Source organism: Vipera ursinii, assembly GCF_947247035.1.
Source record: "Vipera ursinii genome assembly, chromosome: Z".
Lineage (NCBI taxonomy): Eukaryota > Metazoa > Chordata > Lepidosauria > Squamata > Viperidae > Vipera > Vipera ursinii.
The window spans coordinates 77649663-77762550 of record NC_139517.1 but is presented as its reverse complement, the minus strand read 5'-3'; the positions used below and the strand labels follow the sequence as shown (position 1 = coordinate 77762550).

The 112888-nt window shown below is 38.9% G+C and overlaps 1 protein-coding gene across 2 annotated transcripts; it reads left to right on the top strand.

Moving 5' to 3' along the window:
• The first annotated feature begins 1266 nt into the window (after positions 1-1266).
• NEK11 (NIMA related kinase 11) lies at positions 1267-110129 on the top strand. 2 transcript variants are annotated; one of them, XM_083378423.1, is made up of 15 exons: positions 1267-1489; positions 32779-32944; positions 35065-35183; positions 41227-41291; positions 42589-42715; positions 46044-46193; positions 46285-46363; positions 47980-48065; positions 58014-58133; positions 60789-60882; positions 61582-61720; positions 88646-88761; positions 92574-92634; positions 96036-96132; positions 108583-110129. In XM_083378423.1, exons 1-15 carry the CDS (start codon positions 1320-1322, stop codon positions 108785-108787), a joined length of 1794 nt encoding a protein of 597 aa, XP_083234549.1. In that variant the 5' UTR covers positions 1267-1319; the 3' UTR covers positions 108788-110129. The 2 variants fall into 2 exon arrangements, with proteins under 2 accessions (XP_083234549.1, XP_083234550.1); XM_083378424.1 differs by lacking the exons at positions 92574-92634; positions 96036-96132; positions 108583-110129 and adding an exon at positions 92099-92542.
• The last annotated feature ends 2759 nt before the right edge of the window (positions 110130-112888 follow it).

Genomic DNA, 112888 nt, shown 5'->3' with positions numbered 1-112888 from the left:
AGGAAGTGGGAGAAGGCGAACTTTACTGGGAGAAGAGAGCAAGGCAGGTGTTGGTTGGGGGGAAGAGGAGAGGGAGGCTACGCGAAGGTTATAACCCTCGCGTCACTCTCAGTACGGGATGGTACTGTTGGACAAAGTAAATGAATTGCCACTTGCAGTTGCTTTGCGAAAATCCATTTTTCCATCCTAGTATCCCAAAGTGGTTTTTTAATGTATATATTTAGATATATATTGATTCGCGAGGACCCTAAATCATCCCGATTTTTTTTAATTGAACAGTTGCCTCTTCCATGGAGCTTTATTGGCGGTACAGACAATGGTTACTGCAACAGTTTCACGCTTGGTGCTATTGTTACAAATTGCGAATCCATAGTGAATCCATTTAAATTTGTGGCCAATTTGATAAATAAGCTATTCTTTAATATTAGGTATGTTTCTGGTTTTGAGGTTAAACCTGGTTTTTTTTAACAAATAAGATTTGACAAATAGTTTTGTAGTGTGACTGTCAACATTTAGATTGTTAGTAGACAAGTTAACAATAACTAGATGACCCATTAACTCTTGGGTCTTTGTTTTAGAGATATTTTCTTACCAGATTCTTTCAACAATGGCACAAGTTCTAATGTACTTGAAAAGTTCTTAAATATTCAGGGAGATATTCAGATGTATCTACCTTGAAAATAGCCCATGTTCGATTGTATAGCCCAATCAAATATTAGGAGTTGGCCATAAGAAATATTTTATGATATTTTTGTATTAGTAATAAAATGTTTAATAAAATTTACTAGATTTCAGTTCCAGAGGGGTCATGGATTTTGGATTTTGGATGCAATTTTATGTTAGCCTATTTCAACTTTTGTCCTACACAAAACAAAAAATATTTTGTTTTTTAAAATATTCAAAAAAGAGAGTTTAAGTAGTATATATATATAGATAATGTAAGCCATATATATAACAGAGGATCTGATTTAAGAATTTATTATTAAAACAATTATGCCATTGCCTAATGTAATATGTGATCCTATACAAAATGAAATAAAATTCAAAATAAATCAGTGATGGCATAAGTACATATTCAAATACAGGTATTGATATACTTTTGTTTGTGGTAGCAGTGAAGTTTGATTATAACAGAAAATTGCTTCTATAAGGTCTTGTACTGCACCAGTGCTACAATAATATAATGGAAAAGAAGTAAGTTAAACCTATTCTTAAATATGTTATACATTCTAGTATACTGAATATTCTTTTTCCTCTTACAGGTGAATAATCCTTCATGATCAGTATTAATTATTGAGCTACCTTGATTCTATGGAGTAATGTTGAAATTCCAGGAAGTAGTTAAGCATGGTACATCATTTACACCTATTTCTATCCACTCAAAAACACTGATTGCAGGAAGATACAGTATTTATCAAAAACTTGGATGTGGAAGTTTTGGAACAGTTTATCTGATTTCTGACAAGAAAGCAAAAGAAGAAGAACAGTTGTAAGTGTTATATAAAATGAATTGACTTAAAACTGCTAATATACATTTTTGTTTAAATATTGCCTTCTGAGAAAATGGTAGATACAGTGGAATAATATTTATTTGTAAACAACATTTAGTCAATTTTCATTGGTATTAAGTATATGCAGCCATATAGATAAAACTGGTACTGTCTTTTATACATCTTGTCAGAAATAACCTAACCAGCTTAAAAATAGTTACATCATGTTGAGGACATATATGATTCCTCATTTTCCATATGTTCTTCTGTAATACATTCCTTCTATTCATATTTCATTCATTTTTAAAAGATTCAGCTTTATCTTCATTGAGCTGGTGCATAGTAGCTTATGTTCAGATTTCTGTCTGCTTGTAAACTGAGGAGCTGCTGTAAAATGTCTCTTTAGCAACTATTGCAACCCTAAAGAAATTATTTCTGTCTATTTTGAAACAAACATAAATTTCAATTATGTATGCATAAGGTTTTCTGAGGTTATGGTAATAATAATAATAATAATAATAATAATAATAATAATAATAATAATAATAATAATAATAATAAAGTTGGAAGGGACCTTGGAGGTTTTCTAGTCCAACCCCCTGCTCAGGCAGGAAACCCTATACCATTTCAGACAAATGGCTGGCCAGTCTCTTCTTAAAAACTTCCAGTGTTGGAGCATTCACCGCTTCTGGAGGCAGGTTGTTCCACTGGTTAATTGTTCTAACTGTTAGGAAGTTTCTCCTTAGTTCTAGGTTGCTTCTCTCCTTGACTATTTTCCATCCGTTGCTTCTTGTCCTGCTTTCAGGTGCTTTGGAGAATAGCTTGACTCCCTCTTCTTTGTGGCAACCCCTGAGATATTGGGACACTGCTATCATGTCACCCCTCACCCTTCTCTTCGTTAAACTACACATACCCAATTCCAGCAACCGTTCCCTATATGTTTTAGCCTCCAGTCCCCCAATCATCTTTGTTGCTCTTCTCTGTACTCTTTCTAGAGACTTGACATCTTTTTTACATCATGGTGACCAAAACTGGATGCAGCATTCCAGGTGTGGCTTTACCAAGGCATTGTAAAGTGGTATTAGTACTTCACGTGATGGTGTGTATCCCAGAAAGAGACCTTAAAGTTGAAGTGACTAGTGTGATAAAAAATGTCAATCACATGTGCCATAGTTACTAAAACCAGCAGCCCCCAACCTTTTGGGCACCGGGGATGGGTGGGCATGTTTTCACACATGCCTACATCCCGATGCATGTTCAGATGAAGCTTTGCTTGCTTGCGCTGAGCAGTTCCTAACAGGCTGTGGACTGGTACCAATCCGTGGCCAGGGTTGGGGACCCTTGACTAAAAAATTAAACTCTACCTTAGGAATATTTAGAAAATAATATAAAAATGAATTGGCAAATCTTGTGCTTTTATCTAAATCTATTATGCATGCTTCCCTTAGAATGCCAAAGGACACAGTTCATCAGTGATACTGTAAACTTAGAAAAGTTTGAGAAAAATACAACAAAATAATAATAATAATAATTATTATTATTATTATTATTATTATTATTATTATTATTATTATCATTATTATTATTATTAATGTTGGAAGGGACCCTGGAGGTCATCTAGTCCAACACCCTGCTCAGGCAGGAAACCCTATACCATTTCAGACAAATGGCTGTCCAGTCTCTTCTTAAAAACTTCCAGTGTTGGAGCATTCACAGCTTCTGGAGGCAGGTTGTTCCACTGTCAGGAAGTTTCTCCTTAGTTCTAGGTTGCTTCTCTCCTGAATTAGCTTCCATCCATTGCTTGTTGTCCTGCCTTCAGGCACTTTGAAGAATAGCTTGACTCCCTCTTCTTTGTGGCAGCCCCTGAGATATTGGAACACTGCTATCATGTCACCCCTCACCCTTCTCTTCGTTAAACTGCACATACATATTCATTTTCTATTATATATTTTAATTTTAAATTTTACGGCTAGTTTTCTTCATGCATCTAAAAGAACTAGTCTGGTTAAGGCATAAGGCTAAAAACTGAGAAATCCTGGAGTTTTAGTACCTTCTTAGGTATAAAACCAGCTGGGTGACCATTGGCCAATCATTCTCTCTCAGCCCTAAGAAGAAGGCCATGCCAAACCAAACCTGAAAACCTTGTCAAGAAAATCCTAGATTCTAGTCCAGCAGTTGCCAAGAATGAACATTAGCTTAGGCCAGGGGTAGGCAAACTTGGCTCTTTTATGACTGGTGGACTTCAACTCCCAGAATTCCTGAGCCAGCTGTGCTGAGGGAAAAGGGAGAGGTTTCCAAGCTGAGCCATACTGGCTCAGGAATTCTGGGAGTTGAAGTCCACGAGTCATAAAAGAGCCAGAGTTGCCTACCCTTGGCTTAGGCAAACATTTTTCTGCTTACAGAAACCTGCAGTTTAGCAGTCTACCATTTGATGGAGACAATGGTCTGTACAATAGTAAAGCTGACATTTGTGAAGTGGTACAGCAGTTTTAAACAAAATTAGCATTCAATCTTTTTAATATTCAAATTACTCTTTATTGCAGTTGAACTAAATTACATTGGGGGAAGTAAATGTTCTTTCTGCTTGAATATTGAATGCTTTGGAAAATCTTACACTAATATTTATTTTTGAATTTAAGAAAATATCGTGTCATTTAGCAAAAAGTAGAGTAATGAACTAGGAATTGTCATATGGATTGCTCAAAACCCTGAGTTATTTCAGCTTAAGATCCACTGTGTTAAAACATTCCAACTACTGTTTTCAGGAATGTGTCCTCTTTAATGACAATCATTAAAAATACATCTGAAATTTTTTTTGTATTGTAATACTGATGTAGAATTGATATGGATCTGCATGTATGCTATTTCAGCTCCTATTAAATCTCAGAACATGATGTTTTGTCTGTCTTAGTATTTCAGTACAGTAAGAAAGCATAACTTTCTGCTATTTTACTAACTACATAATACCTACCTGTGACCTCATGCAGTCCTTGTACTTCCTGATAATTTTATCCCACATTATTTATAAACTGACATTGTTTAATTATTTAGGATTTATATTAATTCCTCAAAATTTCCAAAGTACTATTGTTGTATTACCATAATAAAGATTAAGATGAAAAGCTAACTTGTTTGAGAAATTTCAGTCAGATGTAAATATTTTCATGTAAAGTTTGCAGAGTGGAAATTTTTTGTGTGGTGTGATTTCCCAAAATATACTGCTCTTGACAAAATTTGTTTAAACTTTCTCAGAAAGCTTGTAGATTTTGTCATGGAGAGATTTTCATTAAATGTATAATTTGCCAATTTGATCTATGTTCATGATTTTTAAGTAGTATGTTGAGATGAATGGCTGGATAGGTAGGTAGGTAGACAGACAGACAGACAGACAGATAGATAGATGGATAGATAGATAAAAACAATTAAAGTTATGGGACATATAGACCAATCTGGGAATTAGAAGAGGATTGTTTTTTGTTCTGTCTTGCAGTCTTTGTTTCTTTGTCAGTTCTACTTGATCTCCTGCTTCTTCATTTGTTTCCTGTGCTCACTATTCCACACTACACTTTGTGTAGTACAAGAACATGAGGCTAGTTCTCATTGGCTGGTATTCTCTCCCTATTTGGTTTCAGTAAAAAAGTTGAATAATAGCTTCAGTTATCTCACTTGTCACCCCCATTGGGGGAAGACAATGTAGAATAAGAAAGCACTTTAGCCAACAGTTTAGACATTCACATCTGTTTGTTTGTTTATTATTTTTCCATGTTTATTATTAAAACAGTTCCACTGGGATTTTTTTCATACCGTATTTTCCAGCGTATAAGATGACTGGGCATATAAGACGACCCCCCAACTTTTGAGATGATTTTCATGGGTTAAAAAGTCATCTTATACGCCGGAAAATACGGTAATTAATTACATAAATTATTTCAAAAATGGCTAGAAGTGTCTACTGAATTTTATTACCAAAATATGAGATCTTTTTTGTCTAAGATGGACAGAGTTTCTTACAGTTTATATCTTGCATATACAGTATATAGTCTATGCAACTAAACAAGATTTTAAAATATTAGTTTAATATTAATTTTCAGCATCTCTGGGGTTTGCTTTTTAAGAGTTTTAGAATGTGACATTTTAGAAGCTGCTTTGAATGACATAAAAAACTTTAGAAATAAAACAAAAACAATAGAACCATCCATCAGGGCCATCACACAATTCAGAAAGTATCAGGGAGCAAGCTGTATGAAATTGAAGGTTTATTCTCCAGGCTTGTGGGTTCTGAACATTTCATTACCAGGCTAGGTAACATCTTCAGCAGAGTTTAGGGGATGTCAGTGTCAGTGTTCTTCTGTTTATAAAGGCTTCATATGGTCAGTAGGTCTTCTGATGAGTCAAGGGTGGGTCATCAGTGGGAGTCTTGCAATGGGGAGATTACATCAGGTGAGGCACATTGGGAGATGAAGTGCTGGGAGGGCTTGCATGTGTTGGTTGAGGGTCAATGCTGTCTCTATTTGGCTGTGTGGTTGATTTGGATTCTGAGGGGTTCGTAGGCTGGTTATAGGTAAATCTGTCTGTTGATCGAATTGTTTGTGGAGTGCCAGGCTTTGATGAATTCATGAGCGTGGTGGGTGATAGCATGGCTGATGGTTTTTGTGTTGCTCCAATTGAACTGTTTGGTGCAGATGTGGGTAGGGATTAAGGATTTAGCATCATGGTGTTTGACTGTGAGCCAGTGTTCGTGGATCCTGGTTTTCAACTGACATGATGTTTGTCCCATGTAGAATTGGTTGCAATTGTTACAGTTGATTTTGTAGATTACATTGTTGTTTTTTCATCTTTCTGTATCTTGCCTTTGGTTCTGGATAATTCCTGGCGGAGTGTGGCTGTGGGTTTGTGGGCTATTCCTAGGGGTTAGAGAATTCTAGCTGTCATTTCTGACACCTCTTTTGTGTATGGTAGGGTTAATTTTTGTGTGGTGGTTAGCTGTATGATATATTGTGGTTTGGTGCTGTTTGTGGGAATATGAAGTTTTTTTGGATAGCTGTTATGGAGAAAGATGTCAAGCAGCCATTTCTGTTTCGCTTTTCTTAGTATTATGGTGTTGGCCCTTCTGGAGGGTCTGGACACAGCTTCTTTTGTGTGCAGTGGGGTGGTTGCTTGTGAAGCTGAAGATCTGGTCCATGTGCATGGGTTTGCGTTAGACATGGGTTTCCAGTTCGCTGTTCTATACTCTTACAGCAATGTTGAGGAATGGAATTCTGTTTCCTCTTCGCTTGTGAATTTGATCCCAGGGAACGTTATCACATAGGTCAGTGATGACGAACCTTTTAGAGACTGAGTGCCCAAACTGCAACCCAAAACCCACATATGTATCGTCGGGTGCCAGGTGGGTGTGGCCCATTGGGTGGGTGTGGCTGCAGTGGTAACGGCAGACTGGGTGGGGCTAAAAAGTTCAATCAATCAATTCCAACTTTGTGAGATCTTTTTTTTCCCGTGAGTTGAAATTTATTGATTGATTGAACCTTTTTTCTCCCCACACAGTGGTAAAGGCTAAAGCGAAAAGGTTTTATAAAACCCAGCTGTGTGCCATGTGTGGCACATGTGCCATAAGTTCGCCACCACGGGCATAGGTGGTGTGTTTCTTCAATTTGGGAGCATTTGATGATGATGAAGGTGTCATCAACTTAGCGCAGAGATGTCAAACTCAAGGTTTGCAGACCAGATCAAGCCCATGATGTGTTTAGATCTGGCCCACGGGGCTGCCCTGGAGATGACGAAGGGCTGCTCCCCCACCATCTCAGCCCCAGCTCATCCCAGTCCGGCTGGGTGCTCCCCCTGGGAGCACCACAGGAGACGGCGACCATGCAGGGGCTGATGATGCCCAGCAATAGCTGCCATTCATTGGCCTCTTGCCCACTCATTGCCAGGAGTGACAGCCAGCTGGATGTGAGCCCAGAGCGTCCAGTAAGCTCAACCCTACCTCACTGCACTGCACTTGCACAGCTTGGAGTCCACAGCCAGGCCACTCCTGCCGTGCCACCTGCCTCACCTCACTCCTGCAGTGACGAAACCACCACCAGCAGTAGTCCCAGCCAGCAGATGATTCTGAAGAGGAGGAGGAGGACGGGTTTGGAGAGCCTTTGGTGTCAGAGGGAGGTTCTGTTGCACTGCAGGACTCTCAGCCTGGCCCCTCTCGTCTTGTTCAGACTCAGCCGTGTGAGCACGAGGGATTGGAAGAAGATGATCCACAGCTGGCTCTATTAGGGATGCTAGGAGCAGGAAGCAATCTAGTAGAGCAGAACAGAGGAAGGCAATGAGGCAACTCGGGAGATGGTAATGAGAAGCCACACCTTGGGACTGCTGATAAAAGGGGAAGGTGTGGGAGGTGCTGGTTGCTGAAGGCAACTGTTTAAAGATCTTTTGCTAGAGTCCTGGTCTGTTATTCTTGTTTAACTCTTGTTTGAACTTTTGGTTTAACTCTTGTTTGAACTTTTCGTTTCACTTTTGTTTGAACTCTTTGTAAATAAATTTGGTTGGGTTTTTTCCAGCCTGTTGACTATAAAAAGGAGTTGTCCCTGACATTCAAACAGGGCCGATCGTAGGCTGGAACAGAACAGAGGTAAGTGCGGCCAAGTACCCCCTCGGAGAAGTGGGGCTGGGCTGGCTGCACATACCCAGCCACACCTACCTAGTCACTGCGACCCAACTGTGATCACCCAGCCATGCTCATCTCGCCCTTTGAGAGCAACCATAGTGCTGATGCACCCCTCAGTGAAATTGAATTTGGCACCCCTGACATGTGTCCAGAATTTTGGTTGGGTGGTAAAAAGAGCTATGGATTCGAGTTGTTGCATGACTGCTTCTGCTATTAGGCCCAATATAGGTGATCCCATCAGAGCACGTTGTGCATGCTTATAGATTTTTCCATTGAACTTGAAGTATGTGTTGAGGCATAGGAAGCTGTCTGTATAAGTATTTCTAAATTACATGCTAAACTAAAAATCTCTAGGTGCTGTACTCTTTACTCACAGAGTATCTGCTTTATCTCTGTATTCATTTTGGTTGATCTTCTTTGCCCTCAATATTTTCTTTTAAATGTATTCACTAGAATTGTATATTGTGCAGTATTCCAAATTCAGTTTTACGAGCAATTTTTATTTATTTATTAAATTTATATGCTGCCCATCGCACTTTCTGAGGCACTTATATAGCTACTTTTTAGCTACGGTACTTTTTCCTATAAAATGATTGTGTGGAATTTGCCTTTTTCACAGCACTCACACATTGGTATAACATTTTCATTGAGTTATCCAGCATGACCCAAGTATTCTATTCCAGTCCCTAACAGTTCAGATCTGTTATGCATATGAGAAGTTTGGAATTTTTGTGCCAATGTTTATCTGTTGCCACATTAATTGTTCTCTGTTTTCTATTTTGAGGCCTGTTCATCCAGCTGAGAAATATCCTTTTGAAGCTCTTTTTATGCATGATAATAAATGGAATTCTTAGCTAATAATTCATATTTAAGTATGGAGGGCAAATATTCCTCCGTGCTTGAGTAAGACAAGAATATATGAAGTGCTTGTTATTGTTTAATGTATTTATGGACTAAAATATAAAGAATATTTGTGGTTATATAAGCAGTGTATTGGTGGCCATGTGTTGGTTGGGGACATGAACATGTGCTGTACCTTTATATATAGATAATGCTGTATTATTGGCTGAAAAACTGATGTTTGAATATGTAATGCAGTAAGGAATACTGAACTGAAAATTTGTGTTTCAGAAGTGAGGATGGTTATATTTGACAAGGGAAATAACTTGCATGATAGTAGGCTATATGTAAATAAAAAAGAACTAAAGCAAAATTATAAATTTGTTCCCTATGAAAGAATAATTATGAATTACCAGGTTTATGGGAAAATCTAAGGTTTGGTTTCAATATACCCAATTGAAAGCTAGGTGGAAGTCAGATCAAAAGGTTGGCATCACAATTACAGATCAAAATTTAGTAAAACAAATTAGAGATTTAAATTGTGCACATATAAAGAGGATATATAATGCTTTAATTGAATTGGATTCGGAAACGGAACTGGTTAAAGACTGTATGATAAAGTGGGCACAAAATATTCAGGAACCAATTTCGTTGGACACCTGGGAGATAATTTGGGTCAGAAATGTTAAATTTACTCAGGCTCAAAAGTTAAGAGAAAATTTTTATAAAATGTTTTATAGATGGCATCTGGATCCCAAGAGGTTGTCCAACATGTATCCTAATTTACAGTCTAAATGTTGGAGATGTGGTAGTTTAGAAGCTACCTATTTTCACATGTGGTGGACTTGTAGAAATATAAAAGCTTTTTGGATCAAAATTTGGTGGAACATTCAAAAGATTTTTTAGAGAAAGATAAAGTTTTCTCCGCAATTGTTTTTATTGGGTATTGTTGTAGATTGTGATGTTAAAGAAACTAACTTGATGTTGAACATGATAACAGCAGCACGGTTACTGGTGGGACAATATTGGAAGAAGGATAGTTTGCCCACTATAGAAGAATGGGTGTTTAAAATTTCGAATCTTGCAGAAATGTCTAAGATTTCTGCTTATTTGAAAGATCATTCACAGGAAAGATATATTTCAGTTTGGAGGAGATGGATAAATTATATTCAGAACAAATATGGGACTAAAAAGTTCCATTTAGCTTATGAGTAGATTTTAGTGGGATATTGTTATTGGTACTTTGTTTGCAGTTATGTTAAAGGGGAGTTAAAGCACATTATGAATTTGGTTAATTGTATATTATGCATAATTTTTATTTAGAATATGATTATTGTAACTATAATCCTGTATTTAGCTCTGGGAAGTGGGGGGGGGGAAAGTGGGCGGGTTTGGGGTGGGAGGGATTTGGGGATATATTGTAAAATTTTGTTTTTGTAAAACTCTTTAATAAAAAAAGAAAATCTAAGGTGTGCTAGAAGGATAGTGGATACTATGCAAAATGTTGAAAGGAATAAACATTTGTCAAAAGAATAAAAAACATCTATGTGTAGAAGCATGCTTCTGCCTGTTTTGTTGTATGGAAGAGAGTTGTGTATGTGAAGGGAAATATAAAAGTAAGTTGAGTGCAATAGGAAACACTGACTCAAAAAAGACTACATTTTAGCTTTCTAGGCTTTCTAAGCTTCAGATGGATACCATCTCTAGACCTGGTAATTATATTGTAAATGAAAGAAATGGCTCTCTAGAATTAGGTAAATAGATACCAAGCTAAGCATAGAATTCTTTTTCCTTCTCAGGATTATGTTAATTTTCCTTCTGTGTCATAATTTTATTGTAACTAAAAACTTTTGAAGGTATTGTTAGAGAGATGAATTACAGGGAAGAAAAATGTGGTAAAGAATATCAGAAATTTCCAGAGCTGAAAATAATACTAGGAGTAATTACAGTGGTGGGATTCAGCCAGTTCGCACCAGTTTGGCAGAACCGGTAGCTAACTTTTTGTTGCCCAGGCCCAGAATGGACTTCCGGAAGCAGACAACCGGTTGTTCACATATTTGAATCCCACTACTGTGTAATTAGCATGGGCAAATTCAAAAACAATAACCTATCCAAGCCTTAATCTTCTATATATACGTATACGACAATAACCAAAGAGGGATGGAAAGTAAATAATCATGTGATCTGCCTCTATTCTGCACCATAAGGAAACAGTCTAATGCTGGGATTGATGTATCCAACAGTTATTTCACACGAATCAGAATAGAACTTTGCATATTACAATCCAGTCTTCTGGGTATGTCCAACACATTGATAGCATGCTAGTACCTGCCAGTTTTTCTAACCATTTTATTCAGACATTTGAGCACACTATGCATATAACACAATTATAATAATGAAATGGTGCTTCTATCTATTTTCATTTTAAAACTACAAATCATATGTCATGTAACCAATGAAACTTTACAACATCGGTATAGAACTGATATCAAACTAGATGGAGCAATAGGAGAATGTTAAGAACAGAAACTGATAATTCTAATTCTCAAGAGAGGCAATTAGTATAAAAATATCTGTTTAACATATCAATATAATTTCCAATACTGTTTTATTATTCTGCTCTATGTTTCCTTACCATTTTATGAAGGACAAGAAGGACAGTCCACTTATGTTTAGATGGAATGCTTAGATGGAATAATTTTGTTTACGGTTCTGCTGATTTTCCATACATATTTTTTTGATCACAGCTAGCTCTAACTCTTCAGGGTTATTTGTTTATAGCTTAAATTTATAAAGGCCATCCCATTCAATATAAAGAGTCTACTTCCCAGTCCTCTCATTTTTCCCTAAAAGGCCATTTAACCAATTAGCTTATATCTGCATTTTATTGGTTTTAATAGCTGAGTACCCATCACTATTGAACATTAGTCACAGGGAAGACACTGCAGTCATTTCTGGATTAACAAAAGTCCCAATCAGTTGCAATAAAAGAAGCTTTGAGTTAAGCTTTACTATTCGATAAGCATGCACGACCAAGCAACAGAAGTACACAGCAGGCAGTAGAGGCTTCAACTCCATTAATATTCAAGAGGTGTTAATATGTTCTCTAGGTGGAAGGCCCATGCTGAGATGCACTAAGCACCCAGCACTGCTCCTGCATGTGGTAATTGTAGGGTGCCATCACAACTTTTGCCTCTAATGTGCATTATACCATTAATCCTGACTCATGCTAGGATTCCTTGGAAACTGTGCACTTAACTGAATAATTTATTGCATGTCTCTCAATTATTTATGCATTCTTATTACAACTGAAATGAAATCTAAAGGTAGAAGGAACTCTGTAATTTATGAATATCCAAGAGACTGTCAGTGGATTACTGCGTAGTTAAAACCCTGAATCTGAAACCTGTTTGTTTCTCTGAAGATATTCCAAAAAGAAAATTCTGCTCAAACTGAATCAATTAATACAATAAAAAAAATGGTTCCCCACTGTTTGTGCTGCATTTGTTCATCTCATGCTGGTTGCCTTTTCTTAAGGAGCACTGAGGTTTGAAAATAAAATTATATATAAAATATCAAAAAAATGAAATGAGAAACTGGGGGCACAGGAGAGAGAATTGGGAGAGTTAAAGTCTTTTCAGGTCATTGTATTTTTATAATTAATCAAATATGAGGGTTCTCTTACAAAGTGTGCAAGAGAATTCTTCAGACTTCTTAGTCTCAAATATATTGTGTTTATATACTGACAAAGTGCCATGAAACATATTCTTCCTAGATCTCATGAATACTGGGGTGCTTCAGAATGAGCCAAAAAGTATTGCCCTATATTTAAAATTTACATAAAAGTAAAGGTAAAGGTTCCCCCGCACATGCATGGTAGTCATTTCCGACTCTAGGGGCTGGTGCTCATCTCCATTTCAAAGCCGAAGAGCCAGCGCTTGTCCGAGGACATCTCCATGGTCATGTGGCCGGCATGACTAGACGCCAAAGGTGCATGGAACGCTATTACCTTCCCACCATAGTGGTCCCTATTTTTCTACTTGCATTTTTACGTGCTTTCAAACTGCTAGGTTGGCAGAAGCTGGGATGAGTAATTTACATAATTTACATAGCAAATGCTAAAAACACTCATTCTCTTTTTAATGCAGTCCAGGTTATAAATTCTTCTGATGTCTAACTTGATAAAATATGTACCTTCTGTAACTTTTAAAAAGTTCAAGGGGTATTGGTGTCAGCAGAAATCTGTGCACCAGGTTCCAAATTTATAGCATCATTATGAAATTTATAGGTGGGCAAGGATTTCTCCCTTTGGTTATCCAACCCAATCTACAAAATTAGAGTAAAGTAATCCTTAACCTAGGACCAAATTGGGACTAGAATTTTTTACTGCTAAGCAAATTGGTTGTTAAATGAGTCATGTTCAACTTCACGTTCTTTTTTACCATAGTTGTCAAGTGAATCGTTGGTAGTTAAGTGAGTTTGGCTTTCCTATTGCTTGTTAGAAACCAGCTGGAAAGGTTGCAAATGGTGATCATATGACCCTGGGATGCTGTAACCACTGCAAATGTATGCTGGCTACCAAGTGTTCGAGTTTTGATCACGTGATTATGGCCACTGCAACTGTGATGTTGTAATGCTCATAAGAGTGCCAACTGTTTTAAGTCATCTTTTTCAGTGCTATTGCAATTTAGAACAGTTGTTAAATGAATGGCTGTAAGTCAAGGACTACCTTACTTGGCAGATAAAATGGGAAGAGAGTCTCTTGATCTGTGAAGCTGAAGAAAGAGGTTTCAGGTCCTGTAAGCAGTAAATTTGGAATGCTTGAGAATAAAATTTAATGCCTGGATATATGACCATACATGGATCTGGAGCCAGTCTAATAGTATATGAAAACTCAGAAGAAAAGCCAAATTAAATTGCAGAGATTTTGGATGGGTGCAAGGAATGAATCAATAAGGTTTCATATTTTCAGAAATTAATTCATAACACAAAAAATCAGGGTTTCTTACACTCACTAGGGATTGAAGAATAACAGAAAGAACCAAATTAACAGTTTTCATACACCGGTGAACTGAGCCCTAACTTATTTTTCATATAATTTAATTTTAATTTAATTTAATAATATTTCTATACCGCCCTTCTCCCTGAGGACTCAGGGCGGTTCACAGGGCAGAGTAAAGTACTAAATACAAACATTAAAAAGAGATTAAATGATTGCCCAAGTTAAAACAATTGGTATACAATTCTAAAACCCCAAGATAAAATTAAGAAACCAAAAAATAAAAAACCCCACCAATCCCCATCAGGCTAGGCCGGCTTGTACAAACAAAAACGTCTTGAGATCGCGACGAAAGGAGCGAAGATTGGGCGCCATCCGGAGCTCTACCGGTAGCTGATTCCACAGCTCCGGAGCGCCCACAGAGAAGGATCTCCCCCTGGGGGCCACCAATCGACATTCTCTGATCGGTGGCACCCTGAGGAGGCCCTCTCTGTGGGAACGCACAGGGCGCAGGGAGCTTGATGCCGGCAGCAGATGTTCCCTAAGGTACTCCGGCCCCATGCCATGGAGGGCTTTGAACACCATTACCAGTACCTTGAATCTCACCCGGAAGACAACTGGCAACCAATGCAGCTCACGGAGCAGAGGTGTAATGTGGGAGTATCGGGAGACTCCCAACACAACTCTCGCGGCCGCATTCTGTACCAGTTGGAGCTTCCGGGTGGTCCTCAAGGGCAGCCCCACGTAGAGAGCGTTGCAGTAGTCCAGACGAGAGGCCACGAGCGCATGAGTGACCGTGCATAAATCATCCCGGCTAAGATAGGGCCGCAACTGGCGCACCAGGCGAACCTGGGCGAAAGCCCCCCTAGTCACAGCTCCTATATGGTCTTCCAAGGTGAGCCGTGAATCTAGGAGGACTCCCAAGTTGCGAGCCCTATCTACGGGGGGTAATAGTTCACCCCCCATAGCAAGAGGTGGAATGTCCGAATAAACCCGGGATGTAGGTATGCAAAGCCACTCAGTCTTGTCGGGGTTGAGTTGAAGTCTGTTCCTCCCCATCCAGACCCGAACCGCCTCCAGGCAACGGGACATCACGTTGAGGGCATCACTGGGGTGGTTTGGGGTCGAAAGGAAAAGTTGGGTATCATCAGCGTACTGATGATACCCAACTCCAAAACCACGAATGATCTCACCCAGCGGTTTCATGTAGATGTTGAACAGGAGAGGCGAGAGGACCGACCCCTGAGGAACTCCACAAATGAGAGACCTTCTGAGCAACTAGAGGCAGAAAGTTGCTTTGGCATAGTCTCCCTATAAGTACATTATGTGGCCACTGCTTGAAATAGGAGCATTAGTAGGATTTGCAAATTGGCCCAAGCTTCATAATAAGAATTCAGACTGTATCTACATTGTTTTGTTGACAATGGATTCAGTATCCAAAGACGATTGAGCAGGTAGCTGGAGGAGAAATGAATGATTAATAATAGAGAGCTAGTGTGGTCTAATGGTTAAGGCAGTAGAATGGAACACAAGAGACTTAGCCATTAAACCACTTGAATGACCTTGGGCCAGTCACTTTCTGTCTTTGGAGGTAGAATTCAGATTCTTTTGGAAATTATTTTTTGATGACAAAATTAGGTTCTTTAAGGCAGGGGTCCCCAACCCCCAGTCCGTGGACTGGTACCGCGCTGTGGCATGCTGGAACCAGTCCGCACAAACAAGCAAACCCCCACACGGATGCAGGCAGCACACAAAACCACGCCCCCTCCAATCCACGGATAAACCTCTCTCCACGGAACTGGTCCTTGGTGCCCCAAAGGTTGGTGACCTCTGCTCTAGGGCACTGTCTTTATTTGGGCATATAAAAAGACCCCATTCCTGGAACATTTATGTCGAAGGAAACTGACTTTGAAACACGTTCACTGTTAGTGTTCATCAATATAGAGACATTATTCAAAAGATTTCCAGGTTGTTTAACTCAAATTTTAGTCTTTTTAAAATTCCAGGCTATAATTATGCTGTATGATACAATGCTATTATGCATTGTGCTGTAGTGTTGTATTCTCCAGGAAATGACTGCTAACAATAGCATGTAAAAGATGGGAGAATAGTAGATCAGAAAGAGACTGTAGCCATATTTATGCTTTTACATCAATGTGCCATTGTTTAAGATGTCTAGGTTTTAATTTTCACTATTATAGTTTTAAGATAAATTACAATTGCTATATTTAGTTTCCAAAGTCTAATACTAGTAACATTAAGTTTTATATTCCTGTGTTCTACACTTAAATCATTTCTGTTCAATGATAGTTGTTTTAGTTATCTGATACATTTATTAATATTTAAAATATTTTATATATGATGTTGCCTGTTCAATATTCTATAAAGTATTAATTAAGTGTGATTATAATGGTAATAATTTTGTTAATTTTTGCATGTTATAGTCTAGATTGATACTATTACTGGCTGAAAATTTTAACAATTTTACATTATATTATGCTGGTTTATGGCCTAAATAAGGAGATGATGATGATGACGATGATAATGATGATGATGATGATGATGATGATGATGATGATGATGATGATGATGATGATGGAGAAAATCATAGAGGAGCAGGAGGAGGAGGTGTAAGAAGTGATTTTTCCTTTTTGGTTAATTCTAATAAAGGTATCAAACTACGGTTTATGACTAGCTAATGTGACATATCCCTCCATTTATTTCTGTTACAAATTAAAGCAGGGGTGTGAAACTGCTGGCCCCGGGCCAGATGCATCATGGCAAAACCGCGCCATGATGCGTCACGACAATGGAAAAATAGTTGTGATATGTCGTGACAGGTCACGTGACATTGCGAGTTTGACACCCCTGAATTAAAGGGTCTGACATTTAAATAAAGCTGTTGAACAGGAAAGCAATGGATTATGGCTAACAGATCAGAACACTAGATGGCAGTAAAGCAACATTTGTGTGACTTTCAATAATTGTAGTCTGTGTCTTCAAGTGTTTCTAATATTTTTGTTTCCTTTGGAATTTCTTTACTTTAATTAAACTATAAATATTTACATTTCAGTTTAGAGAAGGAAAGAGTTTTAAAAGTATAAACAAAGTATTATAATTTTCTGTGGGAAAAAATACAAATGATAATTGTATTTGTAAGAATACTTTTTAACTATTCTTTCCTGTTCAAATAATTCAGTATCTAATCCTTTTGCTGCTGTGCACCTAGCCCTTTCCTGTCTAAGATTATTTTCATGTTTCTAAATGAGATCTTCCAACTTTTTGAAAAGTTTAAACACTCCATTTAAATGAAGTTTAACAATAACTTGGTAATCTAATAACTAAGAGGAGTGGCTCCATTTTTTAAATGTGCAAAGTAGCTCCTTGCCCGTATTGGAGTGTCCTTATTTTCTACTAAGACTGGAGTTTCGAGAGAATATTACTAAAGATTTCCAACATTGAAGAATCATCTCTCTGTATGCACTTTTAGATCTTATGTATTTGACAGTCACAGTTCATAGCAGAAATAAGGACAGGGCAAAATAAATAGATAAATTGTATAATACATACACCATATACATTTAAAACTTTATGTAGTTTCTTGAATTTAATTTTGAAGCAGTAGAGGTGGATAATTACATTTTATCCTACTTGAAAATGTATTTGATGAAGCATAAATTTTGAAATCCTACTCAGGATAAATAAAATAATATTTTCTGTTTTAGTATTTGCGGCTGGACTACATCTTGCTTCATAGTAGATATGTTATTCTGCTATATTAATAAATGCTTTTTACATGCAAAAAAATAAGGTTCTGTTTACAAGAAATTAGTGGTGAAAATACATTTTTCTGGATGAAATATTATGACTGTATTAAAATCAGCAGCCCTCTCACCAAGAACCCAAAAAATGACTGCAGCAATTTCTGAGCTTCGAATGTCAATGAGTAAATGTGTTTTGTTTTTTTAAAAATTCCATTTATATCCTGCCCTTCTCCGAAGACTCAGGGCGACTTACAAGCTTAGCAGTAGCCTTCATTCTATGTATATGCCTGCTTATAAGGGCTTTCGCACACACCCCAAGCGGCATTATTACAAAGTCAGCTTAATTGCCTCCAACAATCTGGGTCCTCATTTGGTTTATAGATATTAAAACATCTTTGAATATATAAAAGTGTTGTCCTATGATACATTTAAAAATATTTTTCCTATCACTTATATAGATTTTTCATTAGAAATAGTTGTTCAATAGTTCTTAGACACTTTTAAATATGTAAATTGTTCTGTAAGCTTCTTATTTTATGACTCATAAAATAAGCTTTATGGACTTTATTTTCAATTAATTTGAAAGAAATGTGTTTTTTTTTGTGTGAATTCAGTATTTATTGGATTTCATTTGATATAAAAAACATATTGAGCAGACATGATGGCATAATTTTTCATATCCATACTACGTTGGAGAAATATTTTAAATTTGAATGGAAATATAAATGATATGTTGAACAGCAGAGTTGACATGAATTTTAGTGTAAAGGAAAAACAATGAAATAACGTATACTGGGAGAATTGGAAAATTATCAGATGATGGGTGCAAATGGCTATAACTGCAGTAATGTGAAAATATGGATATGGTTGCTTATGCAGCATACTTAAGATGTATATGAAGGCTGCATTTTGTTTATGTATCAATTTACAGAAAACACATGATAGAGATTACCATTGTAATTATTTTACACAAATATGGAGTTGGTTTGTTGCTGAATGCAACAAAGGGAGTGGTTAATGGGTTTAAAGAATGTGAAAAAATAAATTGAGTAATCAGTTAATTATTTCAACATTAAGCAAAGAGCAGAACAAGACTGTGTGATATTGTTTCAGAACCATCATGGATGTATTTACTATGTCTGTCAATGGCATCTTAAAGAAGCTTTATATTTTCTTGGTCTCATATAATAGCTTTTTAAGAGTACCCAGAAAATACACTTTGAGATGAGGTATTAAGAAGTAGCATCAGGATGCTACAATGTGCTCTTTGTCAGTTTCAAATCAAAATACTTGCCCATCCAGAATGCACAGTATGTGTTTTTTTGTGTACAGTATTTTGTGTGCCATGTTTATGAATAAGAATCTGGCTGATTTCCAGATATTCTGAGCTATTCTGGTTTTAGAGAACTCGTGTGGAGGTGAAAGAGCAGATCTTTGACTTAGACCTGCAAAAAACCAATATTCTATTGCTTTGAATTATTTAGACAATGTTTTTTGGGGAGGATATTCAGAGGATAAACATCAATTTTAAAAAAGCATAATACAAAAATCTATTAAAATCATAAATGTTAAAAACACAACAACAAAGATTTCACTTCCTGAACACTTTGGGGTATGTCTTAAAGATTTTTCACTGCTATTCACCAAGATAACCTGTAATTTAACCTATCACGTACTGTTTTATAGAAAACACTTATTTTTACAAATGGCAATTAAAGTTAGTATCACTAGCTTTTTAAACATAATTGTTAAATTTAATAATAAACTAAAATAATTAAGGTTTTGAAAAGAGAGCCATGCAAATAAGATAAATGTACATCACAACAATGAGATTATAAGAGGTATCTTTATATAGGGATCATATAAATCTATCTACCTGTCTGTCTGTCTGTCTGTCTATCTGTCTATTATATTTAGGACCAGCCTATTTCCCTTGCAAAGGGACTCCAGACACTGTACAAATAAAATGTTAAAAGCATAAAAACAGTATATGAATTTTTTAAAAGGCAGTCAATGTTAAAAATTAATTAAAGGCAGGGGGAGTACTTTCAGGGTACTAACTAGCTCCATGGCTGAGTGCTCCTCTGTGTGGCCCAAGCAAGGCTGTAGAGCAATGTTTTACACCTTTCCAGAAGATCATTAGATAATTTCCATAACATAAATATAGCTTCTAAAAGAAAATTCGTAAATGTTGGGATTTCAAATATCCAAATGCAATTCCTATTCAGTAGTGATGCAGTAGCAATATGAATTCACTTAATCACTTATTGCCATGTTCCTTTGTCAAATAGCTTTATGGATGATCTGATTCTACCTCAGAGGTTTAGACTAAAGATGAAATTTTGTTTGTGGAATGGAATGGAATTGTAATATGCAATCAGCAAGGTTGCTTAATCAAAACTTGATTCCACACTAAGCCCTGTAAATCTGTTTTCTTTTGATTAAGAAAACAGTCATTACAATAAGCAGAATTCATCATTTTCCACCAGACACGTACAATACTTGTTTGTTAATATATCAGATATTTTGATTTACTGCATGTGTTCTCAAACACCTCCTAATGATTAATCTCCTCACTCAAGGAAGGCCAACTGCAAACCATTTATAAATGGACTTTCTGTGCTTACATTTGATTTGAATCAAATTTACATTTGACTTGGCAGTTAATTTAGTATTCCTACAGTGTTAAGCACTTGAATATTAAAAGAATCCTGCCAAGTAATATGTCATTTTTCTTAGCTCTTGCAATATTAGCATAACTCCATGCCTACTAGACTACCCAATGCAAGAAAAAAATACAGGGATTTAGAAAATTTTCAAAAATTTTACAAAATTGTCATTCATTCTTTTAAGAGACCCATGTGCTAGAACTGACTGTTGTTGGGTTTTTTTGTTTTTCTTTTGGTCTTTCTCATGAAACTTAATGGGAGAAGATAAAAAGCTCATTTAGTTTATGATTTTGTTGTTTATTGTGTCCAAGCAGATATTTGTGGGAAGGTAAGAGGTCTGTCATTTGCCACTTCTTGGTTATTGGTAATTAGCAGTGTTACCTCTGATATTAAAGATAAAGATCATCTTAAACAATGCCATTGTTAACTTCCTCACTGTTGCCTAATCCCTTCTAAAATTATTGAAATAAATGGTTATTGACACATTTTGAAACAGAAAATTATATAACATTTTGTAATAGGAAGAGGGAGAACTACAGTCAGTCCCTTCTTCATTACAGAAACTCACTGGGTGATTCTGGATCAGCCGCTCTCTCTACCTAGCCAACACAACAGGATTCTTGTTGTGCGAAAGAATACAAGAAGGGAGCATATCTTTAAGCTTAAACTCCTGAATGAAAAATGAATATAAATCTAATAAGTATATATCATGGATTACTGCCTTGTCATGGCGAAGGGGCTTGCAAAATTCAATGAAGCTATGAGCTATGCTGTGCAGGGCCACCCAAGACGGAAAGGTCATAGCAGAGAGTTCTGACAAAACGTGATCCACTGTAGAAGGAAATGGCAACCCACTCCAGTATCTTTGCCATGAAAACTCCATGGACAGTACCAAAAGGAAAAAAGATATGACACTGGAAGATGAGCCCCTCAGGTCGGAAGCTGTCCAATATGCTACTGGGGAAGAGCAGAGGGCTAGTACTAGTAGCGCCAGAAAGAATGAAGCAACTGGGCCAAAGCTGAAAGGACACTCAGCTGTGGATGTGTCTGGTGGTGAAAGGAAAGTCCGATGCTGTAAAGATTTTTTCTCCATAAGAACCTGGAATGTAAGATCCATGAATCAAGGAAAGCTGGACATGGTCAAACAAGAGATGACAAGACTGAACATTGACATCTTAGGTATCAGTGAACTAAAATGGACAGGAATGGGTGAATTCAGACTAGAGTACAGAGAAGAGCAGCAAAGATGATTAGGGGACTGGAGGCTAAAAATATAAGGAATGGTTGCTGGAATTGGGTATGTCTAGTTTAATGAAGAGAAGGGTGAGGGGTGACATGATAGCAGTGTTCCAATATCTCAGGGGTTGCCATAAAGAAGAGGGAGTCAAGCTATTCTCCAAAGCACCTGAAAGCAGGACAAGAAGCGACGGATGGAAACTAATTAAGGAGAGAACCAACCTAGAACTAAGGAGAAACTTCCTAACAGTTAGAACAATTAACCAGTGGAACAACCTGCCTGCAGAAGCAGTGAATGCTCCAACACTGGAAGTTTTTAAGGAATGGGTGAATTCAGATGACTATTAGGTATACTACTGCGGGCAAGATTCCCTCAGAAGAAATGGAGTAGCCTTCATAGTCAATAAAAGAATAGGAAAAGCAATACTGGGATACAGTCCTCAAAATGACAGAATGATCTCAGTTCGAATCCAAGGCAAACCATTCAATATCACAGTAGTCCAAGTCTATGCCCTAACCACCAATGCTGAAGAGGATGAAATTGACCAGTTCTATGAAGCCGTACAGCACCTTATAGAACTAACACCAAAAAATGATGTCCTTATCATCATGGGGGATTGGAATGCTAAAGTAGGAAGCCAAAAGACAATTGAATTCTGTCTGTTCTTTATAAAATCCCATTGTTTTAACATCTTTTTTGTATCTCGTTTGAATTTGCAAATATGGCCACCATGATAAATCAATAGCCTGTTCTTCTAAGTTTTGTCTATACTTCAGTTTCCCTTCATTGTCCAGAATATCTTTATAGGTCACAACTTTTTCGTAATTAATCAAATTTGGGTAAGTAAATGCTTCCATTGTTGAAAGCCATCCAGATATTTTAATATAAATTTTCGCTTTTAATTTTTCCTATTTTAAGAAGAGTGCATTTCTTATATAATGATTTTGAAAATATCTATGTATTTTATTCTTCCCATACCACAGAAAGACATGCCATCCCAGTTGTAGGTCATGCCCCTCTAGGTATAGTAATCTTTTGTCTCTAAGCGTTATCCACTCTTTTATCCATGTTAATATAGTTGCTTGATAATATAGCATCCAGTCCGGCAGTCCAAGTTCTCCATTTTCTTTCATTTCTTGAAACTTTTTCACTCTGATTCTACTTTTTTTCCTTGCCAAATAAATTTCAGCATTATTGTGTTTAGTTCATCAAAAAAGGTTTTTCCCAATCTTATAGGTGTTGTTTGAAGTAAAAAAAGTATTTTTGTTAAGATATTCATTTTCACTGTTGCTATTCTCCCCAGCATCGAAAGTTGTAGATTTTTCTATTTTCCCAGATCTAATTTTGTTTTAATAATCTTACATAGTAATCTTCTTTAATTGTTGCACATCTTGCTGTTAGTGGTTCACAAATTTTTAAGCACCATGAATCTATATACACTGGAGTTTAAATTCTAACACTCCCACTATTCCCTTTTGACTCAATTGATTTTTGATTGTTTTTTCTTCAGTTTTAAGATTGGGAAATACTTGCTCCAGTTTGATGATAGTGATTATACTTAGCCTGAGCAATAATGGTTCTGGCCTTATCTTTTTCAGTCTTTACTTCATTTTGGGACAGGGTGGTATAGAATCTATGAATATTGTACTCTTGATGTAACCCCTGTTTTGTAATGTTTGGGTTTCAAGTAGAAAATTGACAACCTTTGCTTGACAGCCTTTTTGTCAAGCAAAATCAAGCTTTTAACAGCAAGTGCCACACAAAGTGCACTAACCAAACAGGTGGTAAGAAAATAGGGGAACTTAGGCACCACACAGGTTATGTAGAAAGTAAACACAGGGTCAGTCATAAAGGATTCAAATATTTATACACCAATGCACAGAGTATGAACAGTAAGCAGGGTGAACTAGAAATTCAGGGTAAATGAGGGCAGATATAATATTGTTGCCATTATGGAAATATGGTGGGATGAAACTCACAAATGGAACACACAGCTAGAGGGATTTAAATTATTTAAAAGAAACAGACCAACAAAAGAGGAGATGGAGTTGCTCTGTCTATAAGAAATAACTACATCTCTACAGAATTAGAACACAACAGTGATGAAAACTGTCTTGAATGCATTTGGGTCAATATAAAAGGGGGGAAAATGACATTGCCATACGTGTATAGTATAGGCCACCCAACCAAACAGAGGAAATAGATGAACTTTTTGTTAATCAGCTAACTAAGGTATGTAGCAAGCACATCACAATAGTAATGGGGGACTTTAATTACCCTGACATCAATTGGGAGACAAACTCTGCACCAAGTAGAAGTTCAAACAGATTCTGACAAACCTAGCAGATAACTTTGTCTCCCAAAAAGTAGAAAAGGGAACTAGGAGATTAGCCATATTTGATCTAATCCTCACTCAGAAGGATCTTGGAGTCCTAGTGGACAATCATTTAAATATGAGCCAGCAGTGTGCCGCAGCTGCCAAAAAACCAACACAGTGCTAGGCTGCATTAACAGAGGGATAGAATCAAGATCATGTGAAGTGTTATTACCACTTTATAATGCCTTGGTAAGGCCACATTTGGAATACTGCATCCAGTTTTGGTCACCACGATGTAAAAAAGATGTGGAGACTAGAGTACAGAGAAGAGCAACAAAGATGAATAGGGGGCTGGAGGCTAAAACATATAAGGAATGGTTGCTGGAATTGGGTATGTCTACTTTAATGAAGAGAAGGGTGAGGGGTGACATGATAGCAGTGTTCCAATATCTCAGGGGCTGCCACAAAGAAGAAAGAGTCAGGCTATTCTCCAAAGCGCCTGAAGGCAGGACAAGAAGCAACGGATGGAAACTAATTAAGGAGAGAACCAACCTAGAACTAAGGAGAAACTTCCTAACAGTTAGAACAATTAACCAGTGGAACAACCTGCCTCCAGAAGCGGTGAATGCTCCAACACTGGAAGTTTTTAAGAAGAGACTGAAATGTTATAGGGTTTGTCTGAAATGTTATAGGGTTTCCTGCTTGAGCAGGGGGTTGGACTAGATAACCTCCAGGGTCCCTTCCATCATCATCATCATCATCATCATCATCATCATTATTATTATTATTATTATTATTATTAATCATGACATAGTCAGCCATATGTTCAGATGGATTTGGCATTTTTGTCTACCTATTAAGTCCTTACCAAGGACATGGGATAGGCAGATGTGGATGTTTGATAGTATTAATATGTTTGATATCGTCACGGGATGGAAGCAGTTCCTAGTAAGGCTGCCTTTTGCAATTGACTAATGGCGAATTTGTCAATGCCAATGGTGTTCAAGTGGTGCTCCAGTTGTTTTAGGATTGCACCCAAGGCGCCTATTACTCTTGGTACTACCCTTGCTTGCCTTTGCCACAGTCTTTCTATTTCTATTTGTAGGTCTTTGTATTTTGTTATCTTCACCAGTTCTTTCTCGTCTATTCTGCTGTTTCTGCCACGTCCACTATCCAGACTTTTTTGTCTTACTTATCAACAATTGTTAAGTCCAGGGAGTTATGTTGCAGGTGCTTGTCTGTTTGAATTCTGAAGTCCCAGAGCAGTTTAACTTTATCATTTTCTATGACTTTCTCTATTATTATTGTTGTTGTTGTTGTTGCTGCTGCTATTGTTATTTCAGTAATATATTTAGAAGAATAGCTGAACAATATTCAAGGCTCCCAGTGCAGTCCAAAGAGATTCTATCAAAGGATATAATGCTACAGATTATATTGGTTGTTCATCATCCAGTCATTCTTGAGATTAAGCTGTCACTATATTTACCTGTTGGTATCTCATGAAATTTTGATTAGTTACTATATAATATGAATTCAAATATAAATTTTTGGCTTGTTTTTCTGATCTTGGGAGTGGTCTTAAAATGGGATTGGGAACATTACTGTATCACTAATGTCACTTTCCACAAAGTTATATTTCATAATCTCTCCTAAAGTCTCTGTCCATCCCTGAAAAGAAGCTTGGAAAAGAACCAAGACAGGAGTCCTGGGTGATTTCATGGCCAAAAGTCCTCTAAAGGACCATAATGACCTATGTAACTTGACATTCAGGGTCTCTTCCTGAAATATTAGCATACAAAAAATGTGCATCATTAGTGGAACTATTCGATTTACTCCCACATATTGATTACCTGTTGCAAATCATATATCATCTCTGGAAACAAAACAAACAAAGGCCTTTCTTCAAGAATATCTGAAATTATTGATAATTTCCAGCTGCCAATACTGAGGACATAGCCTGCTTGGAATGAAACAGGTTGAGACCTAGAACCCAGCCATCTTTACTGCTAAAGCACTTGTAAAAGTTGATTTCAAAACTCACAACTTGTGAAAACAACACTGGAAAGAAAATTGCCTCTCACAGTGTCAAAGCTTGCTCTGCATCTTGGAAAAATCCACCTAGATTTGACTAATTTGAGTGATATGGACAACATTCAACCAAATTCGCACTGGCCATGGTAGATATGGAGATGCCTTCTACTAGTGGGGAAAATACCATCACAGAGTTGTGACTATGGTGCCAAAAAACAAACTAACCAACACATAATGACAACTGTCAAAACAGAACCTATAATGGAGATTTCGCTAATTTCTTGGCTGCGACAAATGAAATAAAAATTATATTTGAAACTTAGATACATGTTTTTAATGTTCCTTTTAAATTTCTGGTTTTATATTCTATATTTTTATTTTATCTGTGTTCCTTTTACTGAAATATAATGTGAATTTGCCATATGATAAACAAACAAATAAACAAATAGCATACAGATTTTCAAGCTTTACAAAAGCCAAAGCATATGTTCCTTGAATAAGTCGGTTGCTAATTATTTGAAAGAAGCATCCTTTTTTTTTACATTCCAGATTTTATTTCTTATTACTTTCTCTTCATCTCATAGTATTGATTTTATCTCTGAATCTATGTTCATTGCTTTCAGCTGTAGAGATGAATTTGACTAAAATCTGCAGTATTCTTTTCTTCAATGAGATTCATTTTCTCTTTGTGAAATAATTAATTTCTGCATTTTCAGGGTGATTCAGTGTTCTTAAGCTAATGAAACAATAGAATACAGGTAGCTCTTGGTTAACAACTGTAATTGGGACCAGAATTTCTGTTGCTAAATGATGCAGGCATAAAGCAAAATATGACATGACCACATTGATAGCAATGGAAATCCCAATAATCCCCGTGAGCATCATTGACTGAATCCCACTGGTTGCTAGGTGAGACCACCCCAATTTAGGCCATTCCCAGCTTGGTCTCTCCTGCTCCAAACCTTGATAACATAAAGAATTGCCTTCTCTCCACTTCTTGAACAGCCCAACCCAGGATTTTTTTTTAAGAAAAAATCCTGGCATATGAAAAAAGGTGCCAGCTCCTTTGGCACAAAATAAGGACTCTTCTAGCTAGTTCTTCTTTCATACTGGTGCAGCTAGGGCCTTCTTTTACATGCCAGGCTTCTTTTGCAAAAGAAGTCCCTGGGTGGGACATAAACAGAGAGTATGGCTGGTGTGCAAATGGAGGTCTTGGGTGAGAAATGAATGGAGACCCTGGGTAGGTGTGTGTTATGTGATGTAGCAATTGTGGAGGCATGGGCAAGGCCAGAGGATGGGGGCAGCTGGTAGCATTGATAGGCAGGTAGCCAAAAAGTGGTTGTAAATATGGGTGGATGCAAGTGGAGTGTGTGTGTATGTATGTATATATGTCTGTCTATCTGTGGGGCATTGCAACTGGCAGAACTTTTAGGATTAGTTGTAATTCAGCTTGGCCAGAGCAAGAGTTTTAGATTTAATATCCGTCGTGCCAAGACATATAGCTTATTGGAAATATTCAAATTGTAATAAAAACATCTGGAATTTTCATGTCTATTGTTCCTAAACTATAATGTACTTAATCTGGATCATACCATTATAGGTAAATCCATTAACTAACATATAATTTTTTTCATTTTTATTTTAATGGTGAGAATAAACATTACTAGATGTTTCATATGTTCAAAGCTTTATTTTAAGAAGCATTCATTAAAGAAGCATTAGGGACAAAAATAGCATTTTTTAATGCCATATTATTTTGAACTACATATCTATATCCCAAAAATTGACAGCTTGACAATGCCAGGCAGGTTTCTTATTACAAAGATTTGGTAATTAATCACTGCATGGGGAAGGAGAAACCTGCTATACAGTATATAGCCATCAATTCATAGAGCTTCAAAACATACTAGAAAGCCCTTGACCTATTGGGTTATTTTCTTACTTAAAGAGAAACAGAATGATCATGGGCAGGCAAAAAAGCAGTGGAAATGAGAGCCACTTTCAACTTCTTGCCAACTTCTCTTTTGACTTTCCTTGCAGGAAGTTTGCAGGAGGCATTGCAAATGGCTATTACAGCTGATGTGGCAGCACAGCAGTACTAGCCACAACTTTGCCAAATTTCAATTCCACAAGAGCTATAGGGTCCGGGATTTTGTAATATTCTATAAATTAGTTCATTTCAAGAATCCAAATTCCACAATTGTTGCCCTTTGATAGACCATTCCACCAACTGAACTATTGGAGTGTTGTTTTTCTACAATGAGTGTGTATTTGTTTGCATTCACATTTCCTTCATTTCCTTCACAAAGCTTTGTGTATCATCCCTGCAGTCTCTCCAGCTTTGCATATCCACCTGGCAGCATCTACTTATCTGCCTGAGGGGGACTTCCAATTTCCTCATAGTTTCCCCACTAATTTTGATTTTAGGAATCTGACAGGAAATTGCCTCACCTAACAACCATGAGATTCAGTTTAAGATGGCAACTGGCACTGAAGAGATTGCTGTTGCTCAGTGATGTGGTCACACTTTATAACTTCAACTTTTACAGATGGAAAAGCTAGTCCCAATTGTTGTCGTAAGTTGAGAATTACTTGTGCTTAACTAACAGCTACTGTCAGTTTATCCCTGCAGAATTATGGGACATGTATGCATTTACAATATGAGCAACATGCAACTTCTGTGACAAAAAAAAATGAAACAGAAATGTTGAGGGGAAATATGCAAACAAGAAAGCACAGTGCAAGAACAATTAAATATGTGAATGCTTGGTCTTGTGAAATTTCAAGGTAGCTCTTCTGCTGTCCAAGCAATTATTGTTCAGAATACAGAGTTGAATTACACTGACTGACAGCTATTTATTCCTGCACGTGGAGCAGAGTGACAATGAAAACATCTCTTCCATTTCAGATCGTGCTTTGTTCAGCCATCATGTCCCTTGCTTTGTGACTTTGCCCTTGACTCTATTTCTGGGCTTTGGACTTTGCCTTGTGGACCTTCACATTCGATTTGTGTTTTGGACCATGGACTTCTCTTTGCTGAACTTTCTCTGTGTTTTTCCTGACCTGGGAAAATTGGACTTATCGGGTCTTGCTCTGGTTCTTGTGTGGTGAATCCTGGGCAATGCTATTCAGGGCAAGTGAAGCCTCAATAAAGACTTCAAACCCTTATGGTGTGGGATAGGACACCATGCCTAGCTTGTACTTCCCAGAAGTTGATAACTATGAAAACAGAATACTAGATAAAATTGTTTAAGGCAGTTTAGCTTATCATGGAGTAACACTTAGGAAATTTTAGTCCTAGTAATAATCCTTGCAATACAGCTACAAATCCAACTAGACTGCCAGTTGAAGATGCAGTATTTGGAGACTGGTGTCCATCTCTCCATTTCAGCTGCCAACTCCTGCATCTACCACCTGAAGGAACACAATAGCAGATCTGACTTTGATTAAAACCTTTAATTACAGTACTATATTAAAGCGTACCCCATATTTCCTATACTGTATATGCGTATACTTTTAAGTCTTGGGAATTTTGCCAGGTTTTAAAAAAGCAAATTATTGCTGATATCTTTAAATGTTTTTGTCTATTAAAAAAATAAAAATTTATATCACAAGCAATACTCAATTTTTTTAAAAAAACAGACTGAATCTTAAAAAGCAATATTTTTGTTATCTTCTAAGAGTCAATCTAAATTTTTCTAAATAAATATTTTAAAAGGGGAAAGTAGAAACCTTTTTGCAGAAAACATAACTTCCTTTGCAAAAAATATTTAAATGTTTTAAATCCACTTTATTCATTTTTCCTGCAACAATTCCGGTATTCTGCAAAACATTCAGTTAGTGAAAAGACTAGCTATGATTTTGATAATAAAAATACATGGTATGATAACAAAACATAATTTATAAGCGTACAGATTTTTCATTTGCTATCTAGTGATAGAATTTTACTAAGATAAACATGTGTCATGTGGCTTGACAGGTGATGGCAACAGCAAAATCATAGAGTGAATTAAATGACAAGCTGTCCTGCCATGTCAAGTTTTTATTGCTGCCTTTTGATGCATAAAGATCTTCTATTAAGTGATATTTAAGGAAAGCTCATTGTCTTTGACAGTTAGTGACATGATCTGTGAGCAGGAAAAAAATAATGTCAAGCTGTCAAATCAGAGATGAGAAGATTACTTTAAATATTACCTATTTTAATAGCAGAAAGTTTGCAGTAATTCAAAAAACTATTCTGTATTTTGTTATTATAATGTTTATAGGCACGTTTTAGGTAAATGATATGTACAAAAATGTTCATTTACCTATTTCCAGGTAACAGTGTTTATGAAAAGATTTACAAGGATTTATTGTTTACTCCCTGAAAACAAATATTGTACTTTCCCTTTTTTTTTTTACAGAATATGAATTTTTATTATTGTGAACATCAGTTGCAGTGTTCTCTTCATACAATTTAAACCTTCTGATTTATTCAGAAAAGTACTGAAAATGTTTAGCTGTGCTCATCTAAAATCTCAGTACAATATAGAAGCTCTGATATAAAGCCACAATATATTTTTAGTATCTGCTTGATTAAAATGCATGGAAATGTTTGCTATTGAATACAGGAATAAAGTTTTATTTATTAAATACAGAGGTTTGCTGAACTCCCATTTTAAAATGTATGAAAAGTGTTTTGTATAATTTCAATTTAAAAAAAATCATCATCATCATCATTCTATAGTGATTACCATAATAATAGAATAACAGAGTTGGAAGAGATCTTGGAGGTCATCTAGTCCAACCCCCTGCTCAAGCAGAACACCCTAAAAGTTCCAGACAAGTGGCTGTCCAGTCTCTTCTTAAAAACTTCCAGTGTTGGAGCATTCACACCTTCTGGAGGGAGGTTGTTCCACTGGTTAATTGTTCTCACTGTCAGGAGATTTGTCCTTAGTTCTAGGTCGCTTCTGTCCTTGATTAATTTCTGTCCATTGTTCTTTGTCTTGCTTTCTGATGATTTGGAAAATAGGTTGAATCCCACCCCCTCTTCTTTGTGGCAGCCCCTCAAATAATGGAACACTGCTATCATGTCACCCCTAGTCCTTCACTAGATTAGACATACCTAATTCCTGCAACTGTTCTTCATATGTTTTAGCCTCCACCTCTAATCATCTCTGTTGCTCTTTTCTGCACTGTTTCCAGAATATCTACATCTTTTTTTATAATATGATGACCAAAACTGGTTGCAGTTTTCTAAATGTGGTCTTATTAAGTCTTAATAAACAGTACTGATGCTTCATGTGTTTTGATTCTATCCCTCTATTAATGCAACCTAGGATTGTGTTGCCTTTTTTGGATGCTGCCACACACATTACAGGCTCATATTTAAGATCCCTCTCACAGTTACTGCTATTGAGCCAAGCTTCATAATTTATATTCAGAGTATGAATGCAGCAAATATATTTTTATGCAAGTTGTGTATCAGAAAATTTGTGGCAAGTTCTTGGATCTACTAAAATAGCTTAAAGCATGCCTTACAGCATTCTGAACCATTAAACACAGGAAAGCCACAATGTGAAGAATTCCATAAGTTTCTTCTGTGTAAGCACTGTGACATTATCATTTTGAAAATGATTATAATAATAACATATGTTTGAAATTCATTTACCGGTATTTATTTAGTGAATAGCGATGGTATATTAAGCAAGAAGACTACATTGCTTATACAGAGTAGTTGTTTGGCTACCTAAGTTCACACTCACATGCTATCCAAAAGTGCACCACAGGGGATCCAACTAGCTCTGCATTCAGAATGGCTAACGGCATTATGCAGCAGCATCCGGGCCTTTTTCTCTCCACTGAAGTTACCTTGCATTTGGGCATCGCATTTGGGTAGGTCTGGCACCAGTTGAATTTATACTGCTGCTCGAAGTGCCATTATTTTCTTACCGAAGTGATACAATTTGCACGTAGCATGCATTTGAACTGCTAGGTTGGCGGTGGCAAGTGACAGAAGCTCACTCCATCATGCAGTGGTAGTACTCAAACCACCAGAGCAGAGAATTTCACTAGCATATTTAAGCCTCTCAAATTCAATATGAACAATTGAGTATATTTTTGTCTATCATAAATGTATAACTAGAACAACACATGCCTTTCAGACTAAGCTATGTTTGTATTTTGCACTTCTCTAATTTACTCAAACAACAACTAAAACTATATTTTGATATGTAAGATGCTTAGAAATTGTTGGAAGAAAGTGTTTTTAAGATACTATTTATATAAAAATTGAAAGAAACAAGTTTATGAGTCACACACATGCAGAAGTCGCATGAACTATAAAAGAACAATCTGTCCAATCCTACAGTACATGTAATTACACTGTCTTTTTAATTATTTCACTATTAAAAATGTCAGTAAAAATGGAGATAGATCCTTCTCTGTTTCCAGTGATAAGAGAAGCATAAAACAAACCTGATCAGATGAGATTCAAATGGAAGTTGAAAAGATTAAGATGACAATTTTTCAATAAAAAGATGGGTGGAAGTATGGGATTTCCCCCCAATTTCTTTTTGGTTTATTTTGTATTTACTATCTTTGTTCTTGTTTATTTTGAATATTTTATTAAATTAAAAAATTCTAATTAAAAAGATTCAAATAGAAGTTAAATGATTATGAGTATAATATTCCATATGAAATTGATATTCTCTATTTAAAAATTAGGAAATACAGGATTAGAACAAAGAGCTATTGTACAAGTATCCTATCTCATGATTTACTGATTTTATCAACAGGAAAGTTTTGAAAGAAATCTCTGTGGGGAATCTTAAGCCCAATGAAACAGTTGAAGCAAATTTGGAAGCACAATTGTTGTCCAGGCTAGACCATCCAGCCATTGTTAAATTCTATACAAGTTTTGTTGAAGGAGGCAGTTTTTGCATCATTACTGAATACTGTGAGGTAAGACCTCTGTCCTATTTTTCTCAAGAGCTGCTCAATAAATATCCTTAAAGATTTTAAGGACACTCCCCCATCCAAAATTGTTTCAAGTTTCTTATTATTAATTTGCTTAAATGCTTACGGTGGAGTTTCCTTTCCTAAGAGAATCTTGTGAGACAATCCAGTGCAACTTTAGAAAATGACCTGGCTGAGACACTGTGCATTGTAAAACTAGGTATATCTTATATGGGAACTCCTTGTTCCCTTACTTCTGTATTTTATGTTCTTCAAGAATATAAATAACCAAATAGAGTTACAGAAAGTTTATGTTATAAAGTAAATAGGTATTTTCCTGAACACCTAGGAACTTAGAATTGAATTTCATACGCTGACAGCCTGAATGCATCATGTCAATTAACTGTAATGCAATTGCTGTAATGACTGAGCTGCCTTCCTCTTCAATTAGTTAAAGACAGTGCTGTGTTTGTTGGGAGAGTAAGTGAGGAACCACAGGAATCAGCATAATAGCTGCTTTGCCAGTGAAGACGGTAGTTTGCTTCTGATCTTTAGTAATTATATATGTCTCTCCTCAATTCCTAGAATCAGTAGGATAGAAACTTTAAAGATTCTACTTATAATTAATGCTGAGGCTGCAGCAAGATGGCAAATCAGTGGATATTGTGATCACTTTACCTCAGAATATCCTTCCATCAGTAGGTGATTATAGGGTTACTCTGCCTTGCTTAAATTAGACACAGCAGTTCTACACATAGTTACATCATTCAAATAAAAAAAATGAGGACAGATGGGGAGGAACAGGCTTCGACTCAACCCTGACAAGACTGAGTGGCTGTGCGTACCGGCATCTCGGGATATTCAGGATATCCCATCTCTCTCTATGGGGGGTGAGTATTACCCCCCCGTAGATAGGGCTCGCAACTTGGGGGTCCTCCTAGATTCACAGCTTTCTTTAGAAGACCATATAGTAGCTGTGACTAGGGGGCCTTCGCCCAGGTCCGCCTGGTGCGCCAGTTGCGGCCCTATTTAGACCGGGATGCCTTACGTACGGTCACTCACGCACTCGTGATCTCTCGTCTGGACTACTGCAATGCTCTCTACATGGGGCTACCCTTGAAGACCACTCGGAGGCTCCAACTGGTACAGAATGCAGCCGCAAGAGTTGTGTTGGGAGTTTCCCGACACTCCCATGTTACACCTCTGCTCCGTGAGCTGCATTGGCTTCCAGTTGTCTTCCGGGTGGGATTCAAGGTGTTAGTAATGACCTACAAAGCCCTACATGGCATGGGTCCGGAATACCTTGGGGACCACCTGCGGCCGGCGTCAATTTCCCTCCGCCCAGTACGCTCCCACAGAGAGGGCCTCCTCAGGGTGCCACCGGTCAAAGAATGCCGACTGGCGGCCCCCAGGGGGAGGGCGTTCTCTGTGGGTGGGCCGGATTTATGGAACCATCTTTCGGTCGAGCTCCGGATGGCGCCTGATCTCCGCTCCTTCCAGCGCGATCTAAAAACTTACCTTTTCGAACAAGCTGGCCTGGCCTGATGGGATGGGGTTGGGTTTTATTAATGTGTTTTAACCTGCTTTTAATGTGTTTTAATTTATTTGTGGGCATCTTGTTTAATCTTTTTTAATTTTTGTATTTTGTCTTTTAATATGTATTGCCCTGTTCACCGCCCTGAGTCCTTCGGGAGAAGGGCGGTATATAAATTAAATTAATAAATAAATAAATAATAATAAATAAATTTGATTTGTTTTTCCAAGCCTTTCCTACAAGAATGCACTATATGACTGGTTTCATCTTTGTTGGTATTCATCAATGTTGGGTAGCCAGATGTTAACACCATGGAGTTCAAGCTTTCAGCTAGGAATTGAACTCACAGATCTTTGCACATCGTGACTATATACTGTACATTAGTTTTAGAAGTTATCTAGGTCCTCATGCTAGGCTTTTGAATTGCACAGAGCACTCCTGGAGTTAAAACAGTTATATAAATGTGAATTAATATTTATTAGTAAAACAATAGAAGGAACTCTGATTGTGTTCAATTAATTCCTTTCCACTAATTTTAATGAATTAAAATGTAATACTTTCAACAGAATGTACATTTACTCCTGTGTTTCAGGGTCGAGACCTTGACTTTAAAATTCAAGAGTACAAAAGAAGTCGCAAAGTATTTCCTGAAAGTCAAATAGTGGAATGGTTTATACAGTTATTACTTGGAGTAAACTATCTACATGAAAGGTATAGCAGTTTCATTTGTCATACAATAAATTGAAGCTATGTTTCCACTGCTAGATTGCTGACATAGAACATTTTAAAAGCTTGTGGAATAGTTATTTATTTATAATACAAAATTCTGTCTAACAACCTGGATTTGGATTATTAATTTGTGGCTAAAGTGAGTGTGCCCTTTTAAATACCGTATATACTTGAGTATAAGCCGACTCGAGTATAAGCCGAGACCCCCAATTTCACCCCCAAAAACTGGAAAAAGTTATTGACTCGAGTATAAGCCGATCCGCCGTTCTGCAAGCCTCTGCCGCCAGCAGAGGCTCGATCCGCCATTTTGCAAGCCTGAATACACAGGAATACCCTGTGTGGCCGCGGCTCGTCGGCAGGTCTCCGTTCCTCCTGCCGACCTTTGGGGAGGTTTGGGCGCCTCCCCAAACCTCGGCAGGTCTCCGTTCCTCCTGCCGACCTTTGGGGAGGTTTGGGCGCCTCCCCAAACCTCCCCAAACCTCGGCAGGTCTCCGTTCCTCCGCGCAGACCTGCCGACCTTTGGGGAGGTTTGGGCGCCTCCCCAAACCTCGGCAGGTCTCCGTTCCTCCTGCCGACCTTTGGGGAGGTTTGGGCGCCTCCCCAAACCTCCCCAAACCTCGGCAGGTCTCCGTTCCTCCTGCCGACCTTTGGGGAGGTTTGGGCGCCTCCCCAAACCTCGGCAGGTCTCCGTTCCTCCGCGCAGACCTGCGGACCTTTGGGGAGGTTTGGGCGCCTCCCCAAACCTCCCCAAACCTCGGCAGGTCTCCGTTCCTCCTGCCGACCTTTGGGGAGGTTTGGGCGCCTCCCCAAACCTCGGCAGGTCTCCGTTCCTCCGCGCAGACCTGCCGACGTTTGGGAAGGTTTGGGCGCCTCCCCAAACCTCCCCAGGTCTCCGTTCCTGTTTGGGGAGGTTTGGGCGCCTCCCCAAACCTCCCCAAACCTCGGCAGGTCTCCGTTCCTGTTTGGGGAGGTTTGGGCGCCTCCCCAAACGTCCCCAAACCTCGGCAGGTCTCCGTTCCTCCGCGCAGACCTGCCGACCTTTGGGGAGGTTTGGGCGCCTCCCCAAACGTCCCCAAACCTCGGCAGGTCTCCGTTCCTCCGCGCAGACCTGCCGACCTTTGGGGAGGTTTGGGCGCCTCCCCAAACGTCCCCAAACCTCGGCAGGTCTCCGTTCCTGTTTGGGGAGGTTTGGGCGCCTCCCCAAACGTCCCCAAACCTCGGCAGGTCTCCGTTCCTCCGCGCAGACCTGCCGACCTTTGGGGAGGTTTGGGCGCCTCCCCAAACGTCCCCAAACCTCGGCAGGTCTCCGTTCCTGTTTGGGGAGGTTTGGGCGCCTCCCCAAACGTCCCCAAACCTCGGCAGGTCTCCGTTCCTCCGCGCAGACCTGCCGACCTTTGGGGAGGTTTGGGCGCCTCCCCAAACGTCCCCAAACCTCGGCAGGTCTCCGTTCCTGTTTGGGGAGGTTTGGGCGCCTCCCCAAACGTCCCCAAACCTCGGCAGGTCTCCGTTCCTCCGCGCAGACCTGCCGACCTTTGGGGAGGTTTGGGCGCCTCCCCAAACGTCCCCAAACCTCGGCAGGTCTCCGTTCCTGTTTGGGGAGGTTTGGGCGCCTCCCCAAACGTCCCCAAACCTCGGCAGGTCTCCGTTCCTGTTTGGGGAGGTTTGGGCGCCTCCCCAAACATCCCCAAACCTCCCCAAACCTCGGCAGGTCTCCGTTCCTCCGCGCAGACCTGCCGAGGTTTGGGGAGGTTTGGGGAGGCGCCCAAACCTCCCCAAAGGTCGGCAGGAAGAACGGAGACCTGCCGAGGTTTGGGGAGGTTTGGGGAGGCGCCCAAACCTCCCCAAAGGTCGGCAGGTCTGCGCGGAGGAACGGAGACCTGCCGAGGTTTGGGGACGTTTGGGGAGGCGCCCAAACCTCCCCAAACAGGAACGGAGACCTGCCGAGGTTTGGGGACGTTTGGGGAGGCGCCCAAACCTCCCCAAAGGTCGGCAGGTCTGCGCGGAGGAACGGAGACCTGCCGAGGTTTGGGGAGGTTTGGGGAGGCGCCCAAACCTCCCCAAACAGGAACGGAGACCTGCCGAGGTTTGGGGACATTTGGGGAGGCGCCCAAACCTCCCCAAAGGTCGGCAGGTCTGCGCGGAGGAACGGAGACCTGCCGAGGTTTGGGGAGGTTTGGGGAGGCGCCCAAACCTCCCCAAACAGGAACGGAGACCTGCCGAGGTTTGGGGACGTTTGGGGAGGCGCCCAAACCTCCCCAAAGGTCGGCAGGTCTGCGCGGAGGAACGGAGACCTGCCGAGGTTTGGGGACGTTTGGGGAGGCGCCCAAACCTCCCCAAACAGGAACGGAGACCTGCCGAGGTTTGGGGACGTTTGGGGAGGCGCCCAAACCTCCCCAAAGGTCGGCAGGTCTGTGCGGAGGAACGGAGACCTGCCGAGGTTTGGGGAGGTTTGGGGAGGCGCCCAAACCTCCCCAAACAGGAACGGAGACCTGCCGAGGTTTGGGGACGTTTGGGGAGGCGCCCAAACCTCCCCAAACAGGAACGGAGACCTGCCGAGGTTTGGGGACGTTTGGGGAGGCGCCCAAACCTCCCCAAAGGTCGGCAGGTCTGCGCGGAGGAACGGAGACCTGCCGAGGTTTGGGGACGTTTGGGGAGGCGCCCAAACCTCCCCAAACAGGAACGGAGACCTGCCGAGGTTTGGGGACGTTTGGGGAGGCGCCCAAACCTCCCCAAAGGTCGGCAGGTCTGCGCGGAGGAACGGAGACCTGCCGAGGTTTGGGGACGTTTGGGGAGGCGCCCAAACCTCCCCAAACAGGAACGGAGACCTGCCGAGGTTTGGGGACGTTTGGGGAGGCGCCCAAACCTCCCCAAAGGTCGGCAGGTCTGCGCGGAGGAACGGAGACCTGCCGAGGTTTGGGGAGGTTTGGGGAGGCGCCCAAACCTCCCCAAACAGGAACGGAGACCTGCCGAGGTTTGGGGACGTTTGGGGAGGCGCCCAAACCTCCCCAAACAGGAACGGAGACCTGCCGAGGTTTGGGGACGTTTGGGGAGGCGCCCAAACCTCCCCAAAGGTCGGCAGGTCTGCGCGGAGGAACGGAGACCTGCCGAGGTTTGGGGACGTTTGGGGAGGCGCCCAAACCTCCCCAAACAGGAACGGAGACCTGCCGAGGTTTGGGGACGTTTGGGGAGGCGCCCAAACCTCCCCAAAGGTCGGCAGGTCTGCGCGGAGGAACGGAGACCTGCCGAGGTTTGGGGAGGTTTGGGGAGGCGCCCAAACCTCCCCAAACAGGAACGGAGACCTGCCGAGGTTTGGGGACGTTTGGGGAGGCGCCCAAACCTCCCCAAACAGGAACGGAGACCTGCCGAGGTTTGGGGACGTTTGGGGAGGCGCCCAAACCTCCCCAAAGGTCGGCAGGTCTGCGCGGAGGAACGGAGACCTGCCGAGGTTTGGGGACGTTTGGGGAGGCGCCCAAACCTCCCCAAACAGGAACGGAGACCTGCCGAGGTTTGGGGACGTTTGGGGAGGCGCCCAAACCTCCCCAAAGGTCGGCAGGTCTGCGCGGAGGAACGGAGACCTGCCGAGGTTTGGGGAGGTTTGGGGAGGCGCCCAAACCTCCCCAAACAGGAACGGAGACCTGCCGAGGTTTGGGGACGTTTGGGGAGGCGCCCAAACCTCCCCAAAGGTCGGCAGGTCTGCACGGAGGAACGGAGACCTGCCGAGGTTTGGGGAGGTTTGGGGAGGCGCCCAAACCTCCCCAAACAGGAACGGAGACCTGCCGAGGTTTGGGGACGTTTGGGGAGGCGCCCAAACCTCCCCAAAGGTCGGCAGGTCTGCGCGGAGGAACGGAGACCTGCCGAGGTTTGGGGAGGTTTGGGGAGGCGCCCAAACCTCCCCAAAGGTCGGCAGGTCTGCGCGGAGGAACGGAGACCTGCCGAGGTTTGGGGAGGTTTGGGGAGGCGCCCAAAGCTCCCCAAACAGGAACGGAGACCTGCCGAGGTTTGGGGACGTTTGGGGAGGCGCCCAAACCTCCCCAAACAGGAACGGAGACCTGCCGAGGTTTGGGGAGGTTTGGGGAGGCGCCCAAACCTCCCCAAACAGGAACGGAGACCTGGGGAGGTTTGGGGAGGCGCCCAAACCTTCCCAAACGTCGGCAGGTCTGCGCGGAGGAACGGAGACCTGCCGAGGTTTGGGGAGGCGCCCAAACCTCCCCAAAGGTCGGCAGGAGGAACGGAGACCTGCCGAGGTTTGGGGAGGTTTGGGGAGGCGCCCAAACCTCCCCAAAGGTCGGCAGGAGGAACGGAGACCTGCCGAGGTTTGGGGAGGTTTGGGGAGGCGCCCAAACCTCCCCAAACGTCGGCAGGTCTGCGCGGAGGAACGGAGACCTGCCGAGGTTTGGGGAGGCGCCCAAACCTCCCCAAACGTCGGCAAGTCTCCGTTCCTCCGCGCCCTGCCTGCCTGCTTCTTTCCGCTGCGGAAAGAAGCAGGCAGGCAAGGCGTGGAGTTTGGGGAGGTGCGCGCGCACCTCCCCAAACCTCCCCAAACTTCGGCAGGTCTCGGACGGCGGTGGCTTGGGAGAGGTGCGGGCGATCCCGGAAGCACCAAAGCCTCGGCCGCGCACAAGTCCTCGGTAAGTTTTTTTTGTTGACTGGAGTATAAGCCGAAGTGGAATTTTTCAGCCCAAAAAGTGGGCTGAAAAATTCGGCTTATACTCAAGTATATACGGTAATATATTTTCCAAAGTGTGCCATTTTAAATCTTACTATTATTTTCACAAAGATGAGATAGCAAAAAAATTGAAAATACATTTTGGCTTATTTCTTAAGAAAGCTAATGTGAACATGCAAACTACTATTTTCCAAATGTGAAATTATCTCTTATGTCTCCCTATTATTATGAAAGTGAAAAATATTTCATTGTCCAAACAAGAAGAAATAACCATTTCCTTCAGATGCAGCATTCATTTTAGGCTGTGTAAAAATAATTGAGTCTTCTCCATGCTGGCATGATATTGATTTCTAAAGCAGGCTTTCTTCAATAGAGCTATCAGTTCAGACCATATCTACAGTTAGTATGTTTGCAAATATCATTTTCAAATGTTGCTAATCAACTGCAATACAAACTCAGAACATGATTTCTTCTCATCCAAATCAATCTGATTTAGGTATGTGATGTACCTGGTACCTGACTAAAAAAATAATAACACAGTAACCTCCGATCATTCCGCCGGGGCCTGAAGACCTGGCTCTTTGAGCTCTCAGGCCCAGGCTGAGGAGAAATTTTTAACTGGGGTTTTAAGTATACAGGGTCAATTTAATATTTTTTAATTTGGTTTTTTAACTTTTGTATGGTGGATTTTTTAATTCCCTGTAAACCGCCCTGAGTCCTCAGGGAATAGGGCGGTATATAAATGTAACTAAATGTAACTAAATAAATAAATAAATAAATAAACCCCCTCCATGTCATTTTTTAAAGTGGGAGGATTATTTAAAACCTCTTTGTATGCACAGTGAGCCATCCCTTGCTCTGCCATGTTCATGCTGTGCTTGTGGGCCACTGATGCACCCTCCCCCACCTAGCAGCAGCCACCCCTGCCACACTCATGCCATGACTTGTACATTTACAAATTCTTCACCACCTACGTCCAGGAACAGCCAAACATGTTACGCTTGTACAGTGCGCTATGCCTTAGTTGCCTGTTTGTCTGTTTGCAACCACTTGGGACTTGCTTAAGAATCCATGAGCCCTATTTAACAATGGCAATGGAGAGTGCTGGTATAGAGATTGCTAAACCATGTTGCATGTGATGTCATGCTTTACAACAATTTGATATTAACATTATTCAAAATTTTAAAAAAATGGCTTAGTTGTTATTAAATGTGTTCAGGATTGCAGTCCAAAAGCAATGATATTAATACAGTTAGAGGACAGGTTTAAGTTTTATAACATGGCAAGATACATTTATTACAATAACAAATTATTTTTCCCCTATTATTGGAACAGTGGTTCTTTTTATTTTATTTTCAGGCGAATACTTCATCGAGATTTGAAAGCTAAGAATATTTTTTTGAAAAATAATCTGGTTAAAATTGGTAAGATATAAAAAAGTTACTGTTTATTTTTCCCGGGGCATGTAGAAAGGCAGAGATGGCAAGGCAGATGAAACTGAAAACCACTTTAGTTACAGAGGCCCAACAAAAGTTTGAGTGCTAAGTCCATGCTTAGACCAAGAGACAGGAATTCTTACCACTTTCCCTGCCCAGGTTTATTGCCTCACAGATTCCCAAGTACTTTTCTTTTAATGAAACATTAGCTTAGGACCAGAGCTTAGTTTTAAAGTATATTCAACAGGGTGAAACTGCCTCTCTTTATTTAAAATCTCTTTATCTATTCTCTCCCAGACTGCCATTGTAATGGCTAAGTTTGCACAAAGCCATGTACATGTGGCACAATAAAAATATTACTGTAAGATCAAAGCACATGGAAATTGTGTGTTTATTTTTTTACACATTATGTAAAACACACTGTTGTTTTTGTTCTCCTTATGCTAAAGACCTGAGAGTACATGAGAGCATGGTAATTGACAAAAAATGAATTTCCATCATATTTTTTCAACAATTCCATTAATATTTTTTATTGTTAATTATCACTACAAAATAATATATAAAGTACCACCCTATAACTTCTGCTGCCATAAATCCTTATTTTATCATTGTGCTCTGATTTTAAAATAATTCAAAATAATTACGTTTCTTTTATATATAGTTCTGCTTTTTTAAAAAAAGAAAAAGCATGATTAAGTTCTGGATGTGTATAAATGTGCATTTGCCTCCAGGAAATCCTTAACTTACAACCATTCATTTAGCAATAGTTCAAAGTTACAACAGCACTGAAAAAGTGACTTACCACCAATCCTCATTACTGTCAATGGGAGAAGTCAGATTCGTTTAATGACCACATGATTCACTTAACAACTGCAGTGATTCACTTAATAACCATATCAAAAAAGGTTATAAAATTGTTCATGACTTGCTTAATAATCTGCTTGCTTAGCAACAGATATTGTGGTCCCAATTATGGTTGTAAATCAAGAATTATTTACATAAACAACATGACACAGTTTAAAACTTGGTTGGTAGCCCTTTTTTAAAAAAATAGTTCATTGGGGATAAAATCTTAATCTGTGAACTGAAGACAGATATGGACAACTACTTTATTCATATTATTAACTACTATTTACACTCAGTTTATAAAGGTGTTATTAGGAGCCTGTGAAAATTTCTTACAACTATGTGTTTGAATTTAAATAGTTAGCTACCTTTAGCTTAGTTTTTTACCTCATTGGTTGTTTTCTACCAGATTACTACAATGTTAACTCTTCTTTTTAAGGGGACTTTGGAGTTTCTCGCCTCTTGATGGGATCCTGTGATTTAGCAACTACCTTTATTGGGACACCTTTCTACATGAGCCCAGAGGCATTACAACACCATGGTTATGACACAAAATCAGACATTTGGTGAGGAGACAGCGCTATGTTCAAATTCATTTCACCACAATGATCATGCAAGCACAAAACTAGTCTATTTTCATTATATGTTAGGGTTTTTTCTTTCTTTCTATGGAATTCTATACCTCCCCAGCACTTATTAGAATAAATAAGCTTCCACCCTATGTGAATGTTTATTGTAAGGACGATGCTTTATATTGCTCTGAGTGGTTAGTCTGACATTCCTCTTCATATCTTTACCTTTTCTTTTGTAATCTATTAAAGTATACTTTTGTGGCACAATTTTTCTTCTATTTGAAAATGGATATTTATTTAGGTTATTTAATAAACTGATAAATAGCAATAGCACTAATATACGTATAAGTCTTACACTGCTTCACAGTGCTTTATAGCCTTCTCTAAATGGTTTAGAGTCAGCATATTGCCCCCAACAATCTGGGTCCTCATTTTACCGACCTCGGGAGGATGGAAGGCTGAGTCAATGTGGAGCCACTCAGAATTGATCTCCTGGAGTGAGCAATGAGTTAGCCTGAAAACTTTTAAAAATATGGGCAAGATAGAAAGAAGGCATTAAAAGTTTCGGTAGACCTATCACAGAAGCAGTCTTGCTTTGTCTTTCAGTTCCAAATTTTGAATCATTGCAGTTTTGTTCTAAATCATACTTAGCCTTAAACCAATACTTCCTGGGAATTCTGTTGTGATATTGGGGCCTTAGCAAGAATTACTTCTGATTTTTTGTAGTTAAGTTAGATAGGTGCCATTGTTTCCTTGTATTATTATTATTAGGGTTCTTTTTGCTGTAGCAAAGTTGTCCAGTCTTTGGTTTGCCTGGGCCACATTGTCTTGGGCTATATATAAAATATATAACTTAGTTAACTTATTTTTTAAAATTTTTTTATTATTTGTGGGACCACATTACTAACTGTCCAGGTTTGTCTGCAGCTCAGGGGCTGCAGGTTGGCTTCATCTCTTCTATACAATTCATCCTTACTTTTATATAAAAACACAGCAGTTTTAAAAAGTGCTTTACAAACAATATTTAGGATTATACCTAGCAAAAGTAATACAGTAGTCTCCAACTTTTTTTGGTGTGTCTCTAGTAAATAGCTTATTATTCTTGAGTTTGACCCTGCAAAAGAAAACCACATTTCTCAACTGGGCTTAATTGTAAAGAATTATATTTCAGTAAGCATGATTATTTGCAGTTGACTGTTGGTGTTAGTAAGGTAAGGCTAATAAACTCTAGGAGCTTCACCTTGCTTTGTTTCATCTGCTATAAAAGTAGTTTGGTTTTTGGTTTGGCTGTGGATAATTCCCAGAGATCCCATTTCACTTATTGTGCTAAAGAAAACATAAATATATCTATCTAGTATAGTCAGCATCGGCCAATGTTATAAGTAATCCTTGTTGAATAACTGGTCACTTAATTGGCATTTACTCCCTCCAAAAGCTGCTTACACTGGGTCCTGAAGTTATAGCTGCTGCAGTGCTCCACTGACATTTGCCCCTATGATCAACTGTAGGGATGCTGCAGTGCCCCCTGCCTATCTCCTCATCCCCCTCACTAGTTTTCCACAGACCTTTTCAAGTTCCAGGCCTTTTATCCCCCAGGGCCCACACAGGCTTTAGGCCTGATACCCTGATACCTTCTTCTTCCTCGCTTACCTTTTGAAGAGCTCCAGAGGCTTCTACAATTCTGGAACAGATTGCTTCATCATCCAGAAGTGGCCACCTTGTTTCTAGAGACCACATTGAATTGTGGTGGAAACATGAGGGCTGCTTTCAGAATCACTCTGCATGGTTGACTGACAAAACCCACTCCACTTCACTAACATGATCTGCATACCACTGTGGAAAGCTCCTGGGCCCTGATGCTTTCTGTAGTGCTATGCAGACTATGTCAGGCAAGCAAAATAAAGCAGTTCCTGATATGGCCATGTGGCACATTCTGGAAGTGTCTCCTGGGTTTCCAGTGGCCATATTCTTTGTGGATGCTAGAAACATGATGACTTCTTCTGGTATTAGACCATGTGGCTGAGCAACACAAACCTGTTCCAGTGCTGTGGAAAGCTTCGGGGCTCTTCGGAAGGTAAGTGAGGAGGAGGGTGTGGGGTCTAATGTAGTGGGAGACAGATCCGAAGCCTGCAGGAACTTAAGGACCAGAAAGCAATAGATGAGAGAGGTCTTAAGGAGACCTGGGGCAGTTGGACCTTAATTTGTGCTAGGCCTTTCGGGCCCTTCCCTCAACCATGTGGTATCTTGAACTCCACTTAACAACCTACATGTTTGTTTAATAGCTGCATCAGGGAGAGGAGGGGGTGGGGGTCATTAACCAACACTGCCTTACTTAATGGGTATCATGACATGCATGGTAAGATCCATTACAGTCAAAAGTCAAGGACTATTAATTTAAAAGAACAGAATCAAATAAAAATTGACAATCTGACAAAACAGCATACAATCTGTCCATATTATGCTTCAACTGGAAAGGGTTTATCCAAATATCCTAAGCAAGGCTTGGAGGAAATGTCAGGTTTTCAAAATCTGCTTGTAAATTGGCATATAGGAACCATTCAAAGTTTGTGGGGGTGCCATTCCAAAGCATAGATGCAGTGGAACTGAAGCAATTGACTAATATTGCTAATTCACAAGTAATCCATGAGCGCTTGAAGTTAACAGTGGACCATCCAGAACTATTTACAACTTACAACTGGTTTGGGAATTATGGTGGCACAGACAAACACAGACACAAACACAGCGATTGGGTAATTGCATTTGGGTAGTTGGCAAATAGTCCAATTTTGCAATCATTTGCATCATCCCTTGGTCACATGGCTGTGATTTGTGATTTTTTTTTACTGATTTCCAATGTGTACTTCTAATTCCTGGCAAAAAACACCTGTAGGGGAAAATGGATTTGCTTAACAACTGCAGTGTTTGCTTAATGACCACTATGTTCAGCTAACAGCTGTCATAAAAAGGGTCATAACTTTGAACCATGTGATGCCTTGACTTATGATTACAATGATTTATGACTATAATTCTGGGCTAATGACCATAACTCAAGGATTATCTGTATTTTTTGCAATTTTTCCTGAGATATGAATTTTTATCTTGCTTATGTACTTAGGGTGATCGCAAGGAATCTATTTTATTATTCATATATCTAAATTCATGCTGGGCATGATTTTATAGTTTGGAGAAAATATATTTTATTTTTGTCTGTAGGGAACTTATTGTTTCTTTTCACCAGGACTACAAGGTAAGTACAAGCAGTCACTAGACATGCATTCAAAATCACTACTTGTCCTTGAATCATTTTTATCTTGCATTATAGGTCACTTGGATGCATTTTGTATGAGATATGTTGTTTGAATCACGCATTTACTGGTCATAGTTTTTTGTCCATTGTTCTGAAAATTGTAGAGAGCAAAACACCTTCTCTTCCAGACAATTTTCCAAGAGAACTCGATGCTGTCCTGCATAGGTGAGTATGTTTGTTTGGATTTTATTTGTTTTTTCTATTGTATCTTTTATTAATGTCAATGTTAATTCATTTCATATTGTTAATATTTCAGTATGCTGAATAAGGACCCTTCATTGAGGCCATCAGCTGCAGAGATTTTAAGAACTTCATATATTGATGATCAGTTACAGGTATTTGGAATGCCCTTAGAAGTGCTTAAAACATAGATTAAAAATTCACTTCATTATACAAAAGTAAAAAATATAAAATACAGTTATAAGTAAGGTTGCTCAGAAATACTGATCAAATTCTTGAGAATTATATCTAAAATCATTGATCTGTAAGCTACTTGATTGAATATTTAATGCAGAGGGATCTGTATTATTACAGGATTGACAGAAGTGCTATTTTTTATGAGATCAACTGTATTTAGCCAACTGCATACATATTCTGAAAATTCTACCTCCAAAAAATTAAAACATTTCATTTTAGATGTTCAGAATTTGGAAGAAGTGAAATAAGGGTTATCTGCTATTAATAGTTTAAATTTTCAGAAAGTCAGATAGATATCTTTCACACACTCCTACACAGACAGAGAGAAGAGAGAGCCCCATCCTCAAATGTTGTTGTTTTTTTTTTTAAAAAAGAACAATTTTAAAATACAGGCACACCTTGTTGATCATTTTCCTCTCTGGGGAGGAAAATACTTTGGATTTTGATTCCTGGGTTTGAATATTTGGAACATCTCCAGAATCATACTGCCATACGTTTGTTTAAAGTTCAGATTAGTGTTAAGATGATAAGCGGTGGAAAAACCCACTTTATATCAATTAAAATTCTGGGAAAGAGAATATCATGTCAATTATACACCACAACTCCGTTAAAATAATCCGGAAATGCTGTAATAAAAAAAAAACACAAAGTGACATTTGCAGAACAGATCGCAATTGACTAGAAATAATGGCATTTCTTTTGCATTTTAATCAAGGGCCTTTTTGTCCCCATTGAAAAAAATAGGGAAAAAGACTAAAGCAAAACTTATTAGTATTTGCTTCTGTTTCCTAAGACATGTATATGCATCTCTGCAAAAGCTTCTAGGCTGCCACTTGCTCTTTAAGCAAAAATCAAAAGTATCTGAGGACTCCAGATTTTGCACTTTGTCTTTTTTTTGCCACTTATTCTGTTATTCCAGAATAAGAGATGGTAGTCCATGGAATCAGAAGGGTGCCAAACCCAAACCTACTCAATCTTCCAGGACTAAGTTAAAACCTATTATTCCCCATTAATCAATCCTCTCCGCCCCAGCCTTCAGATATCAGGACAGGACATCAACTTGCTTAATTCATCATGGGCAGATTATAAAGCTGAGTTTCATCAGCATATTGATGATATCTCACCCCCTGATGACGGATGATCTCACCCAGTGCTCCAGATGTTAAACGGGAGTAGAGAAAGCAATGGACCCTGCTGAATGTTACATATAAAATATCCAATGTCAGAGGCAGCCTGCCACTCAGTATTATGTGTCAGTGCTATGTGTACATAATATCAGAGGAAAGTCTATTGAGTTACTAATGACTATTAAGTAAAGAGAAATTTGGGCTAGTCAGGCCTTTTAGCCTATCTCATCAGGGATATTCTTTGTAGGTCACCTACCTTGTCCCTTTGCTAAGTGCAGAATCTGCTAGACTAAATGCAATTTATGTGAAACATAAAAGGAATTAGCTTTGTAAAAGTCTCAGAAGTCATGAAATACTTCCGTATTTTAAAAAAAAAGTAAATTGTTGCAATTCCTGTTTTCTGACAGATTATGAAATATAAGCACACAAATGTGATTACAAAGGATTGGATGTTTAATTCCCAGGAAGAAGCTGATCATATAATAAGTGCTGTGTGAGTATGGGGTTCTTGAACTTTACAAAAGCAAATAAAATCAAAAGTGGACAAATCACCAAAACCAAATGAAAGAGAAATTCGTTTCCACGAATAGTTCTTAATCTGTACATATCTGATGCTGCTTCCTTCAAGAAAATTTTTTACAGTAATTTCAGGCATTAACAAGGCCATCAATTAATTTGCAATAACTGTCATATATTTCTTATTAATATGAACTGTATGTTCTACTTGCATTATTTGTGCATTAAACTAATTTGAATACTATTAAAATACTATTAAAAGTATCAAAATACAATTGTATAATAATTAATAAAGTAATTAAACTCATATCCCTTTGAGTTTTACTTGGATCTGGAATTGTGTTTTCTTCTAATCCTAGTTTACAGCCATTCCGTTCCATTAATTATTGATTACAGCTTCATTCTGCAGCGCAATCATTTCTTTTTTAGCTTCCTCGCCTTTTGGAAGCAACTTCTTCAGTGTTAATATGTTACACTTTTTTTCAAGATAGGTGTATATCACTGAGAATCTGATCATAGTATTATTTAATTTGCTAAGAAGTAGCAAACAAGCAAAAGTTTCACTTTAGTGTCATTAGCTGACCTTTATAGTACATTTCTGTTCTAGTCTTTTTTAAAATTTGTCTCTTTGGTAAAAAGCCGTTTTGATCTGGATGTATAAATTCAACTAAATATTTTTTCAATCTTTCCGCCATTATTGAAGTAAAAATTTTATAATCCACAGTGAGCAGTGAAATCGGTCTATAGTTCTTAATCTGGGTCAAATCAGAATCTTCTTTTGGTATTAAAGTGATATTTGCTTCAATCTACGTAGTTGGAAAGTCTAGCTTCTAATAAAAGTCCATTACAAACATCTTTCAATGGTTCACTTAGTATCTCTTGTAAATTCTTATATAACTCCACCTGGAAGCTCATCTGGACCTGGTGTTTTTCCATTTTTTTGTCTTTTTATGGCCTCTGATATTCCCATCATTGTAACCCCTTCATCTAACATAGTTTTAAATGTCTCTGAAATCTTTGGAAGATTACTTTCTTCCAAATATTTTACAGTTTTCCCTCTTGAAGTTTCTTCCTTGTCATACAATTCCTTATAGTATTCTTTGACTATCTTTTTTATTTCTTCATTTTTATATTGTAAATAACCTTTCCCATCAAGTAAGTTATGTATCTTCCCCCCCCCCCTCCTGTTTTTTAACTTTCTAAGCTAACCATTTTCCTGGCTTATTGGCATTTTCGAAAAAATCTGTTTCACTCTTTTTATCTGTTCTGCCACTTTTTCTGAGTCTAGCAGATTTAATTTATGTTTTATTATGTCCATTTCTCTTTTCAAAGTCTTTTTTGTGGATTTTTTTGCAGTTCTAATTCTAACTTTCCAAAATCTTCTTTTAATAATACATATTGCTTTTTTCTCTGTTTATTTTTCTTTGCCATCTATGTTATAGCTATGCCTCTAAAGTATACTTTAGCTGTATCCCATACATTTTGTACTGTTGTATCTTCTTTTTTATTTTCTTTGAAGAAGAATTCCATTTCTTTTTTCGCTAACTCTATACATTCTTTTTCTTTTAATATGGAATGATTTAAAGTCCATCTTGGCCTTTTTTGTATTCCTTTCCAGGTCACTTTAAAAGGATTATGATCTGCCCATGTGCCTGTTTCTATTTCAATGTCCTGTACGTTCATTCTCACGTCCTTGACCAAGATTTTTGATTATTTGAATAGAAAGTATATTGCAGTTTTTGTGGATTAACTTCCCTCCAGATGTCTTGATTCTAATTTTCTCCTCCATATCAAAAATGCCTTAGATAACCTTCTTCTTCCACTTTTTCCTGTTTTGTTACTTTTATAATCAATTTTTCCATCTATTATTGCATTGAAATCTCCTAGTAAGCAAATGTTTTGGTACTCCATTTCTATTATTTTTCTATGTAGGTTTTTGTAAAATTTTTCTTGATTGTTGTTTGGTGCATAAATTACCACTAATAATATTTGCTTTTGATGCAGATAAATTTCTACCATTAAAATTCTTCCTTCTTTATCTGAATATACCATTTTAGAATCTATTTTCCCTTAAATATATAGCAACTGCTCTTTTTTTCTATTGTGCTGATGTATAATAAAGTGAAAAAGTGAAGAAGAACTAAAGAGCCTCTTGTTGCAGGTGAAGAAGGAGAGTGCAAAACTTGGGTTGAAACTTAACATTAAGAAAACCAAGATCATGGCATCTGGCCCTCTCAATGCCTGGCAAATAGACGGGGAAGAAATGGAGGTAGTGACAGATTTTATTTTTCTGGGCTCCAAGATCACCGCAGATGGGGACTGTAGCCAAGAAATTAAAAGACGCTTGCTCCTGGGGAGGAAAGCCATGGCAAATCTAGACAGCACACTAAAAAGCAGAGACATCACCCTGTCAACAAAAGTGCATATAGTCAAGGCTATGGTCTTCCCAGTTGCAATGTATGGCAGTGAAAGTTGGACCATAAGAAAGGCTGAGCGCCAAAGAATTGAGGCCTTTGAACTCTGGTGCTGGAGAAGACTCCTGCGAGTCCCTTGGACTGCAAGGCGATCAAACCGGTCAGTCCTAGAGGAGATCAACCCTGACTGCTCTTTAGAAGGCCAGATCCTGAAGCTAAAACTCAAATACTTTGGCCACCTAATGAGAAGGAAGGATTCACTGGAGAAGAGCCTAATGCTGGGAAAGATTGAGGGCAATAGAAGAAGGGGACGACAGAGAATGAGGTGGCTGGATGGAGTCACTGAAGCAGTAGGCGTGAGCTTAGATGGACTCCAGAAGATGGTAGAGGACAGGAAGGCCTGGAGGAATGTTGTCCATAGGGTCGCGATGGGTCGGACACGACTTCGCAGCTAACAACAACATAATAAAGTTTCCCAATTTTTGAATATTCCAATAATTTATGATGTTGTTCTTTTATATGTGTTTCTTGCAAACAGATTAACTTCAATTTCTGTTCCTAAAATCTTTATTTCTTTTAATTGGGGAATCTAGTCCATTTCTGTTTACTGAGAAGATTCCATTTTCTTTCTCCATTACCATTTATTTATATTTAGGTCTAGTAGATCTAGTAGTCCTTTGTTCTATGGCAGGTCCTTCATTCTCACCCTTTTGGTCGTCTTTCTCTTTCTGTTCTCTTTTTTGTGCGGTTGCTCCTTCAGTCCTCTCTTCTGTTTGCTTCTGCTCCTTACTCTCCCCTTGTCTTTGTTTCACTCCTTCATCTAAAATTGCCCTATTCCTTACTTCAAAATCTTCCGCCTTCCAGATTGAGTCCAATCAATATCTTGTATTATTCCAGTTTATTAAGATGCCTTCCGGCATCAGCCATCTAAAGTTTATACCATTGGCAATCAGCTTCGTAATCAGAAAGTGGTAATGTCTTCGGGTATCTCTTACTCTCTTAGCTATCTGCTTTAAAACCACAATTTCTTTATTTTTGTATTGTATTGGCTCATCTCTAACTTTCCGTAGTACTTCATCTCTTGTTGTCTTCTTTGTAAACCGTACATGTACTTCTCTTGGCAATTTATTTCTTCTTGCATAGCTTGAATTGATGCAAAATATTTCATCGACCTCTAGCTGGATTTCTCCTCGGTCTGCCTTTAAAGCCTCCTCCAGGATGTCATTAATCACCTCTGCTATGTTTTCTTCTCTGTCCTCAGGAATATTTTGAAATCTTAAATAATGTTCCACTTTTTCCATCTCTAAAATCTTAATTGCGTTCTTTAATGTTTCATTTTCTTGTAATAACATTTCTATCTTTTTATCATTCTCGTCTGTTTTTTCTTCAGTTTTGTGTATTTTCTGTTGATTTTTAATTATCATTTGATTTTGAGCTTCAAATTTTTATTTATTTATTTATTTATTTTTTAATCCCATTTATATCCCGCCCTTCTCCGAAGACTCAGGGCGGCTTACACTCTAAGCACAAATCAATGTGCTTAGCAATAGCCTTCATTCTATGTATATGCCTGCTTATTAGGGCTTTCGCCCCCCCCAAGCGGCATTATTACAAAGTCAGCTTATTGCCCCCAACAATCTGGGTCCTCATTTTACCTACCTCAGAAGGATGGAAGGCTGAGTCAACCTTGAGCCTGGTGGGATGCGAACCTGCACTAATTGCAGGCAGCTGGTGTTACTTAAGGAGGCATTAGCCCACTGCTCCACCAAGGCTCTCTCTATAAATTTTCCCTTTATATCCAAGATTTCTTCACTTACTTTCACAAGTTTACTTTGTATTTTTTTATGATTTTCCTGTATTTCCAGATGATTTCTTTCCAATGCCTCTTGATTACGTAGCATCATTTCTTGAAGCAATTTTAATGAAGTCTGTGTTTTGCTTTGAGCAGTGCTTATTTTTTCACATTGCAACATGGCTTCAATAGATCCCTGTGTTGTTGGACTAGATTGTCCTACTGAGGGAGCAGAAGAGGTTTTCTTCATAAGTCTGGTAATTGTATTTTATTACATTGCCCTGTACACCGCCCTCAGTCCTTCGGGAGAAGGGCGGTGTATAAATTAAATTAAATAAATAAAATAAATAAATAATATTCTATGAAGTCATTTTACAGCTTACAGTCTAAAGCCAAAACAACATAGATTTAGCCAAATTTAATAAAAGTAACTTTGAGGAGTCTTTTCCCTCACAATTTCACAACAAGGCACTTTTGTCCTTTGCAGCTGTCTTTTGTCAAGGTCACCTTAATCAACAAGAATTTTTCCAGTTCTCACTATATATCAGAAGTTTCATTCTTCTTTCGCCACTAGATGTCCTCCTTGGCTTATTTATCAATGTCCGATATTCTTAACAAAGAGTATTTCCCCTTCTTTGTAATTGCTCGCCGCTTTTAACTTTAATCCTTCTGGGAGTCTTTACTTTGCAGCCCTTTCCCATCAGGGGCACAACATTTATAATCTTCAAGGAGAAGGAAAGAAAAATTCTGGCTCACCCAGCTTCAGCACGCAGTTGAGAGTCAGCTGTTTTGCATTATTTCTCTCCCTGTTGGAGATGACTAGGGCTGCTGTGGCTCTCCTGGCAGCCTTTTTCTTCGCTTTTTCAGAGGGTTCTACAGTCCGCTCCGATCAGGTGCCCCCTGATCTGAGCTCCTGAAGTATCCCTCCTTCATTGCCCCTCCAAGGCAACTTTCTGACCCTTTAAGAGTCGCTAGATGAAGAAAAACCAGACTGGAAAACCGAGCATCGGCTTTTCCCAGTTGTCCCGATGGCTGCCAGGAAGTCACTCTGTTCTAGACTTTTGTTTGCTTTCATCTCTACCATTAACCCTAGCCCTGACCCTTATTTTCTATTGTTTGCTGCCAAATTATATATTATCTCTTTATTTATCAATCTTGCCAAATTTAAGATATGGGATCTTCAATTCTCAGAATTCACAATATGACTGGCTGGGAATTCTGAGATCTGAAGTTCACAGACTTACAGTTCCCAAGTTTGACTAACATTGCAATATACAACCCCTCTCTCTTTCCACCTCTGATGTTTTAAATGCAACAAATTTAATCTGATCATAATTTAGGTACTATTTTAGCAATTCTAAATTGTTAAATCCAATAATATTGACATAGAGATTTGGCTACTACAAGAATTGCTATAGAGCTAAATAATTTATTTTTTCCTATTTTGAAAAGGCAATTTGCATCAAGTAAATATGGCATCATAGAACTAGCAGAGATTCCTTAGCTTGTCTATTCCAATTTTCTGATGGATACATAAGCATTTAAGATTAGCAACAGGAAGCAGCTGCATGTTACTGCTTCTTTAACACATCTTTAAACATTTTCCTGGGCCCATATGGCCACTGTATGAATAAAAGTGAAACAATGGCTTCTTTAAGGGACAGTCAACAGAGAGTGCTGATCTTAGACTTGAAGCACTCTTGACCACTTTGATGCTAAGTATTCCATATCACTGTTGGATTACTAGATTTCAGGATTGCCAGGAACCATCTCTACTCAATCAAAATTGTATATCAGTTGCAACTTTGTGGATATATCAGTTTATACTCTAGGTATATCAATTTTGGATCATGAGCTGTCATTCTCAAGAATGAATGTTATAATAATCCCCAAATAACAAAAGTCCTCAGAATCTCTTTGAAATCTAGCCATGTCAGTTCAGTCAGGGAGTCTGCTATGCATCAGGATGGCTGATTCACTAACAGGATCTTCATTGTCTCCTGATTATCCAGATCAATGTGTATATCTTTAATGAGTAAAGTCCATTGCAGGGAATCAGAAAATGTAGATGATAACTTTCTGAGCTGTTGCAACAGGTTTTCAGCTCCATTATATGGAATAACAGATGTATTTATTTCTTAAACAAATATATATCACCAACCAACTCAAACACAGATGATAGTAGGTGAGTATAGTCACATCCTGCTAGGCCTACCTAGCAATATCAGCTAACCTCTTATCTATTAGAAAAGTATGTTTTGTTTTCCGAATCCTAGGACAAATTGCAGTTCAATAGGACTAGCATTACAGTCCTGAACCCAAAGTCTTTGGATTTCATACGTAAAAAAAAGGGGAGAAAGGATTTATTATAACTGAATGAATCTGTTCTCTCTGTGTAAATCTACCTTTCTTTTTCTACTGTATCTTCTTTGCTTCACAAAATGACGAAGCAAACACAAAGGAAGAAACTTTTTTCCCTTTATGATTAATTGAACAACAGAAATTCTAAGTCTTAAACGCATGGCCATAATCTCTCTAATTTCAATCTACCTTTTAATAGTCCTCAAAACAGATGTAGGCTTGGGGTCTATCAAGAGCTTTGGCTGCATTCTCACTTCAGCCCTCTTCCTCATCCCACCAATTCTTGAGAGATATTAGCTAAATGTATCTCCCACCAACACTTCCAAGCTCCTACCTTTAGATAGCTCAAAGCAGTTCCTATCCATATTATAGACAAAGCTTTGTTCCTATTACTCACAAGCATGAACAATAGCCCACTACACTTACCTGACAATGCTATAATCTGGACCTACCATTTGGTGCTTGTTGTGGTTGGGTATGTGCTGCTGGATGTAGATTTTCAGCAGGTAAAAACATACTGACACTATTTAAGGATTGGTTGGAAGATATTCTATTTAGCTTCTGTTCGTCCTTTAATATGCTGCATGCAGTCTAGTAGTCCTCTAGCCTCATCAGTCTTACTGATTGTGTTTGTTGGTGCATCTCTCCACATTAATTTATATTTGTATGTGTATTCTGTCATAATCTTAAAAGGCTTTCAGCAGTTCACAAGGCATAAATAATTAAAATATTGTTTGCTTTAAAAAGATACATTTATAAAATATAATAAACTCTCAAATGTGGCACAATAAGTCAGCAGCCACTAGTTTATAAAGCCTATCCCAAGATGCCAATAAAGAAGAATATTTATAAGCCAGAGTTAAAATGAGGGGTCTTTGTTGCTTTCTGAGCTTGGTTATTTTCTTGCAGACATTTCATTACCCAAACTAGGTAATATCAGTGCTAGTAAGGAGTGGGGTTTCCTCTCAGTTTATATTTGAGTGACTGGCCCTATCTGTGTTAGAGGCTCTTTGCTTCGGCTGTTTACTGTTTGGCAGTTTCTGGATTAGGGTATTGTTTACTTGATTGTTGGTCTGATGTTAATCTTGAGGTTAATCTATGCTCATCTGGGTGCTAATTGCTGGTGTACGGGTGCTTAAGTCTTTGTGTTCCCTTTTTTGTTTGTTGGTTGTTTCTTTTGCATAGTCTGTAGATATTATTTATGTCTATTTGTCCATTGATGACTAATTTGTCAGAGTGTCAGATTTCTAGAAATTCCCTAGTGTTTTTGGACTTGGCTTGGTTTAGGATGATCACAGTTTACCAATTGAAACTATGGTCAGATCTGTCCAAAGAGTTTTCATCATGATTTCTAACTGCTTCTTGATGTTCATGAATGCGTTCTGCCAGATTTTTGGCCTATTTGTCCTTCTTAGTGGTTGTTGCAGTCATTAAACTATATGTTGTAGATCAGGGGTGTCAAACTCAATTTCATTGAGGGCCGCATCAGCATTGCGGTTGCCCTCAGGGGGATGGGTGGGTATGGCCAGGGTGGGCGTGGCCTACTGGGTGGGCATGGCTAGAGTGCATATGGCCTACTGGGTGGGCGTGGCCAGCTCTACATCGTTCACATCAAGGGTGCCTATGGGGGCCTGGGCAGGAGTGGGACAGATCTGAGGGTCTCTGGCCGAAGGAGGGTCTCTGGGCCAGGGCCAAGGCAGTGGGAGCCGTTCCCTCACTGTTTCCAGGATGGCTTCGCGGGCCACATGAAACCACTTCGCGGGCCGGATCTGGCCCCCGGGCCTTGTGTTTGACATGTCTGTTGTAGATTATTCTTGTTTTTCCTTCTGGAGCTGCCGGGTCTTTTGGTTTGCTTAGGATCTTTTGAAGAGTTTTGGTTGGCTTGTGTTCTATGCTGATTCCATGTGGTTTTATTAGTTGGTGGTTTCTGAGATGTTGGTGTATGGTAGGCACAATAAGCAACACAACACAAAGGACTGGATTTTCAATGTAGGATTATCTGGCATCTCAAATCCTGATTCTTAATATCTCCTAACCTCTTTAATATATAGCTCAAAGCAATTAATAAAATGGTCCAGTGTACACTTCATAGTCAATAGTCTTCTGCTTAAACTGCAAAGCTAGAATCTTTATGATACATTGGATAATGAGGTCAAAAAAAGGTAATGTCATCAATATAGTTTTGCATTTCTTATGTTATTATTAAAGCTTCAAGGGTACCCCTTTGTTCTTTTTGTTTTTTTAAAAAATAATATCAGTCATGTCAAATGAAATGAGTTCAAAGTTCCTGATTTACATAATTTAATTATAAATGAAGTAAGCTATTAAAAATTAATACAATTAGTCTTCCTTTTGTTAATGTACCATGCATTTTAATTGCATCTTTTCATTTGTTGGCAGTTCTACTACTCTGTTGATAATTTGAACACTATTATAAATAAGTATGTTTAAGTACAGTAAACAAACTATATGAATAAATTGACAGTTCAGCACTTTATTTTTTTAAAAAATGAATATTTTTTAAAATTGGTAGTTTTATGATTTTATTTTATGACAGTAAATTCAGTTCATTTTAAGTTTGTTTATTCTCAATAACATTAATGAGAGTAATTCAAACCATTACTAATTTGCTCCTTTGATGTCAAGTCATTCAATCTGTCTCCAACTGGTTCTCTCCATAACAACAAACTGGAGAGAACCAATTCCATCTCACAGGGTTGTTGTTGTGTGGAAGATAGGAGGGAAGAGTATTAGGTTTGTGTGAGAGAGAGAGAAGAGGGAGGGAGGGGGAGAGAAATGATAAGATAAATTATTTATGGTTTATTCAAAAAATTGTGACAATGGGGTAATGATCTGTTGAATTTTACCAACAAGCACTTAAATCCGACAAAATATATAACATTCAGAGTGATAACATGTATTAATTCTACTAGAATTCTAAAACCTTATGGAGATCATGGAGCCTGCAATCTCACACACCTATACTGGAGTGAGGCTTATGATACAATACAGTACAGTACAGTCAATACATTGTAATACAATACATACCTTTACTTTTTTTTCTTGATAGAGCAGGAGGCTGAGCTTTTGTTATGGACCTGAATTAAATTCACATTCCACATAACAATTTGTGTTAGATGGAAAAATTCTGGAAAATCTTCTGGGAGAGGTGGGAGAGAGATTTTTTGTTGTTGTTGTATGTGAATTTCCTTCAACACATGACATAAGGTATATTTTTGTGAACTTTAGAATTTCCTTTAAGACATGACATAAACCTCTCTTTTCCGGCTTGATATCACTAACTGCCTTCTTGCTTCCAATTTTTTATTTCAATTTTATTATTTTTTCTCAATTTTAGACAGAAAAAGGTACACCTTCAAACTCTGAGGGCTATATCTGAAGTGCAGAAAATGACACCACGTGAACGTATGCGATTGCGGAAATTAAATTTAGCTGATCAAACAGCACAGAAGCTTAAGTAAGTAAACGCTTATTTATAATTTTATCAAAAGTATTTATAATCAAAAGTGTTGATTTGTTATACTCAACCATTATATTTCCCTCTTGTAAATTATATATATAGTATCTGTTTTGCTTTCTAATTCTGAAAAAGAAACCTAACAGAAGTTATTTATTACAGTATTCTAGTCCTTTGGGTCCCTCAGATACCAATATAATTAGTGGAATAACTATTTACCGTAGTTGCTTTCAGAATACTTTTTTCATCACTGTTACCACTTGTTTGGACAGTTATTATGACTACACAGTATTATGCAGTTTTCTGTCTATTTGCTTGCATAGATATTTCAAAGCCCTATAAATGGGAGAAATAGGGCAAAAATAACAACTTGTAAAATCGTAAAATATATAGAATTTGTGCATATTTATGATTAAAGCCAATTTTATTAGAACTACAGGTATGTCATAATTATTTTAAATTTGAATAATGTAGTATTTAATTTAGACCAAATTATAAACAGATACCAAGTTGCCTTTAACGTGATCCAAAATTCAGTTAATGCGAGACTAGGTTTTGAAAGAAAAATCAGGTTCAGTTCCCAGCTGGAAATAAGACACTGGAAATAAAATGGAGGCTAAGATGCTGGAAATAAAATGGAGGCTGTTTAGGAAAGAAGGTTTCGGTTTATTGATGATGAGCAGAAACAAAAATAGTATGTAGTTCAGGACAGCTGACAAAATTGTTGAGTGAGTAGATGCATCTTTATGGGGCTCTGAGACTTTGAAGTGGAAATGTTTCTGGGTTGTGCAATGAGGTGGGTTTTTGTGTCTTTTGCTAGTCTGAAGAGGGTGTTGGGTTAATACTTTTATGTCCTAAAGATCATGCCCTGTCCTTAGATTTTGGGTAGGGGAATGGCCCGTGGGTGGAGTGCATTCCCTAACAAGACGGAATGGCTGTACGTACCAGCATCTCGGGAAACTCAGATCATTCCATCTCTCACTATGGGAGGTGAGTTATTACCTCCCGTAGATAGTGCTTGCAACTTGGGAGTTCTCCTAGATTCACAGCTCTCTTTAGAAGATCATATATTAACTGTGACTAGGGGAGCCTTCGCCCAGTTACGCCTGGTGCACCAGTTACGGCCCTATCTAGACCGTGATGCCTTACGTACAGTCACTCATGCGCTCGTGACCTCTCGATTAAACTACTGCAACACTCTCTACATGGGGCTGCCCTTGAGAACCACTCGGAGGCTCCAACTGGTGCAGAATGCAGCCGTGCGAGTTGTGTTGGGGGTCTCCCGATACTCCCATATTACACCTCTGCTCCGTGAGCTGCATTGGCTTCCGGTTGCCTTCCGGGTGAGATTCAAGGTACTGGTTATGACCTACAAAGCCCTACATGGCATGGGTCCGGAGTACCTTAGGGAGCACCTGCGACCAGCATCAACTTCCCTCCGCCCAGTGCGCTCCCACAGAGAGGGCCTCCTCAGGGTGCCGCCGTTCGGAGAATGCTGTCTGGTGACCCCCCAGGGGGAGGGCGTTCTCTGTGGGTGCGCCTGACCTGTGGAACCGTTTACCGGTTGAGCTCCGGATGGCTCCCGACCTTCGCTCCTTCCGATGCGACCTAAAAACCTATCTGTTTGAACAATCCAGCCTGGTCTGATGGGTTTTGTTTTAATTATTGTTTTAATGTAATTTATCTTCTGCATTTGGGCACTAGGGTTTAATTTGTTTTCAATTTCTGTATTTGGGCATTTTGATATTTATGTCCATGTTCACCGCCCTGAGTCCTTCGGGAGAAGGGCGGTATACAAATCAAATCAAATCAAATAAATAAATAAATAAATAAATAAATAAATAAATTCCCCTTGTGCACCTTGGTACTTGCCTCAGCCATGGCCGTCAGCCGCTCACGCAGGTCCATTAGGCCACGGCCTAGAGCTGCAGGCCCCATCCAGCATGAAGGAGGCAAAGCGGTTGGCTAGGACAAGGGTCTCCAACCTTGACAACTTTACAACTTGTGGACTTCGACACCCAGAATTCCTTGGTGTCAGCCAACTGTTCTTTGCAGATATGCTGGCTGAGGAATTCTGGGAGTTGAAGTCCACCAGTTATAAAGTTGTCAAGTTGGAGACCCCTGGGCTAGGAAGCCCCGAATAGAGGTGGTAGAGCATGTCCAGGGCCAGCAAAAGGCCACCCCGAATGGGGAAAGCCAGATCCCCATTGGCACCATGGCTGCTCAGCCCCAGTAGAGATTGGGGAGGAGTCATGCAATCTTGGCTGGGCCTGGGGATGGCCTTTTGCTTGCTGGGCATGGGTACGGTCTACCATCTCTACTCAAGCTTCCTAGCTGGCTGCTTCACATCCTTTGTGCTGGGCAGGCTTGCAGCTCTGGGTGGCAGTCTAATGGGCCTATGCGAGCTGCTGGCGGTGCCAGCCCAAGGCAAGGCCAATGTGCATCAGGTGCCTGAGGGGAACAGGCTCCATGCACGGGAGCAAGGGCAAGTCATTCTGCTAGATTTCAGAATTAACAGATCAATGTACTTATATTTCTTTGTCATGCCAATTTACATTACATTACATTACATTACATTATTACACAATAAATGGTTTTTTTAAATCATTTGTTTGATGCTACAATTTGCAATTGATACCAGTATTCTCCATTCAGACATTTGGCTGAAGAAAAATATCAGGAAAATCTTAAAAGAATGCAAGAACTTAGATCCCGTAATTTTCACCAAATTAATATAGATGTACTTCATGTAAGTATTGATTCTACTCTTTTCACTTTTCTAAAAATTTATAGTGAATTTCCATAATATTTTATCTTATTCATAGTATGGATAGTTGAGATAGTAGAGAAAGTAGTAATTAATCTTGTATATGTGAGTTTTCAAAAAAATATTTAAGAGTATAAATTATAATAGTCTTTAGTCCTAAATTTATAAAACCACTATATACTTTAAACTCATTTATGAAAGTAGCTAAAACAAATTAATTTAAAACTAACTGAAAATGAATTATGTTTAAGCATATTATATATCAGTTTAATTAATATAATAAAGCCAATATTCTAAATTATTTTGAGATCACTTTATAATTTATTATTTTGCACAAGTGAAACCTACCATATGTGGCTAACATTATTTGTTAATTATGCTAATTTAGTTTTTTCTAAACAGTGTGCTTCCTCCTATAAAAATTCTCATTTTCTCCTAAAATGTTCCTAAGAAAATACTATATTACCGGTAATCTAATTCCAAAAACCTGATTTGATGTGACATAAATAGTTTTGCTGATTTTGGGGCTCCATTAGCTTTATGTGTTTAAAAAACTCATAAGATTTTTTTTTTAAAAAAAGCCATTCTTCATAGAAAATCCCATTTGTTCTAATCAGAATATATTAAGTTATGGCCAAATTATGATCCTACTTTTGTCTTTTTTTAATTGCTTCAAATAAGGAAACTGATCAAGACAGTTCAGAACACCTCATTAAATCTCAGCCTGTCATTGCACTGGACTATTTTTCCATAGGATGCAGTAACCAAAGGAACAGTGATACAGTAGGCAGACTGCATGAATCTGATCCAACAGAGCATGGTAAGAACTATAAGTATATATTATCATTTCTCTGTCTCATTAAAATATTATGAGATGCAACTAATTTTTGTAAGGAAAATAAACCAAATTTTAAGTATCTAAGAAAAATGAAGCAATTGGTCTAAAATAATTAGACCCATATGCATTTTTATGTGAAATAATTCTTTTTTTTTAGAGCAGTGTTTCTCAACCTGTGCAACTTGAAGATGTGTGGACTTCAATTTCCAGAATTCCTCAGCCAGCAAAGGATTCTGGGAGTTGAAGTCCACACTTCAACTTTTCTTTTTTTATTATTTACAAATTGTATTGATTTTCTAATATTACATTCACATATTTGAAAAGCAACGTGGTGGCTGAGTAGTAGTAATTCAATTACATACAGGTATCATTAGTACAGATTTCAGATTGCTACCATAAACATTTCCTCTATTTTTCCCTTCACATATACTGTCTATTTGCAAATTAAAAGGCAAGTTTTATCCTATCAATTACATAGAAAATAACTTTCTACATATATCCATAGTTTTTAGTTTACACATATTCTAGTTGTTTTAACGTACAATCTTTTAGACAATCAATGACTAGTTTCAGTTTCAATTTCCACTAACATTTAGATTTAACGTTTGATATTTATCATTCCCAAGATTTTTAAAAACTTCCCAATTCATCTATCACCATTCCTCACAAAATCTAATATTCAAAATACGGATCCTGTCTACTTAACTTTTCACCCTCTATGCCAACAAATTAAGGATACAATATGATATCCTTCCTTGTTGCTAGTGTTCAGCTTTTTTTAGTAATCAAAATTTCTTTTTATCCTTCCTCTTTGTATCTGCTATCTCTTGCTTAAACTAATAATTTTCATTTTTAACGTTCCATATAGACCTATTTATTACTTTCAACAATAAGTTTTAGCTTAACTACATTATTCACTTTTGCATGATCTTTATGCACAAATCAATATTCAAATTAGCTATTAGTATTTATACTGCTAAATTTTAATGACCAAATTTTTTTCTTTATCTCAGTTCATAACAATGTCTTGTATTCAACATACACATCTTATCTATTTAAGTACATTCTGTTTTAGATTTCAATAAGATGGTCGAAACTCCATTCTTCTTGAGTCTTACTCTGGCTTTTTTCCTTTGACAAATCATCTTCCATGTCCTTGTTTTTGGGTCATCGAACCAATCTCCTTGTAATATCATTATATTAATTGATATTGGCAAAACCATCTGGTCGCCATTTTTTTTGAGAGGACTTGTAGGTCTAGTGGGTCATCTCTATTCTTCCATATCGACGTGGTTGTTCTGAATTGTTTATCTTCTCATCCATCTGTTCTTTTTCTAGATTCTCTAGTTCCTTCAGAGTTGTATAAGAAACCTTTTCCTTTTTCCAAGTTGTTGATGTATTTTCTGGATTTTCAAATATCAATATTTGTTGAATAGTAGATTCTTCTGTCATAGTATTTGAATGTTTCATTTTTTCTGTTGTATTTTGTATACATGATTCTTTAGTTGTGGTCAAAGTTTGGGCTTTCATATCTGGGCTGTCTTCTTGTTCCTTTCCATAGCCTCTTAGTATTTCATTGGTTGTAGTAAGAATTTGAATTAGTGTTTTCAAGATATAGAGAGTTTGTTGATCTTCATCTATAAGGAAATTTTGTTCCTGGTCTTCTTCCATATTGGTATTTTAAGCTAAAGGCTTTACACTTAAAAAATCCAAAAGAGAGATTTTTTTTCTCTAGGTAGGGAACACAAAGCCTTTCACAGCTGTTGTTTCCAGGTTCTCAAGGTTATGCATCTTATCTACTTCCCTGGGCAGTCAGCCAGGCCCCTTTTAAAGTTTCCCTTTGAGTCCCAAAGTTATTTCAATCTTTTCAGTTTTTCTTTTTTCTTTTTATAAGAAAAAACCCAGATTTTCAACAGAAGTAAATAATAAAAAATAAAGAATCTTTCAGTCCACAGGCTTTGAGAAATAAAGTTCCAATTGGGATTCAGTTACTTTTTCAACGTTTAAAATGCCCCTGGGTATTTACTCGCTGCTCTTTCTGGAGGAAGGGCTAAAGTCTCCCTTCCCTCAACACAGGGGGAGAATGCTTAGCAGCTTAAGGAGATACCAAAAATAATTTGGGTGTAAAAGAGGTGCCTGGTGGAGCCATAATGGCTGCTCCTTTTGTCTGCCGGTTTGGAGGGATTGCCAGATCTAACAGGAGAGTTGCGGCTCTCCTGCGATCCATTGAGCACCCCTCCTCGCTGGTCGCCTCTTCGGGGCAACTTTCAGCCCTTTTCAGGCCCCCCCAGCGATGCGAAACTGGATGGGGGAGAGAGAGCAAGTCTCCCAGCCATCCATAGTGGCTGCGTGGCAAACCAGAAGCCTCTTCTATGTGAAATAATTCATCTTATGTGTATATCAAGTATATTTTTCATAGTGCTGGAGGTCTGAAGCAGTCAATCAATTAAAGATCAATAGGACGCCCATAGATTTCCAGTTGATAATTGTCCATAAAGGAGTCAGTCTATGAAATTAACTAGTGCATAATATATCTATTGCTTCAGTGCTGGACTGCAGCTCCTTTGGCATAAATTAAACAGTAGAAACAAAATTCTATAGACTATTAAGAAACTTTATTAAAAACTAGGCTAAGTCTAAGACACTTTGCTGAGCAAACATTTAACTGACATTGTGTTCTGTTTTAAAACTTTCAATCTAATATGAAAGAAGTTAACAATTTTTTGTTTTGGGGGGCCACATTTAACTTTTGGGATCTTCTGAGAGTTGCAGAAAGTTGGGCAATTATGCAAACTGGCAAAGGCTGCATTATGAACACGGAAAGGGTTGACATCAGAATTTGCAGGCATAGGACTTTGGGGCCTATTTTGTTTTTAAATTGCTTTAGGACTTAAAACATACACTTTGTGTTTCCTTTATCAAAATATTTGGGAGGCAAATACTTAGACATGATTAGAAAAGGGTCTAGAAACTATCTTTTTTAATAACTCAACACTGACAATATGGTCTTCTGATGGGATAAAGTTGAAGGAGTGATACTTATCAAGAGCAAATGTTCAAGCTGAATTCCATATAAAAAAACAAGGATTTCTTAATCAGACATAAACTAATTTTGGACCCAGCTGAGTAAATGGATACAGATAAGAAATCAGAAGTAGATTACCCTCAAAAAGTTGACACCAAAGAAAAAGATGTGGCTGAGATGTTCATACAGGAACTTGCTCTTTTATCTAAAATGGAGATTATGTCTATTAGAAAAGGGTCTAGAAATCACAAAGGACTTCAAGAACTGCAACAGCTTGTGATTGCAGTGTATCCAACTCTCTCCTAGTCTATCCTTATAATATTGCATTACAATGATCTCTTTATGAAAATATAGCATGTGTTTGGTGCTATGTGTTTCTTTTATGTGAAAGTTATACACAGGTGATCGCTTTGTGTAGCTTTCAAATGCTGCAAAGAAAATCTATAGCTATTATTTGATGGAAAAATTTATTGTCTGCTTTATGTTAATCTAAAGTGATTAACCGTGATTTTAATATCACAGCAGATATATTTAATAATTTTTTGATACTTTTATAAAATCTGGAGGATAACAAATAAAATTGTATTACCTAATTCATCTGAGAAGTATTAGCCTTCCTTACTTGATAATGCCTATGTGTCCTAAAATACTAAGAAACTGTTCCCAAAACAAATATTGAATAGGCAGGCATAAGAGTAAATAAAGTGGAAAGCAGTTAATTGAGGAGTGTGCTTTGATAACTTTGTTTTATTTTTTTATCAATAGCACAATGGGAATTGTCCAGGTAAGAAACACTTAGACTGAATTTCCATAGCTGCAGATCAATAAAACACAATCTGAAATAATATAACAGTTTCTACTGCTTAATTTATATAAGAAAAAATATTTTGTTATGTGAGAGTTTGATTTCCTAGGGGTAAATTGCTTTCAGTAGAATCACATGTATTCATTTTGATATGCAGTATAGCACTTTATCCAGAGGTACATAGATTAGGGACTTCTGTCATTTTATGGATTTTTGCCAATCTATGCTACAGACAGAGATTAATATACTGGCAATATGCTTGGCTTGGCTTTCCTGCTATTTTTACTTCAGGTTTCTATGAAGAAGTAGGTACCTCGTATATCTCAAGAAAAAGCAGGTGGATTCAATTACAGTGACCAGGGACTGTTGGAAGACCTGTACAGTAGTGGCCAAAATTGTGGAAACCTTTTGGGAAAAGTATATTTTTTAGGTTTGATGGAGAATACCACTTTTTTTGGGAGTAGTACCATAAAATTATTTATCAATGAAAAGATAATTTAATCAAGAATGTAATGCAACATAGTTTGTTCAATTATCTGTACTGTATTCTATGAAAAGGTATAGTCAAATAACCAGAAAAAAGGAAGCACAACTTGTTTAGGCTGATATCAGGTAGCTTTCCTTCATCTGATTGTAGCCAATGAGCATGAGTATTTAGAGAGCCAATCAGGTGTCATCTTGTTTTGGCAATGAGCCAATCAGATCACAGTAGGATTCAGTTATTGATGTCATGTATTGAAGCTGAGAGGAGGACATTTGTCAGTGTGTTATGTGATCGCTATCAAGTTGGTTGGTTGTTTTTTTTCCTTTCATTTAGTGAACTTGTAAAACGTAATAAAATTAAAGAAATGGTGCAAAGAGTTGACTAGTTGCCCAGAAAGCGATGTAAAATAGTATTATTAAGTGAACAAGGCTACAGTTATAAAGAAATGAGAAGAAAAATTGGTGGAAACTTAACCAAAGGTGGGATTTCTACTGTACACTTTTCCCAAACGGTTTCCACAATTTTGGCCACTACTGTAGGACTAGATTGGGGACATCCCCCCAAAAAACTATGTAGCACCTAAGAGTCAATATCATTTTGATGGCACAAAATCAATCAAATTACTTGTATCCTTCTCAAAGCCATGGGAACCTAGAATTCCTCACAAAATTGTTACCAAACTATCAGGGCTGGGCAGCACTTTGGATTTGAAGGGAGAAAATATGCTTCAGAATGTGCAAAGATTGCAAGTATCTATAGCAGCCGTCATTAGCTTCAAAATGGCAGACATGGCTGAATAACAGAGGGCTTATACTTTTTTATGTGCATTCATATATTGCTTTATTCAACAGAAGCAGGAAGGGAGACAAAAAGAATAAGGGCTTCTTGTTAGGTTTAGGGTTAGGGTGGTCTGGGCAGTAGGAAAAGGCAACAAGTGGAATAAACTTCACTTACTAGACTTTATTGTTTTATGATTCATATCTTATGTTTAATTTTTTTAAAATTCATAGAACATTTTATTTCCTGCTCTCAGATCTACTGTGAGAGGATGTACAGTATGAACTAAATAAATGTTGTGTGATGTGATGTCATATGATGTGATGTGGTGGGTTTTAGATTGATTTTGTATTTGTATTTTATGTTAATTGCCTTCATCCAGTGATGCAAATTGTTTAGAAACACTATCTTAATTGGTCATACAGGTTTTCCTTTGCTTATTTGCAGAAATGTATTTATACAGCTTAAATGTTAACGAAAATAATATATGTTTTATTCTAAAGAAAAGCTTGATGTTAAGAATATGTTGTATATTCCCAATTCCATTCTGGCCATTTTTCCCCGCTGTGACTATATAAATATGTTTATATCGCACACATGTACATCTGTTCATCCAAATATCTGAGCATAGATTATTAGAAGTCAATAATAAAAAAATCAGTAAAAACAAACATTATTCCTCTAGATGTGATGAAATCATAACTTGCAGAATTGCTAGCCAATATGGCTGTGGATAGCCAAGAGGAAGTAGATTTAGAAGATCAAGATGGAAGGGAGGTAAGAGAAAGAGATACAATACGTGTGGCAATGGATGGGAAGATCTTAGCTACAGAGGATAGAAGGAACAAATCCGGTGAGTTAACAGAGAAACATGGAACTAGAGACAAGGAAGAGAGAGAGCCCCGAATCACGAGATCCACAAAAACCAGAAATAAGTAAGATGAAGGGAGGTGAGTGTAGTATTATGTCTGTGAATATTAATGGATTGAATTCGCCAGTGAAAAGGCGGAAATTTTTTAATAGGCTTATTCACCAACAATTGGATATCGTGGCAATACAAGAAGTCCATATAAAGGAACAACAAAAATATTTGTTAGTACAACCAAGAATAGGGAACCTATTCGTTTCCTTAGACCGACACAAGAAAAAGAGAGGAGTGGCACTATATGTAAACCCAAAATTGACTGCAAAACAAATTTATAACGATAAAGAGGGTAGAATACTGATAGTCGAGGTTATAATAAATCACAGGAAGGTCATGATGGTAGAGATATATGCCCCAAACCATAACCAAGAACAATTTTTCAAAACACTTCACAATAAGATATGTAGCATTGATTATGAGGAGATTTGTTTAATAGGAGATTTTAATGCTATCCTAGATATAAATTTGGATTATATGGGAAAGACGCTTAGGAAAAAGAAGAGAAGAACTCTACCGAGATCTTTTCTTAACTTGGCTGAGGAACTAAATATCCAAGATGTCTGGAGGGAAAGAAATCGTAAGGCTAGACAATATACATATTACTCCAACCGACATAACTCATGGTCTAGAATAGACATGGTATGGATGACGAAAGAAATTAGTTCAGAAATAGACGAGGTACATATAGCGACAGGTACTTGGGCAGATCACAATCCTATTAAACTTATCTGGAAAGGTTCCAAAAAAATACCCAGATGGACGCTTCAAAGAGCAATTTTAAAAGAAGATGAACTCAAATCTAAGATGGAGAGAGAACTAAGTTTTTTCTTTAAGGAAAATAAAGCTATAGACACCTCAGTACAAAACAATTGGGATACAGCTAAGGCAATGATGAGAGGGGTAGCGAGGGCATATATGGTATATAAAAATAAGGGGAAAAGACAACAACGGGAAAGATTAGAAGAGGAATATAAGAGCTTAGAAGTTATACTCCAACAAGATCCACAAAAAGAGAATATCAAGCAATCTATGGATCTGATTAAACACAAATTTAACATTCTAGACAAAGAGAAATTGGCACAACAATTGAGAAACACGAAACAAAATTTTTTTGAAAATGCAAATAAACCGGGCCGGTGGCTCGCATACAAATTGGGAAAACAAAAGGGGAAAAACTGGATTCACGAACTACGAGATGAGGAAGGGAGAATATTCCACCAGGAGGAAAAAAAAAAAATTATAGCCCAGGAATTTTATGAACATTTATATAAAGAAGATAGCCAGGCAAGTGTGGAGAAAATGGAGGAATATTTTCAAAGAGCCAAACTACCTAAGGTCACAGAAGATACCAGAAATATGTTAAACGAGGAAATTCGACTATCTGAGGTGATAAAAGCTATTAATGCACAAAAGAATAATAAAGCATCGGGACCCGACGGTCTTCCATCAGAGATTTATAAAGAATTACAAAATATCCTAGCTCAACCCCTAGTGGAGGTATTTAACGCAGTATTAGAAGGCGCAAGGACGCCTAAATCTTGGCTAGAGGCAAACATAACCCTTATTCCGAAAGATAACACAGACCATACATTAATCCAAAATTACAGACCCATATCACTTCTTAACTCGGACTACAAGATATTTACATCAATTATAGCGGAACGATTGAAACGATTTCTGAATGATTTCATACACGCAGATCAAAATGGTTTTCTCGCTAAGAGACACACTAAGCACAACATTAGAATAATATTAGATACATTGGAGTACTATGAATTACATAGCGAACAACAGATGGCATTACTTTTCTTAGACGCCCAAAAGGCATTTGACAATGTTAAATGGTCTTTTTTGTGCCAACAGCTTAGCTTTATGAATATGGGAGAAAAGTTTATAAATATAATTAGGGCAATTTATGACAATCAGGAAGCAAAAATAATTATTAATGGGGAAGCATCTAGCAAGTTTCAAATTCAAAAGGGAACACGGCAAGGCTGCCCCTTATCACCGTTGCTGTTTATATTGACTCTTGAAGTATTAACGAGAACTATAAGAAACGACCCAAAGATAAAAGGATTAACCATTAAAAAGGAAACCTTTAAATTGCAAGCTTTCGCGGACGATCTAGTTTTTATTATGGAGGATCCATGTCAGACGGGACCAAAGCTATTGGAAGAATTATCTAAATATGGTGAGGTTGCCGGACTGCGAATAAATAGAAATAAGACCAAGATGATTGTTAAAAATATGACCAATAAACAAAAAGGTAATCTGGCCGAAATCATGGATATAGAAATAGTCAAGAAAATAAAATATTTAGGGATTAACATTACGGCTAGATGCACTTCACTCAAAAAGGATAATTATGATAGTGTAGTGAATCAAATAAAAGGTGACCTGGAAAGATGGGGAAACCTAAAACTCTCATTATTGGGAAGAATCGCTGTCATTAAGATGAATATTCTGCCTAAAATCCTGTTTCTGTTTCAGAATATCCCAATTCAACTCGACTCTAAATTTTTTCGAAATTTGGATAAATTATCACTAAATTTTATTTGGCAGGGGAAAAAACCAAGAATTAAATTGAAATATTTACAAGACACGAAGGAAAATGGGGGTTTTGGATTGCCAGACTGGGAATTATATTACCACGCCGCGGCCCTGAGCTGGATTAGAGAATGGGTAATCTTGAGAAATAGAAGACTATTAACTTTAGAGGGTCACGATTTGCAATATGGCTGGCATGCTTTCCTATGGATGGAGAAACAAGGTCTTTTCTCGCATTTTCAAAGACACCGGATCAGGCAAGCGCTATTCAATACTTGGAAAAAAATTAGATCTCACAATTACACCAAAATACCGGTCTGGCTATCCACCCTTGAAGCGATAGTTTACCCAAATCTGTTTGATTTGGGTAACATAATCTCATACAAGGATATTCTGAATGAGGAGGGGGAATTGAAACTTAGGAATGAACTAGAATTACAAGGTATAAAACTCGATTGGTGGGCCTACTTACAAATCCAATCGAGATTTAGGAAGGATAAAAATGAATGGGGGATATATACCTCTGAAACAGCATTGGACAAAATATTATTGGGACCGGACTCTAAACAAATAAGGAATTTCTATAAATTACTTTTGGGATATAAGCTGTTTGAAGAGCAAGTGAAAGACCCCATGTTGATCTGGGCTAACAATTTAGGACATAACATCGACCTAGATACTTGGCAAACAATTTGGGATAGGAATAAAAGGATAACACTGGCCTCATCGTATAAAGAAAATTTATTTAAAATGTTTTACCGATGGCATCTTCCCCCAGCCCGCTTAGCAAAAATGTACACAACAGCATCTCCCAAATGTTGGAAGTGTTCTGAAGAGATAGGCACATACTTCCACACGTGGTGGTCTTGCAGTAAAACACAAAAATTTTGGAGAATGATTTGGATTTGGCTGAAAGAAATATTGAAACAAGATCTGGAGTTTAGTCCAGAACTTTTCTTGTTGGGAATCACGAAAGAGAAATATCCTAAAGATGTGCTATACTTAACGATCCATATTATCACAGCAGCTAGAATATCATTTGCGCAAAAATGGAAAAAGAATGAGATCCCAGGACAAAAAGAGGTTATTAGGAAAATTTGGGATTGCGCTGAAATGGACAAATTAACTTTGGAATTAAAGAATAAAGATCAATCAGACTATTATAGAATTTGGAACAAATTGTATCTTTGGATGGATAAAAAGAAAGGTCTCTATTAGGTTTTACAGACTAGCTCACTGTTTTAAATATTGTGGTATTTCACCGATTTGTAATCTAAGTGTATTTAAGTGTATTTTTGATGTACATATATACATGTATATATATATATTTAAACATTGTAGACAAAAAGGTTTGTCAGCTCGCTGGTACTGTGTCCAATGTTTTTAAATAATAAATTTAATAAAAAATTAAAAAAAAAAAAAGAATATGTTGTATATTCCCAATTCCATTCTGGCCATTTTTCCCCGCTGTGACTATATAAATATGTTTATATCGCACACATGTACATCTGTTCATCCAAATATCTGAGCATAGATTATTAGAAGTCAATAATAAAAAAATCAGTAAAAACAAACATTATTCCTCTAGATGTGATGAAATCATAACTTGCAGAATTGCTAGCCAATATGGCTGTGGATATGCTGCTCAGCTGACCATTCTGCTTAGAAGTTTGGAGACCTTTATTTGATAGCAACATTATCCTTGTACAACTTGGCTCCTACTTTCCATACTGAAATGATACTAGATAACTTATTTATTTGAAGAAATGAAAAATAAGGATGAGGCAATAGAGCAGAGAAGGTAGATTATAGCAGCTATTAAGCAGTTACTGGACATTTTTCACAAAGGTAAAGATGCAAGAATATTTGCAGTGAAAAGAGGAAGCACACTGACCCATTGGCAACCATCCGAATTTCCTGGTTCATCAATGCAGCAGGAACTAGAACTCATGGCAATTTAATTTTAAAAAAAGCTTGTGTTTTCCTGAAAAAGTAGGTTGATGTTCGAAACCAGGCTTCGACGTGGCTCTTGCTAATTTGGTAATCATGAACTACACCTGATCAAGTGTACATCAAAATTTAATTGAGATATAAATTCTTTTGGCCATATCACATTGTTTCCAGCAGACCACTTAAGTAAATATTCATGCTGATTGGAGTATAGGGATCAAAATAAATGAAAACTTAGGACACAAGGAGAAAAAATGCAAATAAATAGGAACATGAAACTTGAGTAATATTCAAGTTCTGTCTGATTTTGGCTGTTTTCCTACAAAACTGGGCAAGAGGTAATATAAACATAGAGTCAATAAGTATCTTCTGTGATTGTCTCCAGATTTTGAGACAACATCCTATTAGAGTTAGGTGAATTGTGCAAATTCTTGAAAAGAAATGCTTCGGAAACTAGTATTTCTGTAGCTACTACTCAAGCCTAGAAAAAGAAATATCTGCTTTAAGAGTTTGAACAGAATGCTCCATATTTGTTTCCATGCATTTTGAAATACTACTGTGGAATATATTTGCACAGCACTATAATTTAACTTACAGTAGGTGCAGAATATTAGGTAGGTTTTTTTACTGTAGCATAAACGCATTATTTCTAACCAATAAATATTTATCTTCCAACAAGAAATAAAAGGTGGCATTTGATCACACAGCCTAGAGTTGCTCAAACATAATGATTTATTATTATTGGACTTGGCTCTTCGCTCTATCCCCTACCTAACATTTTCCCTCGAAGTATATTTGCACTCCAACTCTCTTTAATATGACTCACTTTTGTTCTTGAGAGGAAATGTAAGAGGTCAGGGTCAAAAACTAAGCTGACAGGAACAAATCAGCAAATATGCAAAATGATACATATACCACCCAGGGCTGCCTAAAATGGAAAAAATAATTTATTAAGTTCAGATGAATATATGCTAATAGAAAATGTAATGAGGCTATTTATATTAACAGAGGATCATTTCTTACTATATCAGGCAGCTGAGTTATGGAGATTTATTCTTTTCAGAAAATTTCCAACAATTTTAACTCCCCTCGGACTGAAACCAAGTCAAACCATGACTGCAGAATCCAACTGTTCTCAAGTTATCTACTGCTAAGCAAGAGTGCTTTGCAGCTGCCAGGAAACCTTGACATGCTGTCATTTCTATTCACTTCAGTAGCTTAGTGCATATATTGTCCACAAAATCAACATCCAGGCTCAGCACAGAATTCAGAAGCTAGCCTAAAGCAAGGGTAAAATGAGCTTTTACAGTTGTTCAAAGAAAGTGCCTTGATTTATTAATTCATAGATAACTTAATAAAATTCAACAATCAAATGCCTTTAGTTTATATTTTACCTGCAAAAGTGGATGAGTGGCAGTTGGAGCCATACTTAGGGAGTGCTCCAAATGCAATTCCTTTAAAATACATAGAAGACTGGGTTAGGAGATATTTAGTATTCATGATTGCATAAGCGCCTGTAATACCCATAGCCATTTAAAAAATTATTTATTTAGGGTTGGGAGGAGGAGTTTGGCAACAGATAGTAGAACAACTTGCAACAAATTCCATTTTGCTTTAAGGCATGAGAAGAATTAATTTCCTGCTAAACATCTTTATACATGATATTCTTTGATTTATACTGTTTTAGTGTAATCACAATCAGTTGTTGACACGTTTTTAATCCTATTCTCTTTTGTGAAGTCCTTGGTGTTCCTGAGCTTGATTGTATTCTTGCAGATGTCTCATTACCAAAATAGAAACATCATCAGGAGCACCTCACAGTTCAACCCTGGGCTATAAATATTTCCTTCTATTGATTTTCTCTTTTGTGAGAGTAAAATCAAGAAATGAAGGGGGAATTCTGTGTGACCATTCAATCCATCAGTTAGATTAAAATACCGTATATACTTGAGTATAAGCCGACTCGAGTATAAGCTGAGACCCCCAATTTCACCCCCAAAAACTGGAAAAAGTTGTTGACTCGAGTATAAGCCGATCCGCCGTTCTGCAAGCCTCTGCCGCCAGCAGAGGCTCGATCCGCCATTTTGCAAGCCTGAATACACAGGAATACCCTGTGTGGCCTTGGCTCTCCGGGAAGCCCTGGCTGTCCGCTTCCTCGCTCCATGCTGCTATTCGGGGCCCGCGCGTTCCCCCGGGCAAATCGCGGCGCCCAGCAGGCGAGGAAACACGCCCGCTCCAGTCGCCCCCCCTTCCCTCAGGAGACACGAAGCAAGTGACCGCCCGGAGCTTACCGAGGACTTGCTTCAGTGCTTCCAGGATCGCGCGCACTTCTCCCAAGCCGCCGCCGTCCGGAGACCTGCCGAAGTTTGGGGAGGTTTGGGGAGGTGCGCGCGCACCTCCCCAAACCTCCCCAAACGTCGGCAGGTCTCCGGACCTCTGCGCCCTGCCTGCCTGCTTCTTTCCGCTGTGGAAAGAAGCAGGCAGGCAGGGCGCAGAGGAACGGAGACCCGGCGATGTTTGGGGAGGTTTGGGCGCCTCCCCAAATATCCCCAAACGTCGCCGGGTCTCCGTTCCTCTGCGCCCTGCCTGCCTGCTTCTTTCCACAGCGGAAAGAAGCAGGCAGGCAGGGCTCGGAGGAACGGAGACCCGGCGACGTTTGGGGAGGTTTGGGCGCCTCCCCAAACCTCCCCAAACGTCGCCGGGTCTCCGTTCCTCTGCGCCCTGCCTGCCTGCTTCTTTCCACAGCGGAAAGAAGCAGGCAGGCAGGGGGCGGAGGAACGGAGACCCGGCAACGTTTGGGGAGGTTTGGGCGCCTCCCCAAATATCCCCAAACGTCGCCGGGTCTCCGTTCCTCTGCGCCCTGCCTGCCTGCTTCTTTCCACAGCGGAAAGAAGCAGGCAGGCAGGGCTCGGAGGAACGGAGACCCGGCGACGTTTGGGGAGGTTTGGGCGCCTCCCCAAATATCCCCAAACGTCGCCAGGTCTCCGTTCCTCTGCGCCCTGCCTGCCTGCTTCTTTCCACAGCGGAAAGAAGCAGGCAGGCAGGGCTCGGAGGAACGGAGACCCGGCGACGTTTGGGGAGGTTTGGGCGCCTCCCCAAACGTCGCCGGGTCTCCGTTCCTCTGCGCCCTGCCTGCCTGCTTCTTTCCACAGCGGAAAGAAGCAGGCAGGCAGGGGGCGGAGGAACGGAGACCCGGCGACGTTTGGGGAGGTTTGGGCGCCTCCCCAAATATCCCCAAACGTCGCCGGGTCTCCGTTCCTCCGCCCCCTGCCTGCCTACTTCTTTCCGCTGTGGAAAGAAGCAGGCAGGCAGGGCTCGGAGGAACGGAGACCCGGCGACGTTTGGGGAGGTTTGGGGAGGTGCGCGCGCACCTCCCCAAACCTCCCCAAACTTCGGCAGGTCTCCGGACGGCGGTGGCTTGGGAGAGGTGCGCGCGATCCCGGAAGCACCAAAGCCTCGGCCGCGCACAAGTCCTCAGTAAGTTTTTTTTGTTGACTGGAGTATAAGCCGAAGTGGAATTTTTCAGCCCAAAAAGTGGGCTGAAAAATTCGGCTTATACTCAAGTATATACGGTACATTAATACCATATTTCCCTGAAAAAACACCTGGTCTTATTTTATTTTTATTTTATTTTTCCTCCAAAAGAGGCACCAGGTCTTATTTTCGGGGGATGTTTTTTCCACTCACCTGACAGGCTGTCACCTGACAGCCCCACCTAGTCAGCCCACTTCTTCTGTGGCTGAAGGAGAAGCTTCATTCTGCAGCTGAATGGAGCTCCGGCCTGCATTTTGCAGTCAGAGGCCTTCTGGAAAGGCCTCTGACTGCAAAAGACACTTAAGGACTCTAAAATTTTACATCAAATCAAACTATTACAGCAACAGTTGTCTATGTTAACAGTTCAAGAAATAGAAATAAAACTGAATTATGTGAAGCAAAGACACTGAGTTTGCAAACAAACCAGGAAGATGGTTGGCATATAAATTAAGAAAGGAAAGGGAAAACAGAATGATCAAGAAAATTTGTGAAGGCAACAATGTAATAACAGATAATAAGCTTATAAGAAAACCTTCTCATAATTTTTATTCCAATTTGTATAAAATGCAGAAGTTAGATATGTCTAAAATAGATGAATATTTATTAAGACAACAGTGGCCTAACTCACAAACTCAGAGACAACTTATGAATGACCTAGCAAGTACCTTTGAAATATCAAAAGCTATTAAAAATGAAATCACTTAAAGCTCGAGGTCTAGATGGCCTTACAAGTCAATATTATAAATGTTTCAGCTTCTTCAGCTACTAAAGGATATAATGAACAATATATTACAAGGGGGAAAGATACAAATACCATTGTGTTACTACCGAAGGAAGATCAAGATGTTAAGAAGATAGAGAATTACAGACCAAACTCATTATTAAACAAAGACTATGTTTTGGTAGAAAAATTAAAGAAGGTCTTCCAGGCATATATTTATGAAGATCAGTCTGGTTTTTTGCCAAAAAGACAGTTAAGGGACAACATGAGGGCAGTTTTGAATATTATTGAATATTTACAATACCAAAATGGAAAGTAGGCAGCTTAGATGCAGAGAAGGCCTTTGACCATCTAAACTGGGCTTTTGTGCTTACAGTTCTGGAAGAAATGGACTTTGAAGAGAATTTTATTCAAGGAGCTAAGGCTGATTATATGTCACAGCAAGCAAAAATTATTAATTGTGATTTAAGCAATTCATGTGTAATCAAAATGATAAAGGATGTCCCTCGCTCCCTTGTTTATTTTGGTGTTGGAAGTTTTGAATAGAGATATAAGGCAAGATGAGAAAATAACAGATATAAGTATCAAGAAGGAAGTTTAAAAATTGAGGTATTTGTTAATGATTTGGTTATATTCTTGCAAGACCCCAAAATAATATAGAATATTTAATGAGGAAATTACTGTATATACTTGAGTATAAGCCGACACGAGTATAAGCCGAGACCCCTAATTTTACCCCAAAAACTGGAAAAAGTTATTGACTCGAGTACAAGCCGAGTATAAGTATAAGCTTGGCCCCTTCTTAGCAACATATCTATATTCTGTGCCACGACGAGCTGCTCGTTGACTCCGCCGGCAGCTGTTTCTTGCCGCCTCAGTTGATGGAGCTGCGCGACCACGGCAGCCGTCTCCAGCCTTCTCCCAGCCATAACTGCCGGCACGTGTGCTCTGTGGCCGTTCATGGCCGCCCCCGTTTGCCCCTGACCGTGGGTGCGGCCGCGGGTCCGGCGTTCGCCCGCCAACCAGCTGATGGGCGCGGGCGTGGCTGGGCTGTCCCCAGAGCCGGGCGGGTTCCACCGGCGTTGGCCCGCCGAACAGCTGATGGGCGCGGGCATGGCCGGGCTGTCTCCGGAGCCGGGCGGGTTCCACCGGCTGGGCTCCCCACGGCTGCCTCAGCAGTTGGCGCGGCTGCGGGTCCGGCGTTTGCCCGCCGAACAGCTGATGGGCGCGGGCATGGCCGGGCTGTCCCCAGAGCCGGGTAGGTTCCACCGGCGTTCAGCATTCGCCCGCCGAACAGCTGATGGGCGTGGGCGTGGCCGGGCTGTCTCCAGAGCCGGGCGGGTTCCACTGGCGTTCAGCGTTCGCCCGCCGACCAGCTGATGGGCGCGGGCGTGGCCGGGCTGTCCCCGGAGCCGGGCGGGTTCCACCGGCGTTCGCCGTTCGCCTGCCGAACAGCTGATGGGCGTGGCCGGGCTGTCCCCAGAGCCGGGCGGATTCCATCGACGTTCGGCGTTCGCCCGCCGAACAACTGATGGGCGCGGGCGTGGCCGGGCTGTCCCCAGAGCCGGGCGGATTCCACCGGCGTTCGGCGTTCGCCCGCCGAACAGCTGATGGGCGCGGGCGTGGCCGGGCTGTCCCCAGAGCCAGGCAGATTCCTTCGGTGTTCGCCTGCCGAACAGCTGATGGGCGTGGGCATGGCCGGGCTGTCCCCAGAGCCGGGCGGGTTCCACCGGCGTTTGGCGTTCGCCCGCCGAACAGCTGATGGGCGCAGGCGTGGCTGGGCTGTCCCCAGAGCTGGGCAGATTCCACCGGCGTTCGGCGTTCGCCCGCCGAACAGCTGATGGGCGCGGGCGTGGCCGGGCTGTCCCCAGAGCCGGGCGGGTTCCACCGGCTGGGCTCCCCACGGCTGCCTCAGCAGTTGGCGTGGCCGCAGGTCCGGCGTTCGCCCGCTGAACAGCTGATGGGCGCGGGCGTGGCCGGGCTGTCCCCAGAGCCGGGCGGGTTCCACCAGCGTTTGGCGTTTGCCCGCTGAACAGCTGATGGGCGTGGGCGTGGCCGGGCTGTCCCCAGAGCCGGGCGGGTTCCACCGGCATTTGGCGTTCGCCCGCCGAACAGCTGATGGGCGCGGGCGTGGCCGGGCTGTCCCCAGAGCCGGGTGGGTTCCACCGGCGTTGGGCGTTCGCCCACCGAACAGCTGATGGGCGCAGGCGTGGCCGGGCTGTCTCCGGAGCCGGGCGGGTTCCACCAGCTGGGCTACCCACGGCTGTCTCAGCAGTTGGCGCGGCCGTGGGTCTGGCGTTCGCCCGCCGAACAGCTGATGGGCGTGGGCGCAGCTGGGCCTTCTCTGATGCTGGGTAGTTGCCACCGGTCGTGCTCCCCCGATCCCCACTGTGTTGTCGAGCCCGTAGGGCTTGACACCTGGCAGCACATCCCGCAGGGAAGGTCTGCTAGGGAGGCGGCAGTCAAGCGTTATTTCCCTCCTCGTGCGTGTGTGTGTGTGTGTGTGTGTGTGTGTCAGACCCGCGGGAATGGCTGGCAAGGAAGCGGCGTACCCCCCTCCTGTGTGTCGGGCCCACGGGGCTTGACACACAGAGAAACGCAAATGCCGGACTGCCGCCACCTTTACTAGCCATTCCTGCGGGTCTGACACACAAACACACACACACACACACACACACACACACACGAGTGGGAGAAACAACGCTGGACTGCCGCCACCTCTGCCAGCCCTGCAAGCCTCTGCCGGGGCGGAGGGCGACGGCGGCCGCGACGACCGGAGAAGGGAGCCGGAGGACTCGCAGCAGTCCTTAAGGCGTTGGTTGTTATGACTGGGCGAGAAGCGCGCGCGGTGGAAGGGGCTGGCTGGAGGAGGCTGCCTCGGCGCCTCGCATTCCTTTGTTCTGCGGAGGGGGCGGGGGGAATAAAGGCGGCAGGCAGCGCTCCAGTGAGGGGGAGGGGGAGAAGAGGAGAACGTAAGCCCTGCTGGCTCGGGCAGGAGTAAATAAAGCTGGATAACAGTTGTTTTGTACGGACGGAGCGAGAGCAGAACAAGCTGGCCGGAGGGAGGGATGCGTCTCCACTCACGTAGCGTGTGTACTCGCGCTGTTCAACGCGGGGAATGAAAGGCGGGAGAGAGGGTGGGCGGAGAGCTCCTCCCTGCTTCCCTCTCCCGGCTCCTTTTTGCCTTGCAAAATGGAACTGGGTTAAGCCAGCCGAGAGCACGCGCTTTCCCCCTCCCCAGCCGGCCTGAGGGACCCCTGCCCCCTTTGTGCCTTTTGCCTTGCCGGAATGTCGCCAAGGCACTCGGCCGACTTGCCCTGCAGTCTGCGTCTCCTTGGAAATCCAATACCTCTGGAAATCTCCACGTTGGAGAAGCGGCAGAGACTTGCAGGGCTGGCAGAGGTGGCGGCAGTCCAGCATTGTTTCTCCCCCTCGTGCGTGTGTGTGTGTCAGACCTGCAGGAATGGCTAGTAAAGGTGGCGGCAGTCCGGCATTTGCGTTTCTCTGTGTGTCAAGCCCCGTGGGCCCGACACACAGGAGGGGGGGACGCCGCTTCCTTGCCAGCCATTCCCGCGTGTCTGACACACACACACACACACACTCACGAGGAGGGAAACAACGCTTGACTGCCGCCTCCCTAGCAGACCTTCCCTGCGGGATGTGCTGCCAGGTGTCAAGCCCTACGGGCTCGACAACACAGTGGGGATCGGGGGAGCACGACCGGTGGCAACTACCCAGCATCAGAGAAGGCCCAGCTGCGCCCGCGCCCATCAGCTGTTCGGCAGGCGAACGCCGGACCCGCGGCCGCGCCAACTGCTGAGGCAGCCGTGCGGAGCCCAGCCCTCCCTTCTCTCAGCAGCCTGTTCCGAATGAAGGGACAGTTCTTTTTTTTGTTGACTGGAGTATAAGCCGAAGTGGATTTTTTCAGCCCAAAAAGTGGGCTGAAAAATTTGGCTTATACTCAAGTATATACGGTAAATGAGTTTGGAGTTTTAGTGGGTTTTAAAATAAACAAACAGAAACCAACAATGCTTATTAAGAATATGATCCCACAAGACTGTGATATATTGACTAAAAAGTCTGGTTTTAGGGTTAAGAAAAAGGTGAAATATTTGGGGGTCATATTGACAAATACAAATACAAAACTATGTGCCTCTCTGGAATCATATTAAATGGACATTAAAATGGGATAAATTGCATTTATCACTATTGGCTATAATTTTTCTAATTAAGATGAATATCTTACCTATGATGCTTTTTTTTTACTTCAGACATTATCAATACTTGGAAATGATACTCCATTTAAACCAGAGGTTCCCAACCTATGGTCCGCTGCCCAATCCTGCGCTGTCGGCTCTTGGCCAGCGGGCCAAAGAAATGGCTTGCTGGTACATGCACCCCCACAGCAGCTAGTGGCCTCTTCGCACATGTGTGTGCATCCCCCACTCATGCTAGTGCCCATGGCCCCATTTGCACATGTGCACTGACACAAATGGTGACGCTAGCGCAGCATGAGTGTCTACAGCCCATTTGCGCATGCGCCACTAGCCCGGGTGGTTTGTGCGGCCCATGCATGAATGGGGCTGTTAGTGCTGCACCAGTATTTATTTATTTATTTATTTATTTGGATTTATATACTGCCCCTCCAGGGTCCCTTCCAACATCATCATCATCATCATCATCATCATTATTATTAATCATCATCATCATCGCACAGTCAGCCAGATGTTCAGACTGGATTTGGCATTTTTGTCTACCTATTGAGTCCTTACCAAGGACCTGGGATAGGCAGATGTGGATGTTTGATGGTATTATAGATATTGTTGCAGGAAAGCAGTTCCTAGTAAGGCCACCTTTTGCAATTGACTAATGGCGAATTTGTCAATGCCAATGGTGTTCAAGTGGTGCTCCAGTTGTTTTGGGATTGCACGCAAGGGGCCTATTACTCTTGGTACTACCCTTGCTTGCCTTTGCCACAGTCTTTCTATTTCTGTTGGTAGGTCTTTTTATTTTGTTATCTTCTCCAGTTCTTTCTCATCTATTCTGCTGTCTCCAGGCACTGCCACGTCCACGTCCACTATCCAGACTTTTTGTATTATTATTATTATTATTATTATTATTATTATTATTATTATTATTATTATTATTATTATTTTTAAAAACTACATGCTCTTTAATTTTGCCTAGAGGTTTTTTATTTATATTTATAACTACTAAACATGAGAGGAATATTCAAAATATTCAATATATCTATCTATCTATCTATCTATCTATCTATCTATCTATCTATCTATCTATCTATATCTATATATATATATATATATATATATATCCAATTGATGAAATTAAAGTCATTTTACTGATGTGTGCATATGTATATATACAAATATTGCATAAAAATAAAACATATGCCATAGCAGTTAGTCGTTAGTTTTGCTAAGTAAGTTACCTTTTACCAAGTGTCCAAAGGAAAAGTTTAAATAAATAAAAGGAAGCAGTTTCGGAATAATGATATTAGATTTAAGTTAAATATTTGCTTCATTACGTCTCCTGTGCTGTAACTGAGAAGGCATGCCTGGCATCCCTTTTAAAATATTTATTTATTTATTTAATTGTAGAGACCCTAAGTTCCAAATGAATGTGGGCATCATGCATGTATGGGGAAAAAAACATAACCAAAATAACCCACAATGACTGAATGTCCACCTTAGTTCCCTATACTATCAGAGTGGGAGCCATATGTATTTCTGGGGAATAATGTTCTGTAACAAAGAAGGCTTATATCCTAGGTCTGATAGATAGCATTGTTGAATTGAAAAGCCCCAGTGTGTATCCACATAGAATATACTACATTAATATTCAATCCACTGGCAATTATTTTGGTTCCTACTTATGTGGCTAAGGTAACCAGATTTCCAACAGACAAAACCAGAACATGTAAAATTATATATTTTGTACATGTATTAATTTTTAATACATGACTCAGTTATCTAAGAGTCCTAGGGGAAAAATTGTAGCAGCAGCAATATTTACAAAAACAAATAGAAGCTAATGTTAGTAAATAAGTAATTTGCAGTAATTCCAGACAGTTACTGTTTGCTAGTATATTTTTTAAATTATAGGCAAAGCAAATTTTATCCTTGTCACTTCTTACTATAATTCACTGTTTGCGATACTCCTGCTGTTTATTGATCATCTGGATGTTGCAATCAACATATGGTATCGTATGATGCTAACATTGCCTACATATGCCAATCAACCCATTCAGTTACTCATGCATGAAAGTTTCCTATGCTGCGTGCCACTTACTGTTTACACTGTGACTGAAAGCTGATTGGAACAGATTTCTAGAAATTGGAACATTTTTTGGTTTGTGAAGGAGGTAAGTAATAAAATTGCTAAGCACATTGGTTTGTGCTTAAATTGTAAGCCGCCCTGAGTCTTCGGAGAAGGGCGGGATATAAATGGGATTAAAATAAAATAAAATAAAAACCATGGTGTTTGGTCCCCCTAGACTCCCAGCATAAATAGGCAGAAAATAGATTTAGATCCATTATATGCCTTTCAATACAGCAAGTATTTCTAATTTCTAATAATTTAACATCTTTAATTTAATTGTTCTCTCTGTAACTCACCCACCCACCCTAATGCTATTAAAATGAAGAGAGTCTGTGATAGCTTTGAGTAGATTTCTATGTGAAATGAAGATGGATTTTCTTCTAATAATCAACTTCAGGAGCTTAGAATTCTTTATTTCTAAGTATCTCTCTTGCGCCAGTTTTATATTAAGCTAAGAAGAAAATCCCTCATTACTTGTAGCTTACCTATCTTTGAAGAAGCTGATAATTTCCCAAGTACAAATTTGGGCATGTTGCATGTTATTATTTTTTACAGTTTCATTTGTGGCAAAAGGCTTTAAGTTATTAAAAATATCTAAAACTCAATATTCATGCTATGCTTTATATATATATCTACTTATTTTTTGTGAATGAGAATAACATGATGATGATGATTTTATAATTTTTGCTAAATATATTAATTACCATAGTAGAATCTAGTGAAAACTAAAAAAAGAAAGAATAGAAAGAATGAAAAGCTGAAAATAGAAAAAAAGAAAAATATAGTGAGGAGAGAGAAAAGAAATATATGGAAGAGTGACTTTCAAATATAATCAGAGGTACAAATATTTTTATAACACTTTACCCCCTTTTAATTTATAGCCAATTATGTCAAAGCTCTTCAGACTGTATGTCCTCTTTTATATGAAGACAAATCCATAAAGCATCATGTTTTCAGTCCTGATGTCACAGAAAATTTCTTGTAATAACATTTCTATCTTTTTATCATTCTCATCTGTTTTTTCTTCAGTTTTGTGTATTTTCTGTTGATTTTTAATTATCATTTGATTTTGAGCTTCAAATTTTCCCTTTATATCCAAGATTTCTTCACTTACTTTCTCAAGTTTACTTTGTATTTTTTTATGATTTTCCTGTATTTCCAGGTGATTTCTTTCCAATGCCTCTTGATTACGTAGCATCATTTCTTGAAGCAATTTTAATGAAGTCTGTGTTTTGCTTGAGCAGTGCTTATTTTTCACATTGCAACATGGCTTCAATAGATCCCTGTGTTGTTGGACTAGATTGTCCTACTGAGGGAGCAGAAGAGGTTTTCTTCATAAATCTGGTAATTGTATTTTATTGCATTGCCCTGTACACCGCCCTGAGTCCTTCGGGAGAAGGGCGGTATATAAATTAAATTAATAAAATAAATAAATAATTAATAAAAGTTCATTACCAGATACTACAATATAATTTTCATTTCTTCTTTATCCCTTCTCAAGAATTCTTCAAGCTTTAATAAGCCTCTTTTGCAAATCCAATATAGAAAAATTATCCAGGTCACTCTCTTGGTTTATCATTTGTACATCCTTTTTAATTATTAAGGCATCAGCTGGTTTCTTTTGTGCAATCATTGTAACATCTTTTTCTTATCATTCTTGTAGTTTGTCATTTGTAAATCTACTTTAAACTCATTCTTAATCTTGTCAGGCAACACTTTCAATAACATCTTTTAGATACAGTTTCGCCAGTGATGCAAATCTCTGTCTCTTGACACTATTAATATTAATTTCTCAGTCCACTTTTCAATATTTTCGATGTTAGTATATTGTGCTTCATTCTGTAACTGTAAGTCAAATTTATGTGTTGTTTAATTTTAATCTTTCATAGCCTCTAATATCGAATTTTTAAATTCTTAATTATGTTTTTGTTCAAAAATATCAAAACAAAACACAGAAGGAATCTTTATAGTTAATTCCAAGATTATCTGGATCCTTAGTTTATTTGTAACTTTATGAAATCAAAGTTTCAATCACCCTTTTGCTGTTTATTGCAAAGAATTTTTTTTCTTAAACTTGTATCTAAAATTTATTTTGTTAAGGATGAAAGGAAATTCACCCAGTACCTCAAAACATATCAGATGGTTAGAATGGTTTCTAATAGCTGAAAAGCAGCTAACAAGCAATTTCTGAAAGTGATTAGAAAATGAAGTATATGAACTTAGAATCTTTTCAAAGGCACTGATTTTTGTTAGAGTAAGATGGCTATTCTCTCCTCTCCTAAAGCTCTAAAATCACTGGAGACTTCTATCTTGCATTCTCCTTATGAGGAACAGCTGGTCTACTCACCAGTTCTGCATTTCACCACGGTCGCTGGCTCTGGTTTTCACCAAGCTGTCTTCAGTCTGTCATTTCTTCCTCTGCAAATCCTGCTAATTTTAAGAAATTCTGACTTGGTCATACCATTTCTGTTTCAGACCCAGCCTAACTATAGATTTCAGTGGGTTCCTAGGAAATGGCATCCAAACAGTTTTTTCAATATTATGATAGGCTTTTGCTGCTAATTGGAAATATAATGACAGTGCTACAGATCTATAGTAAGCAGCAACAAGGTTTGTGTAACATTTGGAAAATTAACATTTCTGAAAGTGGTTCAAGAAAGCATTACTTAACAAAAAAAAATTGAAATTGAGAGGTCAAAGCAAAGTAAGAGATATGTAGGAAATGAAGTCTAGTTTATATCTGCAACCATGAGTTTTCAGTAGCAACCCAAGTATGCTGCTACTAGGTCTAGTTTTAAAGCTATGTTTTTACTTCAACACAGTATTATAATTTTCTCATTTTACCTTGTATGCCTTAAATAGTGATGTGTCCAGTGATCATAGTTCACGAAAATGAAATACTTGGTTAAACCGAGCAATCCATTGTTGACCTGGGTTGTATATTGTATGTGTCAGTTTTTATTAAATACAGAAATATGCCTAAGAATAAAGAATGAATGCAAACACTATAGGATATATTCTCCATAAACTGTTTTTAGAAAAGCAAATAATTTCAAGCTTGTTGCATGGTAACCCCAAAAACAAACATTTTCAGGGATGTTGCCTGATCATAATAACTAAAATCTAAATAAATTCTATTCATTTGCCAATATATTTGCCAGTATATATTATTTAATATATTAATATCAATACATTATATTGTATTTAATAGACAACATTTATTTAGCTCTAATAATTTACCTTCAAAATAGGAAAATCCTTTTAGATTTGCCCAGGCACATGTTATAAATGAACAGTGCAAAGAAATAGAAGAAAACAATAGAATAGGGAGGACCAGAGATCTTTTCAAGAAAATTGGAGAAATGAAGGGAACGTTTAATGCAAAAATGGGCATGATAAAGGACCAAAATGGCAGGGACCTAACAGAGGCAGAAGAGATTAAGAAGAGGTGGCAAAATTACACAGAAGAACTATACAAGAATGAGCTTAACGTCCCTGATAATCACAATGAGGTGGTCACTGACCTCGAGCCAGACATCCTAGAATGTGAAGTGAAGTGGGCCTTAGAAAAGCTGAGCAACAACAAAGCTAGTGGAAGTGACAGTATTCCAGCTGAGCTATTCAAAATCTTAAAAGACGATGCAGTAAAAGTGCTACACTCAATTTGCCAGCAAATTTGGAAAACTCAACAGTGGCCACAAGATTGGAAAAGATCAGTTTACATTCCAATTCCAAAGAAAGGCAGTGCCAAAGAATGTTCAAACTATCGCACCATTGCACTCATTTCTCATGCTAGTAAAGTCATGCTTAAAATCCTACAAGCTAGACTTCAGCAGTATGTGGATCGAGAACTACCAGAAGTACAGGCAGGATTTCGAAGAGGCAGAGGAACTAGAGATCAAATTGCGAACATACGCTGGATCATGGAGAAAGCTAGGGAGTTCCAGAAAAACATCTACTTCTGCTTCATTGACTATGCTAAAGCCTTTGATTGTGTGGATCATAACAAACTGTGGCAAGTTCTTAAAGAGATGGGAGTACCAGACCATCTTATTTGTCTCTTGAGAAACCTATATGCGGGTCAAGAAGCAACAGTGAGAACTGGACACGGAACCACTGATTGGTTCAAAATTGGGAAAGGAGTCCGGCAAGGCTGTATACTGTCGCCCTGCCTATTTAACTTATATGCAGAGCACATCATGAGAAAGGCAGGGCTAGATGAATCAAAAGTTGGAATTAAGATTGCCGGAAGAAATATCAACAACCTAAGATACGCAGATGATACCACTCTAATGGCAGAAAGTGAAGAAGAACTAAAGAGCCTCTTGTTGCAGGTGAAGAAGGAGAGTGCAAAAGTTGGGTTGAAACTTAACATTAAGAAAACCAAGATCATGGCATCTGGCCCTCTCAATTCCTGGCAAATAGATGGGGAAGAAATGGAGGTAGTGACAGATTTTATTTTCCTGGGCTCCAAGATCACTGCAGATGGGGACTGTAGCCAAGAAATTAAAAGACGCTTGCTCCTGGGGAGGAAAGCCATGGCAAATCTAGACAGCACACTAAAAAGCAGAGACATCACCCTGTCAACAAAAGTGCGTATAGTCAAGGCTATGGTCTTCCCAGTTGCAATGTATGCAAGTGAAAGTTGGGACCATAAGAAAGGCTGAGCGCCAAAGAATTGAGGCCTTTGAACTGTGGTGCTGGAGAAGACTCCTGCGAGTCCCTTGGACTGCAAGGCGATCAAACCGGTCAGTCCTAGAGGAGATCAATCCTGACTGCTCTTTAGAAGGCCAGATCCTGAAGCTAAAACTCAAGTACTTTGGCCACCTAATGAGAAGGAAGGACTCACTGGAGAAGAGCCTAATGCTGGGAAAGATCGAGGGCAATAGAAGAAGGGGACGACAGAGAATGAGGTGGCTGGATGGAGTCACTGAACAAGTAGGCGTGAGCTTAAATGGACTCCAGAAGATGGTAGAGGACAGGAAGGCCTGGAGGAATGTTGTCCATAGGGTCGCGATGGGTCGGACACGACTTCGCAGCTAACAACAACAACAACAAAGGCACATGTTCCTCTAGTGCCCTGTCAACTACTTCTATCTAGTCTTTCTTTGTGAAGGGATTCATATTAAGATCAAGGTTATATTTCTACCAGGTAAATATGATATATTTTGCATGTGTATCTTGAATTCATTTTTCAGTTTTTAAGAACTGAATGTAGTAGACCTTTGGGTCTGAATTCAGTATTAAACATAAACTGGAATAGCTGATTTCCCTTTAACTCTACAGCTTGTCATGCTAAATGCTAAATGTTACCCTCAAGAACATGTTTATATGGGGATTGGGAACAATGAATAGAGGGAATAAGGAGAAATTGATCCCTTCACTTTGGGAGCTGAAATACTTTCTGCTAAAGCTATAATTGACTCCAGTCATTTGTATTGAACTACACAAATCCTACACCTACATTCAAAAGTCAAGTCCATGATTTACAACCATTTAACAACTGTTCAAAGTTACGATGCTACTGAAAACAGTAATGTATGACTTGTTGTCATACTTTCAACAGTCAGAGCACCTCATAATTATATGATCACCAACTGGAATTTTTTCACCCAGGCTTCCAACAAGCAAAGTCAGCAGGGAAGCCAGCATGGAATATTCAAGTTGCAATTACATGTTGTCTCATTTAATAAGTGCACCTCTTAACAATGAATTGTCTGTCCCTATTGCAGTTGTAAGTTGAGAACCACCTGCATTAAAATTTATTGTCATTCACAAATTAAATCTACTTTTATTACAGAGATCCCAGAGGATCCTCTTACTGCAGAAGAATATTATAATGATACATTTGATTCCTGCTCAGAAACAAGCGAAGAAGCGGATAAGGAACAGGAAGAAATGAATGCATCACAGACAGTATGTAGAATATATCCACAAGTACAGGGGTAGGCAACCTCAGGAATTCTGGGAGTTGAAGTCCATGAGTCATAAAAGAGCCGAGGTTGCCTACCCCTGCACAAGTATATTCACTGAGTTAAAAGAACCACTTATACCATGAACTTACATAAAGTGAAATATGATTAGAATTGGGGTCATAAGTGACATCCAACACCCTGCATCATACCTAAAAGCACATTAAGTGCAATGCAGCATGATCACCAAGATGTAGATGTAGTTTCAAGGGCAGCCCCATGTATACCACATTATAGTAAGCCAAATGAAGGATGACTAGAACATTAAAAACTGAGAGCATCCAAGGCTACTGTTGGTGAATAAGTCAAAAGTCCTCCTAGCCACAGCTGCCATCTGTTCATTGAGCAGAAACATTTAGGAAGGCCTTTAGATTGCAGATCACCTCTAAAGATTAGAGTTGAATTCTATTGGAGTAAAAAATGGTACTTTTCAGTTGTTAGACCACAAACCCAAAGCCAACTTCTCTTCAGCCAACTTTCTTCCATCCAGATTCTGAATTTCTACTGCATTACCTGTTTTGATTAGGGCTGAAATATGTAATCAAGTTTTATTACTACCGTATTTTCCGGCGTATAAGACGACTGGGCCTATAAGACGACCCCCCAACTTTTGAGATGATTTTCAAGATTTTTCGTCTTATACGCCGGAAAATCAGCGAGCCCGGGAAGGCACGCCCTCCCCTCTCACTGTGGAGGAAGCAGGGCAGGCTGGCGTCTGGCGGGAGCCGGCAGGGCAGTCCTGTGCACGCGCATGCTCCCCAGCTGTTAAGGAGCACTCCTTAGCAGCTGGGGAGTGCGCGTGTGTGCAGGACTGCCCTGCTGGCTCCCGCCCGACGCTCTTCCCTCTTGAGGCAGCATCGCTCCCCGGCTCCTAAGGAGTCCTTGGAGATGCTGCCTCAAGAGGGAAGAGCGTCGGGTGGGAGCCGGCAGGGCAGTCCTGCGCATGCGCGCGCTCCCCAGCTGCTAAAGAGTGCTCCTTAACAGGTGGGGAGCGTGCGCGTGCGCAGGACTGCCCTGCCGGCTCCTGCCAGACGCCAGCCTGCCCTGCTTCCTCCACAGTGAGAGGGGAGGGTGTGCCTTCCCGGGCTCACTGATTTTCCGGCGTATAAGACGACTGGGCGTACAAGACGACCCCCAACCTTTGAGATGATTTTCATGGGTTAAAAAGTCATCTTATACGCCGGAAAATACGGTATATTGATAGTACCCAACTTTGGGCAAATACATTACTTTCTCTCAGCACTGGAAATAAACAGAGGAGAGACTCCTGAAGCAAATGAAAGGCCAAGGAATAATCTAATCAATGCACAATCTTCCTGATATTTTGAATTGCAGTTCCTATTATTCCTTGACATTGCTCTGCTGATTTGGTCCAAGTTACCTACTGGTGTCCAATAGTTTTGCAAATTATTTGCTAAATAATTTTATAATGAAGCCCTTCTTTATTCCTTCTGTTGTGAAACACACAACTACTCTTTTCCCCCACTCGTACTTCCCCTCCAAATCTATATCTGCTTCTGTGTTTCTGAAATAAGGAACCACCTGAATTTCAGTTTTGAAGCCTATTTTAGCTGTACCATTATTTGTCAGACTATATATTCTCCATTTTGTGTGAAGTCACAAGAGCTAATTGAATGAAGATGCAGAAAAAGTAAAGAAAAAGCCCAGTAAATTACATTCATTCAAAAATCCAGTCTAGTAGCAATCCCTGCATAAAACAATTACAGATAAATCAACATTGTAGAAGTTTAATTTCTGTACAATTTATATGTTTTCTTTCAGTATATAATTTTATATAGCAATAAAACAAACTGAACTGAACTGAAACAAAGTAGATGCCAAATTACTAGATAGATACTTAATATTATTTATTTTTTCTCTGCAAGAGAAGGTAACAGCGTTCTCTGCAAGAGAAAAAAAGTATATAAATACAGATATAGATACAGATAAAGATATATATAGAGAGAGAGATACAGATAGGGATACAGATAAATTCTTATTTTCCATGGCAACTGACATATCCTTTGGTTGCATTCCCTAACAATTAGTTTAACAGTTTTAACACTTTAAAGCTCAGCACAATGTTTTATATTTTGAATGAATGGATAAGTAAATATTAAATACAGCAAGATTGCAAATTATTTAAACATATTATATCAAACTCAGGCCTAATTTGTGTTCTTTGAGATTCAGCTGACTTCACTAGAAAAGTTAAAACAAAACTTTCCCTTTCTTCCATCGAATCAATTACAAATCAATTTGTATTTAGTTTTAAACTTAACTATGTGGTCATTAAGGGACGCGGTGGCTCAGTGGGTTAGGACGCTGAACTTGTCGATCAGACATTTGGCAGTTTGGCGGGTCGAATCCTGAGTGCCGCGTAACAGAGCGAGCGCCTGTTACTCGTCCCAGCTTCTGCCAACCTAGCAGTTCGAAAGCACGTAAAAATGCAAGTAGAAAAATAGGGACCACTATGGTGGGAAGGTAACAGCGTTCCGTGCGCCTTTGGTGTCTAGTCATGCCGGCCACATGACCACGGAGACGTCCTCGGACAAGCGCTGGCTCTTCGGCTTTGAAATGGAGATGAGCACCGGCCCCTAGAGTTGGAAACGACTAGCACGCATGTGCGGGGGAACCTTTACCTTTACCTATGTGGTCATTAAGAATCTATTCTGACTTGATGGCACGTAATAAATCAATCAAATAAATCATTCTTCTACTAAAGCAGGGCAATACAACCAACAATTATAGAATGATAGGCTGACTTGATGTTGATTGGCTTTTGGCCTTATTTCAAAGGCAAACTTTGGCTTCTTTCCCAGCATCCTGTTCCTTGAAGAGATGGGGAAGAGAATGCTAGAAACTGGGAGTCAGAAAGAAGTGATTGTCTAGATTAGAATCTTGACTGCAGATAAGGAAAAGAAAAGCAGAAACACAACTATTGATTAAAAGATACCAGAAATTTAAATACCTATGGTCTGAGATTTAAAGTCTAGGCTTCTTCCTCCTGTCTTTCCAAATTAACAAATACTTGGCTGCATTGTTGCCTGGGCGGGGGAGGCAAGGGGCAAATGAAAATCTTTGCTTCTTTTATACTTTCTATTGGATGACATTGCATTCAAATAAGGAAGTAACAACTTACATAGTGGTATCATGCAGATTTTAGTATTTTGACAAAATGTTGGTTTGCTAGAAAATGTTTTAATAGTTTAGGAAGATGGGATATGTTTACATAATTATCTCTCAGCCTATTTTATGTTATTTATGCTCATGTCTTTCAGCTATGAACTGGAATGGAACAACTTGCGCAGCCAACTTGCCATGGCCTACTCATTGCGGGAAAATTCACCGTGGCCAACTCACCATGGGACAACTCATCACAGGACAATTCAACAATTCAATTTAATTAAAATAATTAAAACTTTATTTTAATTTTTGTCATTCACCTTTCATTTTGTTTCTCGTTTGGCACCCTTTCTTTAATTGTTCTATTCCATCATTTCATCAATATTAGTGTAACTCTTGTCCCCTGATGAGTTGTCCCATAACAAATAGGCCATAGCGAGTTGGTTGAAGCAAGTTGTCTTAGACAGCCTTTACTTACTGCTTCTGATTGTATTAATATTTGCTTCTTAACTTATATTACTAATCTTCAGTAACTTACAAGTAATGGCATTACTTACAATAAATGGCATTGTTCCCCAATTTCAAAAATTTGGTTGAAACAACTAATTGACTATCTTCTTTGGCTAACAGGACAGTGATTTTGAAGTAATGGTCAGATACATGGAGAACATCGTAGATACCAAGTCTGGAGGTGAGATAGCATGTTCTTCAACACTTAAGTTTGATTATAATTCCAAAACTTGGATATTCTTGGCTTGTTGTATAAAATGCTGAGCCAATTTTTTTTTGCATGTAAAAGAAACTTGAAATTATTTATCTTGATCCAGAAGTGAGCACAACAGCCAGCCTAACAGAAAAACTCCTTAAAAGTTTAGTACATAGTAGATTTTCTTTCCCTTGTTGCTTTACTTTTAATAGAATTAAGGAAAAGGAGTTGATTTTTGGTTTAACTTGGTTTAACATAACTCATCAGCTGGGGATGGGTGAATAGAGAATGAGGAGAATTGACAAAGAAAAACTATAGTTGATGGCTGAGATCTCATTTAACATCCTGACTTTTGGTCTGCCCAGTTTATCTCTCCTAATATGCAGCAAGAACAGATTTATTGTTTTAAAAGAAAGCATTTGAATATATGCCTGCAAGGGACTTTTTTTTTTTAAAAAAAGATCAAATATGGGTTGGTTACTGGGACCAGATATTTTACTTTCAGACTTAGCTGGAGCCCAATGTCAGAGAACTTCTCTCTATTGAAATATGTTCTTTGGGCTATTTTGTGAGTCATAGTTACATATTGATTCCTATTGGTTAATTGGTTTGTTGATAGCAGCCATCAACACACTGGAAAAACTATAGTTACAAATAGATGATCTTTCCTTTTTCATTTCTATGTGATCAAAACTCTAGTTTTCAAAGAAGAAGAAAAAATCACATCCTACATTATCCCTCATATAAACAAATAATTTGTATGTAAAACTATGTATATACTCATTACATTTTTCTGTTTCAAGGTAATTTGTATTATGCAAAGTGCAGGAAATAGGAAGAAGCAATAACCCAAGAAATTAAAGATGGGGGAAAAATAAAATTTAGTTTATCAGATTTGCATCCTTGTTTCCACCTTTCCACATGGTGATTCCTAGATCTTGGTTTGTAAATTCTAAACTCTCTCTTCTTGAGATCTCATCAACTCCAGCTAAGACTCAGACTAAGTTACCAAGTTGATATCTTACCTTTATAATAGTATGTTCCTAATTTGGTATACATTTAATATACTCCAGCAGCTTGAACAAGGCACAAGTCACGTTAAATTTATAGTTTACAAATTTTAAGTCCTGGTTGTTATGGTACCAAAGCTGGACTAAATATTTTCTAGTATTAAACACTCATTTCTATTCATCCATGGTTAAAGTTATGGTTTCTGTCTATGCAAATCTTTTTCCAGTAATAAATAAATGAATTAGGTTAAGTAATTTCAAGAAATTATTCAATCAAAGGTAATATTTTATTTAATATCTTGGGATTTACTGTAAATAGTGATCACAGATGATGTTAGATTACATGCTAAAGCAAGTTATTTCTATTCATTAACATTAATAAATGTGAATGTTCATGAAATATTTGACGCTTGAAGTTGGTATATCTGAAGCAGTTTAGTTATAAAGAACAGTCAAACGATAATGCTTTTTCTTGTCTCTAATGTGGAACCATTAGATTAGATTAGATTTATTGAATTTATATGCCGCCCTTCTCCCTAAGGACTCACAACAAAAAATTTAAGAAACGTGGAATACAAAATTCAAAAAAGAATTAAACGGTAAATGTAATAGATACATGACAATTTAACTCAATAAAAGCCAAATTTAAAAAACATAGTCAGTCCAGACCCGCTTGTTGGAATAACCAGTCTTCAGGTCATGGCGGAAAGACTGAAGGTCAGGGGCCATCAGCAGCTCCGGAGGCAGTTCATTCCAGAGGGCCGGTGCACCCACAGAGAAGGCTCTCCCCCTGGGTGTCGCCAGATGGCATTGCCTGGCTGACGGCACCCTGAGGAGACCAACTCTGTGGGAGCAAACCGGACGATGGGAGGTTGATAATGGCAGCAGGTGGTCTCGCAAGTACCCCGGGCCTAAGCCATGTAGGGCTTTAAAGGTTATTACCAGCACCTTGAATCGCACCCGGAGGGTAACCGGAAGCCAATGCAGCTTGTGGAGGAGTGGTGTAACATGGGAGTATCGAGATACTCCCATAAGCACCCGCGCGGCCGCATTTTGCACCAGCTGAAGCCTCAGGGTGCAGGTATAGATGGCATCAAATCCATACTAAACTTTGTGGTTTAAATAGTTTCAAAAGTTATTCTACTTACAGACATACTGCAGGCATCATTTTTATTATCATGTATGTTTAGTGAATGTAAATAAATTAATTTCAAAATATTAAAGAATATTTTTGGCATTCAGTTTGCTGATGAAAGCTTGAGAGTGGAGAGGAAAATGTCATTATTCCCTCTATTATTTACAACTTAAACAAAGAGGTGTGCCAATTATATAGATACATTTGTACTCTCCCTTTAAATCAATGAAATAGTTTTTGAATTGCTAACTATTATGCAGGATTTTTTTTCAAAGAGGAAAAGTTCACATAGGGCCTGATTATATATCATGAAGTCTTTCCAAAAGGATTTCAAACATTAATAGGCATCTATTTAAATGATAAGAAAATGAGATTGGTAGTTTTACTTTTATGTCGGTGGGATAAAACTGAGGCCAGGGCTTCAAGTTAAAAAATGAAAACTTCGGATGCAGCTTGCTTTGCTTCTCCAGAAGCTGCCATCAAAATATGGTTTTTAATGTGACAGATGGAAAAACTTCCTAAATATGTGGGGAGTATATATAGGAATTATATCCTGAGTTACATAATATCAGGTAGATAGTTCAGAACAGGCTGACAGACATTCAGGAATGTGTAAGAAATTTAAATTTTATAGGACATAGCAAGGGAGCTTTTGTAAAGTACATGCCCAGTAATATATTAAATAGTATATCACTGATCACTGTCTGATATAGTTTTGTGAACCTGTGTATCAATTGCATGGGCTCTATTGCTATTATTCAGTAATAACTGATAAAAACATCTTGTTTGAACTTCCTTCATACCATGGCAATATCTCCATGATTCCTAGATGCTTGGTTGGAATGATCAGAATATATTCAGGGTAAAGACCATATTATTTATTGGAAGAATAAATAGTAGTAGGGTAATAATGATGACAACAAACAAAACCACTTGACTCCATAAATATCTGCTGAAGGAAATGATATATATATACATTTATAAAAAATGCATATAAGCCTCTTTTATAAAACTTTGCTTGGGGATGTACTGTCCCACTAAAAATAATTGTTGTGTTTCATGGACCTGTTAAACCAAGTTATATTAATAAACATTTAATAACCTAATTACCTTTAATTAATGCAGCATTTCCAGATGAAAAAGTGAATTGTTGCATACTTTTTGTTTGCCCTTGCATAATGCTTTGGATCTGCAGAATGCTGACAACAGCAAGCTGAATTAGATTGTGCATTAATTTGTAGGAACTAGAAGTTTCATTGAAGTGCCTCCTTTGGGACCTGTGAGATTGAGAGCTCTCAATAATACCATGGCAACAACCAAGCTGAGACATATGAAGGAGTAAGTCATCTTATTTAAATGCTAACAGAAAGGAAAGAGTTTGAAGTATTTAGTTTACTTTTGGTTTGGTTTGCATCCCACAAGCAAAGTCAATGGGGAAGTTAGCAGGAGGTCAGAAGTCACATCATATTTCATTTCTGGGGAGGAAATGGCAGACTAAAGACAACTTGGTGAAAAATATTAGGCAGAATGAAGAGATAGCTAGTGTGTCTGGCTCTTCAATAATTCCTCTCCAGAAAAGGAGAGGACTTGAGATCATGCACAACTGTTCAACACAAGAAGAGTGTAAGACAGCAGTCTCTGGTGTGTTTAGAACTCTACAACAGAGGTCCCCAACCTTTTGGGCACCATGGACCAGTTCCGTGGTGCTGTCTGCATTGCACAGATGGGGCTTTGCGTGCTGCTTGCATTTCACAGATGGGGCTGTTGTGATTCAGGGTCAGCCTGTGGGTTCGGCAGTTGGGTCGGATGACTCAGAGGAGGAGGAGGGGGGTGTTGAAGAGCTTGCTGATGAGAGCCCTCAGCCAGGCCCCTCCCACCTGGTCACGACGGAGACCCAGCTGTGTGAGCCTGACAGTGTGGATGAAGATGACCCACAGCTGGCCCTGTTCAAGGACGCCCGACGCAGGAGGCAGTCAATCAGGAGTAAACAGAGGAAGGCAATGGGGCACCTCAGAAGGAGGCAGAGAGAAGCCACGCCCTAAACTGTATAAAAGGGGAATGCGTGGGAGGGCTGGTTTGCTGAAGGCAACCGCTTGAAAAGCTCCTGTTTCTTGGTTCGTGTCTTGTTTGTTTTTGTATCAATAAATTTGGCAGGCTTAATTCCAGCCTCTTGCCTTCTTGTAAAAGGGGTTGTCCCTGCCTTTTCTGGAGGGCCGGTAGCAGGCTGGTACAGAACAGGGGCTTTGCTTGTTTGTGCAGCCCAGCTGCTAACATGCCGCAGCCCGGTAGTAGTCCACAGACCGGGGGTTGGGGACCCCTGCTCTAGAAGATGAGAGGATAACCACCTTGCTCATAATATGCTTGTAGTCTTTAAAATGACATTGAGTTTGCATACTTCTTTTTTTTAATAAAATTCAAAAAATGCTTGTTAGCTGCTCTTTGGCTATTAGGAACTTATGGATAGACAAATTTTTATAGCACCAGGTGGGTTTCCTTCAATCCTTAGTAAAATAAGTTGTAAATAAAAGTTTAGTGACTTAACATTTTTAATAAATATTTTAAAAGTGATTTAATCTTTGATTTTTCAAAAGTTACAAATGGAGTAAAAGTCCAGATCAATCTGAAATAAAATTTTGGAATTAATTAGAAAGAATCTTTCATATGAGGAAATGCTTTTGTTTTTTTTATAAAAAAAGTAATAAGATAAGCTTTTAAAAATGGAACACTAGAGGAAACTAGAGAGAAGTAAAGATTATAATTAATGGAGAAAGATACTCAAACACAACTTCAGAATGAGGCAAAATAATTTAATATTGAAAATATTGAAGTATATTTCTGAACAGTGGACCCAGAAGTTAATTTTAAGAGTGTTTGTCTCTATAGGTAGTATTTAAAAAGATGTTATGGAAGAGGAACAAATTTTATGACAAGATTTAAAAAATTTTTAAAGTAGATTTACAAATGATAAGTTACAAGAATGATATAGAAAATGATATTAGTTACTGAACGTACAAAAAAAATGGCTATCTTAATTAAAAGGACTTTAAAAAATAAATCAGGAGAGTGACATGCATAATTTTCCTTTATTGGGTTTAAAAAGGGGACATAAAGAATTTTGTGAGAAGTACAAGCAAAAAATTAAAAGAAACCAAGTTCTAAGTCATTATTTTAATGGATTTAATTTCAATATTATTATAAATAAAAGGAAGGAATATAAAGTTGGTTTATTTGATCAAGGTTAAACATACATATAGTTTGTAATCTTTATTGGACATTTGCTGACATTTGCTTTTGTAAATTGTTGTAAAGTGATCAGGTCCTCCGTTTTTCATAACCTTTAATACATTTCTAGTTTCCCATTAAATTATTCCCTGTTAAATCATTTGATCACATATTATCAATATTATTTATCTGCCTATTATCTTACATATTTTTCAGATGGAATGTACCTCTTTAAGGACACATCCTAAGGGTTATCTATATTAGTCACAGCAACCAGTTAACTAGTTAACATTATATGGCAACTAGAAATGAGAAGGTTTTATGGATTTGTTTATAAATAAGATATCAGAAGAAGAGATTGTTTCTTGTGTTTTAAGAGAAGGCAAAAAGTTGGGACTTCCGGTGGCTCCGCGGCGACGGAGGGAGCCTTCCCGGGCTGCCCGCGGCTCAGCTGGTGTTTTTTCGCCCGAAACAGCGCCGATCAGCTGTTCGGGCGAATCTGAAGCCCCCTCCTCGGGAGAAGAGGAGGGGGTGAGCCCCCAGGTTGGGGTTGAGTTCGCCGGGGCCGCCTGAGCTTGGAGCTTGGGCGGCCGAAGGATTGAACTCCCCCGTAGCCTGGGCTGCTCCCAGCTGACCAGCGTCTCTGCTCCGGACTTTATGGAGCAGAGCCAGGCGTCTGCGACCATCCCTGCTTGAAGGAGAGACTATGAAAGGGAAAGAGCAGGCAGAGCAGTACAAGAGGGAAAGATGAAGAGATGAAGAAGATTTTATTTTACTCTCAAGCTTGATGGACTTTGCTTAAAACTTAAAGTGAAAGTGCGTCACAATTGTAAGTAAAAGATGGCGGCGAAACCCCCCCCTAGAACTTTTCGGAGTGCTGGAAATTCTCCGGTGCAACAACAATCATTGTTGCAGGCGTTGCATTCTCCTGATGTATTGACATCGAAGGATCTTGAAAAACATACCCAGTTAATTTTGGAGTCAATGGGTGTTAAATTTCTACAGATGGAGGAGAAATTGGAGAAATTGGAGCAGAGAATGGAAGAAAGGATGGAACAGAAACTTAGAGAAATGAAGGTAGACATTTTGTCCTCAGTGCAAAAAGTTGCTAAATGTGTGGAGGTGCTGGATGATCAAGTGCAAGACTTGATTCAAAAGAATGCTTTATTAGAAGCAAAAGTATTGGAAATTGAAGATTTAAAAGACAAAATTGACAGTGAACAGAGCTTGGCCCAATTTTACCAGATGCAGTTTGCTGTGAGAATTAGAGGCCTAAAAGAGAATATTAAGGAAGATTTAAAGCAGCTGGTTTCTGAGGCTTTTGAGGGAGTATTGAACCATCCAGCATCTGAATTAAAACAAGGTATGGACAAAGTGTTCCGTGTGAATTCGTGGATTGCTAAACAGAGAAAGTTGCCTAGAGATGTGGTGGTTTATTTTGTAAAAAGGGAAATTAGAGATGAAGTTATACAAGCTGCCTACGATACCAAAGTTGTGATTGCTGGTCAACAAGTTTTGGTTTTAAAAGAAATTCCTCCAAAGATTTTAAAGAGAAGGAAGGATTTTATATTTCTTGTGCAAGAGCTCAAGCAAAGAGATATAAGGTTCAGATGGGAGATCCCAGTTGGGTTGAGCTTCATGTATGATGGCAAAAGATACTGTTTGAGTAATGTGAAGCAAGCGCATGATTTTTATAATAATGTCTTGGAAGTAACCCCGTCAACACTTCTGGAAGCTGCAGAGGGATCTGGAGAAGGAGAACATCAAGAGGATGAAGATGCACAGATAGACGAGAAGGGTACAGGAGGAGTTCAAGCTGCAACTCTTTTGGATGATCTTAGAGAACAGAGGGTGACGCGTGCTGCCTTAAAACGCTCAAAAAAGAAAAAAAAATAAGACCAGTAGAAATCTATGGAACTTCCACAAAATATTAATTAATGGTCAACTTACTACAGAGGAAGAGGAAGAAAGTTTTGTGGGTTAATGTGGGTTAATTTGTGTAAGAACTATTTATTAATGTGCAAATGAGAATATGTTAAGGTAATAGTGAATTGTGGAAGAACATAGATGGGAATGATGCTAGTTTTTTTTTTTAGTTTTTTATATATATTTAGTATTATTAAGGATTGGTTTACTATATACAAGCTAGAGAGTGATGGATTTTAGAGTTTATAATTGTTAGTATATGATTGATTATGATTGCCTTTTAGATATATACCTTGTATTTTGCTCTGGGAAGTCGGGGGGGGAGGGGGGAGGAGGGGAAGTGGAGGGGGGGAGGTAGGGGAGGGAGGAGGGGGAGGGGGAGGGGGGGAGATAGGGGGGAGGTAGGGAGGGGAGGAGGGAGGGGGAAGGGGTTTTTTTTTTAAAGGAAAATTGTATTTTATAAAACTTTTCAATAAAAAAAAAAGAGAAGGCAAAAAGTTATTAAAATTGTTTATATTTGTGACGATGGGGGAAAGTCACTGATATTTTTTCTTTTGTATTTTTCTATTTTTTTCTTTCCTGCATGTTCTTTTTTCTTTTTTCAAGAATTAGTTTTTATTGTTGTAACTACAGTCTTTAATAAAATTATTATTTTAAAAAATGAAGTCATGATCACAACCCATGTGATCTTCATTTAACAATGGTAATCAGGATTGCCATCACTAAGTTCCATGGTCATGTAGTTTTTCAGCTTATAACCATGTCATTTAAAAATGGATTTTCTGGCACCCATTATTGTTGTTAAATGATGACTACCTATATTAGTATTTAGCAAAACAGTTAATACACTTTCTGTATGGTGGTAATGTATAAATAATTGTTATTATCAGGGCTTTTTTTCTCAGAACGGAGTTCCAGCACCTTTTTTGGATGGAACCTTATAGGGGTAGGCAAGGCAGGTTGTATGACATGTGTGAGTTCCGGCACCCTTTTCTTTTACAAAAAAGCACTGGTTATTATCTTATTTCTAATCAACAAATTCTGCTGGTAGAAGCAACAGATTTGTAGTTTCTTTTTTTATTCTTGGGCCCATAGTAACTCTGTAAGAATTTGGACCTCCTTGAAAGTTTGCGTATAGATATCAGGAGGCATATGTATTAGGCTCAGAATTTATATCTTCTCTTTCACTGATGGAGCCAAAAGAAATACAGGCACAAAAGGAAAAAAAATATGGTTCTATACATAGCATTTTGTGTCATTTTAAAACAGACGTAGAATACACATAATAAATTAGAATCTAATGATGGTGAACTTTATAGTACAATTTAAAAGCTTAAATAAAAATGTAATTCGGAAAAATGGGAAAGCTTTCATAGAACAACATTTAAGAAAATTAAAATCCTGCAGAACAGCAGTGTATGCCTCTTATTCAGCTTCCAGTGTCTTCCACTCAGCAGCATGCAAGGATCGCATAGATTGTTCCATCATTACCTGCTGAGTATAAGTAGAATAGTAGAAAGAAAGGGATCTAGCTACGCTTTTGTTCTACCACTATAATACCATTGCTTAAGATTCATAAGATAGATACAGAGATGACTTTATGCATGCAGTGAGAGAATCTAGTATACCATTTGTAAAAATTTCAGAAAAGGAAGAAATCTGAACATAATTGGCTGAACAGCACGTATCCTTAAATTTCACTGATGGGGGAAGTCGGGTAGAGCAGAAACACTCATTTTTTGTTATGTTCATAGATGGTGTGAGAATTCAAGTCTGTAATCATAGAAACTTAAGCCTGAAAATAAACTCCTTAAGTGAAACAGATACATATATCTAAGATAGATATATCTTATCTGAAACAGATATAAAAAACTAGTTCGCCCTCACAGTGCACCAAAGATAGATAGGCCAGCACCAAGCAGAGTGAACTAGCAGGCTGTCAGAACTGCACTGTGTTTAGCATGTGTAGATTTTCCTGATATTGTATGCCTACACTAAATAAATACAGGTAGTCCTCAACTTACAACAGTTCATTTAGCGACTGTTCAAAATTACAACAGCACTGAAAAAAGTGTCATAACCATTTTCACACTTATGACTATTGCAGGATCCCCATGTTCATGTGATTTACATTTGGATACTTAACAACTGGTTCACATTTATGATGGTTGCAGTGTCCCGGGGTTATGTGATCATCTTTTGCAACCTTCTGACAAACAAAGTCAATGGGGAAGCCAGATTCACTTAAGAACCGTGTTACTAATTTAACAACTGCAGTGGTTCACTTAACAAATGTGTCAAAGTAATAAAATGGGCAAAACTCATCTAACGAATTTCTCATTTAGCAACATAAATTTTGGGCTCAATTGTGGTTGTAAGTCAAGGACTACCTGTAAATAAATAATAAATTGCATGTCTATCAATTATCTTTAAGATTTCTCCAATATGGCAAAGCTTTGTTTCTGTTAGATATGTTTTTAGTACTGACTTCAGAGGGAATACGTTAATAAATAATCTTGTATAAAAATCTTCATAGTAATCATATTCAATTCTGCAAACAAGCGCATAGATGTCTTTTTTTATAACAGCAGATTTTATAATAGGAAGAACTGCTAAAAAGAGCTACAACTTCATTATTATTTTTTTAATTGCCCTGTACACCGCCCCGAGTCCTTCGGGAGAGGGGCGGTATATAAATCCAAATTATTATTATTATTATTATTATTATTATTATTATTATTATTATTATTATTAGCAATAGTCCTGCCCAAGTCTTGAAAACCTCACTAGAAGAGTTAATGGGAATGGGAAGTATTAGTTTAATAGATCATATAATTTTCTTCTATAAAGTTTAGGTATTTGCTTTATCTACATGCACAGTCACAATGATTATAGTGAGCCATCTGTGGTCTGCGGGCAGCACTACTATCCAATTGGGTGATCCCCCTCCCTCTCACCAAGAATTTGAAAGAGCTGGATAGAGAAAAGCAGCCTGCCTGAGCACTGGACCACAAAGAACAACTCCCCCCATTACCATTTGAACAAGTCCCTCTGAATAAGACCAGATAATGCAAGGAAACCATGACTCACCTTTGGACTCACCAGGGAAATCCATCTCAAGCAAGGGGACACAAATGCAGATACGTTGCTCAGATTCCCTAACCTTAAAATTACACCTTACGCAAAAATCCATCTGCTGTTTTGCATATGCAGAAATGTCAAACCTGCGGATGTGAAAATCTTTACATGGTATCCAGCCTGGTTATATAATTATCAATCACAAATTACCAAAGCCTACAACATGGAGGCAGGGAAGATGAAAAGGCAAATTTGTTCTTATGTGCAACAGCTCAGAACTTATGCTGGTCAGAGAGACATTTTTGTAGCTTTATATAATTTATACATAAAATAGTGGAAACAAGATCCTCCCCATAACAAAGATCACCTGTATAATATTTTATTTCACTGGTCCTATATACATTTAGAATTTCAAAAGTTTCTAGGTCACCATTCTGTTTGAAAACCCCAAGCATCAGGTATTTTTATCTAAGTGTTTGAAGGAATGTAGACCAATTATCAATGACCATGTCCATCTGTTAGAACTAATCTGATCTGGAGGCAATCATGTTCTTCATGGACGAAGTCTATGACATAGAGGCAGGGAAAATGAAAAGACCAATTTGCTCTCTTATGCAACGTACAACTCACTGTAGTCAGGAATGTCTTAAAACAGTTTTATATAATTCATATATTAAACAATACATGTTTTCAAATCAGCAATCTACAACTTGGTTGTCCTTAAACTATTGAAATTTCTGCCTGGATATTACAGATTAATCTACAAATACAAATATTTCCCTGTGGAGAAGGTTGATCTGCAAACATAGATAATTGATAATGTAAGTGCTATTTCAGGAAGGATTTGTACAAAATGGGGACAATTGTTAGCAGTATTAGAGGTTTTCCTTTGGAATTACACCGAATTCATTTAAGCTTTTAGTCCCTTTAGAATTAAATCAACCACATTGCTTGATTAAAATATGCTTGAGAAAGTCATTCCTAAATACCTAAAATATTTCAACGTCCTCTACAGGGTTGTGCACATAATTACAAAAGGAGCAATATATATTAATATATAGTGTATGTTAATATATTGTATTGGATCTATTGTCCTTTGCGATCATTTTTTACTTTTGCTGATCATAGTTTTTAGTTATTCTTTATTTGTATTTGTTAAATACAAAACGCACTTTTTTCTGCAATATTTCACTTGTTTATATCCCCATAATCAATCCTGCAAGACAGGCAGGTGGAGACAGATTGATTGGCTCAGAGTTTCCTAGTGAGCTTTCATGACAGAAGTAATCTAGAATCTGGTCTCTCCAGTTCACCTAATTACTACACTCCAGTGGCTCTCTAAAGAAGAGTAAATGAGGTATACTTAGCAGACCCATGGCAAGGCTCCCAAGTAGTCAACCCATCCAGGTTTTTAGCAAGGAAAAAATTACTGAATTGCTGCCAATGAGTTAGACACAAGTATATGAATATTGATGAACAACTAAACTCTAATCATCTGCTGATAGCATCCTCAACAGAAGGCACGATCATTTCTTCTGTTTCCTAATTATCATGAACAGCTGAGAATATTGACTGAATTTATGTTCAAAATATATTGTATCTTTTACATCAAGATTTCCAGCTGTTGATGTATGAGGACCACGTATCAACAGGATGCTCTTTCAATAAAAAAATAATTTTAAAAGTACACCTATATTTTTAAAACAGACCAGAAAATCTAAAATATTTACCCAGCCAAACAAAATTTCTCAGCTGTATTGTAGGAAGAGGGGTTTTTTTTAAATATCCCCAGTAGTGTATATAGATGAGCCTTGAAAACTGCAGGAACTTTTTCAGGCAGTTGTTTTAAAAAATGGACATGATTGAGTGGAAGAAAAAATGTAGAAGTAATAATGTTAGGATAAAGAGGTTAGCTATACTATTTAATTACAAACTTGTTGCTCTTCCCTACATTTAAAAGTCAATCATCTTTCCAGTTTACCTAATCAGCAAGATTTATAAAGGCATTTTTTTCTCCTAAAAAGATAAGGAAATACAGTGGGTTTGTATGCATTTTTAAATCCAGTTTTCTGGGTTTTGTAGAAGAAGCAAATCAGAATTAATTTAGATTATTCATGATATGTGGGCAATAACTGATTCTGCATTATATACTAAAAAAACTTTCAAAAAAATAAAGACAAATGTATGCTCATTCTTAATTCATAAATAGATATTTCTGTCGCTTATGTAAACTTTGTATAGATGGTTAGAACATATTTAATTTAGCCAAATTTAATTAATAGCCAAATAATTGATATTATTATAATTCAACACATTAGTTAATATATTCTCTCTTATAACACATATGAAAGGTATCATTCATGTCTATAAAATGCAGAAAAACACTTAACCGGACCGCCCCCAATCTGCGTTCATTTCGCCGGGACCTGAAAACCTGGCTTTTCGATCTATCAGGCCTGGACTAAAGGGATTTTAGCTTTTTAATATTGTTTTAATTGTTGGGCTTTAATTAATTTAATTCATTTTAATTTTATATTATCTTTTTATATTGTCTTTTATATGCTGCCCTGTAAACCGCCCTGAGTCCTTCGGGAATAGGGCGGTATAGAAAAATAAATAAATAAATAAATAAATAAATAAATAAATAAATAAATAAATAAACAAATAAATAAACAAACAAACAAACCTTAATCTGAGGTATCACTCCACTCTAATATGTAATTGATTTGACATCTATAACACATTATTTAATTTTTAGTAGCAAATTAAAAATATTGTTAAGTGCTAAGAGTTTCTTTATGAATGAAAGATGAATGGGAGCATCCTTCAGATACAGAAGGAAAAATAATATTGTGGGATAATAAGCCATTTGGAATCATATGCTCAATTTTTTTTAATTCTTTTGGTTGCAAACAGCATTACCTAACTAGGTAATACATCAGTGTTAGTGAGTGTGGGGTTTCTCTCTCTTTGTTTATAATGGCTTATCTTGCTAGTTTCAGTGGGAGTGCTTCTGCTTGGTAGGGGTCCCAATACCCGGGCTGTGGCTTGTTCAAAATCAGACTGCAAGAGAGATGGGTAAGTGTGCGTGCATGAAGCTCCACTTACACAAGTGGCAGATAAGTGCACGTGCACATGAAGCTCCACTCATGCAAGCGAGAACACATGTGCTCATACATGAAGCTCTATTTGCGTGAATGGAAATTTGTGTGCGAGTGCCCTCTGCTTACACAAGTAGAGCTTTACTCACGAGCACAAGCACATTTTACTTGTGTGCAAAGCTCCACTTGCACAAGTAGAGGGTGCACCCACCCATTGCTCACACTAATGGAGCTGTGCATGCACATATGCACCTGCCACTCACATGCCCCACCCTGCATCAGACTGGGCCACCAAGATAGAAAGTTGGGGACTGTTGGATTAGTGTATTGTTTTCTGTTTAATTATTTGTCTAGTATTAATTCCTGCTTATCTGATTATAGCCTGCTTTTTGTTGACCCTTTTGAATGGTATGCAAATATGGTTTATTTCTATGTATTTATTATTACAATCCTTATACCCTATATTATAGATGACAATTTTTTTTCTTTTTGGGCTACTGAGTATTTTGGTTAAGCTAAAATGTTTTGGAGGGTTTTATTTAGTTTGTGTGTTATGGTAATATCTCTGGTTGTAATGTATTTTTGTTGTATATAATAGTGTTATGCTTTTCATAGGCTAATAGAATAACAGAGTTGGAAGAGATCTTGAAGGTCTTCTAGTCTAATCCCTTGCTCAAGCAAGAAACCCTATACCATTTCAGACAAATGGTTGTCTTATCTCTTTTTAAAAACCTCCAGTCTTGGGGTACCTACAGCTTCTGGAGGCAGTATATAAGCCTGACATACCTCTCTGTTCAATTGTATCATTACCATTTTGATAATGGAGCACTTGATTAATGTAGGTTGCTTTTCTAAGTTTCTAACTTGCCATCAGGAAAGATATGGCAAATGAGACCAGGATTTCATCCTCATCTATTGTCCAATCTTTGATTCTTTGAAGGCACTCTAGTGGAGAGTGGATGGAGTGTTTGCTTTTTACTGTGAGGCACCCAAGCTTTTTTGTTATTTTTTTATTATATAGTATGTAGGAATTTCTGATAATGATACAATTGGACAGATGGTATATCAGGCTTATATATTTTGGGCTTCTGTGGAAGCAGGGGAGGATGGATCCACTGCTTCTACATCTGTAGAAATGTGGGTGGGTGGATCCTAGATCAAGCCAAATCCAAAAACTCTAGAGAATTCCTGGAAGCCTGGCACTCTGACAAATTTGTCATCAATAGACACATAGACATAAACAACTTCTACATACTAGGCAAAAGAGACAATCAACAAGACAAGAAGGGAACAAAAACACCAAAACCTCCCTACCAGCAATCAACATCTAAATGAACATGAATTTATACCAAGATTAACATCAGACCAACAGTCAAGAAGTAAACAATACCCCAATCAAGGAACTGTCAAATGGCCTTCCAGTAAACAGCCCAACTAAAGAATTTTCAAGAATTGAATGGGCATGCCACTAGAACATAAATTGAGAGCAAACCCCACTCCTTACTACCACTGAAGATGTTACAACCAAACTTGGAGACCATCAGCCTTGGTGGAGCAGTGGGCTAATGCCTCCTTAAGTAACACCAGCTGCCTGCAATTAGTGCAGGTTCGCATCCCACCAGGCTCAAGGTTGACTCAGCCTTCCATCCTTCCGAGGTAGGTAAAATGAGGACCCAGATTGTTGGGGGCAATTAAGCTGACTTTGTAATAATGCCGCTTGGGGTGTGTGTGAAAGCCCTAATAAGCAGGCATATACATAGAATGAAGGCTACTGCTAAGCTTGTAAGCCGCCCTGAGTCTTCGGAGAAGGGCGGGATATAAATGGAATTTAAAAAAAAAACCAAGGACCCCTCAAACCTATTACTGACTGATGACTAAACCTCCTATGAAGAGAATAGGCAGGGGGCACCCAAGAGTCAAGAAGTCTGGGTTTTGAAGGAAAGCCGTGGTTTCTGAAGTTAGAGTAACAAGCAGAAAGGTAGTCCCAAAGGTGCTTTTTCAAGAGGCATCTGGTTCCAGTTGCCTCTTTAAAAAGCACCTTTGGGACAACATGATCTGGATGACTGAGAATCTCCACAGACGTCAAGCAGAAAAGTAATGGAATATTTAGCCAGATATTTCCACAGAATTATTATAGAGATAATATACATTATATAAAGGGAAATTATGTTCACAGTGTTTAGCTATCATTTGTTTGTACTGTATTGAATACAGGCTATATATATATGATCATGTTCAATTTCAAATCTGCTCAAAGAAGCTAGCAATGTGGCTGATGAAACATCAAAACTTTATTCATTGCCTTAAATGGCATTGGTTGAAAATAACTTTACCATAGGAGGTTCCTTCAAATATTATTTCCATTTACCTTTCCGGTAAAATCTCCCATTATAATTGATAATGGATTCTACATACTATTTATAGTTTCACTAACTTTCCTACAACTGTCTCCTTCTGGCAGGACAGCCATTCAAAAATTGGGAGCAGAAATTTTTGAAAAAGTATATGAATTCCTCCAACAAGCAAGACAAAGGAATGCAAGTGAAGATGAAGTTAAAGAATATCTTGGAAAATTGGTATCTCGGGCAAGTGACTGCTTTGAGGTAGATCAGCTTCTTTATTTTGAAGACCAGCTACAAGTCTCAGAAGATATTTTGGTGAGATAGTGTATCTGAGAATGAATTTTCTTGTATTATCTGAAACCACTAGATTCAGTAGTTTCAATTAGAAACAAATTGTATGATTCATGAATAACATAGAAATACTCTTTGGAAAAAATGATGCTATAGAATTACCTTTTTTATATAAAATCAAAAACATTCTTTAGGTCCAAATGAAGTTGATGAGAACTTACAAATTTCTACACAACCAGTGTTGATATTTAGTTCTCATTAATTTTTTCTTTAACAATTCCCACATTATTTTTATTTTATTTTGCACAGTTGATTCCTTCAGATGAAGAAACAGCATTTGGTCATCTGAGTTTTGTCTGTGTTTCAATAAGGGAGCAGCACAGGAAGTGGAAGGATGGAGGGAAAATAAAAAATTTTGTAATTCTCATCATGCAAAGTGAGTGGACAGTTCAATTAATTGCAGTTAGTTGGGTTTCAATTGTTATATACCTAGCAAAAATTTTCACTGTGGGAAAAGGGCTTTGAGAGTGAGGATAATTTTTTTTCTCCACTCCCACAACTCTGCAGCCTATCTGCCTTTCTCCTGCTTACGAAGCAAATAAATAAAGTTCCTTGTACTGATGATCTTTCCTTGTACTGATGTCTTCAAACAAACAAATCATACCTAACTATGTGAAGAAATTACCTTAAGTGTCTTCAAAATCAAGGTTAACTCCTGGTAATTTCATGAACATAGCCATACATATCCTTCTAGGCAAGGTTGTAGAAATGGTTAGCTATTGTTTTCTTCTTGGTCTAGCCTACAACCTTATATTCCCTGATAGTCTCTCATCCAGTTTCTTTATAGATCCATCTCTGCTTAACTTTTAAGCCCAGATAAGGTTATCTAGGATCTGCGACCTGCTGAGGCATGTGGGAAAAAGAACACTAATTTAGAATGATAGCATATATTGAATAGGTATTTCCTACAATCTAAAGTAGTTTTGTTCATCGCACAGCCAAACTCTGGATAGTTTTTAAACAAGTACAACATGAATATTTCTTTTTTCACAATTAATACATAGCAATGGTCAGCCTAACTGTTAAATTGTGCATATTGTGCTAAATTCCTTATATCTACCCTTAAAAGCATTGCTCCCGAAAGTTTCCTTATGTGCTTTGAGATCATGTGAAATAAACTTAATTGCTGAAGACACTGGTAATCTATTGTAGCCTCCAGGATCTTACAGTTATTTCAGTGACACATTCATCAATTCCTGGAGCTTTGACATTATAATGTAAACAATAGAATATTATTTGAGTGAATAATATATCTTGCAGAATTCAAACTTTCTAAAATGTACTGTTAATAATGTTTATAGTTTCAAAATCATGTTTAAGCCATTCACTATGTTTTCTGGGAATAATCTCAGGAATGCAATATTTATTAACATATTGGATGAAATGACACCCTACATTACCAATATTGTGTGTCTTTGTGTATATATATATCTGTGTATGTATCTGCTATCTAACATAAATTAAGACCTCAGAATTTATTCTCTCTAATTTCCCATAATCTGCCACTGATTTAGAGCTACCTTTAGACATGTAAACTCTCTTCCAACACACATGACTGATTCATTCATTTCAGAAGCCAGTTGTCTCTAGTAGCAATAGATAAGAAGGCTATTCACTAGGTAAAATGGGTGGTGGCTGCTGTGAGGATTTCCTCCTACCACATATTTGGGTGATACTCAAATACTTTGGCCACCTAATGAGAAGGAAGGACTCACTGGAGAAGAGCCTAATGCTAGGAAAGATTGGAAAGGGCAATAGAAGAAGGGGACGACAGAGAATGAGGTGGCTGGATGGAGTCACTGAAGCAGTAGGCGTGAGCTTAGATGGACTCCAGAAGATAGTAGAGGACAGGAAGGCCTGGAGGAACATTGTCCATAGGGTCGCGATGGGTCGGACACGACTTCGCAACTAACAACAACAACAACAACAACAACAACAACATTAGCATGTTTGGGTAATAGTAAGATTCACAGAGAGATAGAATCAAGATTATGTGAAGTATTAGAACTGCTTTATAAGACCTTGGTAAGACCACACTTAAATACTGTATCCAGTTTTGATCACCACGATATAAAAAAAGATCTTGAGACTCTGGAAAGAATGCAAAGAAGAGCAACAAAGATGATTAAGGGGCTGGAGGCTAAAACATATGAAGAATGGTTGCAGAAATTGGGCATGGGTAGACCAGAGAAAAGGACTAGGGGTGACATGATAGCATTGCTCCAATATTTGAGGGGCTGCCACAAAGAAAAGGGGATCAACCTATTTTCCAAAGCAGCAGAAGGCAAGACAAGAAATGATGAAAACTAATCAAGGAGAGAAGCAACCTAGAACTAAGAGAAATTTCCTAACAATGAGAACAATTAACCAGTAGAACAGCCTGCCTTCATAAGTTGTGGGTGCTCAGTCACTGGAGGCTTTTAAGAAGAGACTGGACAGCCACTTGTCTGAAATGGTATAGGATCTCCTACTTGAACAGAAGGTTGGACCTGAAAACCTCCAACATCCCTTCCAACTCTGTTATTCTGTTATGAACATTTTTGCTGCAATTGTTAAGTGAATACTGCAATTGTAAAAGGAATGGCATGGTCATTAACCACATGCCATACAGTATTTGTTAAGTGAACCAATTATTTGCTATGGGTTGCTTTTTGCTGGAAACAGGAAGTAAACCTCAATTTCTGGCAAAAACATCATAAATTATGATCACACAACTGCAGGACACAGCAAACAGTTGTAAATGTGGGTCAATTGCAGAGTGCCTAAAATGCAATAACATTACCTTTGGGGGTGGGGTGGGGGGCAATTGCCGGAACTTCAAATCTGGGACATAAATTCAACCCTGTGACCAGGACATTTTGCTACTTCAGAAACTCTCCATACTATTAGCAGGTTGCTGTTGCAGTTTCTTTCAGATGTAGCCTCTTACTAATGTATCTTTCTCTTGCTTTCTTTTAGAATAATGCTGCTTTCTGGCTATAGTTTGGGTGGAATTAGCATTAGAGATTTTCTCTAGCTTTACTAGTTATGACAGTGCAGCCATTTGCTGGATAGGAGAGAAAAAAAAGAGCCCTTAACACTAAAAATTTGCCCACTCATGCAAACTGTTGGTAGATTGGATGCTCTTCTACCCAGCTATTTTGTATTCTTGTTTTGATGATTTATTACTTACTGATTTTAATTCTTTTGGCATTTTTGAGGGATAAGCTTTAATATGCCGCTTGGGGTGTGTGTGAAAGCCCTAACAAGCAGGCATATACATAGAATGAAGGCTACTGCTAAGCTTGTAAGCCGCCCTGAGTCTTCGGAGAAGGGCGGGATATAAATGGAATTAAAATAAAATAAAATAAAATAAATAAATAAATAAATATAAAGTAATTCCTTGGAAATGCATTAAAGAATGATATATAAATTGATCCACAGGATTCTTAATAAAGGGCTCTGGTGATGGAATAAAACCTGTCTTTTTATTATAGGTCTTTTTAGTTTAATTCAAATATAAGGGGGTGGAAGCAAATTACACTACAAACTCTTAATAAAGTGAACAGGTACAGACTGTGGCTATTAACCTTGCCCTTCTGATACTCTGCCCTGCTGCACTAACACTGATTATGTCAGAACAAGATGAATAGATGAATTGTGAATGTGGTCGTGTATCCTCTCCAAGAAAGTTGGAATGAATTTCAAGGAACCTGTTCTGTACCAGCCTGTTACCAGCCCTGCAGCAAAAGCAGGGACAACCCCTTTACAAACGGCAAGAGGCTGGAATAAAGCCTGCCAAATTTATTCACATAAAACAGAGCAAGACAAGACACCAACCATAAAACACGAGCTAAGAAACAGGAACTATCCAAGCGGTTGCCTTCAGCAAACCAGCCCTCCCACACATTCCCCTTAAATACAGTTCAGGGTGTGGCCTCTCTCTGCCTCCTTCCGAGGTGCCCCATTGCCTTCCTCTGTTTACTCCTGACTGACTGCCTCCTGCGTCGGGCATCCTTGAACAGGGCCAGCTGTGGGTCATCTTCATCCACGCTGTCAGGCTCACACAGCTGGGTCTGCATCGTGACCAGATGA

What these genes read in the sequence shown, in the direction of transcription:
- NEK11 (XM_083378423.1), top strand. Translation starts at nt 1,320, where the DNA reads ATGTTGAAATTCCAGGAAGTAGTTAAGCATGGTACATCATTTACACCT. An exon ending in GTAAACTATCTACATGAAAG is followed by an intron (nt 35,184 to 41,226) that starts GTATAGCAGTTT and finishes TTTTATTTTCAG; the next exon opens with GCGAATACTTCATCGAGATT. An exon ending in ATATTGATGATCAGTTACAG is followed by an intron (nt 46,364 to 47,979) that starts GTATTTGGAATG and finishes GTTTTCTGACAG; the next exon opens with ATTATGAAATATAAGCACAC.